At 37.8% G+C, this 144179-nt stretch overlaps 1 protein-coding gene and 4 pseudogenes across 2 annotated transcripts; 3 read left to right on the top strand and 2 right to left on the bottom strand.

Annotated features, from left to right (window-relative positions):
- The first annotated feature begins 33407 nt into the window (after nt 1–33407).
- LOC143670826 (synaptonemal complex central element protein 1-like) lies at nt 33408–83137 on the top strand. Of its 2 annotated transcripts, XM_077145824.1 has the most exons (8): nt 33408–33533; nt 40427–40486; nt 42405–42464; nt 43489–43536; nt 81228–81282; nt 81498–81587; nt 82314–82398; nt 82861–83137. In XM_077145824.1, the coding sequence occupies exons 1-8, from the start codon at nt 33464–33466 to the stop codon at nt 82969–82971; spliced, it is 579 nt and encodes a 192-aa protein (XP_077001939.1). In that variant the 5' UTR covers nt 33408–33463; the 3' UTR covers nt 82972–83137. The 2 variants fall into 2 exon arrangements, with proteins under 2 accessions (XP_077001939.1, XP_077001940.1); XM_077145825.1 differs by lacking the exons at nt 42405–42464; nt 43489–43536.
- On the top strand, nt 64616–65894 carry LOC143670569 (sestrin-1-like; annotated as a pseudogene).
- On the bottom strand, nt 74626–76010 carry LOC143671006 (tyrosine-protein kinase Yes pseudogene; annotated as a pseudogene).
- A 13169-nt stretch (nt 83138–96306) lies between the features above and the next one.
- On the top strand, nt 96307–96936 carry LOC143671177 (receptor expression-enhancing protein 5-like; annotated as a pseudogene).
- Nucleotides 96937–138023: 41087 nt separating this feature from the next.
- Nucleotides 138024–138695, bottom strand: LOC143672047 (peroxiredoxin-like 2C pseudogene; annotated as a pseudogene).
- Nucleotides 138696–144179: the final 5484 nt, after the last annotated feature.

Raw genomic sequence — 144179 nt, 5'->3', positions numbered from 1 at the left:
CTGCGTGCGGCAGCGTCGTCAAGCAAGCAGTGAGAAGCTGAGGAGTAGAGGGTCCCCGATAGCTTAGCGGTTGGCCCAAAACCGCAGTAAGATGGGGTCCTCTTTTGTTCTTTTGACTATTGATATCCAGTTCTTCCATGCCCATTTATTGAAAAGACTATTTTGTCCCTGTTCATAGGATTTGGTGGCTTTGTCAAAGAGCAGTTGACCATAGATTTTGTGGTCTATTTCTGCACTGTCTATTTGATTTTGTTTGTCAATGCTTCTATCTTTGTGACAGTACCATGCTGTTTTGACCACTGCAGCTTTATCATAGGCTTTAAAGGCAAGGAGTGTTAATCTTCCCACTTCATTCTTCTTTTTTAGGATGCTTTTAGCTATTTGGGGTCTCTTTCCCTTCCACATGAATTTGGTAACTAGCTTTTCCATGTCTTCAAAGTAGGTTATTGGAATTTTGATTGGTACTCTGTTGAATTTCTAGATTAATTTGGGGAGAATTGACATCTTAACTATATTTAGTTTTCCTATCCATGAGCAGGGAATGTCTTTCCACCTACTTAGATGTTCTTTTAGCAATTTTATTTTCTCAAAGAACCAACTTTTGGTTTTATTGATTCTTTCTATTCTTCTTTTGTTCTCCCATTCATTTAACACTGCTTTGATCTTTGTTATTTCTCTTCTTCTATTTGTTTTGGGGTTAGTTTGCTGTTGCTTCTCAAGTTCCTCTAGGTGAGCAGTTAAGTCCTTGATTTTTGCTCTTTCTTGTTTTTTAATATAGGCATTTAAGGCAATAAATTTCCCTCTCAGCACAGCTTTTGGTGCATCCCTTAAATTCTGATAAGTTGTAGTCTCATTTTCATTCTTCTCCAGATAGCTGCTGATTTCTCTAGCAATTTCTTCTTTGACCCACTGGTTGTTTAAGAGTATGTTATTTAATCTCCATATATTTGTGACTGTTCTCATTCTTTGGTGGTAATTGAGATCCAGCTTCATTCCATAGTGATCAGGAAAGTGCTTTGAATAATTTCAATGTTTTTAAATTTATTAAGATGTGTTTTGTGCTCCAACATATGATCTATCCTGGATAATGTTCCATGAACACTAGAGAAGAATGTATACCTGGTGTTTTGGGGTTCAATGATCTACATATGTCTCTTAGGTCTAAAAAATTCATCAAGTTGTTTCACATTTCTGTTTCCACATTGATCTTCTGTCTGTTTGCTCTATCCATAGAGGGAGAGTGGTGTATTGAAGTCTCCTACTATTATTGAAACATCTATCGCTCCCTTCAGTTTTGCCAATGTCTGCCTCATGTACTTTAGAGCTACTTGATTGGGACCATATACATTTATAATTATTATATCTTATTGTTGAATTGTCCCTTTAATTAATATTTAGTGTCCTTCTTTGTCTCTTATGATGTCTTTATATTTACAGTCTGTTGTGTCCAATACTAGTATAGCTATTCATGCTTTCTTTTGGTTACAACTTGCATGGAAAATCTTTTTCCATCCTTTAACTTTCAATCTATTCTGTGTGTCTAAGATGAGTCTCTTGTAAGCAGCAAGTACCTGGATTATATTTCTTAATCCATTCTGCCAATCTGTATCTTTTAATTGATAAGTTACTCGGTTAACATTCAAAGTTATTACTGAAAATGCGTTTCTTGACTCCACCATCTTATCTTTTTTATTTTATTTGTCAGAAATATATATTCCTTTCCTTCTTTTGCACTAAATAAACATCTCTTCCATTGGTCTCACACAGAGTGAAGTTTTAAAATAAAGACCATATCATCCTTTACCTTGTATTCTGGTTTATCTTAGTCCTATCCACATCAGGTTCATTCATATTTCTAGTTGAAGTCTGATCACTTTTTTCAACCTCTTAAACAGTTGCTAAATGGGGTAATGCTAACTTTCATAGCTTCAGGGCTCTAACTCTGAGTCTCAGGTGTCATACACATACCCAATGTTTCAGGGAATGAACAGGTTATACGCAAACAGTTCAGTATCTCAGAATTTAGAAATACCAGTTAGAACTCCAGAATAGACATGACTGCGTTAAGAGCTTACAATCTAGGAGCCTTTACAATTGGCCTTAACTTGATAACTTATGCTCTCAATTTAAATTCTCTGAGTTTGTATATTATAGTTAGTCCATATGAATGAGGCATAATAATACTTGTATTTTTGTTTCTGACATTTCATTCAACATACTGTCCACAAGGTTCATTCACCTAGTTTCATGCCTCACAACTTCATTCCTTCATTTGGCCACTCACTAGTCCCTTGTATGTATACACTGTCATTCCCCTTCCAGTCCTCAGTTGATGTACCCTTAGGCCACTTCCATCCATTGCAAATCGAGAACACTGCTGACAAACACAGTGTGCAAATGTCCATTCCTGTCCCCACTCTTAGTTCTTCCAAGTATACATCTAGCAGTGGGGTTGCAGGATCATATGACAACCCCATAACTAGCCTCCTGTGGAGTCACCACACTGCCTGCTCCAGAGGCACCATTTTGTTTCCCTACCAACAGTGAATCGATACATCACTCTCTTCATATTTTCTCCAGAACTTTATCTGTCTATCCATTTTTGAACAGTTTTATTCACACATCATACAGTCCAACCTAAGTAAAAAAATCCATGATTCCTGCTATAATCACAAAGCCATGCCATCACCATCACCATCTATATGTGTACATTTCATTTGCTTTTGCAAAGAATCCCATTCCTCTCACTCATGTCCCCACTTACTGACATTTAGTTTTGGCATATTGCCTTTGTTACTGTAAATCATATACCCTAGTTTGCATTGATTTTATTTTTCCGGTATACCATCCCATTTCAACACTTTGCAATGTTGACATTATTTGTTCTCCTTCATGCACAAACATTCTTATATTTGCAGATTTAGTCACTATCATTGTCCACTCTAGGCATTGCTAAGTTAAACCATCTCAGTCTTTATCTTCTAATTTTCTTTGGTATCATACATGCCCCCAGCCCTTCACATTCAACCATACTCATACACAGCTTCATTCAGTGTACTTATATTATTATCCTATCATCAGACAGTATTGTGCCACCATTCTGGATCTTTACAATCAGAACTGTTGCACATTCTGTACTCCTTCAGCACCAAATGCCCAATCTCTACCCTCTTTCTATTTCCTGATAACCTGTGTTCTTAACTTTAACTCTAAAAGTTCATTCATTGATGATAATTCATAATTGTGAGGCCATACACTATTTGTCCTTTTGTTTCTGGTTAGTTTCACTTAAGATAGTGCCCTCAAGGTTCATCCACATTGTTACATGTTTCATGACTTTATTCTGCATTACAGTTGTGTAATACTTCATTGTATGTATACAGCACAACTTGTTTTAGCCATTTGCCCACTGATGGACATTTGGGCTATTTTCATCTCTTGGCAATCATGATTAATGCTACTATAAACATCGGTGTGCACGTGTCCATATGTGTCCTTGCCTTCAGTTCCCCTGAATATATATCTAGTAATGGATTTCTGGATCATATGGAAGTTCTATATTTATCTTCTTGAGGAACTTCCAAACTACCTTCCAGAGTGGTTGCACCATTCTACATCCCCAACAACAGTGAATAAGTGTGTCTCTTTCTCCACATCCTCTCCAGCATTTCTTTTCTGTTTTGGTTTGATAATGGCCATTCCAGTGGGTGTGAGATGCTATTGTAAATGGAATTTTTTTCTTGATTTCTTCCTCCAATTGCTCATCACTAGTATATAAAAGTTCTACTACCATTTTGGTGTTGATCTTGTATCATAACACTTTGCTGCACTCATTTATTAGCTTTAATAGCTTTACTGTATATTTTTTTGGATTTTTCAACATATAGTATAATGTCATCTGCAAACAGTGGTTTCACTTCTTCCTTTCCTATTTGGATGTCTTTTATTTCTTTTACTTCTCTAATTGCTCTGGCTAGAACTTCCTGCAAAATATTGAATAGCAATGATGACAGTGGACATTCTTGTCTTGTTCCTGATCTTAGAGGAAAAGCTTTCAGTCTTTTCCTATTGAATATGATGTTAACTGTGGGTTTTTCATATATTCCCTTTATTATTTTGAGAAAATTCTCTTCTATTCCTATCATTTGAAGTGTTTACATCAAGAAAGGATGTTGAATTTTGTCAAAAGCCTTTTCTGCATCAATGGAGATAATCATGTGGCTTTTCTGTTTTGGTTTATTGATGTGGTGTATTACATTAATTGATATTCTAGTGCTAAACCAGCCTTGCATAACTGGAATAAATTCCACTTGCACACGGTGTATAAATTTTTAATGTGCTGCTGGATTCAATTTGCAATAATTTTTTTGAGGATTTTCCATCTATAGTCATTTAAAAGAATTGTATGTGATTTTTTCTTGTAAAAAAATAAAATTTGTCTGGCTTTGGTATTAAGGTAATTTTGGCTTCACAGAATGAGTTAGGTAATTTTCCTTTTTTTTTTTTTTTTGAAGAGTTTGAGCAGAATTGGTACTAATTTGTTCCTGAGTGCTTGGTAGAATCCACATATGAATCCATCTGGACCTGGACTTTTCTTTTTTGGGGAACTTCTTGATGGCTGATTCAATCTCTTTACTTGTCATTGGTTTGTTGAGGTCATCTTTCTTCTTGAGTCAATGTTGGTTTACATGCTTTTCTAAAAAGTTGTCCCTTTCATCTGTATTTTCTAGTTTATTAGCATATAGTTGCTTATAGAATCCTCTTATTATTTCCTTTATTTCTGCAAGGTCAGTAGTTATGTCTTTTCTCCCATTTCTGATTTTATCTATTTGCATTCTCTCTCTTTTTATGTGAGGGTAGCTAATGGTTCACACAATTTATTGATTTTCTCAAAGAACCAACATCTGGTTTTGTTGATTTTCTCTATTGTTTTCATATTCTCAATTTCATTTATTTTGCTCTAATCTTCATTTTTTTTCTTCCTATTTGCTTTTGGGTTAGTTTACTTTTTTATCTCTAGTTCTTCCAGGTGATCAGTTAATTATTCATTTTTTTAAAATATATGCATTTTGGGCAATAAATTTCCCTCTCAGCACTACCTTTGTTGCATCCCATAAGTTTTAATATGTTGTGTTTTCATTTTCATTTGCCTCAAGATATTTTACTGATTTCACTTCTAGTTTACTCTTTGACCCACTAGTTGTTTAAAATTGTGTTGTTTAGCCTCCATTTATTCATGAATTTTCCAGCCTGCTGCCTGTTCCTGAATTCTAAACTCATTCTATTATAACCTGAGAAATTGTTTTATATCATTTCAATCTTTTAAAATTTATTGAGACAGCTTGTGACCCAGCATATGTCTATCCTTGAGAAAGATCCATGAGAACTTGAGAAAAATGTGTATCCTGTTCTTTCAGGGTGGAATGTTCTGTAAATGTTTGTTAAGTCTAGTTAATTTACTGTATTATTCAAAATCTCTGTTTCCTTATTGATTCTCTGTCTAAATGTTCTATCCATTGATGAGAGCAGTGTTTTGAAATACCCAACTACTATTGTAAAGGTGTCTACTTCTCCCTTCACTGTTGGTAGTGTTTGTGTCATGTATTTTGGGGCACTCTGGCTTGGTGCATAAGTATTTATGATTGTTATGTCTTCTTGATGAATTATTCCTTTTATTAATACATAGTGTTTTCATTGTCTCTTTTAATTGTTTTACATTTGAAGTCTGATTTGTTAGATTACAGTATAGCTAGCACTGCTCCTTTCTGTTTGTTGTTTGGGTCAACTATCCTCTTCCAATCTATCACTTTCAATCTGTTTTTGTCCTTGGTTCTAAAATATGTCTCTTGTAGACAGCATATAAATGGGTCCTGTTTCTTTAATCCATTCTTCTAGTCTGTCTTTTGATTGGAGAGTTTAATCCATTAACATTTAGTGTTATTACTGCATAGGCAGTACTTTCTTCTACCATTTTGTCCTTTGGATCTTATTTGTCATGTCTTATTTTTTTCTCATTTTACCTTTACTGATAGTTTTCATTTCTACACGTCTCCATACCTCTCTCTCCTATCTTTTTCTATCTGCATGTAGTGCTCCTTTTAGTACTTCTTGTAGAGCTGGTCTCTTAGTCATAAACTCTCCTAATAACTGTTTGTCTGAAATATGTTAAAATGTCACTCGTTTTTCAAGGATGGTTTTACCAGATACAGAATTCTTGGTTGGCAGTTTTTCTCTTATTTTAAATAGATCATATCCCTGTGTTCTTGCCTCTGTGGTTTCTGCTGATAAAACTTCAAGTAGTATTATCGAGCTTCCCTTGTATGTGATGGATTGTTTTTCTCTTACTGCTTTCAGAATTCTCTCTCTGTCTTTGACATTTGACAATCTGATTAATAAGTGTCTTAGAGTAGGTCTATATGGATCTATTCTATTGGGGTATGCTTTGCTTCTTGGATCTGTAATTTTATGTCTTTCAGAAGCAATGGGAAATTTTCAATTATTGTTTCCTCCATTATTCTTTCCTCCATTATTCTTTCTGCCTGTTTTCCCTTCTTTTCTCCTTCTGAGACACCATAACATGTATATTCATGTGCTTCATCTTGTCTTTCAATTCCCTAAGACCCTGGTCATATTTTTCCATTCTTTCCCCTATCTACTATTTTGTGTGTAAGATTTCAAATGCTCTGTCCTCTCCTTGACTAATGCTTTCTTCTGCCTCTTCAAATCTGCTTTTGTAGGTCTCCGTTGTTTTTTTTTTCCAGCCCTTATTTTGTGCCTTTCATTCCCTAAGTTCTTCAATTTGTTTTCAAACTTTAAATTTTTTATGTTCATCCAATATCTTATTAATATTCTTCATTTCTTGTGTCATATCTTCCCTCAACTCACTGATTTCATTTTTGATGTGATTTTGCATGTCTGTTTCAACTCCTGTATCTCATTTGAAATGTTTGGTTTGTTCATTTGAGTGGGCCATATCTTCAATTTTCCTAGGATGGCTCATTATTTTTTGTTGGTGCCCTGATATTTGATTTCCTTAATTAGTTTATTCTGGGGATCATTTTCACTCTTTTACCTAGGGTTTTTTGGTTAGTTAATTTTGCTCTGTATGTTTTCTTTGACATTCAGTTCAACTTATTCTAGAGTTACTCTAGCATAGCTTTTGTTTAACTGATCAGAAATTTTCAGCTCTTGTTTTTCTGGTTCTTGCCTTGCCTATATGGAACCTTTTTAAAGGGGGGGGGTCTCCTCAGATATCATCGATCAGATTTTTTCAGATCAGACAGACCCATGTCTCAGGAGGAGGGAGTAATCAATGTCAAATTTCACTGAGGATTAGTCCCAGCAGGTTGACAAAGTTTTCTATGAAGCCTCTACATTCTGTGCTATTGTTATCCTGCTCAGGTTGTGGCATTTGTCAACCTGCAGCTTCCCACCAGCATCAATGATACAGTGCATTTAATTCTCAGCAGCCTTTCCCTGTCAGGACCCTGGTCAAGACAGTGGCTGAGGTAGAAGATGGGCTTAAGTTGCTTCTGATTTCCAACCGATGGGACCTGAATTCCCCCTCCTTTACTTGGGGAAGATACTCCTTTTAGGGAATTATCTCCCACACTTGATTCATTAGTTTGTCTACCAGATCTATCTCAACTTAGCCCTTGCCTGGGTCCCAATGGCAATTGAGTAGGCCTGCGGCTTTCTCTATTGGGCTATTTGGAATAGTTTCAAATAAAGTAAAATATAAAATAAAATAAAATAGAAATCCCTTTTCAAAGTCAGTCACTAGCCCCAAGTTTCCGGTACTCTGAGCTAAGCCCACTTCAAAATCCTCTGTTTTTATTCTAGTTATTCTATTTCACTAAATTTTTTCCTGTCAGCCGCTCTTCCTCTCTGCCAAGATTAAAACTGCAATTACAGCTTCACTGACCTGCCTTCCCTTGCCAGCAGAAACTATTTAAAGGTGTGTTCTTTAGGGAATTATCTCTATTCATCTGACTAGTTACTTTGTCTTTCAGATAGGCCTCAATTCTGCTCTTGCCTGGGGCAGTGCTGAAGCCTGAGAATGCTGTTTTATCTAATGGTCTGTTAAAAGGTTAGGAAAAAAGAGAGAGAGAGGAAAAAAGCCTTTCAGAGCCAGACTCCAGACCCATGTTGGTATATGGCTCTATGTACACCATTTTCTTGGGGCCCAGTTTTTCCAGTATTTTGTGCTATCCAAATCAAAAAGCTTCTGTTGTTGTTGTCAGTCTTATCCCTTTTCTGCCAGAGCAAAACCTCCTGGTTCTTTTAGTGCTTTCTCCAGTTTTATCTGTTCTTAGGGCCTGTTTTCAGCAGTCTGAATTTGTTAATTAATTCTACAATTGGAGCATGGTTAAGCTAACGTCCTTGTTTCTAGTAGGTTCTATTTCTTCTTCCCTTGGGAAACCAGCCTGCCCTGCCCATGGAGGAGGTGCACCAGCCTCCATGGCTTTGGAAATTTACAGTTCTGTGTGGGCTCTCGGCCATTCTGCCTGTTTACAATCACTGATGTTCTCTCAGCAGTAGTTTCATACAGTTCCTGACTATTTATTAGCTACCCTGGAGGACAAAGTACATTCCACACCTCACTAAGGAGCCATCTTGCCCCACCTTCTTGTTGTTGATTTCTAATTTAATAGCATCATTGCTAGAGAATATAATCTGCATTCTTTAAAGTCTATTTTCTTTGACATTTATATAGCCATGCCAATTCTCTTTAGCTTATTGGCATATCTTTTTTTCCAACCTTTTTCTTTCCATCTATTTATGTCTTTAAATCTGAACTGTGTTTCTTGTGGACCACATATAGTTGGATCACATTATTTTGTTATTTCTTTTAATCCAGTCATACAATCTCTGTCTTTTCATTAGAGTATTTAATCCATTTCAATTTAATATGATTAGTGATTTATCTGGATTTATATCTGCCATTTAGCTATTTGTTTTCTTCCTGGGTCATGTCTTTTTTTCTTTGTTCCTACAATACTTCTTTCTTTTGTGTTAAAGTATTTTCTAGAGTACCATTTTAATTTCTGGGATGATTTAATTTTCCACTTATTTGCATTCTGGTTGCTCTGGGGATTACAACATGTATTTAATTTACAAACACCTATTTCAGATTAATACTAACTTAATTCCATTTATATATAAAAAGTTTTCTCCAAAAGAGCTCCCTTCCATTCCCCCTCCTTTATACAATTATTGCTATACAAATAACATTATTATGCATGAAAACTACAAAATATAGTTTTAAAATTATTGTTTTATGCTACTGCCCTTTAAATAAGTTAGTGTAAGAAGATTAAAGGTATAAATATGGGCCATACTTTCTTATTTCTTCACATCTTACAATTCATTTTTGAAAACTGTACATTTAAAAAAAATTTTATGGGTGGGCCACAGTGGCTCAGCAGGCAAGAATGCTTGCCTGCCATGCCAGAGGACCCAGGTTCAATTCCCGGTACTTGCCCATGTTAAAAAAAAAATTATTAATAAAACCAATCAACATACAATATGAACATTCTTTTTTTATCATATAGTTGTGTATTCATCATCATGATCATTTCTTAGAACATTTGCATCAGTTCAGAAAAAGAAATAAAAACAAAACAGAAAAGAATTCATACATAACATACCCCTTACCCCTCCTTTTCATTGCTCACTAGCATTTCAATCTACTAAATTTATTTTAACATTTGTTTCCCCTATTATTTATTTGTTTTAAATCCATATGCTTTATTAATCTGTCTATAAGGTAGATAAAAGAAGCATCAGACACAAAGTTTTCACAATCACCCAGTCACATTGCGAAAGCTATATCATTATACAATCATCTTCAAGAAACATGGCTACTGGAACACAGCTCTACATTTTCAGGCAGTTCCCTCCAGCTTCTCCATTACACCTTAACTGAAAAGGTGATATCTGTTTAATGTGTAAGAATAACCTCCAGGATAACCTCTTGACTCTGTTTGGAATCTCTCAGCCATTGACCCTTTATTTTGTCTCATTTCTCTCTTCCCTCTTTTGGTCAAGAACATTTTCTCAATCCCTTGGTGCAGATTCCCAGCTCATTCTAGGATTTCTATTCCATGTTGCCAGGAAGGTCCACACCCCTGGGAGTCATGTCCCACATAGACGGGGGAGGGCAGGGAGTTTGCTTGTTGTGTTAGCTGACAGAGAGCGAGGCCACATCTGAGCAACAAAAGAGGTTCTCCTGGGGGTGACTCTTAGGCCTAATTTTAAGTAAGCTTAGCCTATCTTTTGTGGGGTTAAGTTTCATATGAACAAACCCCAAGGTTGGGGGCTCAGCCTATTGTTTTGGTTGTCCCCACTGCTTGTGAGAATATCAAGAATTTCCCACTAGGGGAAGTTGAATTTTCCCCCTTTCTCACCATTTCCCCAAGGGGACTTTGCAAATACTTTTTTATTCACTGTTCAAATTCTTCTGAGATTTATTGAAGCATCACTCTGGACAAACATACAAAATCTCATGCCCTACTCAAGGTTCCATGTACTTATGGTATTCAATTAAGCTGTCTACATAAGTTATATTGGGAAATGCACTATTCAAAATATAAATTTTGTACCAAATAAACATTTTTTGCTTTAGTCTCACACATATGTTAAAGTTTTAAAATATTAATTACCATCTATTTTCAACACCTTGCATTATTGACATCTCTTTGTTCTTCTTCATGCAAAACATTTTTAAATGTGTACATTTAGTCACTATCATTATACACTCTAGGGATTCCTAGATTATACCATCTCAGTCTTTATCATATATCTTTCCTTCTGATTTCATTTGTGACCCCAGGCCTCCCCCCTCTATCATTCTCACATTCAGCTTCATTCAGTGGAAAACTGTACATTTTAAGTCATATACTGTAGTAACTCTGGATTTTGAACTCCCAGGAGCTGTTTGTAGGTATTCAAGTCTTGCTGTTGTTATTTTTTTCTTACATGGTTTCCCTAGACTATTTCTGTAGAGCCTGTTTTCCCTGCATTGTGTGGCCACTGTGGTCTCTGAACATATATATTTTTAAATTTAATTCTTGTTTTTACTTTTTTTTTTGCATGGGCAGGCACAGGAATCAAACTCGGGTCTCTGGCATGGCAGGTGAGAATTCTGCTACTGAGCCACCATCGCACTGCCCTCTTGTTTTTACATTTAAACTTGGATTTCCTGGGGTCACCTCTGGGTCAGCATAGCTTTGTAGTCAGCCAATGATTGTTAAGAAGTTTTCCTTTGAGACTGTATGGCTTATATTTTTTGCTGAGGAAATCTGTGTGACAACATGAGCATGCATTCAAAGTTCATGCAATTTACAAGTTTATCTTGAGTTTCACTCTCTGATTGTTTTGGGCTTAGTATTCAGCTAGGCATAAGTAGGCAACAGGACCTTCTTCTATTTTTTCTGAGTGTGTATACAGCCCAGCACTTGTATTTAGCTTTTCAGATACCAATGAGTATATTGGAGCTAGTCAAAACCCTCTATGACTATTTTATTCCCCACATTTAGGAAGCTGCAATGTTGGCCTTCACTAATTGTCACCTATTCCTATTCGTTTATAACATATGGGAGATGGAGCTTTTCTGAGGACCTTCAAATCAGGTCAGATCCCTCCCTACATCAGAAACATTGCCTGTTGGTCTGCACAGCTACCACACTGCTGACCTGGGATATGGGGAGTTGGAATTTGCTCCAAGTTAAAACACATTAGGTCCCACTGTTCTTAATGAGGGTCGAAAGTCTTTCTTGAATATAAGATTTTACTTTCTTGTAAGTCCTTGGTTAAAATTTAGATTTATGAAATAGTTCTTATAATATTATCAACATTATTGGTGCTTTTGGGGGATTGAAATGTTGACATTCATTTGTTCTCCCTCATATAAAAGTATTCTTATATTTGTACATTTAATCACCATCATTGACCACTCTGGGTTTTGCTAAGTTATACTGTCCCAGTCTCTATCTTTTCTCTTTCCTTCTGGTGTCATACATGTCCCTAGCCATCCTCTTTCAACAGTTCTTACACTCATCTTTGTTCAGTGCACTTACAATATTGTGCTACTATCAGATAGTATTGTGCTATCCATTTCTGTATCTATACATTCAATTGTATTGAACATTCTGAACTCCTTCAGCATCAAATGCCCGATGTCTGCTCTCTTTCTATCTCCTGAAAACCTGTGTTCTCAACTTTAACTCTCAAAGTTCATATTAGTGACACCATACAGTATTTTTCTTTTTGTTTCTGGGTAATTTCACTCAATATGGTGTCCTCAAGTTTCATCCATGTTGTTGTATGTTTCATGACTTTATTGTGTTTTACTGCTCTATAGTATTCCATCATATAAAAATATTATACTGGTTTGTTTCTCCACTCATCCTTTGATGGACATTTGGGCTGTTTCCATCTCTTTGCAATCAGGAATAATGCCACTATAAACATCGGTATGCAAATGTCCATTCATGTCCTTGCCTTCTGTTCCTTCAAATATATACCTACTAATAAGATTGCCCAGATTATATGGCAATTCTATAATTCACTTCCTGAGGAACCATCAAACTGCCATCCAGAGTGTTTGCACCATTCTATATTCCCACCATCATTGAATAAGTGTGCCTCTTTCTTTACATCCTCTCCAGCACTTGTAACTTTCTGTTTTTTTTGTAATAGCCATTCTAGTAGGTATCTTATTGTTGTTATGATTTGTATTTTCCTAATAGCCAGTGAAGCTGGGCATCTTTATATGTTTTTTTAAAATGTTTTTTATTGTGAAATACTACATACATGTGGAAAAGTGATAAATTTCAAAGTTTAATTTAGCAAGTGGTTGTAGGGGGAATTTTAAACTTTGATATGGGTTACAGTTCCACAATTTCAGGTATTTCCTTCTATCTGTTCTATTACATTAGCAATTAAAAAGACATATCTATATAATGATTCGGTATTCATTATCATTTGTTAAATCCTATCTTCTCAGCTATAACTCCTCCTTCTCCTCTGATCTTTCTCTGAATTTTCACCTATATTTGGGAAATAACCATTCTTCGTGTTGAAAAGAAGGGTCTAGATTATGAGATGGGGGGAGTCATTGATTGATATTCTTGGAAAGCCAGCATCCTTTTTTTGCAGAAATGGAAATGCTGATCTTCAAATTCACATTTAATAACAATGGGCCTTGAGCAGCCAAACAATCCTAAAGAAGAACAGTGTTGGAACACCCCAATCCCCCGACCTCAAAGCATACCACAAAGCCGCGGTAATTAAAACACTGTGGTACTGGTGCAAGGACATGCACATATCCAACAGAATAAAACTGAGAGCTCAGAGACAAATCCAAGCAGCCTGACAAGGGCACCATTCAACGAATGGACAAGGTTCATTAACAGTCTCCTTAACAAATGGTGCTAGTACAACTGGAAATCCACATACAAAACAATGAATGTATGGACCCCAATCTCACACAGTACACAAAAAGCAACCCAAAATTAATTTATGACCCAAACACAAGAACCAAAACTACAAACATTCTATAGGAAAACACAAGGGAACATCTTCAGGGCCTTGCAGTGGATTCCTAGTCATTACACCAAAGCATGAACAAAAAAAGAAAAAAAACAATGAAATGGACTCTATTAAATGCAAAATCTTTTGCATATCAAAGAACACCAAGAAAGTTAAAAGACAGTGCACAGAACAGGAGAAAATGTTTCAAAGTTGTATAACAGATAAAAGTTTAATATCCAGAATACACAAAGAAATCCCACCACTCAACAAGAAAAGATAATAACCCAATTTAAAATGGATAAAGGACCTGAACAGACATTTCTCCAAAGAAGATACACCAGTGGACAACAAACACATGAAAAGATACCCAACACCACCAGCCATTAAAGAAATACAAATTAAAATTTAAATGATATACTACTTCACATCCACTAGATGGCTGTTAAAGAAATCTGAAAATAATAAGTGTTGAGGAAGATGCAGAGAAATAGGAATCCTAATAAATGGCTGGCTGTGTTGTAAAATATTGCAACCACTGTAAAAAAAGCCTGGCAGCTCCCTAGAAAGTCAAACATAGAACTACCATATGACCCAGAAATCCCAGCCTTAGGCATACACCCAAATAATTGAAGCAAGGACTCAGACAGACACTCCATACACTGATACTCACCACAGCATCATTAGCAACAGCCAAAAGGTGGAAGGTATTTATCCATTAACGGATGAACAGAGAGACGAATGTGACACACCAACACAGTGGAACACTATTCAGCTGCAAAAAAAGGACATGAAGTGCTGGTACATGCTACCACATGGATACACCCTGAAGGCACCATGCTGAATGAAATAAGTCAGACAAAAAAAGAACAAACACTGCATGATTTCTCACATGAAATACTTAGAATAAGCAAATTTATAGATACACAAAGCAGAATAGTGGTTAGCAGGGGAAAGGGAAATGAAGAGTTATCTAAATGAGTATGAGTTTTGGTTTGGGATGACTAAGATATTTGGAAATAGTGTTAAAAGTTACAGCTTACTGTCAATTTACTTAATGTCAAAGAATTGTCCACATATAATGGTTGAAATGAAAACAAAAATTTTCAAATAAAACTTTTTTATAAAAAATAAAAAATAGGGTGGGCCACGGTGGCTCAGCAGGCAAGAATGCTTGCCTGCGATGCCAGAGGACCTGGGTTCGATTCCCGGTGCCTGCCCATGTAAAAAATAAATAAATAAAAAATAAAAAATATATAAATAAATAAAAAATAGAAACAAAGAAGTATATATCAACAATGGTCAATTATAGCGTTTGTTTTTGCTGTCATGTTTAGTCTTTGATGTATTACTATGTGCGTATGGCTATTGTCATTCTGTACCCTGAACTCCCACAGAGATCATTTCTATGATTAAAACATGCAAGTAATGCTAAAGAATATTGTTAGTAATAACAAAGTATTTATGACTAACAAGCTTCTAATGGGCAGGTTCTTAGTAAGCAGAATGATGAAATAAGCAGTAAAACTACTGAAATTATACGGCATAAAGTTTCAAAAGATTATTTTTACCAGAGCTTCTTTATCTACTTTCTTCTTCTGAAAGACACTGAAGAATTTAGGGAGTTGAAGTTTCTTCTAATCTTCCTCAAGTATCAATGTGTCTTTCTGATCCATAACAATATTTAATGAATCCTTTTCACTATCGATACCTCCCAGAGAATCTTTCCTATTTGCTAGGATATCAAACAATGTAAGTGAACTTAAACCATGACTGGCAATGGATACACCTCCTTTGAAATCAGTGTTTTTTTTGCAGAAAAAGTGTGTATATTCCATTCATTTCCAAAGTAACTGTGTCCACAATAGTCCGTCAGTAGGTGGAGCTATTGTAGAAGAAGACATCCAGAATTGTGTTATCAGTGACATGCCTGAGGCAGTTAATGCTAGACACGGTTATTCTCTGCAAATCTACATCTACACCAGTAGCCGGTAAAGACCTGTGTCAGATGACAGGAAGAAATTTTACCCTCCCAACCTGTTGATTTTCTTGGGCTTTCTTAAACTGCATCTGCAGCAGTTTCGAGGAAACACTTGTAAAAATCATTAACATACTGCACAATGCCTTGAAAATGGAGCTCACAAGCTGGTTCCATCCCATGAGCTACAAAAGCCAAGTAAATCTACTTGTGAAGGTTCCCTACAATGAGCATCAACACAGATGTTCCCCAACCCCTCTCTTCATGGTTCTCGGTCAACCCTGCTCAGTGGGTGTTGAACCCAATTCATTAGACCCCGCAAATGACTGGTAATGCACTATAAGGTTTGGATGGTATAATAAAATGATTTATCTGGTGGGACACTCCAATTTCTTTTCTCATTCTTTTTCTTTCTCCATTCATCCAGAGTTACAGTTTCTGGCTAATCTCACTCAGCATAATGTCCTTAAGGTCCATCCATGTTGTTACATACTTCATAACTTTATTCTGTCTTGTGGCTGCATAATATTCCATGGTATGTATATATCACAGCTTGTTTAGCCACTCCTCTGTTGACGGACATTTTGGCTGTTTCCATCTCTTTGTAATTGTAAATAATGCTGCTATAAATATTGGTGTGCAAATATCTGTTTGTGTCCTTGCCCTCATGTCCTCTGAGCAGATACCTAGCAATGGTATTGCCGGGTCATATGGCAATTCTATACTTAGCTTTTTGAGGAACCACCAAACTGCCTTCCACAGTGGTTGTACCATTTGACATTCCCACCAACATTGAATACGTGTGCCGCTTTCTCCACATCCTCTCCAGCTTTGAAATTTCTCCTTTTTTTTAAATAATGGCCATTCTAGTAGGTATGAGATCATATCTCATTGTGGTTTTAATTTGCATTTCCCTAATAGCCAGTGAAGTTGACCCTCTTTTCATGTTTTTGAGCATCTGTATTTCCTCTTCAGAAAAGGAAGAGGCATTGCTGTTGTCTGTGTGTGTGTGTGTGTGTGTGTGTTTTTTTTAATCAAGAAAGGATGCTGAATTTTGTCAAAGCCTTTCCTGTGTCAGTTGAAATGATCACGTGTTTTTCTCATGTTTTGTTAGTTTGTGTATTACATTAACTGATTTTCTTATGTTGAACCACACTTGCATACTTGGACTAAAACTCTCTTGACCATGCTGTATAATTCTGTTGATGTGCTGTTGGAGTCAATTTGCAAGTATTTTGTTGAGGAGTTTTGCATCTACATTTATTAGAGACATTGGTCTATAATTTTCTTTTCTCTTGCTATCTTTGTCTGTATTAGGGTGATACTGGCTTCAAAGAATGATTTTGGTAATGTTCAATCTTCTCCAACTTTTTGGAAGAGTTTAAGCAGAATTGGTATTAATTCTTCTTGGCATGATTGGTAGAATTCATCTGAGAAGCCATATGGTCCTAGACTGTTTTTTGTTGAGAGATTTAATGCGACTGATTCAATCCCTTCAGTTGTAATTGGTCTGTTGGTTGAGGGTTTCTAATTCTTGTAGATTCAATGTTGGCTGTTTATATGTTTCTAGGAATTTCTCCATTTACTTTAGGTTGTATAACTTTTTGACATACAGTTGCTCATAATATCCTCTTATGATCCATTTTATTTCTTCGCAGTCAATAGTATTGCTCTCCCTCTCATTTCTGATTTTATTTTATTTTATTTTATTTTTTGCCTCTTCTCTATTTCTTCCTCATCCTAGGTAAGGGTTTGTCAGTTTTATTGGTTTCTTCAAGAGCCAGTTTTTGGTTCTATTAATTCTCTCTATTGTTTTTCTCTTCTCAATTTAATTTTTTTTCTGCTCTAATCTTGACTATGTCTTTCATTCTGCTGTTTTATGGTTAGTTTGCTGTTTTTTTTTTCTTTTTCTTTTTCCCTGTGTGCAGTTAGGTCTTTGATTTAGCACTTTCTTTTTTTAATGTAAACAAATTGGGGCTGTACATTTCTTCTCAACACTTCCTTTACTGTGTCCTATATGGTTTGATATGTTGTATTCTCATTTTCTTTTGTCTCAAGATGTTTACTGATTTCCCTTGCAATTTCTTCTTTGACCTACTGATCGTTTTAAGAGTGTGCTATTTAACATACATATAGCTGTGTATTTTCAAGTTCTCCACCTGTTATAGATTTCTAGCTTCATTCCATATGGTCAGAGAAGAATCTATGTGTAGATTTCAGTCCTTGTAAATTTATTCAGACTTTTTTTGTAGCACAATATGTGGTCTATCCTGGAAAATAATCTACATGTACTTGAGAAGAATGCATATCCTGCTGTGGGGGTGTGTGTGCAATGTTCTCTATATGTCTGCTAGGTCTACTTCATTTATCTTAGTATTCAAGTTCTCTGTTTGCTTACTGATCTTCTGTCTAGATTTTCTATTGATGAAAGTGGGGTATTGAAGTCTCCAACAATTATTGTAGAGTTGTCTTTTGCTCCCTTCATGTTGCCAGTTTTTGCCTCGTGAATTTAGGGGCACCGTGGTTAGGTGTATAAATATTTATGATTGATATTTTTCTTTGAAATGATCTCTTTTTAATATACAGTGTACTTCTTTGCCTCTTATAATAACTTTTGACTCAAAGTCTAATTTTTCCAATATTAGTATAGCTACCCCAGCTCTTTTGTTTAGTATTTGCATAGAATATCTTTTTCCAACCTTTCACTTTCAAGCTGTTTGTGTCTTTGTGTCTAATTTCAGTCTCTTAAAAACAACATATAGTTGAATCATGCTTTTTTTAAATCCATTCTTCAATTTGTGTCTTTTAATTGGGGAGTTTAATTCACTAACATGCAACGTTATTACTGTAAAGGTATTACTTACTTCAGCTATTTTGTCGTTTGGTTTCTATGTGTCATAAGAAGTCTTTGTCTCCTTTTTCCTTTATTGCAACCTCCTTTTTTGCATAGGTGATCTTTTGTGATGTATCTCACTGATTGCTTTCTCATTTCTGTTTCTGAATATTTTTCAAATACTTGATTTGTGATTACCCTGGGCTTCAAATTATACAAGCTACATCTATAACCCGCTAATTTGAAAGGATACCTACTTATTTCCAATAGCATAAACTTTTTCTGCCCCCATACCCTCTGTTTTCCCTCTTTATGTGGTTTTTGTCCCATTCTATCAATTTATATTTTATGCATCCATGATCAGGAAACATATTTTTCTTGTTCAATTGTATTCTAATTATTGCATGAATTAAAAAGTAGAGTTTATTGTATATTGAGGGTACAGTACTATTGGATTTTGCATTACCCTTTTAGTTATCCTTACTGATGATCTTCATTTCTTCACACTTCTCCAAGTCACTCTGTTTTTTTTCCTTTTCAGCTGGTATTACTCCTTTTAATATTTCTTGTAGGGTAGGTCTCTTGTTAAGGAACTCTATCAGTTTCTGTTTATCTGTGAATATTTTAAGCTCTCCCTCATTTTTGAAGGACAGGATTGCTGAATAAAGAGTTTTGGGATGACAGATTTTTCTTTCAGTATCTTAAATTCATCATACCACTGCCATCTTGCCTCCATGGTTTCTAATGAGGAATTGGGATTTGTCATTTTGAGGATGCCTTTTATGGGATGAATTGCTTGTCTCTTGCTGCTTTCAGAATTCTTTCTTTATCTTTGGCCCTTGATATTGTGGTTAATATGTATCTCAGAGTACGCCTATTAGGATTTATTCTTTTGTAAGCATGTTGAGCTTGTTGGACATCTATATTCATGTCTTTCATAAGAGTTGTGAAATTTTCAGCCATTTTTTCCTCAAATATTCTTTCTGTCCGTTCTCCCTAATCTTCCCCTTCCGGGGCACCCGTGATATATATGTTTGTGAGCTGGCACTCAAATCCCTGAGACACAGCTCAATTTTGTCTATTGCTTTTATCTCTCTGTTCTTCTGGCTGTATGATTTCAATTGTCCTATCTTCCAGTGTACTAATTCTTATTTCTAACTATTCAGATCTGATGTTGTATGCCTCTAGTGTATTTTTAGTCTCTACTATTGTCCCTTTCATCCCCATAATTTCTGTTGTTTCTTTTTGTACTTTCAAATTCTTTTTTATGCTCACACATTCTCGTCTTAATGTCCTTTATACCTTTATTCACATTTTACTTCATCTCCTTGAATTAATTTAGGAGATTTATTTGTATATCTTTGATTACAAAAAAAGATTCTGAGTATCCTCTGAAGTTCTCATTTTTCCCTTGACTGAACCATATCTTCCTTTCTTTGTATGGCTTATAATTTCTTAGTATGGTTTATATTTTTTTGCTGATGTTTAGGCATCTGATTATCTTGATGAGTTAACTTTGAAGGTCCGTTTTTCCCTTGTGTCTAGGGTTTTATTGGTGATTGACTTTTTGTTAAATCTCTTCTTTGACACTTGGTCCAACTTATTCTAGCTGCTTAGAATAACCCATTTTTCACTGTTCAGCTTTTCTCAGCTCTTCTTCATCTGATTTTTGCCCTGGATATGCAGTGCAATTTTTAAGATTGCAATTGTTTCACCTGAAAGAACAGCTTTCTTTCCTCTGTTCTTTCTGTGTAAATCTTGATCCCTTCCATTTATTTTTGTGTGGGACTTTTCTCCCCAGTTCCTGTGATTTGTTGAAACTCTCTTCTTCACTCAGTGCCCCATTTTCCTTATACTATTTAGTTCTCGGACCCATCCTATCTTTCAGCAGTTTAGTTTAGCCCTGCCTTTTTTCTGTGAGGCTTTTCTGTCTCATATCACTTCCCCATTAGGGTATACCACAAGAGGGAGACAGACTGATCAGTCCAGAAAGGTGGGTCACTTCCAAAATGTCCATTTTGCGATTAAGTGGTCCAGCCAACTGAAACTGGACTGAATGAGGGCACAACAGTTCTTCCCAGAAGTTCTATCATGTTCCCTCTCTTTTTGTACCCACTTAGGGTCCCTCTTTTATGCAATGCTCCTCATCAATTTGTGTTCTTCACTGAGTCTCTGTTGACTTAGTTCCCTGTGTCTGGATATACATGGAGTTCTAACTTGCTGCTGTGAGCCACTCTATAGTTCAGTCTGCAATGGGAGTGTATCAGGCTGTGCTGCTTCTGTGTAGCTCCCAAACTACCTGTGACCCCTTGAGTGGGAGGGGAATGGAAGTGACAAGTGGGGCAATAAAGAATTTTCCTACCTGATACATCCTTTTCTTTTTCTTCAGTTCGGCATTGAAAAGTGTGATGGTTAGGTTCTGGTGTCAACTTGGCCAAGTGATTATGCCCAGTTGTCTGGTCAGGCAAGCACTGGCCTGACTGTTGCTGCAAGGATATTTCATGGTTGGTTGATAAACCAGAAGATGAATTTATTAAATCAGTCAGTTGATTGCATCTGTGGCTGATTACATTTGCAATCAACTGAGGCATACCTCCCACCAGCAAGATAATCTAATAAAAAGTTTACACCTACAATATTGAATCAGGATTAAAAGAAATGGCTGCCTCCACAAGATTGAATCAAAATTAAAACATGGCTTTTCTGGGGTGCATAATACTTTCAAACTGGCACATTCCACCTCTGCCCCCCCCAATCATGTTTTTTCCATTTAGAAAATACATTCACTCCATTACAATATCACAAAGCCTTAAAACATTTCAGTAACAATACAAATACAATACAAGGTTAAAACCAATAAAAAAATCAAATCAAAGTCTGTTAAAGGCATGGTCTGTTCTAAGGCATAAGATTTCTTCTGACTCTGGACCTGTAAAACTCCAAACAAGTTATCTGCTGCCAATATAAAAAGGAGGGCAGTCATAGCATACATATTCCCATTTTTATAGGGAGAAATTGGAAGAAACACAGAGGTCACTGGATCCAAACAGTTTCAAAAACCCGCAGGGAGAACTCCATTAGATTTCAAAGTTTAGGTATTATTTATCCTTGGGGCTTTAGAAAGAAGCAGTCTCATCCTTTCCAGGGGCGTATTCAGCGGCCTGGCTCTCTCCAAATGCAATCTTGGGGGACACTGGGATCCCACCTGTTCTTGGCTCCTCCTTCCCCAAGCATCAGGCAGCACCCAGGCTCTCTGCCATCTCTGAGGCACATGCTGAACCCCTCCAAAACAATAGGGTGAAAGCCAGGCTCTCTCCAATCCCCAAGGAATATGCTCCACCCTCTCCAAGGCCTGGGACACAACTCTTCTGGAACATCAAGGCAGAAGGCCCACCCTCTGCCTTTGGGGCAAACTTACCCCATCTAAGTGCTTGGATGGGTCTGCTGTCCTGGCCCAAGGTTTCTTGGCCTTAGACCTTAGTGTCCATCGTTCCAGACTTGTCCTAGACTGTTTTTGCTTTAAATAATTCTTTATCTTTCTGCTCTGCAGCCTAAATAATTTCAAGTGTCTTATCTTTGAGTTCACTGATTCTTCCTCTTGGAAGCTTCAATATGCTCTGGAAAAACTCCTTGGAATTTTTCACTTCAGTTATTATGTGTTCAGTTCTAGTAGTTCCTTTTTTTAAATTTCTATTTCTTCATGAGGAATCTCATACTTCTCAGTCATTGTTTCCCGGATATCATTTAGTTCTTTCTCTGTATTTTCCTTCATCTCCTTCAACAGTTTTAAAATCATTTTTAAAGGCTTTGTTTTGTATGTCCACTTTATGGGCTTCTTCATGAGTGTTTTCTGTGTTTTCATCCTCTTCCTTCGGATGGGCCATTTCCTGTTTCTTTGTTTGCCTTGTAACCTTTGGTTGCACACTATACATTGAAATAATTTTAAATGTTAACTCTGGTATTTATTCCCTGAGATGTCTGTTTTTTTTTTTAAATTTTGTATCTGGCTGGTGATAAAATAAAGATTTTCTTGAGTGAGGGCAGAGGAATCCCACAGATTCAGCCCCAACTGGTCAGATGAAGCCTGGACTCTGAAGCAAACAGCTTCTGTGGACAGTTCAGTTACCAAACAGAGCCATTGCCTGGACAGACTAGAAAGTGCAAAAGAATTGAAGGGCCTTTCAGAGGCTATCCAGAACATATTCCAGGCCTATAGGAGCTAGTCTACACCCTCTGCAAAGGAATCTGCCCCTATTTTGGCACAGAAATACAGACGTTCCAACTATTAAAGCAGTGCCCTAAAATAAACCCAGGTCTTGTGGGAAGGTGAAAAACAGAGTGCCACTGAGAACTAGCCAATTTCTTTTAACCACAAACAAAAACCTTGTTGTGGTGCCCAGTGTCTACAGCCTGGTTTTAGGTGAGACTGGAGGGCAGAGCCAATCTGACAACTGTCCAGCAAGAGAGACAATCATATAAAGTACAAAGAAAACCAGAAAGTAAACCCTAGATAAAAGGAAAACAACCAATGTAATATACTAAACAAGAAAATAAGATGCCTAGAAACCAGCAAAAAATTATGAGTCATACCAGGAAGCATGAAGATAGCACCCAACCAAAGGAACAAACTAACACATCAACTGAGATTTAGAAGTTGAAACTACTTATTAAAGATGTTCAAACAAGCATGCCAAATCAAATCAACAAATTGAAGTAAAATGTCGCAAAATAGATGAAGGATATAAAGAAGAACCAAGGTGTACATACAGAAGAATTTGAAAGCTTAAAAAACAAATGGTATAACTTATGAGAATGAAAGGCAAAATAGAAGAGATGAAAAACACAATGGAGATGTACTACAGCAGATTGGAAGAGGCAGAAGAAAGCATTAGTGAAATAGAAAACAGGACATCTGAAATCCTGTGCACAAAAGAAAAAAATAGGGAAAAGAATGGAAACATTTGAACAGCATCTCAGGTAACTTAATCACAACATGAAGTATGCAAATAGATGTGTTACGGGTGTCTCAGAAGAAGTCATAAAAGGGAAAAGGGGCATAAAGAATAATGGAGGAAATAATCACTGAAAATTTCCCAACTCTTAAAATTATAGGTCCAAGAATTACAGTGTACCCTAAATAGAATAGATCTAAATAGACCTACTCTATTATTAATCAGATAGTTAGGTGCCAAAGACAGAAAGAGAATTCTGAAAGCAGCAAGAGAAAAGCAATCCATCACATAAAAGGGAAGCTCAATAATATAAAGTGAAGATTTCTCAGCAGAAACAATGGAGGAGAGTAGGCAGTGGTATGATATATTTAAGATGCAGAAAGAGAAAAACTGCCAACCAAGAAGTCTATATTCGGCAAAACTGCACTTCAAAAATGAGAGAGGTGGGCGTGCAATGGTGGCTTAGTGGCACAATTCTCACCTGCCATGGTAGAGATCTAAGTTCAATTCCTGGAGCCTTCCCATATGCCAAAAAAAAAAAAGATGGAGAGTTAAAAATATTTATAGATAAACAGACATGGAGAAAGTCTGTGAACAAGAAACTTGCTCAACAAGAAATACTAAATGGAGTGCTACAAGCAGATAGGAAAAGACAAGACAGAGAGAGGTTTGAGAAGTGGGAGTGAAGAACAGCAGTAAGGGGAACTAATAGGGTAAAAAGAGAGAGATAGAAAATAAAATCTGACACATAAATTCCAAAAGAAACAATGGTTAAAGAAAGTACTGTCTTTACAGTAATAACATTAAACGTTAATGGATTAAAATTTCCAACCAAAAGACATAGATTGACAGAATGGATTAAAAAAAAACAGTATCCATATATATGCTGTCTAAAAAAGACTAATTTATGACTCAGAGACAAAAACGGGTTGAAAATGGAAGGTTGGAAAAAGATGTTTCATGCAAACAATAACCAGGAAAGAGTGGGGACACTTCTACAATAATAGTTGAAGTCTTCAATACATCACTATCATCAATGGTAGGACATTAAGACTAAAGATCAATAAGGAAACAGAGATCTTAAATAAAATGATAAATAACCTAGTCTTAACAGACATTTACAGAATATAGCACCCAATAACAGCAGGATATACATTTTTCTCAAGTGATCATTGATCATTGTCCATGATAAACCACATCTTGGATCACAAAGCAGGACTCAATAAATTTAAAAAGATCAAAATTATTCAAAGCACTTTCTCAGATCATAATGGAATGAAGTTGAAATCAATAAAGGCAGAAGGCTGGAAAATTCTCTAATATATGGAGGCTAAACAACACACTCTTAAACACCCGGCGTGTCAAGGAAGAAATTTCAAGAGAAATCAATAAATATCTTGAGGCAAATGAAAATAAGAACAGAACATATCAAAACTTATTAGATGCAGCAAAGGCAGTGCTGAGAGGAAAATTTATTGCAAAAATGCCTATATTATAAACAGAATAAAGGGCAAACATTGAGGAATTTGCTCACACAGAGGAACTTGACAAAGAATAGCAAACTAACCCCAAAGCAAGCAGAAGGAAGAAATAACAAAGAGTAGAGGAGGAAAAAATGAAATTGATAACATGAAAAAAATAGAGGCAATCAATAAAAATGAAAGTGGTTTCTCTGATAAAATAAAATGGACCCTGAGCTATGCTGACAAAGAAGAAAAAGGAGAGGATACAAATAAATAAAATCAGAAATGGGGAGGAGGGACATAACTACACAGAAATAAAAGAAATAATGAGAGGATACTATAAACAGCTATATGCTAATAAACAAATCAACTTACACAAAATGGACAAAGTTCCTAGAAAATCATGAACAACCAACTTTGACCCGAGAAGAAATGGAAGACTTCAACAAACCACTCACAAGGAAAGTGATTGAATAAGTTATCAAAAACACCCCACCCCACAAATTCCATACCAGATGGATCCACATGTGAATTCTACCAAACGTTCAAGAAAGAATTAGTATGAATCCTGCTCAAATGCTTCAAAAAAATTAAAGAGAAAGAAAAGCTGCTGTTCTAGTTTGCTAGCTGCTGGAACGCAATATACCAGAAACGGAATGGCTTTTAACAAGGGGAATTTAATAAATTGCTAGTTTACAGTTCCAAGGCTGAGAAAATGTCCCAATTAAACAAGTCTACAGAAATGTCCTATCTAAGGCATGTAGGGAACGATACCTTGGTTCAAGAAGGCCGATGAAGTTCAGTGTTTCTCTCTCAGGTGAGAAGGCACATGGTGAACACAATCAGGGCTTCTCTCTCAGCTGGAAGGGCACACGGTGAACATGGTGTCATCTACTAGCTTTCTCTCCTGGCTTCCTGTTTCATGAAGCTCCCCAGGAGGTGTCTTCCTTCTTCATCTCCAAAGGCTCGTGGGCTCTCTGCTTTGTGGTGCTGCAGCATTCTCTGTTCTCGCCGAATCTCTTGCTTTCTACAAAATGTTTCCTCTTTTATAGGACTCCAGAAACTTATCAAGTCCCACCCCAATGGGTGGAGACATGTCATCACCTAATCCAGCTTAACAACACTCTTGATTAAAAAAATCACATCTCCAGGGAGATGATCTGATTACAGTTTCAAATGTACAGTATTTGAAGGTACACATCATCTTATGCTGGTGGGACCTGCAGGCAGACAAGCACCATATACTGGGCAGGATAAGAAAAACGGAGCCCAGAGACTTCACAGGAAAGTCTTTCAAACTGCTGGGTCCCACCCTCAGGGAAAACTGACGGAGGTGACTCTTTCCTCTTGATAGGAGGCCAGTTTGGTCTGGGAAAATCCAGCTGGGGTCTATAATACCTAAGTACACCCACCTAAGTGTGGGGGGGAAAAGGCACCATACAAGCAGGGCAAGAAACAAGAACACGAGAACTGAAAAATTCTCCTCTGTTAAACAAAACCTAAGCTAGAGGTCCAGAAAACACAGAACTGAATGTCAAAGAACAGACAGACAACAATTCATGCAGCAAGAAAACCCTAGGTAAAAGAAGTGAAAGCAATCTCCAGAATAAACTGATTAAGGTAATTAAATGCCTAGATGCCAGCAAAAAATAAATCACTCTAGGAAAATTGAAGATATACCCAGTCAAAGGAACAAAGCAACAATTCAAATGAGATACAGGAGCTGAAACAATTAATTCAGAATATACGAACAGACATGGAAAACCTCATCAAAAACCAAATCAATGAATTGAGGGAGGATATAAAGAAGGCAAGGAATGAACAAAAAGAAGAAATTGAAAGTCTGAAAAAACAAATCACAGAACTTATGGGAATGAAAGGCATGGTAGAAGAGATGAAAAAAAAACAATGGAAACCTACAATGGTAGATTTTGAGAGGCAGAACATAGGATTAGTGAACTGGAGGACGGAACACCTGAAATCTGACAAGAAAAAGAATATATAGGGAAAAAAATGGAAAAATATGAGCAGGGACTCAGGAAATTGAATGACAATATGAAGCACACGAATATACATGTTGTGGGTGTCCCAGAAGGAAAAGAGAAGGGAAAAGGAGGAGAAAAACTAATGGAGGAAATTATCACTGAAAATTTCCCAACCCTTATGAAAGACTTAAAATTACAGATCCAAGAAGTGCAGCATACCCCAAAGAGAATAGATCCAAATAGACGTACTCCAAGACATTTACTAATCAGAATGTCAGAGGTCAAAGAGAAAGAGAGAATCTTAAAAGCAACAATAGAAAAGCAATCCATCACATACAAGGGAAGCCCAATAAGACTATGCGTAGATCTCTCAGCAGAAACCATGGAAGCGAGAAGACAGTGGGATGATGTATTTAAATTATTAAAAGAGAAAAACTGCCAACCAAGAATTCTATATCCAGCAAAACTGTCCTTCAAAAATGAGGGAGAAATTAAAACATTTTCAGACAAAAAAATCACTGAGAGAATTTGTGACCAAGAGACCAGCTCTACAAGAAATACTAAAGGGAGCACTAGAGACAGACATGAAAAGACAGAAGAGAGAGATGTGGAGAAGAGTGTATAAAGGAAGAGTATGAGTAAAGGTAAAAAGAAGGTAAATTAGATATGACATATAAAATCCAAAAGGCAAAATGGTAGAAGAAAGTACCACCCTCGCAGTAATAACACTAAATGTTAATGGATTAAACCCCCCAATCAAAAGACATAGAGTGGCAAAATGGATTAAAAAACAGGACCCATCTATATACTGTCTCTACTCAAAGTTTTATGGGGTTGCTTTGTACTTTCATTGAATGAAATTATAGCTCCATATGTTATCTTTCCCTAGAACATTTGCATTATAACCAGAATTGAACTATTTCATTTAACAAGCATTCCCCAAAAACTTAGTGAAAGGATTGGCTTCTTCCACCTGGAAATGTTTCCCATGAACTAGCAGGTAGGAGGTACTTACCTATGCAGGGAGAACTGAGAATGGTCATGTGGTCTACTGTCTTTTAAAGGTTCTTTGAGATTTCACTGACACTCATCTCAAAGCCTTTTCCACCTCTACCCGCTGCTCACTTCCAAAGTCATCTTTTTAGGTTTTGGATATGTAGTGCTTCTAGGTACCTGTCATGGTCAGGTTCATGTGTCAACTTGGCCAAGTGGTGGTACCTGTTTGTCTGGTTGGTCAAGTGCTGGCCTGTCTGTAGTGACAAAGACATTTCATAGAATTAAATCATGATCACGTCAGCTGCATCCACAGCCGATTCCATTTGCAATCAGCCAGTGGGAATGCCTTCTGCAATGAGTCATGCAAAAAAAAAAGGTACAGTATTGAATAGGGATTATTCTGCCTTTATGAAATGGGATTTTGATTAAAACATGACTTTTCTAGGGTCCATGCATCCTTTCAAACCAGCACAGCTACCTAACATTCTATGAAGCCAACATCACCCTAATACCAAAGCTAGGCACAGATACTACAAGAAAAGAAAATTACAGACCAATCTTTTTAATGAATGTAGATGCAAAAATCTCAACAAAATACTTGCAAATTGAATCCAGCAACACTTTAAAAGAATTATTCACCATGAACAAGTACATTTTATTCCAGGTATGCAAGGCTGGTTCAACACAAGAAAATCAATTACTGTAGTATATCATATTAATGAGTTAAAGAGGAAAAACCACATGATCATCTCAACTGATGCAGAAAAAGCATTTGAGAAAATTCAGCATACTTTCTTGATTAAAACACTTCAAAGGATAGGAACAGAAGGAAACTTCCTTAATATAATAAAAGGAATATGTGAAAAACCCACTGCTAACATCATCCTCAATGGGGAAAGACTGAAAGCTTTCCCTTTAAGATCAGGAACAAGAAAAGGATGCCCACTGTCACCACTGTTATTCAACATTGTGCTGGAAATTCTAGCCAGAGCAATTAGACAAGAAAAAGAAATAAAAGTCATTCAAATTGGAAAGGAGGAAGTTAAACTTCCACTGTTTGCAGATGACATGTTCTTAAATGTAGAAAATCCCCCCAAATATGCAGCAAAGCTACTAGTGCTAATTAATGAGTATAAAAAAGTGACAGGCTAGAAGATCAACACACAAAAATCAGTTGTGGTTTCTATGCACTAGCAATGAGCAATCTGAGGAGGACATCAAGAAAAAATTCAATTACAATAGCAGCCAAAAGAATAAAGTATTTAAGAAGAAATTTAACCAAGGACATAAAACACCTATATCCAGAAATTTACAAAACATTATTAAAAGAAATCAAAGAACTAGGCAGTGGTGTGGTACTTGGTACAACCTGAAAAATGCTTAAGGCTTGTTAAAGTCTTTCAGGTATGGGATGGTGCATTTATTTCCTTTGCAAATGATAATAAACCCGTTGTTATTATAACTGTCTGGAAGCACGGTCTATGTATTATCTGATCAATTTATGGTCCCAGTAAAATTAATGGCACATGAAAAACAATCTATAATTGAGCAAAGTTTTCTTTGTTCAATTTTAGTTTTAGCAAATATTAAAATATGTAAATACCACAAATATGTTTTAAGTAACATCTGCTCAAGTTTGTAATCTCTTGATAAGCTCTATTATTCATGTGTTAACATTTTGCGGTGATATGAGAATATTTATAACAGCTTCGTTCACAGTTTTAAACTTTTTATTTTTACCTATCTTGGTCATAAGTACACATTCTGACACATTCCACATGATATAAAGGGCTATATTTTGGGATTTTCCTTTTCTTAATTGCCCAGGGTTATCACATAGATTATAAAACTGGCTTTTAATGGCTTAAACTATTTTTTAAGCCTCTATTTTAGCAGATCAATGCAGGATCTAATTCTTCGGATAAGATTTAGTTTTTAAAAGTGATTGTGGGACCATATGTTCTCTGATGTTGATAGCTTACATTATTAAGCCTTATTTTTAAGGTTCACTCTAAAAGTTGAAATACAGTCTTAGCTTTTAATCTACCTATCAGAAGCCTTTTAAGGAAAAAACATGCAAAGGAGGCACTTTTTGTATTTATTTTGGAGTTCTATCAATAAAACAGAAGTTTGACTTGTTTTACATTTGTATGTGTGTGTCTTTTACTCCCAGAGAAAAGATATGAATAAGATCATCTTTTCTTTTATCTTTCAACTGAAAATTTAATAACATTGTACCTTACTGCTGATGTGACTGCTATTGCTGTATACTGTAGAAAAACCACAAATGGGAGGGATTTCCCCTTACCACGGTTCAATCTGGAAGATAGTGCTTATAAAGAATAGAAATGTGTACATGATGAATCATTGAGGTAAGATAAATACTTTTATTACTAGATATCAAAGAAGCATAAATCTGTAATTTTATAGGACTGATTGTGATAATCCTGTCCTATCAAAATCGTCATAAGCGAAATGCTATTGGAATACTAATCTGTGACCTTGTTTACTTAAAAGGTTGCCACTTTACATGCAAAATTACCATTGGTATTTTGTTATTGTGCCAGTTGTAAATAAAATTTTTAAATGACCAAAAAAAAAAAAAAAGAAATCAAGGAACACCTAAATAAATGGAAGGACATCTGTTCAAGGATTGGAAGACAAAATATAGTTATGATGTCAATTCTGGCAAATTGATTTATAGATAACATGCAATATCAATTAAAATCCCAACTTCTTACTTTATGGAATAGAAAAAAATTATCAAATTTATTTGGAATGGGAGGGTGCCTTGAATAACTTGAATAACTAAAAAAATAACTAAACAATATCTTGATAAAGAAACATGAAATCAAAAGTCTCTCACTACCTGACTTCAAAGCATACTATGCATATATATGATATTGTGAACCACTGATTGCACCTTGGTTGGATTGTATGGTTTGTGTATCTATCTCAATAAAACTGCATTAAAAAAGACATTATAATGATTGCAGACAGAATGTGCCAGTCAGAAGGGCATAGATTGTCCAACAGGGAAAACCACTGGCAATACCCATTCAATCTTTTACCAAGGTAGAAGAAGTTTTGTTCCCATTGGAAAGGTTTTTCCTAAAGTGAATTAGATTTATTGGAATCCCTTATGCTGAGCACATTAAACATAAATTTACATGAAAATTCAATGTCATCTTTCTTTTCCTACTATGATTTTTTTGTCTACATAATCCAACATTTTTTAAACTGAGCCAACCTGGAACAAGACATTAACCCCACTTCAATCTCTCTCCCTGTATCTCTGTCTCTCTCTCTCTCTCTCTCACACACACACACACACACACACACACACACACACACACACACATCATCTAAAACTGGTTTGTGCAGGACATTGTTTCTTAGTGTTGGTAAACATACAGGGAGGAGCTATCTGCTGGGGTCGGGAGTGGACACCTTTCTCTTCCCGTCTATAAAGAGACACAAGAAAGGATGGTCCCTTCTCTCCCTCGACATAACTTCCTGGATATGAGGTCTGAAACTGCTGCCTCTATCTTGGGACCAATCTTCAGATGAAGTCAGCCCTGCGAATTACAGAGAGAGAGAAGGGGAAACCTGAAACTGTTGATGGCATCACTGCACCATTGAATGCACATTCCTGGAGCTTACCCTACTTATGGAAGTCCATTTATATGAAAGCATGAATATGTTTATTTTGCATTAGTTTGAGAATGGTTCTGTTTCTTGTAGCCAAAAAGATTATAACTGATACAGACTTTTCTGAGGGAGAGAGAATAACATGTGTTTAAAAGTTCATGTCCACTGAGATTGACCCCTATTCTGCCACTCGTCAGCTGTATAAACTTGGACAAGAAACTCAGCTTCTTCTGCCTCATTACCTTATCTTTAATTTAGGAAAATAGCAATTTAACAATACATAATCAATTGAGTTATTGCTAATTTGAAGGAGATAGTCCCCTTAAGATGTTCAACATAATTCCTAACACTTATGAAATACTAAAAAGTACAATTCAGATAGGATTGCACTGGGCTCCAAACAATATCCAGTCTTGCACTGCTGGCTTTTGCATCCAGCTTGAACAGGTATCTGATGAACAGGAAAACTGTTCATCACAACAACTGTTTTCAGTGAGATACACTTTGTCTCAGAACCGTCTATATTTTGACGTGAAATGGAATATGGAAAGAACATGGACTCTGGAGCCAGACATACCCTGATTAAAATCTGTACTCTAAAAAACAGGATTAATTTTAGTATTTGGATCTCAGAAAAATTCAGTAACCTGCACCAGAGACCAAAAGGATGGGTAAGAATTAGCCAGGTGGACAGAGGGTACAAGTGTTCTAGACAGATGCAACAGCGTGTTCCAGGTCCCGGAAGTCAAAGAGAACACAGATAACACAGGGCTCTATTTTGTCTAAAGCCATTTCCTAAGTGTGTGGCCTGTTGACCTCAAACTATATGGAGATTTTAAGTGCTTACACACCCTAATTCTGTACAAGTATATATGTTTCACTATTATGAAAAATACTATAATGAACTTTAGTTTCCTACAGGTTTGACATTTCCGTTTATGTTTGTGCCTCCCACAACTGGAGTTCAGCTAAAGGTAGATGCTAATAATTAGCCTTTAAAAAGGTTAGAAGATTAATTTTTCCCTTCAACTGCCAAAATTCAGATACAGTGCTGATGTAAAAATTACTTCTATTTAATCGGATTTTATTTATTTGGCATTATGCCCATATCACAGATGAGAAAAACTGGAAGAGGTAACTTTCTCAGAGCAGGGTCTTATATACACTAAGTTCTGCATAAATACCAATGGGGGGAAGACACAGACTGTTCTCTCCCCTCCCCAACTTGCTCTTGCAGAATTGACCCACCGAAATGGCTCATGCATGTGCTTCTGAAAGTTCGAACTCCAGGTGTGGGATGAGGAGTGACTAGCCTCAGCTTTTCCTCATTGTCTCTGCATCTCTTTTATTTTTGGCGGGGGGGGGGGGGATGGGGAGGCCTTTGGCTGGACCCCTCTGCTCAAGAGGGCAGCTTCTGAGAGTCCGCCTCCAATGTGAGGTATGGTGGTAGTGTGGCTGCTGTGCACCAACTGAAGTGATAAATGCCCTCAGAGAGAATCTCCTCTGCCTTTGGGAAACCCTTGCCCCATTTTCTCCACCCCCACCACCCTACATCAGGTGATATTCCAGTCTGTGGCAGGGGCTGTCCTCTCCCTTCTTGGATACCCCACCTTCATTTCCTGCATCATAGATCCACCTTCTAAGTGGATTCGAGGCCTGAGCTGTCTGTCCTTGGCTCACTAAGATCTTGGAGCCAGTTGGTCAGTCATTCCAGTTGTGTTGGGGCAGAGTGTCCCACTGGGGAGCTCTGAGGCCCAGCACAGAAAGAAGAGCACTTCCCATAGCCCGTATGAGGCAGTTTTAAAAGAGAACTGAACTCTAAAGCAGCTCCAAAACACAAGGGCTAAGCCTAGCGCTCTCCGCCACCCCCTCTTCCTCACACCAGATGTTCTGCGCTTGCCCAGTACTTGGCCTGCTTACCCCTTCTATTTACCACTGGTATTAACGGAGGTTCTCAAGCACACTGCTCAGGCTCGATCAGTTGAGCGCCCCGCCCCTTACATATGATTGGTCCAATCACCGGCAGAGGGGAAGGAAAGGCGAAGGGAAGCCGTTTGTGAGACCGTAGGATAATGGCGGAAGCACCCGAGATGTCTGATTTGGGGCCTTCAGGAGCTATGGACTTACCTGAGGAGGTTGAAGGTAAGGAGATCGGGTGGCTTTGAAGGACCTCCCTTAGGCACCAGGTCTGAGAAAGGGGCAAGGGGAAAGGGTCACCACCTCACAATCGGCAGAGACAGGTTTGGGCAGGAGGAACTGAGGTAATGCGACACACTTTCTCCTGATAAAATATTAACAGTAATGCTACTAATAATGAATTTAAAACATGATTGTTTAAGCTTTTTACTATGAAAAATGGAGGTAGGATAGACTAATAGAGCCGTATACAATCATCATCTAGATTATTTAGGATGGCTTTATTGAGGTATAATTGGCATACGATAAGCTATACTTATTTAAAGCCTACAAAGTGATGGTTTGAGATATGTGTATATTAAAAAAAAATCACTACAATAAAAACAAGGAATACACCTTGTAACTGTCCTCCTGCCTCTTTCTTCTTCCCCACCCCTAACCACTGATTAGCTTTCTGTCACTGTAGATTAATTTGTAGAATTTTATATAAGTAAGGATAATATGGTATGACTCTTTGGCCTGGCTTTTTTCACTCAGCATAATCATTTTGAGATTCATCCATGGTGTATATATGAAGAGTTCATTCCTTTTTACTACAGTATAGTTTTCCATTTCATGAATATGCCATAATTTATTCAACTGCTCATATGCTTCTGGACGTTAGGGTTGTTTTAAGAATTGACTCTTACAAATGCCACTGCTAGGAATATTCGTGTAAAAGCCTTTGCACAGACAAATATTTTAGCTGTTCTTGGGATTGGAATGGCTGGGTAACTTACTGAGTGTATGATTAACTCCTTAAGAATCTGGCAAACAGTTTTCCAAAGTAGCTGTACCATTTTACATTCCCACCAGCAGTGTATGTGTTATCCTCACCAACACTTAAAAGAAGTTTAGGGGTATCTCATTGTGGTTCTAATTTGCATTTCCGTAATGATTAATGATTTAAAGCATCTTTCCACTTGTTTATTTGCCATCTGTATATCTTCTGTTGTGAAGTGTCTGCTCAAACCTTTTGCTTATATTTTGTTGGGTTGCTTGTTTTCTTGATAATGAGTTTTGAGAGTTCTTTACATATTCTGTATGCAATTCCTTTATCAGATATATGCTTTGCAAAACTTTTCTCACCATCTATGGTTTGTCTTTTCATTCTCTAAACAGTGTCTTTCTAAGAGCAGAAAATTTCAAATTTAATGAAGTACAGTTTATCAAGTTATTCTTTTAGGGATCCTGCTTTTACCGTTGTATGTAAGAAATTTTGCCTAAGATCACAGAGGTTTTCTTGCCTGCTCCAGAATTCTGTAGTTTTATATTTTAATTTTAGGTCAATGATTTCTTTTTTTGTTTTTGCATGAACAGGCACCGGAAACTGAGCCTGTGTCTCTGGGCACGGCAAGCAAGAGCTGTGCCTGCTAAGCCACTGTGGCCCACCCTATGATTCATTTTGAGCCAAATTTTTTATATGTCCTGAGAAATGAGTCTCAGTTCTTTCTTTTAAATGTCAATAACCAGATGTTTCAGTGCCATTTGTAGAAAAGACTTTCCTTCCTATGGTGGCTTGCCTTTTCACATTTGTCAAAAATTAGTCATTGGTAAATACGTATAGGTATCTTTCTGGAGTGTATTCTGTTTCATCCATCCATCTGCTCATCTCAATACCGATACCTCAGTTTTTGGAAAAGATAGATTTTTAATAAGCTTGAAATCAGGTACTGTAAGTACTCCAACTTTATTCTCTTTCACAGTTTATTGGTTATTCAAAATCTTTTGTGTTTCCTAATGAATTTTTAAATCAACCTGTTAATGCCTAGAAAACTGCTTGCTAGATTTTGGTTTTGATTACATGAATCTATAGATCAATTTGTATAGTTTTTGTCATCTTAATAATATTGTGTTTTTTAACCCATAAATACTGTTTATGGCCGCTTTTATTTATGTTTTCCCTCATTTCCCTCTTCAATGTTTTATTTTTAGAGTACACTTCTTGCACACATTTGGTATGATTCATCCCTAAGCATTTTATCATTTTAATGCTATTGTAAGTTATATTTCAATTCAGATTTGTTCATTGCTACTAATAGAAATGCAATTAAATTTAATTTATTGACCTTGTATTCCGCAAACTTGTTGTAGTCAATGATTCTTTTAGTGATTTTGTAATTCCATCATATTTTCTACTTAGATAGTCATGTCATCTGTAATAAAGACAGTTTTAATTCTTATTTTCCAAATATATATGACTTTCTTTTCTTTCTCCAGCACTACAATGAACAGAATTGATAATAGCAGATATCCTTGTCATATTCCTGTTATCAGTAATGTATGGAAGCTGGACTTTTGCTTTTTCTGCATCTATTGTGATGATTATCTTTACTTTGTTAACGTGATGAATTCTGTTAATTAATTCTTATATGCTAAATTAAACTTGCCTTATTGGGATAAACCCCAGTTATTCAAAAATATTTGCTAAATATTTTTGGACAATTTTTGCATATATGTTCACAAGGGGTATTACTCTGTAGTTCCTTTTCTTGTATTACCTTTGCCATACTTCAGTTTAAGGGTAAGGCTTTCCTTGTTGCACGAGTTGGGTAGTCTTCCTTTATCTCCAATTGTATGAAATTTTGCATAGAATTGATATTATTTTATTCTAAAAGGTTTAGTAGAATCTAGCAGTAAAGCCATTTAGGCTTAGTGTATTCTATTTGGGAAAGTTTATGACTAAATACAATCTCTTGAATATTTATAGCTTCATTCATGTTGCCTATATCTTCTTGAGTATGTTTTGGTAGTTTGATTATTTCAAGTTATTTATTCATTTCTTCTAAATTGTCACATTTATTGGAATAAAATTGTTCATAATATTCCCTTCAAGTAATTTCAGTGTTTCTAGAATATTTAGTGATGTCTCCCCTTCATTCCTGATGTTGGTAATTGATGTCTTCCTTCTTTTTTTCTTAATCACTCAAGCTAGTGATTTATCTTTGTTTTCTAAAAGAACCAGTTTTTAAAATTTCATTACTTTTCTTCGTTGTTTGTTCTGTATTCTTCTCTTTTTTTATTCTGCTTTCCTTCAGCTTTGAGTTTAATTTGCTTTTTCTTTTCTGTTTTTTTAAAGTGAAAGCTTATGTCTTTGTTTTGAGATTTCTTATTTTCTGACATAAGTTTTGCAGCCATAATTTCCTTTTGAGCACTGACTTAACCAAACCCCACAAGTGTTCACAGTTTGTTTTTCTCTTTTAATGCAGTTCAAAACACTTTTCAGTTTGTCTTTTGATGTTTTCATTGACCAATGGTTGTGTAAAACTGTGCTATTTACTAAATATTTGTTTTCCTGATATCTTTCTCTTATTAATTTATACTTTTTTCCACTGTGGCCTTAGAACACACTTAGAATGATTTGAATAATTTTAAGTTTATTTGAACTTGGCTTTTAGCCCCCAATTTTATCTGTATTGATTAATATTTCGAGTGTGAGCACTTGAAAAGCATTTGTATTCTGCTGTTTTAAGTGGAATAATTTATAAATATTAACTAGCTCTTGTTGGTTAATGGTGTTGCTCAAGTCTTCTGTATACTCACCAGTTTTCTCAATACTTGTTTTTCTGGCTGCTTGTTTTATTGAGAGATGGTTGTTGAAATCTTTAGATATAACTATGGATTTTTCAGTTACCCTTTTAGTTCTACCAGTTTTTGTTTCTTGTATTTTGAAGCTATGCTATTATGATATGGAAGTTAAGGTTTGTATGTTACTACATTTTACCATCATGATTTTGAGATTATTTGTGATTATTATAACTGTATAGTAGAAATACTATATAATAGTGTGCTATTTCACATCTTTTCTCAAGTCTGCTTTCAGTGACATCACTTAGGTAACTTGAAATCAGCCACGCTGAAAGTATTTAGACCACACCAACTGGCAAATACCGCGACACGTATCCTTTTCTTTGGATGGATGGCTGTTAAGCATTAACCAGCATACCATGCAGGCTTAGGGTTTAAACTACTTCAGCAGCCATTAGCTTGGGCTTACATTCACTATTGGGGAGGGAAATTCTACCATACTCAGCTACCATTCTCAAATTGGCCTGTTGTGTTTTCCACTGAATATCTGCTGAATATTTTGTTGTTCTCCTGTCTCATGTCTATCAGAAGCTATCCCATTTCTTCTTCCTTTTAATCTTGCACATATGCCAACAGGTCCTGAGGCTTTTGGTAGTCTTTCTCTACTCATTTAAAATATATATTTTTATTGACAAATCCTCACACACATACAATCCATACATTGTGTACAATCAGTGGCCCACAATATTATCACACAGTTATGTATTCATGACCATGATTATTTTTTTTAGAATATTTGCATCACTCCAGAAAAATAAGAATAAAAAGAAAAAACTCAATTATCCCACACCTTTTACCCCTCCCTCTCGTTGACTGCCAGTATTTCAAGCTACTGAATTTATTTTACCCCTTACCTCCCCATTATTTATTTATTTTTTATACATATTTCTTTACTCATATACCCATACCCTGGATAAAAGGAACATCAGACGCAAGGTTTTCATAATCACACAGTCACACTATAAAAGCTTGATTGTTATACAATCATCTTCAAGAATCAAGGCTACTGAAACACAGGTCAATAGTTTCAGGTACTTCCCTCCAGCCACTAAAATAAACCACAAGCTAAAAACATATCTATATACTGTTTAGGAATAAGCTTCAGGATGACCTCTCAACTCAGTTTGAAAGGTCTCAACCACTGAAACTTCATTTTGTCTCTTTTCTTTCTTCCCTCTTTTGGTTAAGAACACTTTCTCAATCACTTGATGCCAGGTCCAGGCACATCCCAGGAGTTCTGTCCCACGTTACCAGGGAGATTTACATCCCTGAGAGTCATATTCCACGTAGAGGAAAGCAGTGAGTTCACCTGCCAACTTGGTTTAGAGAGAGGCCACCTCTGCGCAATAAAAGAGGTTCTCTGGGGGTGACTCTTAGGCCTAATTTTAAGTAGGCTTAGTCTATCATTTTCAGGAATAAATTTCATAAAGGCAAACCCTAAGATCGAAGGCTCGGCCTATTGATTTGATTGTACCCACGGCTTGCAAGACTATCAGGAATTCTCCAAATGGGGAAGTTAAACATTTCCTCTTTTCTCCCTGGGCCCCAAGGAGGCTCTGCAAATACTTCTTTATTCATTGCCCAAGTTACTCTGGGATATATTGGGGCATCACACTAACCTAGAAAAACCGACAAGATCTCACACCTTATTCAAGATTCCATGTACTTACAGTGTTAACTAAACTGACCATACAAGTTAAATTAGGTAATACGCTAACCCAAAATATAAATTTTGCCCCAAATAAACATCTCTCCCTTTGGTGTCCCACAGAAGTTGAAGTTTTAAAATATGAATAATATCATCCTTTACCCTGTATTCTGATATACCTCAGTCCCATCCAGATCAGCTTCGTTCATTTCTCTAGTTGCAGTCTGATCCCTTTTTCAGCTTTTAAAAGAGTTCCTGTATGGTGTAGTGCTAACTTTCATAGCTTCAGAACTCTAACTCTGAGTCCCAGGTGTCACATTTCTGAGAACGCCCAGATTAAATAGAAACAGCTCAGTATCTCAGAATTTAGAAATAACAGTTACAACTCCTGATCTCCACTCATTTTTATTCTAAGGTCTCTGGGAATAGCTTGCCATCTAGTTGCTCTTTTTTAATGTGGAGATTTAGAGAGACTGATAAATTATGTTATTGCTACCACTTTCTCAGAATCTTTACCACCTAGTTTCAGTCTTTTCAGTCTTGTTAAATTTAGCATATTTGCTATGTCTATTTTTAAAGTATTTAAATATAATTTTGCTCTGAAATATTTCAGTATGCCTCTCATTAATAAAAGCACATTTTCCTCAGCAAAAGTCATTATACTAATACCACACCAGAGAAAATTAGCAATAATCCCCCAATATTGTCATCATATACTGGACCCATATCCAGATTCTCTTTTTATCTTCATAATAACTTTTAACAGTGAGGTTTTTTTTGAAGCCAAAACATCGACATATGTGAATAGAATCTTTTAAGCATCTCTTAACCAAGAATGGTCTCCATGAAAAACACATTTTACCTTCATTTTTGGATTATCATATTTTCCCTGTGTAATTAAAGGGTAATGCATTTTGCTTTCAAGAATTTCAGGATATTGCTGTCCAGAAAACAGAAGAAAATTGAAAACTTTTCCTATCAATGTCTCCTATAGATGTATCCCACCTATTAAAAGATATGCCCCCATAATATTTATTAAAACAGTGTCAAAAAGAAGTAGGAACAATAATATAAGCACCTGTAAGTATTATTTAACTTTAATAACCACTGACCTGTTGCATGTAGGGTTATATCTTTTTTAATGTTTTAGGCAGATGTCACATAATAATGATGACACCATCCTAGGGAAACACTGCAAATACACCGCCATACCTAGTGAATGTCACTACAGATACAGTAAAGAGTAAAAACAGAGGTGGAGGTCACTCTCTATTCTTTTTCCACAGGCTACAGTGAGAAATGATTGTACCCATCAACCTTAAAAAGACATTTTGGAACAATCAACATTTGTATATGGTCTAGAATTGGGACAATATTAAATTTTTTGACAATCTTAACCATTGTAATGGAGCTGTGTATTTCTAAGAATATACATTTACTTTCTAGAGAATCTGCATTCTAAAGCATTTGGATATGAAATATGAGCAAGCCTGAGCTTGTTTTAAAAAGAACCAAGTCCACTGGGGAGCCTTTCTCTCCACTTGCAGATAGACCTGGCCTTTTCCTTCGTTCCCTCTCACTCTCAGTGGATCCTATAATCATATTTTGGTTTTTGTCCCCACAGAGCAATCCATTGCGGAGAAGAAAGAAGAGTTTCTGAAGGCAGTGGAAAAGCTGCATCAAGGTTATACGTCTCCTTGTGTCTGAGGCGGGATCTGGAGTTTGGGGTTCAAGTCATGGGTTCAGATCCAGTCCCCACAATTCAAACCTCAGGAAATTATCCCATTATGCTTTCCATTTTAAAGTATAATTATTTAAATCACCAATATCACATTATGAAACAGAATTCGAGAAATTAGAGAGGACAGAGGTGAAAGATTTCTCTAAACTTTTGTGTCCCATTGGACTTCCTCACAGGCAGGAAACAATTGTCAATAGATAATGCGTATATCCCCCAGAGATGTTTTACATGTATGCAAGTATTGTTATACATACTACCCCCCATTTTTATATACAAGTGACAGAAAGCAATGTAGATGGCTTTGTACCCTTCCTTTTGTTGTTCTGTTACATGGAGATTATCTATGCTCAAAGCTCCCAGCAGAGTTGGGGAAAAGAGGGTCTACCAAGCCCATTCTTAGCTCAAAATACTGTGATCAATCAGTTGAAACCAGATAAATAACTGGCTTTCCTTCCCAAAATGGCAAAAAAAAGTCTGTTGCCTGGACAAAAATTAGGTAGAGACCTCAAGACCGGAATTGCAGAGTGACCCTAACCATCTCTGGAAGACAAAATGCCTCGGGAAGTAGTGGTGATCGGTGTTGTTATTGCCACCTCACAGAGTGTTCCCTGGCCCAAAGGTCATAAAACCCAGTTAGTGGCTTCAAAACCCAAAGCCTGTGCTCATTAACTCTTTGGACTCTTTGTGGGTTCTTTGGACTTGACCCTGGGCAGATGCAGAGATGAAGACACTCAATTCTTGCCCTAGGAAGAGTTGAGGGGCCATCTTAGGGGATGATCTGAGATGAGCATTTTAAGGCCTCAGGTATGTTTTTCAATGCTTTGTTCCCCCAATCCCAGAAATAGGATTGTAGGGTATGTGCTTACAGGTAGAACCCTGGCTTACAGAAATAACTGGGCACTTGAGGCCCAGAGGTTTTTGTGGAGTTGGTGGTGAGGCATGTGGACATTTGGGACAATTTTTTATTCTGGCTTTGCACTGTTGAACTTGGAGCCAGAGAGGAAACAGAAGAAACCCTTCTTGGTTCAGATGATCGAAACCAGGAAACTTGTGAGGAAATTTGGTTAGAAAAGACTGTAGCAAAAATTCCCTCAAGAGGTATTGTGCATCCTTTCACTGGAGGGCATGCAAGCTGTCACCTGAAATGTAAAGGGCAGCGTTTTGCCTTTTATCAAATGTGGACAATCCCTTAGTTATAGACTGGTCATCATCCCTTACGCCCCACTACCAAGGGTCTTAACAGGGTAGGACTGCAGGGAGATCTCCATTGGCTTCTCACAACACTCAGAGTAAAATACAGGAAACCCTCATTTTGGTTCACAAGGCCCTGTGGAATCTTCTTTTTTTTACTTCACTCCACCTTACATCCTGCCACTCTCCACTTGCTCACTTGGTATTCTCTCTGTTCCCTGGAATATATACTTCCGGTATCCACAGCTTTGGGCATTTGCATCTGCTGTGCCCTCTATCTGGAAAGGTTCTCACATCGTCCCTACCATGAGAGATGTAGGGCTTCCTCTTCTCCCTTACTTAGGGCCTAGGAAGTCCTTCCAGTACCTGAAGAAGCATCTTCCACCCCTTTGCCCTCTCTCTCTCTAAACCTTGCATTTTTTTTCACAACACAGTTGACACATCCCAGCATGATGGAAGATAGCGATCTGTTTTTCTGTTCACTGTCTTTTTCTGCCACCCATAACAGAAGCCCACAAGTGTCCTGCACAACTTCTGGGACACAGCCTCACCACCATCTCCACAAATTCATGTCGAATGAAAGCAGTATGGTCACCATGCCAGCACCCACCCCATCTCTACCTGCTTTGGACTGCTGGCTTTCTCCAGCTCAATCTTTTTCCCTCTGCAGTTGAAACCCTGGATCCAAAGACTGAGGACCTGGTTAATCGGATTAAGGCGTTTCAGCAATGTGAGTTCAGGGGTTTCCGCCAGTCGGTTTAACTCAAAAAGGAGAACCCGGGCTTTGAAAACTTCTGTTTCTTTATTTCTATAATCCAGGGATGCTTGTTGAGTAATTTGAAAAGCCACATGTTGAGAGAGAACAGGGTATTGAGGCTTTGCTTGCTCAATGTCTGTCTGTCTTCTCTGGCCCAGTGAAATAGAAAGCCAGTGAGGAGGTGAGAGAGGCCCTTGCCCTCTGGGAAGCCAAATAGAAGGAATTAGATTCATGTGAGTGATAATGAAAAGAACACAGTGAAGTCTCAGAATATCCCTAAGCTCTAAATTCCTCTGTCCTCCCTCAATTCTGGGTTCCAGATACCCGGATTTTCCAATGCGGTCTTCAAAGCCCAGTGGGATGCCCTGCCACCTCTTTGGGCTCAAATTCTACCTCTTGTTTCCTCCCACCTCAATAACAGCAAGCACTCCTGGAGCACACTCCCACCTCATGGACTTTTCACTTTGTGTTTTCTCTTCCTTTAGTGCTCTTCACTCTTGATAATCTAGATTTTGTTCTTCTGTTTCTAGTAATTCAGCTCTCGCTGCAAACCTTACCTCTTCAGAGAGGTCTTCGCATATCTTTGTATCTAAGAACAGCACCTGGCTCATATCTGGTCACTCTCCATTCACCTTACCCTGCTTCATTTTTTTTTCTTTGTATCCCTTCTCCCCACCTGATGTTTAATATATTTACATCTTTGTTTTCATATCTCCTCACCAGAATTTAAGATCTATGTAAAATCATGTTCATTCTGTGTTGTATTCATACCACCGTTTGCCTTGGCCCTATAACACTTACTTGGAAATATGGGCACAGGTAAGGGAGGGTGCTTGCCTCTTAGTGATGTTTATTAGGCAAAGGAGGTGAGTTACAAGAAGACCCTTGCCAAGACTTTTTGTGTGACAGTTGGCAAGATCCTTTCCTGAAGTTGGATTTGTTAAGGACAGAGCAGAGTGTGGTGCCTGAAATCTGATAGTGTCATTATTTTTTCCAGTGAATGGAGAGCAGCTGTGCCTGGAGGAAGTCTTGAGGAAAAAGCAAGGTATTTAGTAGCTGCTCTGTCATTCTCTCTTTCTGTGTTTCTATGCTACAAAAGTCTACTTTCCCCATAATAGACAGGTGGATCCTGTTGAAACCTAAATAAATTTATACTTTCTTGTCATAAACCCCTCCCTACTTCCCATTTCACTCATAGTAAAACAGATGTCCTGTCAATGAGCGGCAAGGCTAGATGTTTGTTACCTAGCCCTTTAACTCTCCATTTTCACTGCTTCCATTTTTCTTGGCTGAGTCTGCTTCCACTCAAGCTGGCCTCCTTGCTATTCCTAGACATTTGCTAGGCACATTCCAAAGCCTCAGAGCCTTTAAATTAGACATTTCCTATGTCTGAAACACACTTTTCACTGATAGCTGCGATTTTTGCAAATGATGATCTAGTTACTGGTATGATACTGGACTTACTATCTGTCTCCCCACTATACTGTTTATTATTATGGCAATTAACTACCCAGTTTTTTCAGGGGGGGCTTTAAAATATTTGATATTATACAGATAGAAAATTGTAACTTGTAATTTCTTTTCATTAAATGCATTGATTTAAACACATATAATAACTGCAGTTAGTTATACTGTCTATGAAAGTGAGTTTTTCATAGCATATTTAAAATTAAGATTTTAAATGTGAATTTATTTTGAAACATAAATATTTTAACTATGTTCTGGTCATTACTACAAAACAGCAAGTTTAAAGAACCTAATGAAAATGCACAAGAAAATGAAGAAAATTAAGAATAATTTGAAGTTAAGGTTGTATTGTGGCAAAAAAATTCCGGGACTGCAGTGCAAGTCTGACAGCACACAGGATGATAAAGGGTCACAGTTAATGAGTATTTACTATGTATGAGGTACTCATCATCATAGAAACGCAAGGCAGATATCATGATTATCCTTAGTTAACAATATGATTATCCTAGTTAACAATAAAGCCGTCTTAAATAATGGGTGGTATTTAAATAGTACTTATTAAAAATAAAAACCTAAGTATTTCGTTGAAGAATAATTTGATTATTTTGGGGATGTCACATGGCATCTGTGAAGGAACTACTAGAACAAACACTGCATGAAAATACAATATTTTGCATTGATATATATTTTTAAAAACATTTAGTCTTACTTTCAGGAGAAATATAATGAATATGATTTGTAATACCTCCTCCCACCAAACCTAATACAATGACCCGAAAACAATTTTAGAAAGAAAAAAAAATTGTGGAAAATGAATAAATAGAATATAAGCAAAAGGGGTGCGAGAATAATGTAACTTCAACCATACCATTTAGAAAATATCATGGGGAAAAAACTGAATTTTGTGTTCAACAATAACACATAACAATATTTTGTTCAATAACACTGTTATTGTTAAACTTCTCCAAAATGAAGTAAGTGGTTAGACAATTTTAAGAAAACTCATGAATTACCCCAACTTAAAGGAAATTGTGCTGGGCATGATGGGGTTTTATTGGCCCTAAGGGAAAAGGCTTCAAAACTGTAGAGAAACAGGCTCTTTGTACTGCTTATGATGGCTCCGCATGGACTAGAACCGCTTGGGCGCTCTATTTTATGATTCTTTAGGCAAACAGGAAAGCTTGAAAAGACAATTAATTAGCACAATTAAATGTATCCCAGAGAATGTAATCAGGCACTTTACAGAATGGAGAGAAAAATGAAGAAGGGGAAGAAAAAGACATGAACTGCCGTGGTGCACTTAACTCATGGAAAAGGCACATGGAAAGCAACTTGAATTACAAATGTCTCTTTTCCGCATTCTTGTATGATTTGCACAAAGTGGGTAGGCCTCTGGGAAGAGGACACGAGGCTCTAAAAAAGCATGCGTTAATCTCCAGAAATTGTTCTTTTTCTGCTTATAATGACTGGCAGAGTCATACAGTTAGACTGTCCCTGAATTGAGGTTATGATCCTGTACCTAGGAGCATTCCTCCATGAAAAGTCATTAAAATCACTCTCTTACTTCCTTACTCATATTTCTTGCTCCCTCCCCTTAACTCCAGAGCACTTAGATAACAAAATCATAGCCTTAGTTAACTTCACTGTCCTCTACTACTAGAATCTACTATATAGCTACAGTTAGAGAAAAATATACAAACGTACTGATTGGCTCTCAGGGCGGCTTGACAATCATATCATGTTTCCTGTGTCCATTCACTTTTGCCATCTCCAGGATACTTTTCAACATCTGGACACTCTCCTCAACACAGATGCCAACTTAACACCTACCCACCTCCAGCATATAACCCCATATGCTCTGCCTTCTTACTTAGGTGAACTGTCTGTGCCTGCATCCAAAAGCAGACCTTCTGCTGTGAACCAGATTCCATTCTTTCAAGCCCATTCAATAACACCTTTATAGTGGTTGCTGCTTTTTTTCCCCTTGATTTTCAGTTTTTCCTTCTTCATTGGATCATACCTGTCAGCATCTGCTTATTTTTCTCCCCTTAAAAAAAGGCATTTTGTCTTCGCTTCCTGCACTATAGATACTATTCAACTTCTTTGCTTCCATTGCTGCAAATGTTTTAAATAAGTTGCCTCTATTTGCTGCCTCCCTTTCCTCTCATATTCTCTTAAACCCACTCTGATTGGACTTTGGTTCCTATCAATAACTAAAATGGAAAACCACAGAAATCGGCAAACACTACAAATCAGCACCCTCCTCAACCCCAGTGGTTGTTAAACATTTACGAGTACACCACTGAACTGTACCAGTTGATTTTATCACTAATTAGAATTCTTAATTAAAAGTTATATTTTCAATAAAAATTTAGTTATAGTATAGAAGAGTGGCTCAAATGCAACTTTGTATTTTCTTAATATATTTTCCACAGATTAAAACCTAAATTACTTCACAGACCTCTAGCAGTGTCTGCCATAGGTTTGCTGACTGGCTTAGAAGATATTTTTGCCTACCAAAAAAAAAAGCTTTTAAAAGATTTCAGTTCAAGATAGTAGACTAGATGAACATATCAAAAAGTTGAATGTGGATAGATAAAGAAAGAAAAAATAATAGCCAATGCAGGGAAGTGTTTTAAGTACTGGATCTTTAAAAAGGATTATCAATGAATAATGAATATCAGAAGGGTACAGGAAATTTCCTTTATATTCTCCAATCAACAGTTATTCTGAAATTGGTTGTCTTGCCAGATAAATAGTAGTTACTGCTATGTGGATAGCGGTTTGCTCAAAGATATTTTCATCATTTTTTATGCTTTAACAATGTTCCCAAAAGCACAGCAGAACACGTAGATAGGGAACTAGGGAACTTGCACTCAGTGCAGCTTAAGGGACTTACCCGAAAGTACGTGGCAAGTAGGGATCAAAGACTTCAGCATAGATTTTTCCAACAGATCCAGTGTCCTTTTTCACTATATTACACTCTTTTACTATATATATATATGATTTTTATATTATATATTACAGCTTTTCTTAGTACAGCTGTATTATTGGAATATTCTTTGTAGAATATGTTTTGAAAGTCCATGGGTGTAGATTTCAATTAGCACATGAACTAATACAATGTGGCTTTTACTTTTTTTTTTGGTTTTGAAAGGTAGGCAGTTTTAATTCTCTGATTTCTGATTCTAATTTGAAGTGCATAAATACACTATAATTATGGGAAGGGCATATGTTGCTATATGCTCTAAAACGTTCATACCAATTTTGTTTCAACACAATTTTATTCACACACCATACAGTCTGTTCAAAGTATACAATCAGTGGCTCTCAATATAATCACAGAGCTGTGCTTACACCATCACAATTTTAGAACATTTTCATAGCTCCAAAAAGGAAAATCTCATGCCCTTTATACCCCCCTATAATTGACCCTTAGCTTTGTTGTAATATCTTTGTTACAATGGATTGGAGAACATTAAGATATTACTGTTAACTATAGTCCATAGTTTGCGTTAGGTACAATTTTCAATATATGACTCTATTATTAACATCTGGTAGTTGTGACATTTATTTGTTCTAATTCACGGAAGAACATTTCTGTAAATGCACTGTTAACCATCTTCATGATCCACAACAGGGTTCACTATGTTGTAAAGTCATTTGTTTCATCCTCTAGCTTTCTTTCCAGAGATAGACACAACCCTAATCCTCCCCTTTCAACCACAATCACACCCACAATTCAGTGCTGTTATTTATAGAGGATAAGATGCCACCATCACCTCCATCCAAACATTTACAGTCAACCTTATTAAAAAATTCTGCACAGGGCGGGCCGCGGTGGCTCAGCGGGCAAAGTGCTTGCCTGCTATGCCGGAGGACCTCGGTTCGATTCCCGGCCCCAGCCCATGTAACAAAAACGGAGAAACAGAATATAATAAAACAAGAAAATGTTTAAAAATGTTTCCCTTTCTTCCTTCCTTCCTTCCTTCTATCCTTCCTTCCTTCTCTCTGTCTAAAAAAAAAAAAAAAAAAAAAATTCTGCACAAATTAAGCATCAGTTCCCCATTCTCTATCCTTATTCTATCTCCTGGTAACCTATATTCTAAATAATAAATCCCATGAATTTACTCATTATATTTAGTTCATATTAGTGAGATCTTACCATATTTGTCCTTTTGTGTCTGTTTTACTTCACTGAACGTAGTGCCTTCCAGGTTCATCCGTATTGTCACATCCATCAGGACTTCATTCCTTCTTACTGCTGAATAATATTCCATCATATGATCACTGCAGATTTTGTTTATCCGTTCATCAGTTGACAGGCACTTGGCTTTTTTTCATCTTCTGGCAATTGTGAATAATGCCATTATGAATATCAGTCTGTGAATGTTCGTTTGCATCCCTGCTTTCACTTTTTCTGAGTATGTATCTACTAGTGGGATTACCAGATTATATGACAATTCTATGTTTAGCTTCCTGAGGAACTGCCAAACTGTTTTCCACATTTTACATTCCCACCAGCAATAAATAATGTTCCTATTCTCCACAACCCCTTCAACACTTGTACTTCTCTGTTTGTTTAATAGTGGCTATTTTAGTAGGTGTGAAATGAAATCTCATTGTGCTTTTGATTTGTATTTCCCTAATAGCCAATGAAGTTGAACATCTTTTCATGTGCTTTTTAGCCATTTGTATTTCCTCTTTGGAAAAAAATATCTATTCATGCCTTTTGCCCATTTTTTAATTGGGTTGTTTGATTTTTATGTTAAATTGTGAGATTTTTAAATATATTTTGGATATTAAACCCTTATCATATATGTGTCTTCAAATATTTTCTCTGCTTGAGTACACTGCCTTTTTACCTTCTTGACAAAGTCTTTGGAGCACAAAAGTATTCAACTTTGAGAAGGTCCCATTTATCCATTTTTTTCTTTCGTTGCTTATGGTTTGGGTAAAAACTTTAAGAAACCACCACTTACCAAAGGATCTTATTTTTTATTTTTAATAAGAAATATTCACACACATAAATTCCATGCATGGTGTAAAATCAGTGGCTCACAATATCTTCACATCGTTGTGAATTCATCACCATGATAACTTTTAGTCATCATTCATCACTCAAGAAAATGAAATAAAGACAAAAAAGAAAAAGACTCATACATACATGTACCTAACCCCTCCCTCTCGTTGACCACTAGTATTTCCATCTACCCAATCTAATTTACTCTTTGTCCCTGTTCTAGTTTGCTAGCTGCCGGAATGCAAAATACCAGAAACAGAATGGCTTTTAAAAAGGGGAATTTAATAAATTGCTAGTTTACAGTTCTAAGGGCGAGAAAATGTCCCAATTAAAACAAGTCTATAGAAATGTCCAATCAAAGGCATCCAGGGAAAGATACCTTGGTTCAACAAGTTCAAGTTGAAGTTCAGGGTTTCTCTCTCAAGTGAGAAGGCACAATGCAAACACCGTCACAGTTTCTCTCTCATCTGGAAAGGCACATGGTGAACATGGTCAGGGTTCTTCTCATCTGGAAGGGCACATGGCAAACACGGCATCATCTGCTAGCTTCTTCTCTTGGCTTCCTGTATCATGAAGCTCCCCAGGAGACATTTTCCTTCTTCATCTCCAAAGGTTGCTGGCTGGTGGACTCTGCTTCTTGTAGCTATGTTGTTCTGCTCTGCTCTCTCTGAATCTTTCATTCTCCAAAATGTTTCCTCTTTTATAGGACTCCAGAAACTTCTCAAGATGTTTCCCCATCTCCACCAAATGGGTGGAGGCATGTCACCTAATCCAGCTTAACAACCACTCTTGATTGTGTTGGATCTCCAGGGAGATGATCTAATTACAGATTCAAACATACAGTATTGAATAGGGATTATTCTGCCTTTATGAAATGGTATTTAGATTAAAACATGGACTTTTAGGGGACATACATCCTTTCAAGCCAGCACAGTCCCCTCTACTATATATTTATTTTATGTGTATTTTTCATTCATCTATCCACACCCTGGATAAAAGGAGAAACAGACAGGGTTTTCACAATCCCCCAGTCACATTGTTAAATTACATCTTTATACAATCGTCTTCAAAAATCAACACTACTGAAACAGAAATCAGTAGTTTCAAGTAGCTCCCTCAAGCCCTCGAATACACCATAAACTAAAGCAGGATATCTATATAATGCATAAGAATAACCTCAGGATAACCTTTCAATTCAGTTTCTCTCAACCACTGAAAGTTTATTTTGCTCATTTTTCTCTTCCCACGTTTGGTCAAGAATGCTTTCTGTATCCCTTCATGCTGGGTCCTGCCTCATCCCAGGATTTCTGTCCCACATTGCCAAGGAGCTTTACACCCCTGGGAGACATGTCCCACATAGGAGGGACGACAGCCAGTTCACCTGCCAAGTTGGCTTAGAGAGAGAGGCCACATGTGAGCAACAAAAGAGGTGTTCTGGGGGTGACTCTTAGGCCTGATTTTAAGTAGGCTTAGGCTGTCTTTTATAGGAATAAGGTTCTTAGGGGTGAACCTGTACGTCAAGGGCTCAACCTATTGATTTGGTTATCTCTACTGCTTGTGAGAATATCAGAAATTCTCCAAGTAGAGAAGCTAAATATGTCCTCCATTCTCCCCATTTCCCCAAGGGGACTTTGCAAATACCTCTTTATTACTCCCCATAGTACTTTGGGATTTATCGGGGCATCACACTAACCTGGACAAACCAACAAAATCTCATACCCTGTTCAAGATTCCGTGTACTTATGGTGTTCATCTAAACTGACCAGACAAGATAGATTAGAAAATGCACTACCCAAAATATAAAATTTGCACCCAAGTAAATATCTCTCCCTTTCATCTTACACAGAAGTTGAAGTTTTAAAATAGGGACGATATCACCCTTTACCCTGTTTTCTGATATACATTAGTCCTATCCAGATTAGCTTCATTCATATCTCTACTTGAAGTCCGATCCCTTTTTCAACTTTTTAAAAAATTCCTGTATGGGTTAGTGTTGACTTTCATAGCTTCAGAGCTCTAACTCTGAGTCTCAGGTGTCATATAAATACCCACAGTTTCTGGGAAGGACTATGTTATATACAATAGTACTTCAGATTTTGGAATTTCAAAATTTGGAATTAACAGTTATACCTTCTGAATATATGTGAGTGCTGTAAGAGCTTGCAATCTAGAACCCTTTACAGTAGGCCCTAACCTGATAACTGATGCTCACAACTTTAGTTCACTGAGTTTTTATATTATAGTTAGTCCATATGATTGAAGCATGATAATATTTGTCTTATTGTTCCTGACATTTAATTCAATATGCAGTCCTTAAGATTTATTTACCTAGTTGCATGCCTCGCAACTCCATTCCTTCCTGTGGATGCTCAGTAGTCCATTGTATTTATACACCATAGTTCCCCCTTCCATTCCTCAGTCATTGTACCCTTAGGCTACCCCCATGCATTGTGGATCACAAACACTGCAGCCATAATCACCAGTGTGCAAATGTCTGTTCATGTCCCCACACTCAGTTCTTCCAGGTATATACTGAGCAACAGGGTTTCAGGATCATATGACAACCCCAACCCTAGCCTCCTGTGGAACCACCATCCTGCCCTCCAAAGGACTATACCTCTCATTCTCTCTACTGACAATGAATAAGTACATCTCTTTTTCCTATTTTCTCTGGCACTTGTTTCTCTCTTCATTTTTCAACAGTTTTATTCACAAATCATACAATCCAACCTAAGTATATAGACATGCCTTTGCCACTATACTCTCTCTGAAGACATTTCCTTTTATTCCACAATGAATCCATACCCCTTTACCATACCCCCTGCTTGTTGACATTTAGTTTTGGCATAATTCCTTTGTTACATTCAGTGGAAGCATATTACAGTTTTACTGTTGACTATAAACTCTAGCTTGCATTGATTGTACTTAGTCCTTTATCCCATCTATTTTCAATGCCCTGCAATACTGACATTCATTTGTTCTCAATCATGCAAAAACCTTTTTTTATTTTTAAATTTAATCACCATTATTGTCCACTCTATTCCTAAATTATACCGTCTCAGTCTTTATTCTCTATCTTTCCTTCTGGTTTCTTATGTGCCCCCAGTCCTTTTCCCTTTATCTTACTAACATTCAGCTTCATTCAGTGTACTTATATTATTGTGCTACAATGAGGTACTAATGTGCTATCCATTTCTGAATTTTCAGTCAGTCCTGTTGCACAATCTGTATTCCTTCAGTACCAATTGCACAATCTCTATCCTGTTGCTCTCTTCTGATAGCCTGTATTGTTAAATTCAGTTCCCCAAGGTCACTCATTAATGTTAGTTCATATTAATGAGACCAAACAATATTGTCCGTTTGTTCTTGGCTTATTTACTCAGCATAATGTCTTTAAGGTCCATCCATGTTGTTACATGCTTCATTATGTCTTCCAGCTGCAAAATATTCCATTGTATGTATATACAACAGCTAGTTTAGCCACTCGACTGTTGATGGACATTTGGGCTGTTTCCGTCTCTTGGCAATCATAAATATTGCTGCTATAAACATTGGTGTGCAAATGTCCATTTGTGTTCTTGCCCTCATGTCCTGTGATTATATACCTAGCAATGGGATTGCTGGATCATATGGCAGTTCTATACTTAGCTTCTTGAGAAACCACCGAACTGCCCTCCAGAGTGGTTGTACCATTTTACATTTCCACCAATAGTGGATAAGTGTGCCTCTGCCTCCGCATCTTCTCCAGCCCTTGTTGTTTTCTGTGTTTTTTTTTTTGTTAATGGCCATTGTTGTAGGTATGAGATGATATCTCATTGTGATTTTGATTTGCATTTCCCCAAGAGCCAGTGAATCAATCATCTTTTCATGTACCTTTTAGCCATTTATATTTCCTCTTCTGAGAAGCGTCTGTTCATGTTTTCGCTCTTTTTTTTTTTTTTTTTTTTTTTTACCAATGACATATTCCAAGTTTATTCTCGAATGTCCGTTCACATCAGTGGGACCATACAGTATTTGTCCTCTAGTTTTTGGCTAGACTCACTCAGCATAATGTTCTCTAGGTCCATCCATGTTATTACATGCTTCATAAGTTTATCCTGTCTTAAAGCTGCATAATATTCCATCGTATGTATATACCACAGTTTGTTTAGCCACTCTTCTGTTGATGGACATTTTGGCTGTTTCCATCTCTTTGCAATTGTAAATAACGCTGCTATAAACTTTGGTGTGCAAATGTCCGTTTGTGTCTTTGCCCTTTTTGCTCATTTTTTAATGGGCTCGTTTGTCTTTTTGTTGTTGAGTTGAAGACTCTCTTTATATATTCTGGATACTAAGGCAATGTGTTTTCCAAATATTGTCTCTCATCACTTTGGCCACCTTTTTCTTTCTTGACAAAGTTCTTTGATGTAAATGTTTAATTATGAGAAGTTCCCATATACCTGTTTCTTTTCTCAGTGTGCATGCTTTGGATGTAAAGTCTAGGAAACTGCCTCCTATTTCAAGTTTTATAAAATATTTCCCTACATTTTCTCCTAAAAGTTTTATGGTCTTGGCTCTAAGGTTTAGGTCTTTGATCCATTTTGAGTTAATTTTTGTGTAGGGTATGAGATATGGATCCTCTATCATTCTTTTGAATTTGAGAAGCCAATTCTCCAAGCACCATTTATTGAAGAGGCTGCTCTATCCCAAGTGGGTTGGCTTCACCACCTTATCACAGATCACTTGTCCACGGGTGAAAGGGTCTATATCTATTCGATTCCATTGGTCAGTACTATATCTATTCGATTCCATTGGTCAGTACTGTTATGCCAGTACTGTGCTGTTTTGGCCACTGTAGCTCCATAATATGCTAAAGTTAGGTAGTGTTAGACCTTCCACTTCATTTTTTTTTCTCAAGATATTTTTACCTATTTGGGAAACCCTTCCCTTCCAAATGAATTTGGTTATTGGTTTTTCTAGTTCTGCACAGTAAATTTTGGGGATTTTGATTGGTATTCCATCTATAAATCAATTTGGGTGAATTGACTACTTAACTGTATTTAGTCTTCCAGTCCATGAACATGATATACCCTTCCATTTATTTAGGTCTTCCCTGATTTCTTTTAACAATTTCTTGTAGCTTTCTGTGTATAGGTCTTTTGTATCCTTAGTTAAATTTTGTGGTAGTTAGATTCAGTTGTCAAATTGGCTAGGTGAGGGCACCTAGTTCTGTTGCTGTAGACATGAGCCAATGGTACGTGAACCTCATCTATTGCTGATCACATCTGCAGTTGGCTAGGAGGCGTGCCCGCTGCAGTGAATGACGTTTGACTTAATTGGCTGGTGCTTAAATGAGAGAGCACAACGTAGCACAGCCCAAGCAGCTTGTCCTGCCTCATCTCAGCACTCACAGCTCAGCCCAGGCCTTTGGAGATGCAGAAAGGAATCACCCCGGGGAAAGTTGTTGGAACCCAGAAGCCTGGAGAGAAAGCCAGCAGAGAACACCCTGAGCCTTCCCACGTAAGAAAGACCCTCAGATGAAAGTTAGCTGCCTTTCCTCTGAAGAACTAATGAAATAAATCCCCTTTTATTAAAAGCCAATCCATCTCTGGTGTGTTGCATTCTGGTAGCTAGCAAACTAGAACAAATTTATTTCTGAATATTTGATTCTTTTGGGTGCTATTGTAAATGAAACTTTTTTCTTGATTTCCTCCTCAGGTTGCTCATTACTAGTGTATAAAAACATTGATGATTTTTTGAGTGTTGATCTTGTACCCTGACACTTTGCTGTACTCATTTATTATTAGCTCTAGTCTCATTGCTGTAGATTTTTGGGGATTTTTTGACATACAGGATTATATCATCTGCAAACAGAGTTTTACTTCCTTTTCGAATTTGAATGCCTTTTGTTTCTTTTTCTTGTCTCATTGCTGCGGCTAGAACTTCCAGCACAATGTTGAGTAACAGTGGTGACAGTGGTCATCCTTGTCTTGTTCCTAATCTTTGAGGGAAAGCTTTCACTCTTTCCTCATTGAGGATGATGTTAGCTGTGGGTTTTTCATATATTCCCTTTATCATGCTGAGGAACTTCCCTTCTATTCCTGTGCTTTGAAGTGTTTTCATCAAGAAAGAATGTTGAATTTGGTCAGTAACATTTTTGCATCAATCAAGATGATCATGTGGTTTTTCGGCTTTGATTTGCTGATATGGTATATTAGTTGATATTCTTATGTTGAAGCATCTTTGCATACCAGGAATAAATCCTACTTGGTCATGATGTATAATTATTTTAATGTGCTGCTGGATTTGATTCATAAGTATTTTGTTGAGGATTTTTGCATCTATATTCATTAGAAAGATTGGTCTGTGTAATTTTCTTTTCTTGTAGTTTCTTTGTCTGGCTTGGTATTAGGGTGATCTTGGCGTCATAGATTGAGTTAGGTAGCTTTCCCTCCTCTTCAATTTTTTTGAAGAGTTTGAGCAGAATTGGTACTAGTTCTTTCTTAACTGCTTGGTAGAATTCACATGTGAACCCATGTGGTCCTGGGCTTTTATTTTTTAGGAGCTTCTTGATGACTGATTCATTCGTTTTACTTGTGATTGATTTGTTTAGGTCGTCTATTTCTTTTTGAGTCAGTGCTGGTTGTTCATGCATTTCTAGGAAGTTGTCCATTTTATCTACTTGTCTGGTTTATTAGCATATAGTTGCTCATAGTATCCTTTCATTACCTCCTTTATTTCTGCAGTGTCAGTGTTTATTTCTCCTTTTCTATTTCCGATTTTATTTATTTGCATTCTCTCTCTCTCTCTTTTTTTTTTGACAACCTAGCTAAGGGTCCATTGATATCATTCATTTTCTCAAAGAACCAACTTCTTGTTTCATTGATTTTCTTGATTGTTTTTATATTCTCAATTTCATGTATTTCTGCTCTAATCTTTGTTAAAATCTTTCGTTTTTTTTTTTTTTTTGCTTTGTGGTTAGTTTGCTGTTCTTTCTCTAATTCTTTTTTTTTTTAAGTATAGGCATTTAGGGCAATAAATTTCCTTCTTAGCACTGCCTTTGCTGCAGCCAACAAATTTTAATATGTTCTGTTCTAATTTTCATTTGCCTTGAGATATTTACTGATTTCTCTTTTAACTTCTTCCCTGACCCACTGATTATTTAAGAGTATGTTGTTTAGTCTCCATTTATTTGTGAATTTTCTGGCCCTCTACCTGTTATTGATTTCAAACTTCATTTCATTTTGATCTGAGAAAGTGTGATTTTAATCTTTTTAAAATTTATTTTAAATTTATTGAAACTTGCTTTGTGACCAAGTTTGCTATGTACTATCCTTGAGAGTGATCCATGAGCACTTGAGAAAAATGTGTAACCTGCAGTTTGGGTTGTAATGCTCTGTAAATGTTGTAAAGTCTAGTTCATTTATTGTATTATTCAAAATCTCTCTTTCTTTTTTGATCCTCTCTCTAAATGTTCTGTCCATTAATGAGAGCAGGGAATTGATGTCTCCAACTATTGTGGTAAAGGTGTCTATTTCTCCCTTTAGTGTTGTCATTATTTACCTCATGTACTTTTCAGTACTCTGTCTTGGTGCATAAATACTTATGACTTTTATGTGTTCTTGTTGAATTGTTTCTTTTATTAATACATAGTATGCTTCTTTGTCTCTTTTAATTGTTCTACATTTGAAGTCTAATTTGTGGGATATTAGTATAGCTTATTCCTGCTCTTTTCTGATGGCTGTTTGCATGAAATATGTTTTCCCAACCTTTCACTATCAACCCATATTTGTCCATGGTTCTAAAATGAGTGTCCTGTAGATAGCATATAGATGGGTCCTATTTTTCAATCCATTCTGCCAGTCTATGTCTTTTGATTGGAGAATTTAGTCCATTAACATTAAAAGTTATAACTATAAAAGCAGTACTTTCTTGTACAATTTAGTATTTTCTATTTTATATGATATGCATAATATTTTTCTCTTTTTAACTTTACTGATAGTCTTCATTTCTACACTCTTCTCCAGACCTCTCTCGCCTGCCTTTTCCTATCTGGCTGTAGTGCTCCCTTTAGCTTTTTTTGCAGAGCCAGACTCTTAGTCACAAATTCTCTTAGGGATTGTTTGTCTGAAAATATTTTAATCTCCCCCTCATTTTTGAAGGATGATTTTTGTGGATATAGAATTCTTCCTTGGCAGTTTTTCTCATTTAGAATCTTCAATATATCATACTGCTGCCTTCTTGCCTCCATGGTTTCTGCTGAGAAATCTATATTTCTTATTGGTCTTCCCTTGTATGTTATGGATTGCTTTTCTCTTGCTGCTTACAAAATTCTGTCCTTCTGTTTGATATCTGACAATTTGATTAGTAAATGTCTTGGAGTATGTCTATTTAAATCTGTTCTGTTTGGGGTACGCTGCACTTCTTGAATCTGTAATTTTATGTCTTTCATAAGAGATAGGAAATTTTATTATTTCCTCCCTTAGTCTTTCTCCTCCTTTTCCCTTCTCCTTCTGGGGCACCCAAAACGCATATACTTATGTGCTTCATGCTGTCTTTCAATTTCCTGACACCCTACTCATTTTTTTCCATTCTTTTCCTGGTATTTTCTTTTATGTGTCAGATTTCAGATGTCCAGTCCACTAGTTCAGTAATCCTTTCTTCTGCCTCTTCAAATCTATTTTTCTAAGTTACCATTGTTTCTTTCATCTCTTCTATTATACCTTTCCTTCCCATAAGTTCTGTGATTTGTTTTTTCAAAGTTTGGAGTACTTCCTTTTGCTCACCAATTGTCTCCCTCAACTCATTGATTGGATTTTTCATGAGATTTTCCATGTCTATTAAAATATCTTGAATTAGTTGCTTCACCTCCTGGATCTCATTTGAATTACTGGTTTTTTCCTTTGCCTGGACCATATCTTTGATTTTCATAGCATTTATTTTTTTGCTGACATCTAGGCATTTGATTTCCTTAGTTTATTCTGTAGGTGTTTTTCATTCTTTTACCTAGGATTTTCTTGCTGGATAGCTTTGTTCTCTATCTGTTCTTTGATATTCAGTTTAACTTATTTTAGACATCTAGCATAGATTCTGTTTAACTGATCAGAATTTTTCAGTTCTTGTTTTTCTGTTACTTGCCCTGCCTATTTGGAGCCTTTTCTTTTGAGAAGGGTCTCCTCAGATACTACAGACCATAGTCAGATTTTCCCAGACCAGACAGGCCCATGTCTCAGGGGGAAAGAGTCGCCAGCATCTGTTTTCCCTGACGGTGAGATCCATTAGGTTATCAGACTTTCCTATGAAGACCCTAGATTCTGTGCTTTTCTTATCCTGCCCAGTATGTGGCACTTGTCTGCCTGCAGCTTCCCACCAGCATTAAGTGATGTGGTGCCTTTAATTTCAGCAGACTTAACCTGCCAGGGGCATGGTTGAGACAGAGGTGATGTTGTAGGTTGACATTAATTGCTTCAGTTTTCCAGTCTGTGGGGCCTGAATTCCTTGAAGAAAGGATTCCGCTTGAACTAGGCCCCGCCTTCCTCTTGGGGAAGATAACAACCTTTAGGGAATTAACTCCTTTCACCTAACTAGTTATTTTGTCTCTCAGACAAGTTTAATTCTGCCTTTTCCTGGGGCAGTGCTGGAGCCGGAGAGTGCTTCCAGTTCTATCTAATGAGCTGTTATGGAGTAGAAAAAAAAGCAAAAAAAAAAAAAGCCTTTTCAGAGCTGGACCCCTGCTGCTTGGGTTTGTCAATCAAGCACTTAAGTTGGTACATTGCTCTATGTATCTCCAGGCTCTGTGGGCACCCTTTTCTTGGTGTCCAGCCCTTTTCCAGTATTTAGTGCTGTCTGACAAGAGAAACTTCTCTTGTTTTCTTTTTGTCGGCTCCACCCTCTCTCTGCCTGGGCAATAACTCCTAGTGCTTTTATTGTTCATTCCAGGTTTATCTGTGCTGGGGGCCTAATTTTGGTAGTCAGAATTTGTTAATTAATTCTGCAATTGGAGCTTGGTTGAGCTAAGCCCTTGCTGCTAGTAAAGTCTGTTTCCTTTCCCCCCAGGGAACCAGCCTACCATGTCCGTGTGGGAGGGATGCCCACCTCCACAGCTTGGCAGACTTGCAGTTTTGTGTAGGGGTCTCAGCCTTTCTATCTGGTCCAGACTGATATATGCTGTGTGTCCGGTCACTGATGTAGCCTCAACAATTTTTCCATGTAGTACCTGGGTATTTACTAACTGCTCTGGAGGACGAACTAAATTTTATACCTCACTAAGCCACCATCTTGTCCCTTCTGTCAACATTCCTACCACAAGATCTTGAAGATGGTTCCCTACATTTTCTTCTAGGAGTTTTATGATACTGACCTTATATTTTATGTCTTTGACCCATTTGAGCTATTTTTGTATAAGGTATGAACTATGAGTCCTCTTTCAATCTTTGGAAATTGATATACAGTTCTCCAAGTACCATTTCTTGAAGGGACTGTTCTGTAATATGCATTAAAGTCAGGAAGTGTGAGTCCTCCAACTTCATTCTTTTTTTTTTAATTTTATTGTGAAATATATATACCAAAAAGTAATATATTACAAAATACATTATAACAAGTAATTATAGAACAGATTTCAGAGTTTGGTATGGGTTGCAATTCTACAATTTTAGGTTTTTCCTTCTAGCTGCTCCAAGACACTGGAAACTAAAAGAAATATCAATGTAATGATTCAGCAGTAATACTTATTTGTTAAGTCCTATCTTTTCTTATAATGCCTCTTTCTCCTTTGATCCTTCTCCCAATCTTAAGGGATATTTGGGCTATGCCCATTCTTATTTGTTCATGTTGGAAATGGCTGTTGATAATATGAGATAGGAAGATGGAGCTAGTTGATGTTCCTGAAGAGGCTAGCCCCTCCGGATTTCAGGACTTATCTGGCCGAGGAACCCATGTAGAGGTTGTAAGTTTCTGGAAAGTAATCATAGTGCGTGAAACTATTGTAGAATCTCAGATAGAGCCCTAGGTGTTCTTTAGGGTTAACGGGAATGGTTTTGGTTAAAGTTTGGCAGACCATCATAAATAGCAATATAAAGCTGAAACTTGCATAAGGGTAACCTCCAGAATAGCCTCACAACTCTATTTGAACTCTCTTGGCCACTGATACCTTATTTTGTCACATTTTCCCCCATTTTTTGGTCAGGAAGGCATTGCTGATCTCATGATGCCAAGGCCAGGATTGTCCCTTGGATTCATATCCCACATTGCCTGGGAGACTTTGAGCCTTAAATGTCATGTCCCACCTAGGGGGGAGGATAATGACTTTACTTGCAGAGTTGGGCTTAGAGAGAGAAATGCCACATCTGAGCGAAAAAAAGGTCCTCCGGAAGTAACTCTAAGGCATAACTATAGGTAGGCTTAGCTTCTCCGCTACAGAAATAAACTTCACAAGAGCAAGCTTCAAGATCAAGAACTTGTCCTATTGACTTGGGAGTCCCTAATGTTTGAGACAGTATCAGGGGTTCCACGGTGGTAAAGCTTAATAGTCACATATTTTTTTCTCCCATTGCTGAAGGGACTTTGCCAATACTTTTTAATTATCTGCTCAACATACTCTAGGATGTATCCGGGTATTGCATTAAGCTATACAAAATTATAACCTCTCATTCCCATTCTGGGCTCCATGTTTTTGGGTTGTTGAAGTGATCTATCCAGACAGGTCGTTAGAGTATTTGCTACAGAACATTTAGGTTTTGGACAAAATAAACCTCTCTTCCTTTGGTCTTACACAATAAGTGAAGTTCTAAAATACAGTGTCCTCCTTACCCCTGTATTCTGATTTACTTTAGTCCCAAACTGGTAGGCTTTGTTCTTATCTCTAGCTGAAGCCTGATCTCTTTTTAGGTTTCTTTAACGGTTGTTGTATGTGGTACTGCTGCCTTTCAGACTTGCAGAACTCCTATTCTGAGTCTTAGGTGGGACACAGGTGCCCAAAGTTCAGGAAATACGAGGTTTTATATATATAGTACAGCATCGCAAAATCTAGAAATAACAATTAACAGCTTCAGACTAAATGTGACTGCTGTAAGAGCTGACAATCTAGGCCTTAGTTTTCTTATAAGTGTTTTCTAAAGTACGTCATACAAAATTTGTTCTTTTGTTTCTGTCTTATTTCACAACACATAATGTCTTCCAGGTTCATTCACATCGTTGCACATCTCACAACTTCATTTCTTTCTGTAGCCACACAATATTCCATTCATATATATCTACCACAGTTCACCATTCTACTTCTCAGTCAGTATATTTTTCAGCCACCTCCATCCATTGGGCATCATGTATAATGTCCAAAGTCAATAATCCATGTCTCATATTATCCTCAGTTGTAAAATCATCAGCACTCTCAGTTTTAGACAATTTTCATTGCTCCCAAGAGAAAAACAACTGAGAAACACACCCTCACCAAATAGAAAACCCACCCCTCACCTTAGCTATTATCCCACCCCAACTCCGTTATTTTCCCCTGGTGTTGCTGTGGTACTGCTGCTGTTTTCCTACTAAACATAGACCATAACATCCAATAGCAGTTTTCCCCCAGTACCCCTGAAATTAAACACTCTTTGTACAAGAATCATACCTTTGAAGTAGTTCAAGCAAGAACTTATATTTATTTTTAGTGTTAATCGGTCATATACATGGCTCTATACAAGCTCTTTCAATCATGTTCACCTTCCAAATGGCAGTGTTACGTAGAGACCCACTAATAAACTGCCTTCACCTCAATCCATTCCCTTAAATTTAAGTCCAACCTCATTAGTTTACCCATCTCTAGCTTCTGTGTATCTCTAGGTCCCCTATATTCTGTATTTTATTCCCCTGAGTTTACCTTTACCAGGGTCATAAAAGTGAAATCATACAGTATCTGTCCTTTTGTGTATTTCTTATTTCACTCAGCATTACGTCCTCAAGGTTAATCCACGCTGCCATATGCTTCAGCGCCTCCTTATGTCTTACTGCTTCATAATATTCTATTGTATGTGTATACCAGATTTTGTTTATCCACTTGTCTGTCGATAGGCATTTGGATCATTTCCATCTTTTGGCAATTGTGATTAATGCTGCTGGGAACATCGGTGTGAAAATGTCTATTTGTGTCACTGCTTTTGGCCTTCTGGGTATATACTGAGTAGTGTTATTCCAGGTCGTAGGGCAACTCGATATTTAGTTTTCTAAGGAGCCACCAAACTGTCTTCCATAGCAGCTGCATGAGTATACATTCCCACCAGCAGTGCATGAGTGTTCCAATTTCTCCACATCCTCTCCAACATTTGTAGTTTCCTGTTTGTTTAATAGCAGCCATTATTATAAGGGTGAGGTGGTATCTCATTGTAGTCTTGATCTGCGTTTCCCTTGTCGCTAATAAGAGTGAACATCTCCTCATGTGCTTTTGAGCCATCTGTATTTCCTTGCCAGAAAAATGGCTTTTCATATCTTTAGCCCATTTTATAATTAGGTCATTTGTTCTTTTGTTGTAAATTTTAATGATTTCTTTATGTATACAGTATAGCAAACCTCTATCCCATACAGTTTCCAAATATTTCCCCCATTGAGTTGGCTACCTCTTCAACTTATTAACAAAATCTTTTGAGGCACATAAGCTTTTGATTTTGAGACGTTTCCATTTTTCTGTTTTTTTTTTCTTGTTGTTGCTTGTGCTTTGGGTGAAAAGTTTAGGAAGCTACCTCCTATTACTACATCTTGAAGAGGGTTCCTTATATTTTCTTCTAGGAACTTTATAGTTCTGACTCTTACGTTTAGGTCTTTGGTCCATTTTGAGTTAATTTTTAATAGGGTGTACAGTAAGCGTCCTCTTTCATTCTTTTGGCTATTGATATCCAGTTTTCCCATGCACATTTATTGAGAAGACTATTTTATCCCCCTTTAGTAGATTTGGAGACCTTGTCAAAAGATCAATTGGCTATAGATTTGGTGGTGTATTTCCGTACTCACAATTAGATTCTTTTTTCTTCTTCTTTTTTTTTTTTGTTCTTTCGGTTGTTTTTTGTTCTCCAGTTCATTTAATTCTGCTTTAATTTTCGTTATTTCTCTTCTGTTTGCTTTGCGGTTAGTTTGCTGTTCTTTCTCTAGTTACTCCAGGTGAGCAGTTAAGTCTTCGATTTTTGCTCTTTTTTCTTTTTTAACATAGGCATTTAAGCTCTGGGCTGATCCCCACTGATGGGGCTGGCCATAGGGGCACGCTCTGTGCCTCTGGCCCTGCCACTCAGCCAGCTTCATGGCCCATCCAGGTGCTCGGGGATTGCCTGGGCTACCCTGTACCCGTCTGGCTTGGCAGACGCTGGGTGAGGACACAGGAAGCAACAGCATTTTCACGGGCATTTGGATCGGCTGGACCATGAGTGCTGTCCTCCAACGCCGCCGCCGCCTTCAATGAGACAGCGGCTGCAGGAGGTTGCCTCCCTCTGGGAGTGCCCGGGTTCTCGGTCGCAGCGGCCAGTGGACCAGGGTTCAGTGAGCGGTCCCGCTGGCACCAGCTGGCCTTTCAGCACAGGGAGGAGCTGCGGAGGGCAGGGACGCTCCCAAGAACACAGTAGCTGCTCAGGAAAAAAAAAAAAAACAAAACAAAACCCGGAATGATTGGAGAGCGTTCCCTGTTACCGGCGTTTTGGGGCAGAACACGGATTTGACCGGTCTGCAACATGAGGATATCCTCTGACCGGGCGAGACGGAGAACACCTCCGGAGGCGCTGTGCCCAGCAAAGCCAGCACTGTAAGGTTGCAACTTTCCAACCTTTTTTTCTTCCTCCAATCTCTGGCCAGACAATTGCCCCTTCTTGCAACAGGAGAGAATTGAAAGCATCGATGTAACAGAGAGTTCTGGTTCCAAATGTCACTCACACGTGCTTTTCTCATGAGGACTTGATTTCTCTGATTGTATCCGTATAGTTCTTATTTTAAAAATACACAGTTCTGGGCGGTAACAAGGTGGCGCAGTGGCAGAATTCTCGTCTGCCATGCGGGAGACCCGGGTTTGATTGCCGGTGCCTGCCCATGCAAAAAAAAAAAAAACACAGTCCTTTTGGGAACATGGTGAAAGGTAATTGAAAGGAAAGGCAAAACTCCCAAACTGGCATGTCTGAAGGAGGAATTGAAGTGAAATGGGATGGTCTGTGTAGTAGAGATTCAAGTATTATAGAGACAGCACTGGAAAACATTAGACAAATCATTTTGAGGAAAACCGAGTATCTTCATTCATTAAAAGACACACCTTCTCATCCATCACACAGGCTTTCAAATGCTTTTTCTTTGGATGGGTTGAATAAGCTTCTTGCTCAGCTGCTCATGCTTTCTATGAGGTATCCCTTTAAAGATATATGAGAGAAAGTTGGTTTATTCTGAAGAGCATCCAGTGCTTGAAAATTTTTTTGCAAGTTCCTTCCAGCCTCCATGGCTTTCATGAGAACTCTGCTGTCATTCAAATTGTTTTCCTCTTATAGGAACTTGGAATTAGAATTCCTCGACCAGTAGGACAGGGACCAAGCAGATTCATCCCAGAAAAGGAGATTCTTCAGGTGGGGAGTGAAGATGCACAAATGCATGCTTTATTTGCAGACTGTTTTGCTGCTTTGGGTCATTTGGATAACATTATATAGTTATGGTTTTCCACCCACAATATTTAGAAAGTTTCTTAAAAACTCAACACCATCTACTGCAAATGGATGGGCCATTACCCCTTCATTATCAGCACTACATTGGGATAATGGTTGCAGCAAGATATCAGTGCTCCTAATTAGTGAACCTTCATGTAAATAAATGATTTTCTTCATGTTGGTAGGGACCCCAAGTGTCTCAGTGGTTTAGAGAATGCTCCTCAAAAACTACAAAATTTAGGAGAACTTAACAAGGTGTTAGCCCATAGACTTTGGCTTATTACCGAAGAACATACTGAGGGACTTTTAAAAGCTGAAGAGCACAAGTGGTCCTTAGCGGAACTGGTACATGCAGTAGTTCTACTCACACACTATCTTTCTCTTGCCTCGTTCACATTTGGCTGTGGAATCAGTCCAGAAATTCATTGTGATGGTGGCCATACATTCAGACCTCCTTCTGTTAGTAACTCCTGCATCTAAGACATTACAAATGACAATCACAATGTGGATGAGATGTAGGTCACCTCAACAGGAAATATTTCGGTGATTCCTTCTTTGAGATTGAAGCCCTCATGGAAAAGATGAAGCAGTTACAGGAATGGCAAGATGAAGAAGAGGCAAGTCAGGAAGAGATGGCTTCACGTTTTGAAATAGAGAAAAGAGAGAGCATGTTTGTTTTCTCTTCAGATGATGAAGAAGTTATACCAGCAAGAGATGTATCTCGTCACTTTGAGGATACTAGCTATGGCTATAAGGATTTCTCTAAACATGGGATGTATGTTCCAACATTTCAAGTCCAGGACTATTGTTGGGAAGACCATGGTTATTCTTTGTTAATTGCCTTTATCCAGATGTGGGGCAATTGAATACAATGGCAATGCACAAAGGTGTTGATACCTCAATACTTAGACGTGCTATTTGGAACTATATTCACTGCATGTATGGAATAAGATATAATGACTATGACTGTAGTGAAATTAACCAACGATTGGATTGTAGCTTTAAAGTTTATGTCAAAACCATGGTTTGTACTCCTGAAAAGGTTACCAAAAGAATGTATGGTAGCTTCTGGAGGCAGTTCAATCACTCTGAGAAGGTTCATGTTAATCTGCTTCTTATAAAAGCTAGGATGCAAGCAGAACTCCTTTATGCTGTGAGAGCCATTACCCACTATATGACCTGATGCCTTTTCTCCGTTAAAGATGATAGAATGATCAGAAGATATAGCCTATGAGGGGAAAGTACTAAGCCCCAGTACCAGTGGTAGATAAAAGAATTCAGAAATCCATTGCACCATGATTACTTTGGTTTCTGTTATTCTACTATGGTAAAACCACTGCTGGCAGGAGCAGTGAAGGTTTGGCACCTTCAGGGTGAAAAACGGTTGCCATTCACAGTGTTTTGCTTTTTGACAGTGCAAAGATGCTGTATAACTGTTTTAATACAGTATATAGTAACTCTCCAAATCCGGTTATTTAATGTTAAATAACAAGAATTGAAGCATGCAAAGAATGAGACTTGGACAATGATTTAAGCTTTATACATAAAGAATTTAAGAAATCTTGGTGCTGCTCTTCCTGCTGGTAAAATGAATAGAATGGCTCTTCCAGTTAAGCTATCAGTAATAAAAGTGAACACTGCTACTATCTGAGCCTACATACATAATTTGCTTGGTTTCAAATTAAACTTGAATATGTGTTCATTGCTTTTGCATCTAAAATAGCATAGAATCAGTACTCACAATTCAGCAAAGCCATTTTAATGGTAACAGTTCATTCATTTCACTATAGTTCTTTTTTTAAGTTCAGAGTTATTGAATGACAGTAATTAAAGTGGTGTTCTTAAATATTTTCCTCAAAAAGCAATCCTAAATGAAAGTATGAAAATTATCAGAAAAATTGGCCATCTTTTGATAATACTGTTTCCCAAGATTCTCTGACACTGGAGGACAGCCATCTTGTGCAGTATTTTTGTTTCCAAAAATTGTGGGAAATGTTGCTATAGACTGCTGCACAGTTCTGGGTGCATTATGTCCCTCTACTCTTGCCTGCTTCCATGGTCCACATTTTAAAAGTTGTGCAGCTTCTTAAATGATAAAGCTGGAAAATATTTTTGTAAGATTATCAAGTTTGACTTGCAGAAAATGGGAACTTTGAAATGCAAATAGATTTTTTAAATGTTTTACGTACTTTGTATTCTGGAAGCATAAATTGCCTTTGAAGTCTATCAGTATCAATGATATTTTTACATAAAGAATAATTTTTCTCCAAAAAAATATAGGCATTAAAGGCAATAAATTTCCCTCTAAACACTGCTTTTGCTGCATCACATAAGTTCTAATATGTCATATTCTCATTTTCATTTGTCTCCAGATAGATAACAATTTCTCTAGCAATTTCTTCTTTGACTCACTGGCTGTTTAAGAGTGTGTTGTTTAATCTCCATGTATTTGTGAAAGCTCTGGTTATTCAGTGGTAATCAGTTTCCAGCTTCACTCCATTGTTATCTGAGAAGGTGCTTTGAAAAATTTCAGTCTTTTTATATTTATTAAGACTTATTTTGTGCCCCAGCATATGATCTATCCTGGAGAACGTTCCATGGGCACTAGAGAAGAATGTATGTCTTGGTGTTTTGGGGTGTAATGATCTGTGTATGTCTGTTAGGTCTAATCCATTTATGAAATTGTTTAAGTTCTCTGTTTCCTCCTTAGTCCTCTGTCTGGTTGTTCCATCTATACAGGAGAGTGGTGTATTGAAGTCTCCCACTATTTTTGAAATGTGTATTGCTCCCTTCAGTTTTGCCAATGTTTACCTCATGTACTTTGGAGCTCCTTGATTGGGTGCATACACACCAATGATTGTTATTTCTTCTCAGTGAATTGTCCCTTTTATTAGTATGTAGTGTCCTTCCTTGTCTCTTATGACACTCAAAGTCTATTTTGAGTGATATTAGTATAGCTACTCCTACTTTCTTTTGGTTATTGCTTGCGTGGGACATCTTTTTCCATTCCTTCACTTTCAATCTATTTGTATCAGGTCTAAGATGAGTCTGTTGTAAGCAGTATATAGGTGAATCATATTTCTTAATCCATTCTGCCAATCTGTATCTTTTAATTGGTAAATTAATTGGTTAATTTAATTACCAGGCCTCACTCTCCTGTCTTTTTCCTTTCAGCCAATAGAACTCCCTTTAATATTTTTGAAGGACTGGTCTCTAAAATTCTCTTAGCCTTTGTCTGTGAAAATCGTAATCGCTGCCTCACTTTTGAAGGACAATTTGGCTGGATACAGAATTCTTGACTAGAAGTCTTTCTATTTCAGGATCTTAAGTGTATCATACCACTGCCTTCTCACATTCACAGTGCTGTTGAGTAGTCTGAATTCAGTTTTATGTGGTTTCCCTTATATGTGGTGAGTTGACTTTTCTCTTGTCACTTTCATCATTTTCTGCTTCTCTCAACATTTGACAGAATGATTAGTATGTGTCATAGTGAGAGTCTGTTTGGATTTATTCTATTTGGGGATCGCTGGGATTCTCTGATTTGCGAATTTATGTCTTTTATAAGGTAGGAAAGTTTTCCCCTGTTAATTCTTTAACTAATCTTCCTAGCCCTTTACTCTTCTTCTGGAACACCAATGATTATTATATTTGTGTGCTTCATATTGTCCATCATTTCCCTGATATTCAATCAAAATTGTCCATCATTTTTACCATTTGTTCTTTTGTGCATTCAGAATCAATTGTCCTGGGCCGTGGTGGCTCAACAGGTAGAGTTCTCACCTGCATTGCTGGAGACATGGGTTCACTTCCCGGTGCCTGCCCATGCAAAAACAAACAAACAAACAAGAAAACAAAATCAATTGTCCTCAGTGCCTGCCCATGCAAAAAAAAAAAAAAAAAGGAAAGAAAATCAATTGTCCTGTCTTCTAATTAGCTTGCTTTTTCTTCTGCCTCTTCAAATCTGTTGTTGTGTGTCTCTAATATATTTTTTATTAATTAAAAAAATTAACAACAAACAAAACAATAAGATATCATTCCATTCTACATATATAATCAGTAATTCTTAATATCATCACATAGTTGCATATTCATCAATTCTTAGAACATTTGCATCGATTTAGAAAAAGAATAAAAAGACAACAGAAAAAGAAATAAAATGATAATAGAGAAAAAAAAGTTATACATACCATACCCCTCACCCCTCGCTTTCATTTACCACTAGCATTTCAAACTAAATTTATTTTAACATTTGTTCCCACTATTATTTATTTTTATTCCATGTGTTCTACTCTTTTGTTGATATGGTAGATAAAAGGAGCATCAGACACAAGGTTTCCACATTCACAGAGTCACATTGTGAAAGCTATATCATTGTTCAATCATCATCAAGAAACATGGCTACTGGAATACAGCTCTACATTTTCAGGCAGTTCCCTCCAGCCTCTCCACTACATCTTGAACAACAAGGTGATATCTACTTAATGCGTAAGAATAACCTCCAGGATAACCTCTCGACTCTGGAATCTCTCAGCCATTGACACTTAAGTCTCATTTCACTCTTCCCCCTTTTGATGAAGAAGGTTCTCTCAATCCCTTGATGTTAATTCTCAGCTCATTCTTGGATTTTTCTCAGTCCCTTGATGCTGAGTCTCAGCTCATTTCAGGATCTCTGTCCCACATTGCCAGGAAGGTCCACATCCCTGGGAGTCATGTCCCACGCAGAGAGGGGGAGGGTGGTGAGACTGCTCGTCATGTTGGCTGGAGGGAGAGGCCACATCTGAGCAACCAAAGAGGCTCTCTTGGGGGTGACTCTTAAGCCTAAATTTTAAGTAGACTTGACCTATCCTTTGTGGGGTTAAGTTTCATATGAACAAACCCCAAGACTGGGGGCTCAGCCTGTAGCTTTGGTTGTCCACACTGCTTGTGAGAATATCAAGAATTTGACTTGGGGAAGTTGAATTTCTCCCCGCTCTCACCGTTCCCTGAAGGGGGCATGCAAATACTTTTCCACTCACTGATCAAATCACTCTGGGATTCATCAGGGCATCACTCTGGACAAAACAACAAAATCTCATGTCCTACCTCAGATTCAAAGTACTTATGATGTTCAATCGAACTATCCACTTAAGTTATATTAGGAAATGCTCTAGTCAAAATATAAATTTTGAAACAAACATTTTTTGCTTTAGTCTCACACATAAGGTGACATTTTAAAATATTAATTACCATCTATTTTCAGCACCCTGCAATAATGACATTCCTTTATTCTTCCTCATGCAAAAACATTTTTAAAATTTTTACATTGTACATTTCACTGTTGTTATACACTCTAGGCATTCCTAGATTATACCATCTCAATCTTTAAATGTTCCCAGCCCTCCTCCCTCTATCATTCTCACATGCAGCTTCACTCAGTGTTTTAACATAATTGTATTACAGTTAGGTAGTATTGTGCTGTCCATTTCTGAGTTTTTGTATCCAGTCCTGTGGCACAGTCTGTATCCCTTCAGCTCCAATTACCCAATATCTTACCCTATTTCTATCTCCTGATGATCTCTGTTACCAATGACATATTCCAAGTTTATTCACTAATGTCAGTTCATATCAGTGAGACCATACAGTATTTGTCCTTTAGTTTTTGGCTAGTCTCACTCAGCATAATGTTCTCAAGGTCCATCCATGTTGTTACATACTTCATAAGTTTATTCTGTCTTAAAGCTGCATAATATTCCATCATATGTATATACCACAGTTTGTTTAGCCACTCGTCTGTTGATGGACATTTTGGCTGTTTCCATCTCTTTGCAATTGTAAATAATGCTGCTATAAACATTGATGTGCAAGTGTCCGTTTGTGTCTTTGCCCTTAAGTCCTCTGAGTAGATACCTAGCAGTGGTATTGCTGGGTCATATGGCAATTCTATATTCAGCTTTTTGAGGAACCGCCAAGCTGCCTTCCACAGTGGTTGCACCATTTGACATTCCCACCAACAGTGGATAAGTGTGCCTCTTTCTCCACATCCTCTCCAGCACTTGTCACTTTCTGTTTTGTTGATAATGGCCATTCTGGTGGTTGTGAGATGATATCTCATTGTGGTTTTGATTTGCATTTCTCTAAGGGCCAGGGACGTTGAGCATCTCTTCATGTGCCTTTTGGCCATTTGTATTTCCTCTTCTGAGAACTGTCTGTTCAAGTCTTTTTCCCATTTTATAATTGGATTGGCTGTCTTTTTGTTGTTGAGTTGAACAATCTCTTTATAAATTCTGGATACTAGACCTTTATCTGATATGTCGTTTCCAAATATTGTCTCCCATTGTGTAAGCTGTCCTTTTACTTTCTTGATGAAGTTCTTTGATGCACAAAAGTTCTAATATATATATATATATATTTTTTTTTTTACATGGGCAGGCACCGGGAATCTAACCCAGGTCCTCTGGCATGGCAGGCAAGCATTCTTGCCTGCTGAGCCACTGTGGCCTGCCCATCTAATATATTTTTTATTTACTCTACAGTATTTTTCATCTCTGTGATTTCTGCTCTTTTTTCTGTGAAATTCTTCTTTATACTCTTCAGGTTTCTTCTTGATCTCCTTAATGTCGTTAGCCACCCCATTGAATTTATTTAGTAGAATTGTGTGAATATCATTGATCAGTTGTTCGAAAGTCTGTGTCTCCTCCATTATTTTAATTTTGGTCATTTAGCTGGGCTATACCTGCCTGCATCTTCATATGCTTTATGATTTTCTGTTGACTTCAAGTTATATAATTATCTTGATAAGGATACTTTGCAGTTGATTTCCCCCAGTCTCTTAAGGTTTTGTATTTGTTTGGATTTTGGTGAGTGTGGGTGTAGTACAGTGTGCAGGGCACAGGGGTGGGAGCATGGGGCATGGGGGAGGGAGGCTGTGGGGTTGAATATGGTATGAAGTGTGTGGCACGGTGTACAGGGGCACAGGGTGGGCTGTGGGGCGGGTATGGGGTAGGGCAAGGGCATGGGGCAGAAGTGGGTGAGGAAGGGTGGGGCCAGGGTATGCGTGAGCATGGAGCGTACAGGATCAGGGTTCAGGGGTTGAGGTTGTGGGATGTTGGTGCTTGGGGCACTGGGGTTCAGACAGGGTTTTGGGGGGGCAGGGTGTGGATACAAACATGTGCAGTGGTCTGCAGGGTGGAGTGCAGGCACACAGGGCATGAAGGGGCGGAGCTTGGGGCAGGACGCAGATGTGCATGATTGCAGAGTTTTGAGGGGTGGGACATGGGGTTGGGGTGCATGTGTGCATGGCATAGGGTGGGGGCAGATGGTGTATGCACGAGGGGTGGGACGTGAGTTTGTCAGTGAGGGGCGGAGCCTGTGGGGGTGCGCTGTGGGCTGCGAGGGGTCAGGGTGTGGATATGTGCATGTACAGGGCACAGTGGGGGCAGGACGCAGGTGTACACATGTGCTGCTGCACTTAGTGTGGGAGGTCGTTACACTGTGCACATGTTTATGGGGGGCAGGCATGGGTTTGTGGAGGCAAGCGCAAGGGAAGGGGTATGGCACTGGAGGAGGGGCAGTATGCATGGATGCATGGGCTTAGGGTTGTCAAGGGGCACAGCTAGGCTTGCTTCCTTGTCTCCCTCCCTGTCTTTGCACTCCTGAGGGCTCTGAGCCTCCATTTGCAAAGGGGAGTATTAAGCTCTTTGTACTAGTTGAATGGTGTCTTTAAGCAGGGAGAGCTAATTTACTGGCTTCTGGGTGCCCCAAGGGAGCTGTGGGCTGTGCGCTGAGGGGGTTGATATCGCAACATACGTGCAGTGTCAGGCACTTTTCTGAGTGCACCCTCTTATCCTGGGTGGAGTCCCGATGGAGCCCACTCACCAGTTTTTCTGCATCTCAATTCCTCAGTTCTTTTCAAATGTACAAAGTTGTTTGTTTTTCTTAGCAGTTTAATAATACATAACCATTTAAATGGAATACACATTAAGTTAGTGTTTTATTTATTTCTTTACTATACATCAGTTATTACAAGAAACTGCTTCGTTCAGTTAAAACCTAATGAATACCATCAACTTTTCCTGTCTTATTTTTCTTAAAAGTGTTAGTACATATATAATTTGTTACCCTTTTTAAAATGCTTAGAAAAATTACAATATCATAGGTCATGTAAAACCCTTTAAAAATCTGATGTCACAAGTTGTAGAAGTTAAAGGTAAATAATGATGCACTCTTCTTAGGAAGATCCTCTTGGTAAAAAAATTCAATACTAAGCAGGTTACATAAACATAAGAAACAATCACAGCTTTTAGTACCAGAACTTTTACCAACTTGCATGAAATTGTTCATTTCTCACATTTTAAAATGATTTGAATTTCAGTAGATACCAGGGCACATAATTTTATATTTCATAATTAAATGATGCTAGTTAAAAATTACATCCCTAAAATATGGGGACCTGATGTTATTGCTTTATTTAAAGTGTGACTATAAAAGAGTATTTTAAAACATAAATACCAGACTTTTATTTATTAGATTAAGTTTTTCCATTGCTAGACTATAAGCCAATAATGCTGCTATTCAGATTCATATTTTGAATTTCTTTGTCTTAGTCAATTAAAAACCAATCTTCATGTTTCACTTATGCACTTAAAATGGACAAAAGCTATCCCCTTTTTTGCACTATTATTATTATTCTGAATTAGTTTTCTTCCTCAAATCAATTATATTCCAAAAAAGAGAAAAAAATTGTCACTATTAAGTATATTTAAAAAGTGAATGAAGATAAAACAAATTTAAAAACCAAACTTTAGTTTAGTTTTGAGTAAAATGTTTTGAGTAAAAGCTGTATCATTGGAGTAAGTGTGAAGCTTTTTATTTGGAAGATATAACACTCATGTGTGTATACTAAGAAAAATTATAATCATACCTTATAATTCTTTGAAAAATCTCAGAAAATAGATAGGCTCTGAGGGCAGCAAAGCCATTTTGTCAGTTCATGACATTGACATTAAACATTACATTCCATCTCTTCACCTGTAAAGTTTTCACATTTTATTTTCTCATATTTCTTTTAAACTATATTCATTAACAGCAAAAGTGCATTCATGGCCCTGATCTAGTGATATTTTATATTTGTGGCATCCTTCACCTTAAGTGTATATTAGCAACATCTACAATACCAAGCCGATTTTTTTAAAAAGCATTGTTTAAATTCTGGGTCTTAACTTTCATGTTATCTAAAGATGAAAAGATTTCCCCTTGGATTGGAGAGTATAATTTCAATCATATATTGCCTTCTTTTTCAATCAATGCAACTTTATAAAAGATTAACTCACTTTCTAGTTATCTTCATTATTCTAAATTAAACTATTCAGAAAATGATTAAAGTGAAAAAATTCTTATTCTACTATCCGGTTCCATGAATGAGTATTAACATAGTTCATTATACTTTCAAATTCCACTTCTGAGGTCTAACATTTAATTGAGTCTTAGATGCTGCTTATATTCTTTTTTGCTTCCATGAAACTTGGCCCATTTCCATGCAAAAGGAGGGGTATATTGAGATTGCATATTAACTGTTCAACTTAATCAATGCAAGACATTTTAAAAACTGGAATGGAATTGTTTGGTCCTATGAATTTCTTTGATTTTAGATTTTATTATGGTATAACTTTTTATGTCCCAAGTTTTGTCTATAATGATAAATAATTTTCTCTTAATTCTGAGTTTGGGAGAAAAAAGAAAGGAGAGAGCTTATAAATAGTAACCTTGTTGCTCTTCATTGTCATGCTATCACTCACACATTCACCAACATCTTAGCTATACTTTCTTTGGGCTCTGAAATAAGTTGGAAAGTTCATCATTAGTACTTTAGAGTTTAATACTTGGGGGGAAAAGGTGGCATTGTACAACCATGTCTGGAATTCCAGTTTACCATTAAGAAAAATGCAGAGTGAGGATTTTCTTCTTTTAATTACTATACATAATGAGGAACTCTGTATAAGTTCTTTATATTTTGGCAGATTTGTGCATATAAAATAGGCTACTTGACTTCTAAATTTTCTCCTGGCTGGTACTGTGGCCCTGTAGCAGTGAAGTGGTCTTCCAAGAAGGACTGAATACATTCAAATGTTGGTTGTTCATCAGGGTCCTTCTTCCAGCAATGGTTCATCAATTCATGTAGGAATTCTAGACAGCCCTGAGGGCAAGGCATCCTGTATTCTCATTCCACCTGCTCCAGCACTTCATGGTTTACCATGCCTGTTCCTTCCTTACCAGTTCCATATGTAGAATTCCAAATGACCACATATCAGACTTTATTGTAAATCGACCATGCAGTGCAGCCTCAGGAGCTGTCCATATGAGTGGAAATTTTGAACGTTGTCTGGCAGTATATTCATTGTTTTCGATTAACCTTGCTAAACCAAAATCTGCTACTTTGCACACAAGGTTTTCTCCTACAAGAATATTAGCAGCTCAGAGGTCATGGTGAATATAGTTCAGTATTTCCATATATGCCATGCCATCAGCAATCTGAGCAGCCATATCAGCCAGTTGTGGGAGCTTCAAATCCTTTCCATCTCCCTCCTTAAAAATATCTAGGAAACTCCCTTTTGACATAAATTCAGTGACAATGTAAATTTGCTCTTCAGATATGACAGCATAGAGTGGAACAAGTTATCATGTCTTAATTTCTTCATGATCTGATCCTCTTGAAGAAAAGCTTCTGGCATCATTGTACCTGGTTTTAATGTTTTGATTGCTACTTTTGTGGTTCCGTTCCATGTTCCCATCCATACTCCTCCACAACATCCTTGTCCCAGTTTAGCCTCTAGTCGCAAAGATTCTCAAGGGATTTTCCAAGCACCTTTTGGTAGGCCTTGATTCTGGGGTTTCACAGTTGGACACACAGTTGTCAACTTATGGCATAAACCATCAGCATGCTCTGTGACGTGTTTCACCAATTTCTGCAGAGTATCAAATTGTTCTCTGGTTGTGATACAGAATCCACCATTGTTAAGTTTCCTAATTTTGTAGTGTTTCACATTGTCACCTTTTACCTCATCCCAATCATGAATAGAGAGGGAATAAGCACCTTTAGTAGTTTCACTCTCTCTTACTAAGAAAATAGCTTGTTGATTCCCAGAATTCAGAAGTACTCTTTCAGCATCTTTTCTCCCCATTTTGTCAAAATATCTTTCTTTTGCTTGAATGGAATCTGCTGGTGCTACACAATTGCTAGAGATATAACCGTTCTTTCCTGTAGCAATTGATCTTACTTCCCGCCAGTCTCCTTTGTATGTTAATTATTTGAAATCTTTCACCCTTCTTAAATGAAAGGTCTTCTGTGGTTCTAGCTTCATAATCATATAAGGCCACAAATATAGTAACACCTCCTGATAAACTAGCAGGATATGAAGTTGGCATCACCGAGAATGAGAAAGATGCTCCTCCAAAAGGTGTTATGAAAAGATTGCTAAAATTAACAAATGTTCCCTTTGTGGATGATGACGGTGACATTGCAGTATGCTCTGCTTGATAATGTCTGACACTTGTGCTGACAGGCTTTGGAGTGTTTTCAGTTCTATATTTAATAGATGGACTTTTGTTCTCTTTACTTTTAATGTGGCCCATTATCAAATCTGTTCCCTGGCCATGATTGCATGAGCTGCTGCCACAGCATCTCAGATGGAGGGGAGGGGGCAGTGGTGAGGCCCGCAGGCCCCTCTTCCTTCTCCACCATCTCTGCATTTGGGGACACCCAGGGGCAGATCAGTTCCTCAGATTTTTAATCTAGGGCCTCTCTGTATGGTGTAGAAGACCCTCTCAGTTCACTTGCCCCCTGGAACCGCTATCCCAGTTATTTTTCTGTCACTTCTCTAGCTGTTCCTTAGAGAAAGTTTGAACTCAGCTTATCTTATCCCACCATCTTTCTGGAAGTCCTCCTACTTCATTCTTTTTCAAGATGTTTTTGGCTATTCAGTGTCCCTTACCCTTCCAAAAAATTTTTGATAATTGGCTTTTCCATTTCTGTAAATCTCCAGCTGTTATAGTAGAGCCATCTATCACTCCATTCATGTTTGCCAGTGTTTGCCTCATGTGCTTTGGGGCATCTTGGTTAGGTGCATATGTATTTATGATTTTCATATATTCTTGATTAATTGCCCCTTTTATTAATAAATAATGTCCTTCTTTGTCTTTTATAACTTTTTTTCATTTAAAGTCTATTTTTGCTGATATTAATATGGCTACCACAGCTTTTCTTTGGTTACTGCTTACATGGAATATCTTTTTCTAGCCTTTCACTTTCAGACTATTTGAATCTTTGGGTCTAAAATGAGTGTCTTGTAAACAGCATATATATTGATCGTATTTTAATCCATTTTTCCAATCTATGTTTTTTGATTGGTGAATTTAATCTATTAATGTTTAATGTTATTTCTGTAGATGCAGTACTTACTTCTCCTATTTTTTCTTTGTATTTTATTTGTAATGTCTTTTTTCTCCTCTTTATCCTTTCAGTTACCCTTACTGATAATCTTTATTTCTACACTCTACCAAGTTTCTTGCTCATCTTTTATTTTCAGCCTACAGAACTCCTCCTAGTGTTTCTTGTTAAGGTTAATCTCTTATTAATGAACTCTCATTTTCTGTATATATGTGAATATTTTAAACTCTCCCTTATATTTGAAGGACAACTTTGCCAAATAAATAATTCTTGGCTGGCAGTTTATTTTTTTCTTTCAGTATTTTAAATATACCATACCACTGCCTTCTTGCTTCCATGGTTTCTGATGAGAAACCAGCACTTAGTCTTATTTGGCATCCCTTGTATGTGATGGATAGCTTTTCTCTTGCTGCTTTCAGAGTTCTCTCTTGATCTTTTGCATGTGACAGTCTGAATAGTATGTGTCTTGAAGTGAGTCTATTCATATTTATTCTTTCTGGAGTACAATGCTTTTCTTGGATATGCATATTTATGTCTTTTATTAGAGTTGGGAAATTATCGGCCATTATTTCCTCAAATATTCTTTCTGCCTCTTTTCCCTTCTCTCCTTCTGGAACAGCCTTGACAAATATGTTTGTGTGCGTCATCTTGTCAATCACTTCCTTGAGACACTGCTTAAATTTTTCCCTTCTTTTCTCTAACTGTCCTTTAGTCTATCCCAAATTGTATTCTTTGTCTTCTAGCTCACTGTTCCTTTGTTTTGCTTGTTCAAATCTGCTTTTTGTATGCTTCTAATATATTTTTAATTTCATCTTTTTTGCCTTTCATTCTCATATGGTCTGTTATTTTTCTTTGAATGCTTTCATATTCTTCTCTATGCTCACCCAGGGTCTTCTTAATATCCTTTATTTCTTTAGCCATCCCCTTGAATTGATTTAGGAGACTTGTTTGAAAATCGTTGATTAGTTGCTCTGAATTCTATATGTCCTTCAACTTTTTCATTTGTTCCTTTGACTAGACCATATCTTCCTGTTTCTTCGTATATCTTGTAATTTTTTGTCACTATCTTGAAATATGATTATCTTGACGGGTTTATTCTGAAGGTCAGTTTCTCCTTTCTTCTGGGATTTTGTTGTTTATTGGGTTTGTGTGAAGGCTCTTCTTTGACAGTTGGTTCATCAGTATTTCACAGCCAAAATAGGGGCAGGGACACATGCAGGGTGTGCAGATGAGATCCAAAGGACTTTTGAAAGAGGTTCAGGAAAGACTCCAAAACGTCTTTTATTTCCTTGCACTTCCCAAGGTTGTACAATTTCTCACCTGCCCAACTGATGGTGGTTGTGGTAGTTAGGTTCAGGTGTCAACTTGGCCAGGTGAACATACCTAGTTCTGTTGCTGTGTACATGAGTCAATGGTACATGAACCTTATCTGTTGCTCAGTACATCTGCAGTCAGCTAGGAGGCATGCCTGCTGTAATGAATGGTGTTTGATTTAATTGGCTGGTGCTTAAATGAGAAAGCTCAATGTAGCACAGCCCAAGCAGCTCAGCATACCTCATCTCAGCACTCGTAGCTTAGCCCAGGCCTTTGGAGATGCAGAAAGGAATCACCCCGGGGAAAGATGTTGGAACCCAGAGGCCTAGAGAGAAGGCCAGCAGAGATCACCCTATGCTTTCCCATGTAAGAAAGAACTTCAGTTGAAAGTTAGCTGCTTTTCCTCTGAAGAACTAGTGAAATAAATCCCCTTTTATTAAAAGCCAGTCTGTCTCTGGTGTGTTGCATTCTGGCAGCTAGCAAACTAGAACAGTGGTCTTCACCAAACCTTCTGTCATGGTTAGGGACAGGTGTCAACTTGGCCAAGTTGTGGTACCTGTTCATCTGATTGGGCAAGCGCTGGCCTGTCTGTTGCAATGAGGACATTTCATAGGGTTAGGTCATGATCACGTCAGCTACATCCACAGCTGATTCCATTTGTAATCAGCCAAAGGGGAGTGTCTTCTGCAATTAGTGATGCTAAATGCAATCATGGGAAGCCTTTTAAGGAGGACTCAGAGGAGACAGGTGCCATTCCTGCTTTGGCTGGTGAGCCTCTCCTGTGTTCATCCAAGCCATCCATCGGAGTCATCAGCTTCGCAGCTTGCCCTGTGGATTTTGGACTCTGCGTTCCTACAGTCACGTGAGACACTTTCATAAATTTTATATTTGCAAGTGTTCCCTGTTGATTCTGTTTCTCTAGAGAACCCTAACTAATACACCTCCTTTTTAACATTTCCCCAAAAGTGCATTTTTTCTGACCTGCCCAGAAAATGGTGCTCTTCAGCAACCTATTCCCCTCAACCATACAGAAGCAGGCTGTTTTTGTCCCTTTGCCATTTCCACCTCTGAGAGTTGAAATGATGGCATAATGGCACCTGACCAGGACAGGCTAGAGCAGTGGGATCCAGAAGTCTAAATTCACCAGCTAATAGCTGGAGGTGTACCTAGTTGTATCCCCCTCTGTATTTGGAGCAGAAGACTCCCATGGCCCTCCCAGTCCACAGTAGCCTAGCAAGAAAAACTGCGTGGTACTCCTTGCCTCAAGGGTGGTGGATGGGCTACTGAAGTCGTGGATAGAGGTGCTTACAGTCTCTGACCATGTTTTCTCAGTCTCTTTGTTCCACATCTCCCTGAATGCTACACAGAACTCCCCTGGTCACTGGAACCCTAGAACAGTTGATTCAAACAGTATCTGCCTGTCTGTTCTCTGCTTTTGTGAGAGGAGTAATATTAGCAGCTCCCTCCCTGTTCCTCAATTTTTCTGAAAGTCCACCCACCCCATTTTTTTTCATTTAAGTTTCCCTAAACCAAACTCAGGGCCTGAAACATAGTAGGCATTTTAAAAAGGTTCGTGGAATGAATGAAATGAAAGAATTCTTAGCAGGATGATGTATGATTATTTTTTTAAACCCAGACTTTCTGAGGGGAACAGCAAGAGGAAAACAGGGTGAGAAAGAAACAAAAGAAGTAGGGACCTTAACAGGCCTACGACAAGGCAGGAACTTGAAAGCTGCAGTATCCAATTTAGCCAATCATCTCTCCATCCATTCAACCATCCAGTCTTCTTGCCACTGTCTATTTATTCATTTGTTTATCCATCCACTCTTCTGTTCCTTCACCCTTACAAGTAACCATCCATCCCATCCATCCAACTAAGTACCCATTTATCCATTCATCTAACCATCCAACCAACAATTGACCTAAAAATCTCTTCATCTATCCCTCCATTAATCAGTTTTATCATCCATCCATTTAGCCACTGTCTATCAGTCCAGTCATCTTCATTGTTGTTTATTTGTTCATTCAAACATCCATACATATAACTAACATTCAACCATCCATGCATCATCTAAAAAATCATACCATCATCCAACCAACTATCTTTCCATCCTTTCACCTATCTACCCATCTAACCACTTATCTATGCATATATTAATCCTTCTACTTCCCTATTTCCTCATCTGTTTATTCAGCTGTCTGACCATCGGTCTATCCATCCATCCATCCATCCATCCATCCATCTGTGTCTATTATCTCTTCAGGTATTCATCCAACTCATCTACTTGTACATCTATAAGTCCATCGAACATCCATCTGTCATTAATAGGAGGAATGAAGAATCAAAGGTTACTGGCACCCTGGACTTTGTTTTCTCAGAAGCCCACCTTTGTGCTCCCTCTTCCTCTCTCACAACACACACACTCATGCACATTCTCACACTTACTCCCACTCTGTATGTGTGTATGCATGTGTGTGTATATGTGTTAAACCTGCTGCCTCAGTGGTCAGGATAAATTATCACAGCCCATACTGCCCATTTATGATAGACACTTATGGAGTTTCTGCTCTATACCCACTGGTGGAAGTAACACCAATAGGTACACAGAGACCATTCTGACACCTGAGGATTCTGTTCAGTTCACACAAATGTATGACGGTTGTACCAAGCCTCTTGCTATGTGCAAATGCCAACAGGATGAATATGATGCAAGGTTGCCCTCTAGGGGCCCAATCTGTGTGATAGGGACTTAGAAGCAGGGCTCAGAAACAGAGAACCAGAATGTCTTTAAACTTGTTTGATCTCTTCTACCTCATAATTTGCCCAACTTTGATTCCTTTTATGAGCTCTCACAGGACCTCTTTGATTCCTTTTCCCACAGAGGCACTGAAGCGCTTCCTGTTACAATGCAAGGAAGAAGAGAGTGAGATTCAGTGGTAAGAGTTCCCCACCCTACCTTGCTTATTTTCACAGTGAAGCTTATTCACATCAAGCTGGAGAAGTTGCAACCTTAGTTGATCCAGATGTTCTATGGAGAGTGATATTCTGCATCAATGAATGGCTTTTCTTCCATAAAAGAATGGAGAAAAGCTAAAAGGAGGAGTTGGAGGATGGTCTGATGACCCTCCAACCCCTTTGACTGGTCCTCCAGGAAACAGTTAGATGAGGAGAACAGGAAGACAAAGGAGTTCCTGAAGATAGTTTCCAAGCAGCACCAGCAACTGCAGCAGAAGCGTCGGAGGTAAACAAGGAGCACCCTCATCTGGCATTGCCTGTGAGAAAAGCATGAATGAAGTTGAAGCCAAGCTCCACCTGGGAATACTGTCCCGGGGTCATGAGCTGTGTCATGAGACATGCAAATCCCCCCCTGCAAATTCTCCCCCTCTCCCTCCTCTCTTCTTTTCTCTTCCTTTCTCCCTCCCTTATCCTTCTCTTCATACCCTTTCCAAGATTCTTTTACTCCTTCTCTGTCCTTTTCCAGTACTCATCTATAATAACACCTCCCTCTTATCTTCCCTCTCCTCTGTCACCTGGTCCTGCTCCTCTACCTCCTAATCTTTTCCTTTCTCTACCCTAGATCCCTCCTCTGTGCTCCTTTTCCCCTCTTTCCTCCTTTTCCTCTCTCTATCCTGTCCTTCAGCCACTCCCTTCCTTTAGTCCTCTTCTCTCTTTTATTTCCTCTCCCTTCTCTTTGCCCCTTCTTTTTTAACCCCCATTATTTCCCCTCTTCTTCTTCTTCTTCTTCTTCTTTTTTTTTTTTTTTTTTTTGCATGGGCAGGCACTGGGAATTGAACCTGGGTCTCTCGCATGGCAGGCGAGAACTTTGCCTGCTGAGCCACCGTGGCCCACCCCCTCTTCTTTTTTCTGATCTTTCTCCCTCTTCTCTCTGCTCTTCCCCAATCCTCTCTTTCTCTTCATTTTCTCACCTTCATCTCCCTCCTCTGCCTCATTCTCACCTTGTGTCCAGGCTGATGGCAGAGATGGAGAATTCTGACATGCAGTTCGTCTCAGAAACTCATGCTGCCCCAGAAGAAGCGGTCATCACAGGAGAGGTATGGAGCCCAAGGAAGGAGAAGGGGGGTAAAGATAGATAAAAATAAGAAAATGGAGAGGGTAGAGTTCTGTTCCCCTGGGATACATAGAGTCTTGTGAGGTGGGAAGGGAGAAATCATGGGCCTGCTCCTGGGGACAAAGAAGCCCATGAAAAGCTTTCTGAGAGCAGTTAGGGTATAGCTGGTGCACATGTACTGAGATGGAGACACTGTGATAGTGGAAGAGTAATGATTTGCTGGCTGAGGGGATGTGCCCGAGATGCCATGACATCCCCATGCTTGGGCGGGCCACGGTGGCTCAGCAGGCAAGAATGCTAGCCTGCCATGCCAGAGGACCCGGGTTCGATTCCCGGTGCCTGCCCATGTAAAAAAATAATAAAAATAAAAAATAAAATAAAATAAGAAGACATCCCCATGCTCTAAAGCCTATTATCTGTGTCCCACAACCTTCTCATCTTCTAGGCACAATGTGTTCAACAGAGCTTTCAGGAGACCCCACTAGGACCCCAGGAGATCAAATCAGATCCAGCTCCTGAACAGAACACTTGTCTTTCCAAGGGGGAAGGAAAATAACTTCTTTAAAATGTAGTCAGGACATGCATCTTAGGGAAATTTAATGACCTGTTAAGCTAATGTACTTTGGGATATTGTTTTTACTGTTAATGACAATGCACTAGTGAAAAATATTTTACTTGAGGTTTTGTATGCATGTCCATTTATTTCTTTCATAATAAATTGCTGGGACATTGTTGAGTCTATGCTTCTGATTATTTATTCTTTGACACAGTGTTATTTCCACAAAGATTGAATCACTTCACAGTACTACCATCAGTTTATGAGAGTGACTGTTTCACCACATCTACACTAGTTTCAAATTTTCATGTGGGTACCATTATCAGAAAAAACTAAGGGTCCCAGAAGTTTAGTAATGGTCACCAGACCACTCAGTCATATTTTGACCATAAAAATGTTTTCCTCCAGAGCCTGTGACCTTCATTGAAACTCTGCAACATCAATCGTGGCTATTTGTAAGAACCAGACCTGCTCATTATTTAAATTCCTAATTTCCTTTTTTATGATCTGCCATATGGGTTTGGGATTAACAGAGCAATAACAAAACTAAAAGATTAAATAGACAGATTTTTGCTTCCGTGAAAGGGTTTTCTGTACTGATCGTTCTCTTCCTGTTAACATGATAAAAAAAAAAAAAAACCACTGTCCTGATCAGAGAGATTAGGAGACCCTTTTATAATTTGGTTAATGGAATCAGGTTTGCTAGTGGTGGCTCTTCTGCTACTTTCACTGTAATGTGGAAAATTTCCCTGGGGTCCTTCTGTCTTCCCTGGACTTCTTGTCCTGCTGTCAGATAGTACTACCACACTGTGCTGGCCACTGCTCCCTCTGCCACTTTTGACCATCATGACCTCATAATGTTGTTCCTCCTCAGTGAACTTTGGTTCTGGGCTGCTGATCACCTTAGCCATCAGCAGTCAGGCCTTAGAGAAGGGGCTCTTCTGCCTCTACTTCTTTGTTCCAGACATGGGGCTTGGGACTTTCTCAAATTTCCCACAGCACAACAGAAACTAGGCTGTGAAATTTAATGAGATTTTACTGAAGGTTCATTGATTATACAACCATTAATAGTCCTCAGATTCATTCCGGGGTGTACCACATGCCAATTTCCTGCTTGGCTCTGAGCCTACTTCCAAATGGCCAGGAGACGATCACCACTCCACCACCATCAGAATTTTCTGCAAGTCTTTCCACCTTGGAATCACGGCCCAAATTACCACCAATCCAAAAGAGAGACGGAAGTTTTCAGTCTTCTCGGTCTCAAGAAGGAGGAATTCTACAGTGTCCTCATTTCAGACCCCAGGTCCCAGTTTCATCTAAGATGGTTAATGGGGAACCATTCTTCCTTTTCAGAGGATACCTCATCCATACACACAGGGATTTGTTTGAATTATCTAAGAGGTCTGAAGACAGTTGTAGAACAGTCTGACATTCCATTTTGTTGGGTTGCTTATTCTCATTCTTTATTAACTCTATAAGAAGAGTTGTTTTCTTCTCTTGTTTTTTCTCTTTAGATCACAGTTAAAATTCATTGAGCTTCTATATAAATGTCACATGATGAAAATGAAATTTTCTTTCACTCATCCTCAGAGAAAAATCAGAAGGTACATTTTTTACTGACATTACTCATGCCCTTTTCACTGTATCATGCTGACTCCTTCCAAATAACAAAAAATTCTGAACATCTCTCCTGTCTCTATCATTGGAGAGGAAGTAGTGTGCCACAATGGTTGTGAGGTTGGGACCTAGAGGGAAAAGTGCCTGAGTACAAATCCTGGTTCCATTACTTGTGTGCTGAGTGACTATTAGCATGCCACTGAGTATCCATCAGTATCTCCATTGGTAAAATTTGATAATACCTATCCCTAGACTAGTAAGCCTTGCTTTCATGATTAAATGTTAACAGGGATAAAGTGTTAAGGAAAGGGTTTGTCTCATGATAAGTGTTAAGTAAACATTAGCTATCTCTGAGTCACTGGTAAACATATCTCAAATCTGTCATATTTCAAATAACTCAAGATTACAGTAGCATCTTCTTGTCTCTTGAGATTTGTGTGACAAGTGACCACTAGTTGATTCAGTCCTTACACTTTAGGTCTGAAGCTAACATCATCTCATGCAAAGAGTGCCTTAAATGAGTAAAGAACTTGAAAAAAGTCCCCAGGATGTAAAAAGTGTCCACTGAGAGTTCATGGTGGGAGGCAACATTGATACTCCAGGAAATACGGAAATGAAGCAAATATTTTTGTCCTCTAAATTTGAACTACAAAACTGTCATGGTTAGGGACAGGTGTCAACTTGGCCAAGTTGTGGTACCTGTTCATCTGATTGGGCAAGCGCTGGCCTGTCTGTTGCAATGAGGACATTTCATAGGATTAGGTTATGATCACATCAGCTACATCCACAGCTGATTCCATTTATAATCAGCCAAAGGGGAGTGTCTTCTGCAATTAGTGATGCTAAATGCAATCATGGGAAGCTGTTTAAGGAGGACTCAGAGGAGACAGGTTGCATTCCTGCTTTGGCTGGTGAGCCTCTCCTGTGGAGTTCATCCAGGCCATCCATTGGAGTCATCAGCTTCGCAGCCTGCCCTGTGGATTTTGGACTCTGCATTCCTACGGTCACGTGAGACACTTTCATAAATTTTATATTTGCAAGTGTTCCCTGTTGATTCTGTTTCTCTAGCGAACCCTAACTAATACAAAAACCAAGAAAGACATCTGTACAAACTCTTTAAACTTAAGAATAAAACTACTGAAATAGTACCATAGCTACAGAAAGATATCAGTCAAAAGGTAAATATTTTGTCAGCCATGGAAACAAACATAATCAGTGCCCATCCTAGCACTGTACGAGATAGAGAAAGCCTTACCCAGAGAATTATGAGTATTTCAGATGCCATTTGCAAGGCTTTAACTATTACCAGATAGATGCAATGGACTCTCTTCTCCTGATGCTATTAAACAGATAAATTACATGCAAATTTCATGTCAGCTTTCTCCCATTCTTTGAAATCTGGCAACTCAACATTGAATTACTTTCTCTCTGCACCATCTTGCTGGACCTAGGAATCAGCCATATGTTAAGCATTGAATCTAAAAATGAACCACTTGTTAAACTTTGGACCTAAGAATCAACCATTTGTTAAGCATGAGCATGTGTTTGCATGTGTGCAAGCACACATGCACACACACATACACGCATGTCTCTTTTGCAAGATCTTCTCTGCTTGTGATTGATTTAAAATTAGGTGTGTGGACCAGTGGTAGATCATGCTTCTAGGATATATTTCTCTGCTCTTAAGAAAAATGTACAGTAAAAGACGAAATCATTTAGCGTCTACATATTGCTCTGTCTGGATCTGAGGACTGGAAATGCCAGTCAAACCCTAATCCTTTGTGGCTCTTCAGCACAAATGAAAATTATCATGGCAAGAGTCACAATGCAGCAAAATTTTGCTTTGTGCCTAATAGAGATTAATACCAGCATTGGCACATGTGCAGTTCCATAACACTTTAGGACAGCAGAGTTGAAATGCTCATTTGTTTTTCAGATGAAAAAACTGAGGCCTGGTCGGCTGTGCACCACAAGCATTCTCTGACACTGTTTTAAAAGCTATGCTAAGGATTTGGAGGACACAGATAATTCACAGTCTGCTTCAAGGAGCTCACAGTGTAGAGGAATCATATAGAACAGATCATTTCCATGCTGACCTATAGTAAATATTCATCTGTGTGCCAGAGTGTTTATATTTGTTATTTCTTGGAGTCCTGAGAGATAGGTATTGCAATTCTCCTTCTACAGATGAATAAATAAGCTGAGGTGATTAAAGTAACTCTTTGTAATAAATATACGTGGGACTTAGAATCACACCTATGCCTGTTGGACTCTAAAGGTGAGCCTTTTTCCATTGACCGTGGAGGTACTCTAATGCTACAGTTACTGAGTTGTAGATGTTATTCGTGATGACACAGTTCCCCTCCTCCCAACGAAGGAGGACACTTGGAAAATCCAGGGAGTCATAAAGTTGTAAAATCACTCAAAGAACTAAGTCAGAGTTCAGATCTGTGCTGAAACCAAATTTCTTTTTTTATGGGTTAGAAAGGATTAGGCAGCTTGAACAATGACAGCAGCATTAGCGATCTCTTCTGAGAATGATGGTGGCTTTACTTAATTGGAAAAGCTTGGGAGCCGGAGCTGTCCTTTCTGTCATTACCCCTTAAATGGATTCAAAGCCACTCCCCAGAAACAGCTATTAGCTGGGAAAGGGGAGGTGAAAGGGTTTCCTGAAAGCCCTGCACCACACTTAGCTAGGAAGAGCTTTTGCTTCCAGAATTCCCCTCTGGGGAGGCACCAGGAAAATAGAGAAGCCTCCCAGCAATCTTTCTGTGAAGACTGTCTCCTGATCCAAGTTTATTAACATATTGTGCATATTTAATGACTATATGGGCAAGCAAACCCAGAAAAAAGTAAAAGTAGTGACTGTCAGTTAAAATAGAAAATATTGTAAGAGAAAGCTTAGCTTATTGAAAACTGCATGGGACTGTCAATTCGGCAGATCTAGGGTGGACATTTTATTCCTACAACTACTAGTTCTTTTACCTTAAATAAATAACTTATCCTCTAAGACCAATATGTTTATATGATTGCCTCAGTCACCGAGATGTTCAATCTTTGAAAACTAGGACCTAGAGTGATTGGTCTTGTATATTCATCTTCAGGACACTCACTGAAATCTGGTAGGCATAACTGGGTGTTTAATTGAGTAATTAGTTTATGATAATGATATTTATTGAAGAAGCAGTCCCCTTTCCAATTGGCATTAGTACAGTAGATCATAGCTGTTTAGATAACAATATTTGAGAGTTTTGTGTATCTGGTGCTGTGCAACATTTTGTGGAAACCTGTTTGGTGTTGTGGGAATGCAGTTTTCATGCATTTTTCTACATCAGTTTACCTCGAGATTAACAAACTTTGTCATATACCTCATGACTTGAGCAATGTTTTTTATACCTTAGCCATTCTTGTATTACCTCTAAAGTTTTTGTCATAGCTACACTGCTCATTTCATTATATGCTTAATACTGTTGTGTATGTAAGAGGATTACTTGCCATAAAGATAAATATGAAATAATTACAATGAAGACACGAATAGAAAAATTCTGGAAAATGATATTAACAAGAAATATAGGGAATAGAAAATCTAATTGTACATTATGTGTGCTATTTCAATTAATCTTCCCATTGTTTACTCAATTCATACATCATTATTTGCTTGGATAAATGTGTCAGAGCCAAAATTCAAACCTATGACTATTTTTATTCTAAAGTCTCAAAGTCCTGCAATACAGGAAGCTCCCAATTTAGTTCTGCTCCAGTAATTCTCACTCTTTCCTTTCCCTTTCATCTCTGTTACAGCGTTTTAAAATTTCATCTCATTTTCTCATAATCCCAGATGGTGTCTTACCCCTGAAATTTCTCCACAGATTCAGTGGTTAAATTCTCTGCATACTCAACACCAATTCCCCCCCCCCCGCCCCGGTGATATACTACAATACTCTACATGGATTATCTGACAGTTGGGAAATGTCATCTACCAAGGGCCCTGGGTGCCTCTGCAGCAAACTCCAATGCCTAACTATCCCTTGATACTAAGCAATTTCTGTAGCTAGTCATATAGGCAAAATAATAATAAGTCAAGACTACCTTAGCTTGACTACTGTGTACCCTTTCCTGGGAAAGGGAAATAACCTGTTTGTTGCCTGCTACAAAAGATACAGAAGCTGTGTTCCTTGGTTCCTCAGCTGTGATACAAGCCATTGCATATGAAGCCATGATCTCATCCCTATAGGACTTGGGGAGAGGGAAAGCAGTGCCACCATTCTGATGATCTTGCTGCGCTTAAGTTGCATTCATTAGGCCTCGTTATATATTTTGTCACTTACCCACTTTCGGCAAGCCAGCCTGTTTGCTTGCTTAATTATCTCCTTTGGAGTCTTGGAGCTCCATGTCATCCTCTACAGGGCTAAGTTTCTTCCCTGAAATTAATCCTCTATAACATACAACTTTGCTATTAAGGATTTTTGAGATGAAGAGATCATTTGCATTTGCAGTTTTCTAGGAAGGATGCTTTGTGAGAAGGGTTCTTAGTTTCAAAGCTGGTAACTTAATGAGTGAATGAAAATAAGAGCTGAGAAAATTCAGATGCGTTATTTTTAGATATGAGCAATGGTGGCTAGAGGCAGGAGACTAAACAAGTAGTTGTCGTTAGTTAGAGCATGTAGCTGGCAGGCAATAAAAGCTTTGGATCTAAGCATGGTGTGGTGGCCACCCAAGAGAAGATCTTTATAGAAGAGATTTCATTTTTTACAAATACACTTGCATGGTGTTTACCACATCTCAGGCACTGTTCTAAGAGGTTTAACTCATTTAATCCTCTTTACAATCCAGTGCAGTAGCTCCTAGTGTTGTCATTTCAGAGATAAAGAAACTGAAGCCCAGAAAGTTTAGCAAGATGAAGAATACACATTTAGGAAGCGGTGAGGGGAGAGTGGAGACTCAGGAGTACTGTGTGGTAAGGTGTGGCTCACCAGCTCATGGAGGATTTTGATTGGGCCACTACTGCCATTGAGGAACTATACAGAGAGAAGAGACATTTTTAGACGGGATTTTATGGAGTTTTTCCTTGGGTTATGCTCTGGAAGTGTTCTTTCTCATCTCCCCATAGAAGTTTACATGTAGTTGAGATCTTATTTTTAAAATAATAGACAAATATATCATCATTTTTTTAAAAAATGTTGCTTATATGTCAGGAACAATCTCTTGAGCATCATTGGTGGCTTGCAGGCCATATTTGGACAGCACTGACTTTGTAAAAAGACCATGGTCTTTGATTTTAGGCAGGGCTAGGCTGGGATCTCAAATCCGCCACCTGATGCTACCCAACTTTGTAATATCTATCTATAAATAATGCTCAATCAGGCTACCAACCTTGTAATATCTATCTATAAATAATGCTCAATCAGGCTAGTGATGAAGATTTAGCGAAGGTAATGAATGTAAATCAACTAGCATTGCGCCTAATGTGTATTAAATGTTTGCCATTCTTACTGTCTCTCTCTTCAGTCCAATAGTCCAAAGGATGTTATTTTTTATTTTCCACCTCCCTCCAACCTATCTCTTTCTTTTTCTCCCTACAGTTATATCGAACTACTCTCTAGGATTCCCAAATCAGCCACACTCTCTTTTATCTCTGCATCTTTTACAGGCTGTTTCCTGTTTCTAGCACTCCCTCCCACTCTAACCACTTCTTAACAAGTAACATTCTAGTCATCTTGCAGATCCTCATCTTTGTTTGTCTCCAATGACACTTTCCCTGATTCCCCCAGGCAGTGTGAGGTGACTGTCTTCTGTCTCAGAAATGTTTGTTTCCTTGAGTAGGAACTTCCAGCCTAGTTATTTTTCCACCACCCACCTTATTCAAACTCCTTTTCTAGGAATGCGGAACTGTATCTGGGTTATGTTATTAGAAGCCACAGCTGCGATTGGAGAGCGTTGGGTGGGTTTTGGAGATTGTACTGTTAGCTGCAGAGCATGAATGTTGGGAGAATCTATGATGCCATTTTTTCTCAGCAATGCTGTGTTGCTGCCTGTCATGGTCAGGTTCATGTGTCAATTTGGCTAAGTGGTGGTACCTGTTTGTCTGGTTGGGCAAGTGCTGGCCTGTCTGTTGCGATGAGGACATTTCATAGAATTAGATCGTGATCACGTCAGCTGCATCCACAGCTGATTCCATTTGTAATCAGCCAAAGGGGAGTGTCTTCTGCAATGAGTGAGGCTTAATCTAATCACTGGGAGCCTTTTAAGGAGGATTCAGAAGAGCAGGCTCTTTTGCCGCTTCGGCTGGCGAGCCTCTCCTGTGGAGTTCGTCCAGACCCTCCATCGGAGTCGTCGGCTTCACAGCCTGCCCTGCGCAGTTTGGACTCTGCATTCCCGTGGTCACGTGAGACACTTTTATAAATTTTATATTTGCGAGTGTTCCCTGTTGATTCTGTTTCTCTAGAGAACCCTAACTAATACAGTGCCAATACTTTTTTCAAGGGTCAGTTTGAAGGGTCATGGCATAGAGGTGGAGGAACTTGGATTGAGAGTATGTAGGCTTAATAACAATGCTCCTAATGATGCCCACATCCTAATTCTGTAGCCTGAAAATATGTTACCTTACACGATGTATTAGTCAGAGTTCTCTTGATAAACAGAACCACTAGGAGATATCTGTAAACACGAGATTTATAAAGGTGTGTCATGCAACTTTGGGAGTGCAAGAATTCAAAATCCATGGGGCAGGCTGTGAAGCTGACAGCTCCAATGAATGGTCTCGATGAATTCTATGGGAGATGCTCGCTGGCTGAAAAAGCAGTGAAAAAGTCTCTCTTCTTCCTTAAAATTATTCAACTGATTGGATTGTTTTGTTTGCAGGAGACGTACCCTTAATTGATTGCAGATGTAATCAGTCACAGCTGCTATCAGCTGACTGATGATTTAATAAACCTACTTTCTGATTTATCAGCCAGCCATGAAATATCCTTTCAGCAATGGTCAGGCCAGTTCTTATAAATGGGCATCCTCATCTGGCCAAGTTGACACCAGAACTTAACCATCACACCTGACAAAAGGAATTTGCAAATGAAATCAAGGAAATGGGATTAAAGAGTTTATCCTGGATTATCCAGGTGAACCCAATATGATAACAATGTGACCCTTCTTTTAAGAGGGAGGCCGGGAGGTCAAAGTCAGAGAAACAGACCATGGAGACAGAGATCAGGAAGAAGATAGATTTGACAATGTTACACTGATGGCCTTGAGTCAAGGAATTTGGGTAGCCTCTAGAAGCTAGAAAAGACAAGAAAGTGGATTCTTCCCCAGAGCCTCCAGAAGGAGCACAGTTATGCTAATATTTTGCTTTTATCCCAGTAAGTCCATTTCTGACTCCTGGCCTCCAGAACTGTAATATAAAAAATGGAGTTTTTTTTAAGCCACTAGATATTTTTGTAAACAGCAATAGGAAACTAATTGAGGGACAACTAGTCAGAGAATGCAGGGTCAAAGATTTGGAAGTGGAGGCTTAGAAGGGTGCCGGAAACACTAAGTAGTGAACTGACTGTATCAGTTTGTATACTACAACTTGGACATTTGGAAAAGGCCATCCAGAACTACTTGAATGGGGAAATGGGGACACACACAGAAAAGCACATGGAAAATGAAAAACATGGGAAAAGCCACAATGCAATATATGTCCTTATAAGGAGACTTTATCTTCTAAGTCCAACACCACACACATAGGAAAATCTTTGACATGTAAGTACATCTATGGACTCTCTATGACAGAGGAGTGATATAACAGAATTTAAATTAAAAGGAGCATAACTTTCTGGGACCATGAACCCCTCCCCCCCCAAAAAAGGAGCATACCTGTGGCAGAGATTAATGATGGAGTTGACCATGAGACTGCAGGTAGTGGTGTAGTAGTATAGGGGAATTAGATGTGGGCAAGGATAACTAAAGACCTGCCTGCGTGAAAGAGAAGCTCCATGGTATGAGCAAGAATATGTAAAGTGTCCTGTGATGAGAAGACCCTGGTATAGGTGGGACTGAAGAGAGGACTGTCTTTAATGGAGAGAAGGATTTTGTTGTATGTTTGCATGAAAGAGTGCTGGGGGTGGGGGTGTTGGGCAAGGCTGTGCATAATTAGCATCTTAAAACAACATTTTATCATCTCTTAGATTCTGTGCTAAATGCTTCTCCTCCACTTGCTATTGAGACTGGATCTGCAGTCATCCAATAGCTGAACAATTCTAGAGTGTCTAAGCAAGATTACCTATATATCTGATGCTTTGGAAGGGAATAACTGGAAAGTGGATCTCAGCTGGGACTGCTAAGCCTCTCTCTGCCCGTCTCTGTCTCTCTTTCTTCATGTAGTTTCAAAGCCTTTCTTTCATTACATGTTCCCACATGGTCTTCACAGCAGTGTAGCTGAACTTCTTACAGGGCACCTCAGGACTCCCAATAGTATAAAAGGGTAAGCTGTAAGGCCTTCTTAAAGCTTAGGCCCAGAAATGGCACATTATCACCTCCACATTATTCTGTGGTCACACAGCCTTCCCAAATTGAATGTGGAAAGTGACTATACAAGGATGTGAAAATGAAGACTCATCATTCATATGGGGTATCTTTGGAAACGACCTAACACAGATAGGGAACTGAGTATTAAGAGAAAATCCATATGTGAAAGAAGATGAGTTCATTTACGCTCTAATTGAGTTTGAGATGAATCGAAGATATTCAGGTGGAGAAGAAGTCTAGTGGTCAATTGGATATGTGGGGCTGGAGGTTGTGAAAAAGGTTTGGATCCTCAGTCTTTCTCAAAGAATACTGAAAAATAGTGGCCAAAGAGGTAACAAAATAATAACAAAATGGAAAATATCAAGTGTCAATGATTGCAGAGATTTTGGGTAAGATGAAATGATGACTAGTAAATATCCACTGGGATGTTCACAGTGGTAGTTGCGGGGGGTGACCAAAGATGACTTAATAACATGATAGGCCATGCCAGTGAACTTGATGTTTGGCTTTATAATTTCCTAAAAAAAAAAAAAAGATTGATGGGATTTTGATCAGGATTGTGCTGACTCTGTAAATTGTTTTGGGTGGTTTTGACATCTTAAAAATATTAAGTCTTTCTATCCATGAACACAGGATGTCTTCCCATCTAAGTAAGTCTTCCTTAATTTCTTTCAGTAGTGTTTTATAGTTTTCAGTGTTAAAGTCTTTTACATCTTTGGATAAATTCATTCCTAGATATTTTGTTCTTTTAGATGCTATTTTAAATAGAACATTTTCTTTATTTCTTTTTGGATTGTTCATTGCTGACAACTGATACCTTCTTTGTTGATTTTCTACCCTGCAAGTTTCCTGAATTTGTGCATTAGCTCTAGTAGTTTCCTTTGCCTTCTTTGGGGTTTTTCATATATAGGATAATGCCATATGTGAATAGACATAGCTTTATTTCTTCTTGTCCAATATGGATGCCTTTTGTTTATTTTTCAAGCTTAATTGCTCTGGTTAAGTTAGTGTTGAAAATAGTGGTGAAAACCAACATCTTTGTATTGTGTCTGATCTTATAGTGAAATCTAACTCTCCTTCACCATTGATTATGATATTAGCTGTGGTTTTTCATATTATTTATTTTTTCATGTCCCTTGTCATGTTGAGGAAGTTCCTTTATACTCTCAGTCTTCTGAGTGCTTTTATCTTTTTAATGTAAGCCATTGCAGATACAGATTTACCTCTGAGCACTACATTTGTTGCATCCCATAACTTTTGGTATATTGTGTTTCGTATGTTGTGTTTTCCTTTTATACACCTCAAAGTTTTTCATAATTTTCTTTGTGATTTATTCTTTAGCTCTTTTGTTGTTTTATAGTGTATTGTTTAATTTTCATATTTTGGGAATTTTTCAGTCTTCTCTTTGTTCACTGATTTCTACTTAAATTGTACTGTGGTCAGAGAGGATAGTGTGTATGATTTCAATCATTTTAAATTTATTGAGACTTGTTTTTGTCTATCCAGTAGAATGATCAATGAGCACTTCAGAGGAATGTGTTTTCTGCTGTTGCTGGGTTAGGTGATCTCCTCAAATTTTAAAAATCATAAATGAAAGAGGGAAAATTACAAGAAAACTTATTGAAATAAAAGTAATTATAAGGGGATACTATGAGCAATTTTATGTCAACAAATTAGATAACTTAGATGTAATGGACATATTCCTAGAAAGGCATTAACTACTAAAACTGATTCTAGAAATTAAAAACTAGAAAAAATATATACAAATAAAACAGTGTAATATTTTTTGTTTATTTTATTTATTTATTTTTTTTTACATGGGCAGGCACCGGGAAACGAACCTGGGTCCTCTGGCTTGTCAGGCAAGCATTCTTACCTGCTGAGCCACCATGGCCCGCCCAAACAGTGTATTATTATTCAAAAATGTATGGAGATTGTGAAAGGATGGTGGAGTAGGGAGGATCAGGATTCAGTCTTTCCACCAAAACAACTATTAATCAGGCAGGAACTGTCTGAAACACATATTTTGAAACTTCAGAGCCAGAAGAACACTGTACTGCATCCAGGGAAGAGCAGGAGAAAGACAATGACAAATTATGGTAAAGAACCGTAAATTGCTCTCTTCATATGGGGGATACTGGCATGCATGCCCCACCCTTGCAGCAGGCTGCCATGGGGTCCAGCCTCTGGCTAGCTCACTGTGACAAAAGGGGACATAAACATCCTCTTCTCCATGCTCGGGGTGGCATGGCTGATAAATTATCTTGGTTTTTGATTAGCAAATTTGGAGATCACTGGAGGCCCTGTTCTGAAAGCAGCCATTATTTCAATGAGCCCCAGACAGGTAGAGGCAGCCATTGTGTGAACCTATCTTGGACAGGGGCAGTGGAGATGGAGACAAAGAAACTACACTTCCTTAGGCCTGAGGCAAACAGTTAAGTGAAGGGCTGCATTTTCTAGGAAGGCCAGGAAAGCTCACTTAGGGAAGCCATCAGAGAAGTTCTTGGTGTCCTCCATGATCCCCTCACCTGGATACTGCAGAGCTAGTATTTGAAAAAACAAATGGCATAACTTATGAGAACAAAAGGCACAACAGAAGAGGTGAAAAACAAAATGGAGACTTACAACAGCAGATTTGAAGAAGCAGAAGTATGGATTAGTGAACTAGAGGACAGGACATCTAAAATCCTATGCAAAAACAAAGGAAAAGAATGGAAAAATAGGAGCAGGGTCTCAGGGAATTAAATGACAACATGAAGCACATGAATATATATGTTATGGATGCCCAGAAGGCGAAGAGAAGAGAAAAGGAACAGAAAGACTAATGGAGGAAATATTCACTGAAAATTTCCCATATCTTATGATAGGCATAAAATTACAGATCCAAAAAGCACAGCATACCCCAAACAGAAGAGATACAAAAAGACCTACTCCAAGATACTTACTAATCAGATTGTCAAATGTCAAAAACAAAAAGAGAATGCTCAGTGCAGCAAGGGAAAAAGTGATCCATCACTTACAAAGGAAGCTCAATAAGAATGTGCAGATTTCTCAGCAGAAACCATGGAGGCAAGAAGGCAGTGGTATGATATATTTAAGATGCGAAAGAAAGCACTGACAACCAAAAATTCTATACCCGGAAAAACTGCCCTTCAAAAATGAGGGAGACTAGAGTAGGAGCAGCCCTGGGGCAGTGGTGTGACAGTCCCCATCATGTCTGTGGCCATGAGGCAGAGGTTTGCCCAGTTTCTACATCAGAAGAACTGCATGACCGACCTCCTGGCCAAGCTCAAAGCTAAGACCGGCATGAACCAGAGCTACATTGTGCTCAGTACTATTGGGCTGGTAGCTTTGTGCTTGTTGTTTGGTTATGGAGCCTCTTTCCTCTGCAGTCTGATAGGATTTGGCTACCCAGCCTCTATCCCAAGAAGCTAAATGTTCCTGTCTATTACTAGAAATCTTGTGGCATGGTAGAGAAGGCTACATTTCTGAACAGTGCAGAATGAAAGCCATAAGGAGTCCCAACAAAGAAGATGATGCCCCGTGGCTGGCCTATTGGGTAGTATATGGTGTGTTCAGCATTGCCAAATTCTTCTCTGACCTTTTCCTGTCATGTTTCCCTTCTACTACATGCTGACGTGTGGCATGGCTCTGAGCCCTTCTAATGTGGCTGAACTGCTCTACAGGCGCAACATCTGTCCTTTCTTCCTGAGGAACGAGTCCCAGGTAGACAGTGTGGTGAAGGACCTGAAAAACAAAGACAAAGAGACTGCAGATGCCATTATTAAAGATGCCCAGAGAGCTACTGTAACTTTACTGGGTGAAGGAAAGAAGAACACCTAAACCACTGGCTGAATGAAACCTTTCTGCCCTCTCTGTACCTTTCTGTTAGAGCTTGATGTTATATTAGGGACTGTGGTCTAATCGATTTAATAATGCTGCCTTGGAAATATTTTTGATATATTAATGAAAGAAATGTGTTTGTTTTTTGTTTTTTATTTGTTGTGTTCACTGTTTGTACACATAGGAAACATTTTAATTTAAACTTAATGCAGCAGGCATGTCCAACTTTTTGGAAAATTTATTTTTTCTTGAGCTAGTAAAAAACTTGTTACTGTCCTGCAGGAAATACAAATATAAAATAAAATTATATAGGGTGCACAGGTAGTTCAGTGGTTAGAATGCCCGCCTTCCATGCGGGAGATCCAGGTTTGATTCCCAGACCATGCACCCCCCAAAATAAATAAATAAATAAATAAGTTAACAAATAGGTTAATAAATAAATAAATAAATAAAATTATATATCCCAAGGCTGTGTACCTGACTGGGCTCTCTCTGCATACATTTTCTCTGTACTTAACTTTTAGGATATGCTTTATGGTTCTTCTCTATGTAATGTACAATTTTGTATAATTCTCAAATGTTTTTAATGTATTTATGCATAATAAATATATAGGAAAATGTTACAGTCTGACTATATAACAAGCATAATGCTCATGGGGAAGGGGACAAAGGAAAGTTCTACATGCCACTCAAATTTCTATACGATAACACCACTTGATAAAAGCTAAAGGTTCCACTGTGCTGCTGTGATCTGCTAAATAATACTTCAGAAAATTATAGAGATATTTCAAATTAAGATAATTAATTGAGAAATGAGGTTGAATGGTAGTTGGCCTGGTTGTTTTCCTTACATTGTAGCAGCTGAGTGCTACTCATTCTACTGACGAATAGGGAAATTTATACATGCCTCAATAATTTACAGCTCCCAATTCCTTGTAGAATTATTAATGCTGTCTTGTAGCCTTTCAAGCATCTGTTTATAAGCTTTAGCTTTGTTTTAAGATGCTAAAATGGAAGCCATCCCTGATATCACCTTCAAAGCTGAGGAGCATGTTGGTTTAGTCTTGTTTCTTCCCCAGTCTTAATCTTTTCAGAACAACTTTAATTGCAGGTCTGATTACACATATGTTCTTGTTTATATCATTAGCAATAACGTGCTAATGATGACACCTAGCTCTAAAAGCAATTCTGAAAGAATGAAGGAAAGCACAATATAGCCTATATCTAAGTAGTGGTCATGTCAAACTCCCTTTACCTTTCTCTGGCCTTTAAAGATCAAACACAAGAAGCTTCTCTATTTTCCAAGTCAGAATCATTTGCAGTATATTTTAAATGCCTTCATTTTTTCCCTGTTTTCATAAGTTGCATATAACTACATTAAATACAAAGTTAAAATTAATGCCTCCAACTTGAAAGCCCAAGTAATGTATGAAAGTCTTATCTTGTCTGGACCCCAAAAAACTGAGCTTTACAACATACTGTTAGGATCCATTGGAATTGCACTAGACTAAAAAACAGCATTACAAAACTAATGAGGTTAAATATCTAGCCAGTAAAATATTTTTATAAGGCAAATAAAGATTTATAAGTTCTTTGGATAGCAATCAGGTAAGATTATAATGATTTTTCTTGATGTAAAAACCATTAATTATGTCAAAAAGAGTAGAGAATAACATCCAAATATTATAATATGGATCATGGCATATTTGGGGGGTGGGGAGAAAGCAGTGGCCATCATAGGGCATCTTGCTGAATTTACCTTAAAAAAATACATAAAACAAAAATTTTTAGAAAGCAAACAGTTACTTGGTAGAGAAAATCAAGTATTAGGTTAAAAAAAAGTACCACTAGGTGGATTTAAATCCCTTTTCCCATTCTTCATTTCAGGAAAACAAAAATTAGCAACTTCTAGTCTACAGAACATATAAGCAGATTGTTAGGATACAGAATATATAATTTTTAATATATAAGAATATATAATCAGACAAAATGAGGAGGCACAAAAGTTTCTTGTAATCATAACTACTTATAGGCTAATATTAGTTTAAAAACCAGAGTAAGATATATATTCTGAATGCAGATTTTTTCTGTTAGCATAACTTTATCTTACAGTGTGCTTCTGCAAGAAATTTAAGTTACTCTTGTTGGAATTCACAGTGTACATGTACAGGCAGAAGTTAGCAGTTGATCAATTCTGTTAGATTCTCCAAATAAAGTATTAATAGGGCTAGAATAATTGAAAAACTAATTTTTAGTTTGTGTCAAGCTATAGAAGACAAATGTTGTTTGTATATGAAAGGTATTTCCAAATATTTTGTGAAATTACGCATTTCTACTTAACGTTTTAAGTTCTACAAAAAATTCCTGTAACAATTCTTCTCTTACTTAAAAGTTTCAATCATCATTCATATCAACAAAGTGACTGTTACTCTGGGGAGTGTCTTCTACCTAGAGCCTGAAGAAAATGGACATAGCTTTTAGATATGTTATCACCTGTCCTGAAGATATCATTTATTGAGTGGAAATGGATGTAAATAAAGTTCAATCATCTCAAAAAAATTAAGAAGACTATAAAATATTTTCAGACAGCCACTAAGAGAATTTGTGAAGAAAAGACCAGCTGTATAAGAAATACTAACGGGAGCACTACAGGGAGATAGGAAAAGACAAGAGAGAGGTCTGGAGAAGAGTGTAGAAATGAAGACTGCCAGTAATGATAAAAAGAGAAAAAAATAAGATATACCATTAAAAAAATCCTAAAGAGAAAGTTGTAGAAGAAAATATTGCCTTTACAATAATAATAGTAAATGTTAATGGACTAAATTCCCCAATAAAAAGATATAGACTGGCAGAATGGAGTAAAAAAACAGGTTCCAACTATATGCTGTCTACAAGAGACTCACTGTAGAACCAAGGACAATGATAGGTTGGAAGTGAAAGGTTGGAAAAAGATATTTCATTTGAACAACTACCAGAAAAGAGTGGGGGTAGTGATATCAATATCTGACAAATTAGGCTTCAAATTTAACACAAAAGAGTCGAAAAAGAACACTATGTATTAATAAAAGGAACAATTTTTCAAGAAGATATAATACTCATAAATATTTGTGCACCAAGCAGAGTGCTCCAAAATACATGAATCACCCACTGACAACACTGAAAGGAAGTGTACACACCTTTAAAATAATAGCTGGAGAATTCAGTACACTGCTCTCATCAGTGGATGGAACATCCAGACAGACGATCGATAAGAAAACAGAGATCTTGAATAATATGATAAATGAACCAGACTTAACAAACATTTACAGAACATTACACTCCACAACAGCAGAATACACATTTTTCTCATGTGCTCATGGATCATTACCCAGTATAGATCACATCTTGGGTTGCAAAGCCAGTCTCAATACATTTAAAAAGATTGAAATGATACAAAATACTTCCTCAGATGCAATGGAATGAAGTTGGAAATCATTAACGGGTAGAAGACTGGAAAACTCACAAACATATGGAGGCGAAGAAACACGCTCTCAAACAACCAGTGGGTCAAGGAAGTAACTGCAAGAGAAATCAGTAAGTATCTTGAGTCAAAGGAAAATGAGAACAGAACATACAAAAACTTATTGGATGCAGCAAAGGCAGTGCTGAGAAGGAAATTTATTGCCACTGATGCCTATATTAAAAAAGAAGAAAGCAAAAAGTGAGAAATTAACTGCTCACCTGGAGGAACTAGAGAAAGAACAGCAAACTAACCCTGCAGCAAAGAGAAAGAAAGAAAGAAATGACAAGACTGGAGAAGAAACAAATAAAAGTTAGAACATGAAAACTATAGAGAGAATCAACAAAATCAGAATTGTTTCTTTGAGAAAATCAATGGACCCTTCTCCAGGCCGACTAAAAAAAGAGAGAGGATGCAAATAAGTAAAATCAGAAATGAGAGAGAGGACATAACTACTGACCCTGCAGAAATAAAGGAGATAATGAGAGGATACTATGAGCAACTATATGCTAATAAACTAGACAAGTCATAAGAAATCAACAATGTCCAAGGAAAGCATGAACAACTAACACTGACTAGAGAAGAAACAGATGACCTCAACAAACCACTCACAAGTAAAGAGAATGAATCAGTCATCAAGCAGCTCCCCACCACCACCAAAAAAAAATTCCAAGACCAGATGGCGTCATATGTGAATTCTACCAAGCATTCAAAAAGAGGTAGTACCAATCCTGCTCAAACTCTTCAGGAAAATTGAACAGGAGGGAAACCTACCTAACTCATTCTATGAAGTCAATATCATTGTAATACCAAAGCCAGACAAAGATACTTCAAGAAAAGAAAATCACAGACCATTCTCTTTAATGAATATAGATGCAAAAATCCTCAATAAAATACTTGCAAATCAAATCCAGCAGCAACTTAATAGAAGTATACACCATGACCAAGTGTGATTTAATCCTGTTATGAGGGCTGGTTCAACACAAGAAAATCAATTAATGTAATATACCACATCCATAAATCAAAGCAAAATACCGCATGATCATCCCAATTGATGCAGAAAATGCGTTTGACAAAATTCAACATCCTTACTTCATGTAAACACTTCAGGATAATAATGAAAGGGAACGTCCTCAAATGGTAAAGTCCATATATAAAAAATGCACAACTAACATCATACTCAATGGGGAAGACTGAAAGCTTTCCCTCTAAGATCAGAAATAAGACAAGGATGCCCACTGTCACCTTGCTGTTTGGCATTGTGCTGGAAGTTCTAGCTAGAGCAATTAGACCAGAAGAACACATAAAATTCTGCCAATTCAGAAAGGAAGAAGTAAAACTTTCACTGTTTGCAGATGACATGATACTATATGTCAAAAATCCTGAAAAATCTACAGCAAAGTTACTAACACTAATAAATGAGTATAGCGTCATGGCAGGGTACAAGATCAACGTGCAAAAATCAGTAGTGGTTCTATCTACTGGTAATGAACATCTGAGGAGGAAATCAAGAACAAATTCCATTCACAATAGCAACCAAAAGAATAAAATATTTAGGAATAAATTTACTCAAGGCCACAAAAGAACTATATACAGAAAACTACAAGAAATTGCTAAAAAAAATCAAAGCAGACCTAAATAAATGGAAGGGTATACCCTGTTCATTGATTTGAAGACTAAATATAGTTAAGATGTCAACTCTACCCAAATTGATTTATATATTCAATGCAATACCAATTAAAATCCCAATAATTTATTTTGCAGAAATAGAAAAACAACCAAATTTATTTGGAAAGGCAGGGTGACCCGAATAGCTAAAAATATATTGAGAAAGAGGAATGAAGTGGGAAGTCTTAACACTACCTGACTCATGGTACTGGCATAAAGATAGATAGATATATGAGCAATGGAATTAAATTGAGTGTTCAGAAATAGACCCTAACATCTATGGGCAATCGAACTTTGAAAAGGCAGTCAAAGCAACTCAACAGGGACAGAGCAACCTCTTCAATAAATGTGTTTGGAGCACTGGATAACCATATTCAAAAGACTGAAAGAGGACCCATGTCTCACACCTTATACAGAAATTAACTCAATGCATCAAAGGCCTAAACATTAGAGCCAGGACCATAAAACTTTTAGAAGAAAATGCAAGGAAGTATAGATCTTTTGATAGGAGGTGGTTTCCTAGACCTTACACCCAAAGCATTAGCAATGAAAGAAGAAATAGATAAATAGAATCTCCTCAAAATTAAACACTTTGTGCATCAAAGCACTTTGTCAGGAAAGTAAACAGGCAGCCTATGAAATGGGAGACAATATTTGGAAACCACATACCAGATAAGGATTTAACATCCAGAATACATAATGAGATTCAACAACTCAACAACAAATGGCAAACAACCCAATTAAAAAACAATCAAAGGACATGGACAGACATTTTTCTGAAGAGGAAATACAGATGGGTCAAAAACATGAAAAGATTTTCAACATCACTGGCTACTAGGGAAATGCAAATAAAAATCACAATAAGATATCTCACACCTACTAAAATGACCATTATATAAAAAGGAAAAAAAACAGAAAACAAGTGCTGGAAGGGATGTGGAATAAGAAGTACACTTATTCACTCTTGGTGGGAATGGCGAATGGGATATTACACAGGTATAAGTCAGAATAAAGTTATGAACCATGTAGCAAGGTGGATGAAACTAGAGGACATTATACTGATGGAAATGAACCAGAAACAAAAGGACAAATACTCTATGGTCTCACCCATATGAACCAACATTAATGAGAGAACTTTGAGAGTTGAAGTTGAGAGAACAGGTCACAAGGAGATAGAACGACAGTAGAGATTGGGCATTTGTTACTTAAGGAGTACAGAATCCTCAACAAGACTGATTGTAAAGGTCCAGAAATGGATAACACGGTAGATAATATTGTATGTGCACTGAATGAAGCAGTGTGTGAGTATGGTTGAAGGAAGAAGGCTGGTGGCATTTAAGACATCAAAAGGAAATATAGAGGATAAAGTCTGGGATGGTACATCTTGGTAAGGCTGTGAGTGGACAGTGATGGTGATTAAATATGCAAATCTAAGAATGTTTTTGCATAAGGGAGAACAAATGAATGTCCACATTGCATGGTGTTGAAAATGGGATGGTATACAGGAAAAATAAAATCAATGCAAAGTAGAGTCTATAGTTAACAGTAATACAAGTATGCTTCCATTGAATGTAAGAAATGCAATACACAAAAGCTAAATTTCAGTAAGTAGGGGATATGGGGGAGGAGTATGGACTTTTTTACAGAAGAAATGGTAATGTCCTCATATACATGGTGGTGGTGAAGGCATGGTTATATGATTACACCATGAAAAATTAGGGTTTTTTTTTTAACTGAGGCTGGGTTGTATGATGTGTTGATAAAACTGTTTAAAATGAACAGAGAAATACAAGTGCTGGAGAAAATTTGGAGAGAGAGATAAACCAATTCATTTTTGGTAGGGTAGTAAAGTGGTACAGCCCCTCTGGTGGGCGGTGGAGTGCCTCCACAGGAGGCTAGGGGTGGGGCTGCCATCTGATCTTGCATCCCCATTGTTAGGTGTATACTTGGAGAAACTGAAAGCAAGGACATGAGTGGGCATTTGTACACTGGTGTCTATCGTGGCAGTGTTATGACTTGCATTGGATGGCAGTGGCCTATGGGTACATCTACTGGAATGGAAGGGGAACTGCCGTATTATGCATACAGTGGACTGTTGAGCAGCTGCAAGAAAGCAGGAAGTTGTGAGGCTTAAAACTAGGTGATGAACCTTGAGGACAGTATGTCGAGTGAAATGTGTCAGACATGAAAAGATAAATATTATAACGCCTAACTAATATGGATTAATCATAATGTACAAACTCTAAGAATTGAGTTCGAGAGTATAGATTATCAGGTGAAGATTCCTAGATTGTAACCTCTTAGAGCAGTCACATCTATTCTGGATTTCTAATTGTTATTTCTATATTCTGAGATGCTAAACTTGTTGTATATAACCTGATCATTCCCTGGCACTTCGAGTATTTGTGTGACACCTGAGACACAGAGCTAGAGTGCTGCAGCTATGAAAGCCATCAACTCTTAAACACACACTGTAAAAGTCACCAGACTTCAATTAGAGATATGATTGAAGCTGATCTGGGTAGGAATAACAAATATCAGACTAAAGGATAAAGAATGATATTGACTATATTTTAAAACTTCAACTTCTGCATGAAACCAAAGAAAGAGATGTTTATTTGGTGCAAAATTTATATTTTTTGGTATCACAGTATCTCATTTAACTTGTATGGTTAGCTTATTTGAACACTATAATTACATGGAACCTTGAATGTGGAGTGAGATCATGGTGGGGGGGTTGGTGTGCTGCCCCAAGAAATCCCAGAGTAATCTGGTCAGAAGATAAAGAAGTATTTTCAAAGTCCCTGTTCTGATTTGCTAGCTGCTGGAATGCAATATACCAGAAATGGAATGGCTTTTTAAAAGGGGGAATTAAATAAGTTGCTAGTGTACAGTTCTAAGGTTGAGAAAATGTCCCAATTAAAGCAAATCTATAAAAATGTCCAAATTAAGGCACCAACAAGAGGTTACCTTCACTCAAGAGAGGCCGATGAAGTTCAGGGTTTCTCTCTCAACTGGAAAGACACATGGCAAACATGGCAACATCTAGCTTCCTCTCCAGGCCTCTTGCTTCATAAAGCTCCCCCAGGGGCGTTCTCCTTCATCTCCAAAGGTCACTGGCTGGTGGACTCTGTAGTTCTCGTCTCTGCTGCTCTCGTCATTCTTAAGTTTTCTCCAAAATGCTTCCTCTTTTAAAGGATTCCAGTAAAATAATCAAGACCCACCTGGAATGGGATGGAGTCACATCTCCCTCTATTCAAAAATTAATACCCACAATTGGGTGAGTCACATCTCCGTGGAGATAACCTAATCAAGTTTCCAACCTATATAGTACTGAATAGGGATTAGAAGAAATGGTTGCTCACACAAGATTGATTAAGATTAAAACATGGCTTTTGTAGGGTACATAAATCCTTTCAAACTAGCACAGACCCCTTGAGGGGCTGGGGAAAATGGTTAAAATATTAACCTTCCCCACCTGAGGAAGATATGAGATTCTTGTAAGCATTGGGGACTGCCAACTTGATGAACTAGGCCCTTGATCTTGGGGCTTGCTTTTATCAAACTTATTCTTGCAAAGGAGAAGCTAAGCCTACCTATTATTATGCCTTAGAGTAACCCCCAGAGATCTTCTTTTGTTGCTTAGATACGGCCTCTTTCTCTAAGTTATCTGCAGGTGAGCTCACTACCCTATCCACCCCCAACATGGGGCTCCCAGGGGTTTAAATCTCCCTGGCAACGTGGGATATGACTGCTGGTGATGATATTGGCCTTCGCATCCTGAGAGTGAGAAAAAGCATTCTTGACCAAAAGTGGGAAGAGAAATGAATCAAAATCAAGTTTCAATGGCTGAGAGATTTCAAATAGAGTCGAGAGGTCATTTTGTTGGTTATTTGTATATAGTAAATAAATATCCCTTTTCAGCTTTTAGTGTATTGGAGTAGCTAAAGGGAAATACCTTAAACTTTTGAACTGTAATCTAATAGCCCTGATTCTTGAAGATGATTGTATACCTATATAGCTTTTAAAGTGTGACAATGTGATTGTGAAAACCTTGTGTGTGACTGACATTCCCTTTATCCAATGTTTGGACAGATGAGTAAGGAAAAACAGACAAATAATAAATAAATAATTGGGGGATAGGGGGATGAGATATTTTGGGTGTTCTTTTTCACTTTTATTTTTATTCTAACTTTAATTTTTTTGGACTAGTGAAAATGTTAAAAAAAATCTATTGTGATGATGAATGCACAGCTACATGATGATACTGTGAACCACTGATTGTACACTTTGGATGATCTTATGGCATGTGAATATATATCTAAATAAAATTGCATTAAAAACAAATGGTGGGGCGGGCCGCGGTGGCTCAGCGGGCAAAGTGCTTGCCTGCTATGCCGGAGGACCTCGGTTCGATTCCCGGCCCCAGCCCATGTAACAAAAACGGAGAAACAGAATACAATAAAACAAGAAAATGTTTAAAAATGTTTCCCTTTCTTCCTTCCTTCCTTCCTTCTATCCTTCCTTCCTTCTCTCTGTCTTTCCTTTAAAAAAAAAAAAAAAAAAAAAACAAATGGTACTGGGAAAACTGGATCACCATTTGCATAAAAGGAGGACCACTAACTCACACCTTAAACAAAACGTCAACTCAAAATAGATCAAAGACTTAAATATAAGAGCCAGAGCACTCAAACTCCCAGCAAAAATGTAGGGAAGCATCTTCAGGTTCTTGTGTTAGGTAATTGTTTCTTAGACTTAAAACCCAAATCACAAACAGCAAGAGAAAAAATAAATGAAATGGGATCTCCTCAAAATTAAAAACCTTTGTGCATCAAAGGACTTTGTCACAAAAGTGAAATGACAACCTTCTCAATAGGAGAAAAGATTTGGAAAACACATATCTGATGAAGGTTTAATATCAAGAATATATAAAGAAATCCTAAAACTCAACAATAGAAAGACAAACAACCCTTTTAAAAATGGGAAAAATACTTGAATAGACATTTCTCTGAAGAAGAAATACAAATGGCCAGAAAACACATGAAAAGATGCTCAATATCATTTTAAAAATCCACTACACTACATAAAATAGTACACTACACAAGCAGTGTAAAAGTACACTACACAAACTGATATTTAGTCAAGCCATGGAGTATAGTTAATAGTACAATTATACTAATGTGCTATCATCAATTGTAACAAATATTCCACACCATTTCATGTTGTTAATAATAGAGTGGTATATGAGAACCCTGTGATTTATGCCTGATTGGTAAACCCACTTCTCCAATAAAGATAAAAAACAAAAGTAATAAATTCTCACAACTAATCACTTTTTAAAACATAAAACTTTCCCCATGGAACCCAGGATGTGATGTTGTCAAATAGGGTAATGTAGGAATTTCACCTTCTCAAGAAACACTGAAAAATCTGACAAACAATGTCAGACTAAACCTTATCAGAATTCTGGGTGATGGTCAAATGTTTACAGCAACCAAAAGAATGCTTATCCAAGAGAATGGTGATTTAAACATCGATGTTTTATCTCCCAAAACCAAAATACTAGAAAACTGAATCTAACAATATATTTAAAGGATTATGCATCAGGACAAAATGGTATTTATCCCAGCAATGCAAGGATGGGTCAACATATGAAAATTATTTGATAAAATACAACATCTCAATAGAATGAAGGAAATTAAAAAAAAAGTGATCATCCTGATTGAGGAAGAAAAAGATTAACAAAATGGAACACATTTTCATGATGAAAATACTCAACAAACTAGTCACAGAGGGGAACTTCCTCATAATGAGATAAAGCATATGTGAAAAACCCACCTCTAATGTCTCTGAAAGTTTTCTTCCTTAAATCAATTAACAGGACATAGATATCTGTTCTCACCACTCTATTCAGTATTTTACAGGAAGTTCAAGCCATAGGAATCAGAAAAGAAGATCCAGCTACTAGAAATGATACACAAATATAGATACATAGGACTTCATAAAAATTAAATACTTTTTGACATCAAAGGACCCTTTCAAGAGAGGGAAAAGACAACCTACAGTATGAAAGAAAATATTTGGAAATCATATATATGATAAAAGTCTTTTGTCCAGAATATATAAAGAATTCCTACTACTTGATATATAAAAAAAAACACAACCCAATTAAATGTTGAGCAAGGATTTGAATAGTCATTCTTCCAAAGAAAATATACAAATGGCCAACAAGCATATGAGAAGAAGCCCAACATAATTAGCCGTTAGGAAAATGCAAATCTCAACAAAATGAGATATCATTTCACACAAAGTTGGCCATAATAAAAAATAAGAAAATAAGTGTTGACGAGGAGGTGGATAAATTGGATCCCTCATATGTAGCTGGTGGGAATGCAAAATGGTGCAGCCAGTGTGGAAACAATCTGATGCTCCTCAAAAAGTTAAACATCAAATTATCATGTGAGCCAGCAATTCCATGCGTAAGTATATATACAAAATCATTGAAAATATGTATCCACACAATACTTGCAGAAGGTGGAAAACTCAAATGCCCAACAAGTGATGACTGGCTAAACAAAATGTGGACTATCCATACCACTGAACGTTATTCATCCATAAAAAATGAATGAGGTACTGATCCATGCTATAACATGGGCGAATGTGGAAAAATTATGCTACATGAAATAAATCAGGTACAAAGGCCACATATTTTATGTGAACTTTACAAAGGTTCACTTTACAAAGGTAAATAACTGAGAACAAGTATCTATGTCTTATTACTGTATATGAATTACATATCAATAAAGCTGTTATAAAATTGGTTCAGAATATTTGCATGGCTCTATTTCTAGGTTCTCTATTCTGTACAATTGATTTATGTAACTACCATTCAACACTTCCCAAACTGTCTTGATTACTGTAGCTATATTGTATGTCTCAAGACAAGATAGAATGAGTCCTTGTATGTTATTCTTTATATATATATATTCTTTATATATATATAAAGAATATATATTAAATATTTATATATTTATATATATATATTAAAACCTTGCCGAGATTTTTTATAGGGATGGCACTAAACCTTGATAGGCAAGATATTGACACTCCTGATATTTGCCCTTCTGTGTTATAGCTATGAATAATTACAATATATGACAAAAGAGACTAATCCAGATTTTGGTAACACAAGTTGAGTACTGTTCCAATGAGTACCTAAAAATATGGAAGTATCTTTGATATCAGGCAGTGGGAAGATTCTGGAAGAATTCTGAGATGCATGATAGAAAAATCTTAGACTGTTAGAAATCTTGACATAGAGAATGCTACTTGTAAGGGTTCATTAGCAATTGAGTAAGTTACTTTAGAAACTGAAGTAAATGGGGTCCCTGTTAGGTAGTAGCAGAGTGTTTGGAACAATAGTGCCCTGCCATTATGTGGAAAGCAGAATTTGTGAACAATGAACTTGGATATTTATCTAAGGAGACTTCCAAGCAAAGTGTTGTTGGTGGGATCTAGTTTCTTCTTGCTCCTTATTGGGAAATTGGAGAGAAGAATAAATTGAGAGAAGAACTATTAAATAAAATGGAAGCAGAACTTGATCTAGTCTGCACAAACGGCAAAAGATGCTACAATTTAGATTCAAAGTACAGAGCATGCTCTGGAGAGCAGGGCAAAGCTGTGACTCTGCAATCTTCTTAAATCTCAGAAAGAACAAACGCTCACAGCATTCAGTCACACAAAGTCTCTCTGAAAGTATTAAGGTAGTGATTTGCAGATCCCCTTAGTAAAATCAGAGAGCATATAAGAAGCTTAAGGGGATTATCACTCAGCCATCGCAGCAAAATCCAAAAATAGAAATAAAATTGTATACAAAATATCTGTGGAAGAACATTTTGTCTAATGGATTGAACTCCCATGACATGTACAGATATCCCACAAAGTTCTTGAGAATTATATACCAGTAGATCCATGAAAAGCTTGAACTAAAGGGGCAGAGTATAAAATGAAAGAAAGCTGTCATATCCACAAAATTCTATTAGCAAGACGAAACAGGCAGATAAAACTTCTCCACTGCAAATACCTGCTGCATTTTATGAGAAAAAGAATGATGACTCAGACTGTGGAGCCCAGAGCCCAGAGGGCTATACACAGAATCACAAAGGACTATACATAGGCCTCGAAAGCTGATAGTTTGCATGGTTGGATTTCAAAACTTCTTGGGGATTATGACTCCTTTTTTCTTTACATTTTGTCCCTTTTTTAATGGAAATGTCCATAACTTCCATTTATGCATGTTCACCATTGTATTTTAGGAGGAGATAACTTGTTTCTTTAGTTTCTCAGGTCCACAGATTCAGGGGATATATTATACACAAGAGTTTATCATACTTAGAGCCTCACACATACCTGATTTAGATTACTTAGATGATGAGATTTGGGACTTTAGAGCTGATGAGACATAGAAGAGATGATGTATTTAGAGTTGTTTTTGTAATGGGATGAGATGTTCGCTTCATAAAATGAATTAGGTACAGAAAACTAGTGCTGGAGAGGATGTGGAGAAAGAAGCACACTTATGCACTGTTGGTAGGAATGTAAAATGGTATAATCACTGTAGAAGGCAGTTTGGTGGTTCTTCAGGAAGTGAAGTATAGAATTGCCATATGATCCAGCAATACCATTGCTAGGTATCTATTCAGATGAGATGAGGGCAAGGACACAAACGGACATTTGCACACCAATGTTTATAGCAGCATTATTTATGATTGCCAAGAGATGGAAACAGCCCAAATGTCCATCAATGGATGACTGGCTAAATAAGCTGTGGTGTGTATATATATATACATGATGTGGTATATCATATATATATATACACAATGGAATATTATACAGCTGTAAGACACAATAAGGTCATGAAGCATGTAACAACATGGATGGACCTTGAGGACATTATGCTGAGTGAGATTAGCCAGAACAAAAGGACAAATACTATAGGCTCTCATTGATATGCACTAACATTAATGAGTGAACTTGGAGAATTTCAGTTAAGAACAGAGGTTATCAGGAGATAGAAATAGGGTAGAGATTGGTTCATTGAAGCTGGAGCGATACAAATTGTGCGACAGGACTGACTACAAATGCAGAAATGGATAGCACAATACTACCTGATTGTAGCACAATAATGTAAGTACGCTGAATGAAGCTGAATGTGAGAATGATAGAGGGAGGAGGGCTGGGGGGGTACATATGAAACCAGAAGGAAAAATAGATGATAAAGACTGAGATGGTATAATCTACGAATGCTAGGGTGTACAATGATAGTGACTAAATGTACTAATTAAACAATATTTTTTGCATGAGGAAGAACAAAGGCTTATCAATATTGCAGGGTATTGAAAATAGATGCCCACCCATATTTTAAAACTTCAACTTCTGTGTGAGACTAAAGCAAAAAATGTTTATTTGGTACAAAATTTATATCTTGAGTAGTGCATTTCCTAATTTAACTTATATGGACAGTTTAACTCAACACCATAAGTACATGGAACCTTGAATAGGGCATGATATTTTGTAGGTTTGTCCACGTTAGTGTGATGTGCAGATAAATCCAAGAGTGATTTGAATAGTGAATAAAGAAGTGTTTACAAAGTCCCCTTGGGGGAATGCGGAGAAAGGGAGAAAATTCAACTTCCCCATTTGGAGAATTCCTGATATTCTCACAAGCAGTGGGAACAAACAAATCAATAGGCCGAACCCTCGATCTTGGGGTTTGTTCCCATTAAACTTATTCCCACAAAGGATAGGCTAAGCGTACTTAAAATTAGGCCTAAGAGTCACCCGCAGAGAACTTCTCTTGTTGCTCAAATGTGGCCTTTTTCTCTCTCAGCCAACACGGCAAGCAAACTCACTGCCCTCCCCTTCTCTACGTGGGACATGACTCCCAGGAATGTCCCTGGCAACGTGGGGCAGAAATCCTAGAATGAGCTAGGACTCAGTATCAAGGGATTGAGAAAACCTTTTTGACCTAGAGGGGGAAGAAACAAATGAGACAAAATAAAGTGTCAGAGGCTGAGAGATTTCAAACAAAGTTGAGAGGTTATCCTAGAGGTTGTTCTTATTCATTATATAGATATTCCCTTTTCAGTTTATGGTGTATTGGAATGGCTGAAGGGAAGTGCCTGAAACTGTAGAGCTGTGTTCCAGTAACCATGTTTCCTGAAGATGATTGTATGATGATAAAGCGTTCACAGTGTGACTGTGTGATTATGAAAACCTTATGTCTGATGCTCCTTTTATCTACAGTGTGGACAGATGAGTAAAAAATATGGATAAAAAGTAAACAAATTATAGGGGGAAAAATGAGTTAGGTAGTGTCCCCTCCTCTTCAATGTTTTGGAAGAGTTTGATAAGGATTGGTATTAATCCCTCTTGGAATGATTGATAGAATTCACCCATGAAGGCATCTGGTTCTGGGTTTTTCTTTCGTTGGTAGGATTTTGATGACTGATTCAATTTCTTTAATTGCAATTCGTCTGTTGAGTGCTTCCGTTTCTTCTAGAATCAGTGTAGGTTGTTCGTGTATTTATAGAAATTTGTCCATTTCATCTAGTTGTCTAATTTATTGGTATGAAGCTGTCCTTGGCATTCTCTTATGATAATTTTTACTTCTTTGGAGTCAGTAGTAATGCACTCCCTTCTCATTTCTGATTTTTGTATATTTTGCATAGATAGTCATTTCATTAACAAATCAAGTTTTATTTTAGAATAAACTTGTTTGTGTCTATGAAATCCTTCCTGAAATTTTGATAGGAATTGCATTAAAAATATAGACTGGACTTATTCTCTGTTTTAGCAAACCATCCCTTACAGAACAGAAGCTTGTGCTCCTCTCATAAAGGCAGTCTGCATTCTAGGTCTACTTTTGTTAAAAAATATTTTTATTGAGACATACAGTCCATCCACACAAATAATGGCTCACCGTATCATCACATCGTTGTGTATTCTTCACCATGATCATTTTTTAGAACATTTACATCACTCCAGAAAAATAAATAAAAAGAAAAAACTCATATATCTTATACCACTTACCTGTCGTACTCATTGACCACTAGTATTTCAATCGATCCAATTTTTATACCCCCATCTCCCCTATTATTTATTTATTATTCCTTACTTTTTTGCTCATGTGCCTGTACCCTGGATAGAAGGAACATCAGACACAAGGTTTTCACAATCACATGATCACATTTTAAAAGCTGGATAGTTATACAGTCTTTTTCAAGAATTAGGGCTATTTGAACACAGTTCAACAGTCTCAGGTACTTCTCTCTAGCCACTCCAATGCACCCTAACCTAAAAATGGATATCTGTTAAATACATAAGAATAATCTTCAGGATAACCTCTTGATGCTGTTTGAAATCCCTCAGACTAGTCATACTTTTATTTCATGTACAACTTGATAGGCACCAACACTTCTCTGGCTTGAGTAAGAGTAAAAGAAACATTCATTTTCAGATGGAAGGTGACCCTCAGAGATAATTGAGAAAGGAGTTTTGCAAGCATACCTTAGAGACATTGCAGTTTCAGTTCCAGACTACCACAATAGAGTCAATGACAACAAAGCAAGTCACATGAAATTTTTGGTTTCCCAATGTCTATGAAAATTATGTTTACATGAAGTTGTAGTCTATTCAGCATGAAATAGCTTTATATCTAAAAAAGCCATATGCATAATGTGATGGCTAGGTTCTGGTGCCAACTTGGCCAAGTGATGATGCCCAGTGGTCTGGCCAGGCAATCACTGTCCTGGCCATTGCTGCAATGATATTTCCTTCTGGTGGATTAAATAATCAGTCATCTGATTGCATCAGTGGCTGATTACATCTATGATCAATTGAGGTGTGCCTCCCCCAATGAGATAATCCAATCAGCTGAAGGCTCTTAAGAAAGGAGAGAAACTTTTTTCACTGCTTCTTCAGCCAGCGAGCCTCTCCTGTGGATTTAGTCCAGACCCTTCATCAGAGCTGCCAACCCCACAGCCTGCCCTGTGGAATATGGACTCTTCCCGTAGCTGCATGAGACACCTTTATAGATCTGATATTTACAGATATCTCCTGTTGGTTCTGTTTCTCTAGAGAATTCTCACTAATACACATAACTTCGTTAAAAATACTTTAGGTAAGAAGACTTCCCTGGGAGATGGTGAAACAAAGAGCTCCAAGAATCACTCCTCCCCAAAAAACAGCTAGGGAAAATGTATGAAACAACTATTCTAGGGCTCTGCAGAGGAGTACTGTATGGCATCCAAGAAAGAGTGGGAGAATCAACCAAAGGTAGCGGTGTAGTGTGCCGGTTTGAAAGGATGTATGAACCCTAGAAAAGCCATGTTTTAATCTTAATCCCATTTTGTAAAGGCAGCCGTTTCTTCTAATCCCTATTCAGTACTGTATGTTTGAAACTATAATTAGGTCATCTCCCTGGAGATGTAATTCAGTCAAGAGTGGCCACTAAACAAGACCCATTCAGGTGGGTCTTGATTAGTTTACTGGAATCCTATAAAAGAGGAAACATTTTGGAGAATGAGAGAGATTCTGAGAGAGCAGAACGACATAGCCATGAGAAGCAGAGAGTCCACCAGCCAGTGCCCTTTGGAGATGATGAAGGGAAATGCCTCCTGGGGAGCTTCATGAAACAGGAAGCCAGGAGAGAAAGCTAGCAGATGCCACCATGTTCACCAGATGAGAGAGAAACCCTGACTGTATTCACCATTTGCCTTCTCACCTGAGAGAGAAACACACTGAACTTCATTGGCCTTCTTGAACCAAGGTATCTTTTCCTGGATGCCTCAGATTGGACATTTCTATAGACTTGTTTTAACTGGGACATTTTCTCGGCCTTAGAAGTGTAAGCTAGCAACTTATTAAATTCCCCTTTTTAAAAACCGTTCCGTTTCTGGTATATTGCATTCCAGCAGCTAGCAAACTAGAACATGTAGGGAGTTTTAAGATTTAGTCTATCCTCCAGGGAAGCTAGTAAATAGCCAGGAACTGTCTGAAACAATTGTTTGAGAGGCTTTGGAGATGAGAAACACATCATACATCAGCTAAGAATAGAGTGGAAGAAAGAGACTGATAAACTGCATTGAATAGCTGTGAGTAGATCTTTCTATGCTGTGGAGGGTGGTGCCCATTCCCCACTGACATGGCAGGCTGACTCTGAAGTCACTACCAGGCTAGAAACAGCAGCCCTCTCTCTAAGAATCAGGGTATAGGGGATTTCACCAGGCACTAACTGTGGCTTTTGATTAGCAAACTTGGATTGCTACATACTACTTCCAAGCACAGATAAACTTACAACTCACCCAAGAAAGAAAGAATCTGGCAGGTTCTGTTTCCACCTCTCTCCCACCAGGAAAGGAGGCAGAGTAGATGGACAGAGTGGCTTCTAGAAGTTGTGGAGCTCAGTTTGCGGAAGAATGGCCATGTCCCAAGAAAAGGGGGAGGCAGGACCAGACACCAACTCTGGATCTAGATTGGTGAACTTAGGTTGCTGGACTCCAGTTCTGAGAATGGCTACATTTTTAAAGCAGCCACTAAAGAAAAGAACTGGATCCTCTGTTTCAATCTTGCCCCTGGCAGGGGTGGAAGCAGGGTTGTCTGAAAGGCATGGTAATCTCTTGGGCAGCAGAGAGAGGTCACAAAAGGGCAGTTCTTCCCCAAGAAAGGGAGGGTAGGGCTCAGCACATGTGGTGACTGTTGCTTAGACAATTCAGACCCCAGGAGTTGGGATAACAGCAAAATTTTGAACATTTTTGGATACAAGCAACAGTTTCAACCTGCAAAAATCAGCAGAAAGCCTCTGGCTCAATAATGCTACCAGCGGGGTTGGTGTCAGCTGAGAATTAAATGCATATAGTACAACCTTGGGAATATGTGGAGCTGTGTGCTGAAGAGTGCCATCTGCTGGTCAGTACAAGAAAAGCGCGGAATCAAGGAACTTCATAGCAAAGACAGGTGTGCTGTGGGGACTTCTCCCCAGGGAACTTTAGTACTGATCTACACCCCCTTTGTTAGTGCTGGACCTGTCTTGTCTAGGAAAAACTGACAGGGGTAGGTACTCTCCAGAGGGACCCACCTCCAGGGATCAGCCCTCCAGGTAAAAGTAGCTAGAGATAACAAAAACAATGTTAAAAATATAGAGAGGCAAACCAAAAGCAAACAGAACAGTTCAACATTCCAAGAGGAGGGGAAGGGAAGATGTGAGAGGTTTAATTGTGGGTGTGATCTTTTGATTAGATGGAGATGTGACCCCACCCATTCTAGGTGGGTCTTGATTAGTTAACTGGAGCCCATTAAAGAAGGAAACATTTTGGAGAGTACTCAGAGCACAGCAGAAGTGGCAGAGCTGACAGAGATGCTTGGAGATACAGAGGTTTGGAGAATAGTAGCTTCAGAGCTTGCATAGCCAGAAAGGTTTGGAGATGAGAAAGAAACTGCCCCTGGGGAAGCTGTTTGAGACTAGAAGCCAAAGGCCCCAGCAGATGCCAGCCATGTGCATTCCTAGCGAACAGAGGTGTTCCAGACTCACTGGCTTTTCTTGAATTAAGGTATCTTTCCTTGGAAGCCTTAGTTTGGCCTTTTTGTAGCCTTAGAACTGTAATCTTGCAACTTATGAAATTCCCCCTTTAAAAGCCATTCCGCTTCTAGTATATTGCTTTCTGGCAGCTTAACAAACTAATACAAAGCCAAACAAGAAAACCCTAGGCAAGAGAGAGAAAGTGAACTCTAGAGAAAACTAATCAAGAATCAGATGATTACACACCAACAAAAATCATGTCACACTAAGAAATTATTGCCTAATCAAAGGAACAAGTTAAAACTGAAGATAAAAAACAGCAACCAAAACAAACAATTAAGGATGTTCAAATAAATCTCCTAAATCAATTCAAAGAGATGAAGGAAAATGTGGCAAAAGAGATGAAGTATATAAAAAAGGCACTGGGTGAGCATAAAGGAGAATTCAGAAACATGCAAAAATAGAACATATGAGACTTAAAGCTACAATAGAAGAGATAAGAGATAAGATGAGACTCAAAACAGCAGATTTAAAGAAGGAATGTATTAGTGAGGTTCTCTAGAACCAACAGGAGATATCTGTAAATATGAGATTTATAAAAGTGTCTCATGCAACCATGGAAATGCAAGAGTTCAAAATCTGTAGGGTAAGCTGTGAAGCTGGCAACTCTGATGAAGGGTCTGGATGAACCCATAGGAAAGACTTACTGACTGAAGAACCAGTGAAAATTCTCTCTTCTCTCTTAAAAGTCTTCAACTGACTGAATCAAATCCATATAATTGGACTATCTCATTTGTAGGAAACACACCCTTAGTTGATCATAGATGTAAACAGTCATAGATGTAATTAATTGACAGATGATTTAATAAACCAGCCTTCTGGTTTACCAATCAGCTACAAAATATCTTTACAGTAATGGTTAGACCAGTGCATTCCTGACCAGACAACTGGGCAGCATCACCTGGCCTAGTTGACACTAGAAATTAACCATCACAGTACACCCCTTGTCAACTAGGCAGCTATATACATCAACTTAAAACGCATTTAATTTCTAAATAAAACACAATAACAGACATATGTTTAATCTAACAAACTCAACTGTCCTGCATACAAGCAGAAACACAATAAATCTCTCCAGAATAGGGTGCAAGTCTTGGGTAACATTCATTTTTAAACTTGATATCCTATAACTCAAATATTATAACATGAACAATACAATATCTATCATATGATAAGAGGAAAACAAAATATTTGCTTTATATACAAATACAAACCTACTCATAACAAAACAAGGAGGAAATATTCATACAATGAAAGATCTTGTTTCCGTAACTGGTCACATGGTTGTGCTTCATATTTATCATTACCTTCTTCTACTACCCATTCAATGTTTCCTCTACACTCAGCAATCACTTCAGCTGGCTATGGTTCTTTTCCCAGTAGGGTGATACAAACCTTCATTCCCAGAGTTTCTAGGCCATTGGTAGTCCTGCTTAGATTGGGCTGTTGCAGTTTTCAATTGACTTGAATGACAGGCCATGGTAGTATTAGGAGATGCAGTAGGGGTTCTCCTGTGTTCCAGGCAAACTCTTCTTTGCCTCAATAGTGTAGTTGCAGTCCTATTTCCCCTTAATAGTCAGGATCAATCACCCCAGACAGAACAGTAATCCCCTTTCGTGCCTGTTGATACAGTGGTATGAGAAGCTCAAAGAGGCCAGGTAGAAGTCTTAACTTCCAGATCAATGGAAAAATTGTTGTGTCTCCTGGTAAAAGCACTCATCCTTTTGGAACTAAAACATATAGACAAGCAGAGTTTAAGGTTTCAGGGGCAGGAAGCACAAGTTTTTCTCATAGATTACTAGGGGTGATAGTGAGTGGTGCCACTCTCATTTCCTTCCCTTCATTCCTGGACCTGTGAATCCTGGATACGGTAGAAACAGCACCATACAATGGACGCTGATTCAGAGCATATATAGCCTCTTGGAGAACATTGCCCTACCCCTGCAAGGTTTTGCCACCATACTTGGGACTTCAAAAGGCCATTCCACTGTTCTATCATCCCAGATGCCTGTAGAAGATGGGGAACATGGTATGACCAGAGAATTCTATAAGCATGTGCCCATTCCTGCAATTCAGTGTAGAGTGGGTTCCTTGCTGTGTGGAATACCATGACGGTGGATAATGCATTCCATATGTCCATGGATGGTAGTTTTGGCAGAAGCACTGAATGCAGGGAAAGCAAACCCATTCCAGAGTACAGGTCTATTCCTGTTGGAGAAAATCACTGCCCCTTCTATGATGAAAATGGTTCAATGTAATCAACCTGCCACCGGGTAGCAAGCTGAACACCTTCAGGGAATGGTGCCATATCAGGGACTGAGTGCAGGTCTCTGCTGCTGGCAGATTGGGCACTCAGCAGTGGCCAGAGCCAGGTTGGCCATAATAAATGGAAGTCCATGTTACAGAGCCCCTGCATAACCTCCATCCCTACCATCATGCCCACTTTGCTCATGAGCCCATTGAGCAATGCTGGGAGTGGCTGGAGAAAGAATATGACTTGTAAACACAGACTAGGTTATCTTATCCACTTGATACCTTCCTCTGCTGAAGTCATGCTATGGTGAGCATTCACATGGGACACAAATATCCTCATGCTTTTCCCACTTAGAAAGGTCTATCCACGTACATCTTCCCCAGTCATCTTTGCCCCTAATTTTCGAATCATGTTTCTTCCAAGTCCCTGACCATCTATCCAAACCATTAACAGCAGCCTATGATTCATATGCACCTGTGGCCAGTTCTCCTTCCAAGCAAAATGAACAACCAGGTATGCTGCCTGAAGTTCCACCCATTGGGAGGATATCCCCTCACCACTCTCTTTTAAGAACATCCCAGAAAGGGTCTGTAGTGCCGCAGCTGTCCACTTTCCAGTGGTACCTGCATATCACGTGGAACCATCTGTATACCAGGCCAGAGATTTCTCTTCTGTCTGCTGACTCTTGTAGAGTAAGTAGCTCCTCAAGGGGCATAGCTCTTGTCTGGGAAAGAGGAGGTAATGTGGCAGCAGTGGGGCCCATGCGTATTTGGGCCACTTCCTCATGTAACTTGTGCCTTCAGGAACTGTTCGAGCGCTCTCTTATATATTATTTCCATTTTATAATGGGGTGCTGCTGTGCACGTCCAACTTTATGGCTTGGTGTGTCAAACAACATCCAGCTCATGATAGAAAAGCCAGGTCTCATGGTAACTTGATGGCCCATGGTTAAGCATTCAGTCTCTACTAAGCCCCATAGCAGGCAAAAAAGCTGTTTCTCAAAAGGAGAGTAGTTATCTGCAGTGGATAGTAAGGCTTTACTCCACAATCCCAAGGGTCTGTGTTGTGATTTTTCTATAGGGACCTGCCAAGGGCTCCAGACAGCATCTCTCTTTGCCACTGACACTTCCAGCAGCATTGGGTCTGCTGGATCACATGGCCCACGTGGCAGAACAGCTTCCACGGCAGCTTGGACTTGTCACAGAGCCTACTCTTCTTCTGGTCTCCACTCAAAACTAGCAGCTTTTCTAGTCACTCAGTAAACTGGCTGGAGTAGCCCCAAAATGAGGATTATGTTGTCTCACAAATCCAAAGAGGCCAACTAGACATTATACTTCTTTTTTTGTCATAGAAGGATCCAGATGCTACAGCTTATCCTTCACCTTTGAAGGTATATCTCAACATGCCCCACATCACTGGACACCTAGAAATTTCACTGAGGTGGAGGGCCACTGTATTTTTGATGAATCTATCTCTAGACCCATGGCATGCAAATGCCTTACTAATAAGTCTACAGTATTTGCTATTTCTTGTTCACTAGGTCCAGTCAACATGATGTCACCAATATAAAGGATCAGTGTGATGTCTCTTGGGAGGGAGTAACAATCAAGGTCCCTGCGGACAAAATTATGACATAGGGGGCGGGCCGCGGTGGCTCAGCGGGCAAGAGTGCTTGCCTGCCATGCCGGAGGACCCCGGTTCGATTCCCGGCCCCAGCCCATGTAAAAAACAAACAAACAAACAAAATATAATAAAAAACGAAAATGTTTAAAGATGTTTCCCTTTCTTCCTCCCTTCCTTCCTTCTCTGTCTTTCTTTCTTTCCTTCCCTTCCTCCCTCTCTCTTTAAAAAAAAAAAAAAAAAATTATGACATAGGGCTGGAGAGTTGATGTTCACCTGAGGTAGGAGAGTGAAGTTATACTGCTGGCTTTGCCAGCTGAATGCAAACTGTTTCTGGCGGTCCTTACTGACAGCTATTGAGAAAAATGCATTTGCCAGACCAACAGCTGCATACCGGGTACCAGGGGATGTGCTGATTTGCTCAAGCAATGATACCACATCTGGAACAGCAGCTGCAATTGGAGTCACCACCTGGTTAAGTTTACAATAATCCACTGTCATCCTCCAATACCCATCTGTTTTCTGCACAGGCCGAATAGGAAAGTTGAATGCGGATGTGGTGGAAATCACCAGCCCTTCATCCTTCAAGTCCTTAAGGGGTTAATCTCCACAATCCCTCCAAGAATCTGGTATTGCTTCTGATTTACTATTTTGCTAAGTAGAGGCAGTTCTAGTGGCTTCCACTTGGCCTTTCTTACCAATAATATCCTCCACACCATGAATCGGAGAACCAGTGTGGGAATTCTGCCACTGGCTTGGTATGTTGATTCCAATTATGCATTCAAGAACTGCGGAAATAATCAGAGAATGGGACTGGGGATCTACTGGATCTGCCATGAGATGGACTTGAGATAAAACTCCATCATCACCTGACCTCCATAAGCCCCTACTCTGACTGGTGGACCAGAGTAACGTTTGTGTCTCCTGGAATTAGTGTCATTCCTGAGCCAGTGTCTAATAATCTCTGAAATATCTCATCATTTCCTTTTCCCCAATTCACAGTCACCCTGGTAAAAGGCTGTAGGTCTCCTTGGGGAAGGCTGGGAGGAAGGTTAACAGTGTAAAGTTCGGGCAGTATAACAGTTTCCTCAAGAATTTCTGCCCCTTCCCTCATTCAAGGGACTCTGGGTCTGTAAACTGTCTCAAGTCTGGGAATTGGTTAAGGGGCAATGACTGTTTTTGTAATTCAAGTTAGACTTCTGTTCACTTGACCAAAATTCTTCTGCTTATACAGCTCAAAAAAGAATTTAGTAGACTGCCCATCTATTGTACTTCTAGGTACCCCATGATCTACTATCCAACACCACAAATCTCTGTGAGTCAGATTATTTTGACTGCTACTTTGAGTCTGCTGTCCATAATGGTGGCCATGCCCATGTGGCCTGTGGTGATTAACTGTCACCACATGGCTTCTGCCAACACGTATTTTAGTGAACCATCCAAAAAACTGTTAATGTCCTTTCTGACCCTTTGAGCTACAACATTGAATGCAGAATCTCTGCTTGGTGGGCCCATATCAATAAATTCAGCTTGATCCAACCTTATACTTTTTCTGCCATTATCCCACACCCTTAATATCCGCTCTCACACATATTCCCCTGATTTCTGTCTATACAGACTGGAAAATTTATTCAGTTCTTTTGGAATATAGGTTACCTTCTCATGGGTCACAGTTTGTACCTCACCTTTCAGGATCTGTTGGGACTTTAGTTTAGTTATAAGACTTGAAGAAAAGAGGGATGGCGAGGGTTTGTCATTAAAGGAATTAGAAGTGTCTTTCAAGCTAATTACCTGAGGGCATTTCATTGCAGTTTCTTCTGGTGAAACAGGATTAATCGCTCCAGACACAGGAGTGAGTGTTGTTTCCCCAGGGTAAGTGGTCAGTTTAGCAGGCACTGAAGGATTAATCTCTTTAGGTGGAGTTTGGACTGCAGGCTCATCTGGCAAGACAGGAGGCCAGGAAGCTATTTCCTCAAGGTAGGCTGGAGTTCAGGAAGCTCTTTCCTCAGGGAAGGCCGGGGATTATGTGCTGTTTTCTCAGGATAGACCATCACAGGTCTATCTAGCAAATACTCGGCAGATTCCAATGCTTCCATATCCCCATTGCCATCATTATTCAGCCATATGTCCCCATCTCAGGATTCAGGATCCCATTCTTTTCTGATCAAATCCTTTACTTTAACAGCAGACACCCTGCAAGGTTGAGAATTTAGTTTACTTTGTAAATCTGCTATTCACACAATGAGTCTTTGTGCTGGTTTTCAGAGATCTCAAGTCTATGACCACAGAAATAAGATTTTCTTTCAGGGCATACATAGAAACTTGAAATCATTCATACTGCACTTATGCTGCAGATTTGAAACCTTCAATCATCCCTTTACTCATTACTGTATCCAGCATATCTAACAACAACCAGCAACAACATTATACCCCTTAATTCCACAAAATTCTGTAAAGGTGTCACAAGCACTCACCCAGAGCCTTGCCTCATATAAGTGTACAATTAACAGAATCTAATTGTGATCTTCTCACATCTCTCTTGCCAATTCATCCCATGGACTGTCAGTGCCATCTTGATTAATAGAAACAGAGACATTAGTGCCTTTGACTCTAATCAGAGTAGAAAACCAATTGTAAAAACCAATTTTTAAGATTCTCTTCCTCAAGAACTACTTCTGGTACCGAGATTTATTAGGCAGGGTTCTCTAGAGAAACAAAACCAACAGGACATATCTGTTAATATGAGATTTATAAAGACAACATACATAACCATGGGAATGGAAGAATCCAAAATCTGTAAGGCAGACTGTAAAGCTGGCACCTCTGATGAAGGGTCTCTACAAACTCCGCAAGAGAGGCTTGCTGGATGAAGAAGCATCAAAACAGTCTCTCTTCTCCTTCAGACATCTTCAACTGAGTGGATCAATTCAAGCTGATTGGTTATCTCTTTTGCAGGAAACATGCCCTTAGTTGATCATAGATGCAATCAGCAACATCTGCAATCAATTGACTGATGATTTAATAAACCAGCTGTGGTAGTTAGAGTCAGTCGTCAACTTGGCCAGGTGAAGGCACCTAGTTCTATTGCTGTGGACATGAGCCAATGGTATGTGAACCTCATCTGTTGCTGATTACATCTGCAGTTGGCTAGGAGGCATGCCTGCTGCAATGAATAATGTTTGACTTAATTGGCTGATGCTTAAATGAGAGAGCACAATGCAGCACAGCCCAAGCAGCTCAGCATACCTCATCTCAGCACTCGCAGCTCAGCCCAGGCCTTTGGAGATGCAGAAAGGAATCACCCCAGGAAAAGTTGTTGGAACCCAGAGGCCTGGAGAGAAGGCCAGCAGAGATCATCCTGTGCCTTCCCACTTAAGAAAAAACCTCAGATGAAAGTTAGCTGCTTTTCCTCTGAAGAACTAATGAAATAAATCCCCTTTTATTAAAAGCCAACCTGTCTCTGGTGTGTTGCATTCCGGCAGCTAGCAAACTAGAACACCAGGCTTCTGGTCTATCAACCAGCCATGAAATATCCTTGCAGTAATGGTTCTGCCAGTGCTTGCCTGATTTGACAACTGGGCAGCATCACCTAGCCAAGTTGACACCAGAATCTAACCATCAAAGGGGAGAAGAATCAGTGAACTAGTGGATAAGACTACCTAAATCTTATACACAAAGAACAGGTAGGGAAAAAATGGAAATTTTCAGCAGGGACTCAGGTAATGGAATGACAGCATGAAGCACACAAATATGTTTCATGGGTGTCCTGGTAGGGTAATAGAGGGGAAAGGGGGCAGAAAGAATATTTGTGGAAGTAATGGTTGAAAATTTCCCACCTCTTATGAAAGACTTCAATATATAGGTGCAAGAAGCAGAAAAAAGCTCAAGCAGAATAAATCCTAATAGACTTAATCCAAGCACTTACCAATCAGACTGTCAAATACCAAAAACAAAGAGAGAATTATGAAAGCAGCAAGAGAAAAGTGATTCATCATATACAAGGAAAGTGTGATAAGACTTAATTGTGGATTTCTCGTCAGAAACCATAGGTAGGACAGGGACCACCACCACCATTGTTTCAACCCCATTTCTAACAGGGCCAGAGCTGATGGAGGTTTAAAGACACAGTACCTCCTTAGGACTGTGGGGAACAGATCGCTGGGCAGCCAGAACAGTGCAATTACTTAGGAGCCATCAAAAAGTTTTTTGTGTCTATCCTGACCCCTCTCCCTGTGGCACTTTGGAGATAGTCTCCACCCATTTAGTGGATCCCTGGCCTTATTTTGCCTGGGAAATACTGACTAGGGAAAATCCTTTCTGGGATCATCCTCCTCCCAGAATTTGCCTTCCAGGAAAAAAGCAGCAGTTCTGTAGGCCAAAAGGAAAAGACAGGAGGGAGAGGCTTGGTCTAGACTGTAGAAATGAAGATTATCAGTAAGGGTCATTAAAGGGTAAAATGGGATACAAAAATAAGATATGATGTATAAAAACCAAATGATAAAATGGTTGAAATAAATACTGCTTTTGCAGAAATAACATTGAACACTAATGGATTAAACTCCTCAATAATAGGAAACAGACTGGAAGAATAGATAAAAAACTATGATCAGTGAATATGCTGTCACCTTAGACCCTGTGCTGGTTTGAAAAATGTACATATCCCAGAAGAGCCATGTTTTAATCCTGATTCAACCTTGTGGGGGGGCAGCCATTTCCATTAATTCTGACTCAATACTGTAAGTTGGACTCTTCTGATGAAATTACCTTCACAGAGATGTGGCACGCCCAATTGTGGGTGTGATCACTTGATTAGATGGAGATGTGACTCCACCCATTCCAGGTGGGTCTTGATTAGTTTGCTAGAGTCTTTAAAAAGGGAAATATTTTGGAGAGATCTCAGAAACAGCAGAGCTGACAGAAACTTCAGAGCCCAGAGCTCACACAGATGCCAACACTTGGAGACCAGAGACGCAGATGTTTGGAGATGTTTGGACCCCAGCAGATGTTGCCATGAGATGTTAAGCAAGCCAAAACCTGCAGAGAGCTAAGGGAGACGAAGAGATGAAAGCCAGCAAAGTGAGGAAGCAAAGTGAGGAACCCCCACAGGAACAGAAGCTGAAAGCAACAGAGCCCAGGAACAAAGGACCAGCAGATGCCAGCCACGTAACTACCCAGCTAACAAGTATTTCTGACTCATCGGTATCTTTCCTTGGATGGCATCGTTTGGAATTTTTATAGACTTAGAAGTGTAAACTGGTAACTTATTAAATTCCCTTTATGAAAGCCATTCCAATTCTGGTATGTTGTGTTCCAGCAGCTTACAAACTAAAACAGACCCAAAGCAACAATCAGGGTGAAGGCGAAAGGCTGGAAAAAGGATATTCCATGCAAACATTAACCAAAATAAAGCTTCATAGCTATACTAACATCAGACAAAATGTACTTTAAATGCCACACTGTTATAAGAGACAAGGAAGTATACTACGTATTAATAAAAGGGGCAAACTACCAAGAAAAAAAAGCAGTAATAAATATGCACCTAAACAGGGTTCCTCAAAAGAAATGAGATAAATACTAGCAAAATTAAAGGGGAAAATAGACATCTCTACAATAATAGTTGGGGAGTTAAATACACTACTCTCATCAGTTGATAGGACATCTAGACAATAAGGAAACATAGAACTTGAATAAAATGACAAATGAAGTAGACCTAACAGGCATATACATCATTGCACCACAAAACAGCAGGATATACATTATTCTCAAGTGCCCATAGATCATTACCCAGGATAGATCACACTTTCTGGATCACAAAGGAAGTCCCAATAAATTTAAAAAGATTGAAATTATACCAAACACTTTCTCTGACCAAATGTGATGAAGCTGAAAATCAATAACAGGCAGAGGACTGAAAAATTCACAAATATACGGCTATTAAATAACACACTGCTAAACGATCAGTGGGTCATAGGCGAAACTGCCAGAAAAACCAGTAAATATCTCAAATCAAATGAAAACAAGAGAATAACATGCCAAATATATGGGATGCAATGAAGACAGTGCTGAGAGGGAAATTTATAGTCCTAAATACCTATATTAAACAAGAAGATAGAGCTAAAATCAAAGTCCTAACTAAGCATCTGGAGGAATTATGAAAAGAACAGTAAAATAGTCACAAAGCAAGCAAAAGGAAAGAAATAACAAACATCAGAGTAGAAACAAATAAAATTTAGAATAAAAAATAGAGAGAATTACAAAAACAAATGTTGGCTCTTTGAAAAGATCAATAAAATGGGCATACCCTTAGCTAAACTGACAAAAAAAAAATAGAAGGCAGAAATAATTAAAATTAGAAAGGATAAGAGAGGCATTATACTGAGCCCGCAGAAGTAAAAACACCATAAGAGAATACCATGAACATTTGCGTGCCAAAAAATTGGACAACATAGATGAAACAGGCAATGTCTATAAATACACAACTTACACTGACTCTAGAAGACATCAAAGACAGCAACAGATCAATTACATGTAAAGAGATTGAATCAATCATCAGCAACCTCTCAACAACAAAAAAAAAACCCAGGACCACACGGCTTCATGGGTGAATTCTACCAGTCATTCCAAGAGGGATTAATACCAATCATGTTCAAATTCTTCCAAAAAATGGAAGAGGAGTGCGACATTTTGCAAGGATTATGTACCCTAGAAAAGCCATGTTTTAATCCTGATCCATCTTGTGGGTGCAGTCTTTCTTTTAATCCCTATTCAGTACTGTAGGTTGGAATCTTGATTAGAGTCTCTCCACAGAGATGTGACACACCCAATTGTGGCTATCAACCTTTGATTAGAAGGAGATGCGACTCCACCCACTCCAGGTGGGATTTTATTAGTTTACTGGAATCATTTAAAAGAGGAAACATTTTGGAAAAAGCAAGAGAGCCATGAGAACCACAAGAGCCAATGTACCCAGAGACCTTTGGAAATGAAGAAGGAAAACACCCTTGGGGGAGCTGCATGAAACAAGAAACTTGGAGAGAAAGTTAGCAGACATCACCAAGTTTGTCATGTGCCTTTCCAGTTGAGAGAAACTCTGAATGTCATCGGCCTTCTTGAACCAAGGTAATTTTCCCTGATGCCTTAGATTGGACATTTTCCCCTTCTTTTTTTTGTGAAAAATAACATATTCAAAAAAGGCTATAAATTTCCAAGCACAGCACCACAATTAGTTGTAGAACATGTTTCAGAATTTGACATGGGTTACAATTCCATGATTTTAGGTTACTTCTAGCTGATCTAAAATACTGGAGACTGAAAGAGATATCCATTTAATGATTCAGCATTCATATTCATTTATTAAATCCTATCTTCTCTGTAGAACTCCACCATCACTTTTGATCTTTTCATCCCTCTCTTTAGGGGTGTTTGGGCTATGATAATTCTAAATTCTTCATATTGAAAGAGTTTGTCACTAATATGGGGTAGGGAGATGGAACTATCTGATGTTCTGAAGAGGCTAGGCTAGGTTTCAGGACTTATCTGGACCACGGACCCATCTGGAGGTTGTAGGTTTCTGGAAAGTTACTCTAGTGCTTGGAATCCTCGTGGAATCTTATATATTGCCCTAGGTGATCTTTAGGATTGGCTGGAATGGTCCTGGTTGGGGGTTGGCAGGTTATCATAGGTAGAAATTTCTAACTGAAGCTTACATAAAAGCAACCTCCAGAGTAGCCTCTCGACTCTATTTGAACTCTCTCTGCCAATGATATTTTATTAGTTCTTTTCCCCTTTTTTGTCAGGATGGAATTGCTGATCCCACGGTGCCAGGTTTGGATTCATCCCTGGGAATGATCTCCCACGTCTCCAGGGCGACTTTCACCCCTGGATGTCATGTCCCATGTAGGGGGGAGAGCAATGATCTCACTTGCAAAGTTGGGCTTATAGAGAGTGAGGCCACATCTGAGCAACAACAGAGGTCCTCCAGAAGTAACTCTTAGGCATGCCTATAGGTAGTCTAAGCTTCTCTGCTACCTACATAAGCTTCACGAGAGTCAACCTCCTGATCAATTGATGGCCTATCGATTTGGGTGTCCCTAAAGTTTGACACAGTATCAGGGGATTCCTTGATAGTAAGGTTTAATAGTTCCATATGCTTTCTCCCCTCCCTCAGGGGACTTTGCCAATTCTTTTTTGTTATCTGCTTAATACTCTCTAGGATGTATCCAGGCATTTACAATAATCTATACAGGATTAAAGGACCTCTTTCTTATTCTGTGCTCCCTGTGTTTCAGTTGTTCAAATGAGCTATACAGATCAGTTGAATTAGATTATGCACTGCAGAAAATTTCATTTCTAGACCAAATAAAGCTTTCTTCCATTGGTCTCAAAGAGCGTGTGTGGTTCTAAAATATAGACACTGTCTTCCTTACCCCTGTGCTCTGAATTACTTTAACCCCAACCTGTTCGGCTTCGTTCTTATCTCTAAATATCAGGTTATATATATATATAAAACAGTCTCTCAAAATCCAGAAATAATAATCACCACTGCGGACTTATTGTGTCTACTCTAAGAGCTTACAATCTAGGCCCCTATTTTCTTATAAGCACTCTCTAAAGGTGACCATAACATTCTTGTTCTTTTGTTTCTGACTTATTTTGTCTCACCAAATGTCCCACATATGCATTCATATCATTGCATGCCTCATGACTTTGTTTCCTTTTGTAGCAGCACAACCTTCATAAATATTCACCATCATTTGCCAATCTGCTTCTCTGTCAGTGCATTCTTCAGGCACCTGCATTCATCAGGCATCACGTAGAGGGCCCAAAGTCCGCAGTCCATCAACCCTCTCAATTTTAGATGATTTCATTGTTCCCAAGAGAAAGAAAACCAATAAACACACCCTCGCCAAATAGAAAATTTAAACCTCCTCTTAACTCTTGTCCCATCCATCATTATTTGTCTCTGCTGTTGCTGTGGTAGTGCTGATGGTTTCCTTTTGAACATAGCTCATAGCATGTGATAGCAGTTTTCCCCCAGTATCCTGGAATAAAACACTGTTTATACAAGAATCATATCTTTGAATTAATTCTTGGTTGTTATATCTTCTTGGTGAATTGACCCTTTAATTAGTATGTAGTGTCCTTCTTTGTCTCTTATGATGTCTTTACATTTATAGTCTATTTTGTCCAATATTAGTATAGCTACTCCTGCTTTCTTTTGGTTACAACTTGTATGGAAACTCTTTTTCCATCCTTTCACTTTCAATCTATTTCTATCTTTGTGTCTAAGATGAGTATCTTGTAAGTAGCATATAGCTGGATTATGTTTCTTAATTCATTCTGCAAGCCATATCTTTTAATTGGTAAATTTAGTCCATTAACATTCAAAGTTATTACTGAAAAGGCATTTCCTGATTCCATCATCTTATCTTTTTAATTTTATTTGTCAGATCTTTATATTCTTTTCCCTCTTTCTCTTTGTAGTCTTTAAATTGCCCTTAGTGGTACTCTTCAATTCTGTGCCCTCCTCCAGACCTCCCTCTCCTGTCTTTTTTTTTAGCTGGCAGACTCCTTTTAGTATTTCTTGTAGGGCTGGTCTCTTGTTGACAGGTTCTTTGAGGACTTCTTTCTCTGTGAAAACTTTAATCTCGCCCTCAGTTTTGAAGGACAATTTGGCTGGGTACAGAATTTTTGGCTGGAAGTTTTTCTCCTTCAGGATCTTGAATATATCATACACTGCCTTCTCCCCTCCAGGGTGCTAGTTGAGTAGTCTGAACTCAGTCCTATTTGGTTTCCTTTGTATGTAGTAGATTGTTTTTCTCTAGCTGTTTTCATAATTTTCTTCTTCTCTTCAACATTTGACAGACTGATTAGTACGTGCCTTGGGGAAGGCCTATTTGGATCTATTCTGTTTGGAGTTCGTAGGGCTTCTTTGACTTGTATATTTATGTCCTTTATGAGGGTTGAGAAGTTTTCCCCTATTATATCCTCAACTACTCTTCCTAGCTCTTTACTCCTTTCTTCTTATTCTGGAACACCAATGATTCTTATATTTGTGCACTTTGTTTTCTCTATCATTTCCTTGAGTTCCAATGAAATTTTTTCCATCTTTTTTTGCCATTTGCTGTTTGGAGTCTTTGAAGTCAATCATCCTGTCCTCTATTTTGCTTATTCTTTCTTCTGTCTCTTCAAATCTGGTGTCGTGTGCCTTTAGTATGTTTTTCATCTGGTCAACAGAATCTTTAATCTCTGTGATATCTGCTATTTTTCTATTTATTCTTTCAAATTCCTCTTTATGCTCTTCTACTGTCTTTTGATCTTCTTTATATCATTTGCTATCCCACTTATTTTGTTAAGTAGAGTTGTATGAACATCTTTGATTAGTTGTTTCAGCATCTGTGTCTCATCTGGTGTTTTAATTTGTTCATTAGGCAGAGCTATATCTGTCTTCATTGCGATATGCTTATTGATCTTCTGCTGTCTTTGTGGCATGTAAATATCTTGATTGATTTAGTTTGGGAGTTGATTTCTTTCAGTAGTCTACGACCTTGTGTTTGTGGGATGGTTGTACAGCAGGAAGCAGGGCACAGGGTGGAGCACTCAGTACGGTGATTTGTTTCAGGGCAGGTATGCGCACAGGTTGGAGATGTTATGCTAATGCTTGTGAGAAGGCTCTCCCAAGTCAGCAGCACTCCCAAATCACTGCCTCAGTCGCCCTCCTGTCCCTTCTCTAACTTTTCTGTGGAACAGGGCTAATCTCAATCTACTCTAGTTGGCCATCTTCCCAGAAGTCCTAGATTGGACATTTTTATAGCCTTGCTTTGATTTGAACATTTTCATAGTCTTAGAAGTGTAAACTAGCAACTTAATAAATTCCCCCCTTTTAAAAGCCACTCTGTTTCTTGTATATTGCATTTTGGCAGCTTGCAAACTAGAATAAGAAGGGAACATTACCCAACTCATTTTGTGAAGCCAATATCAGCCAAGTAAGAAAGCCAGATAAAGATATTACAAAAAAAGAAAACTGCAGACCAGCTTCTCTAATGAATATAGATACAAAAATCCTCAACAAAATACTTCCATATTGAACCGAACAGCACATTAAAAGAATTATACAACATGATCAAGTGAGTTTCTTTCCAGATACACAAGAATGGTTCAACACAACAGAGTCAATTAACATAATACACCACATTAACAAAAGGAAGGGAACAAATCTGCATGCTCATCTTGATTGACACAGAGAAGACATTTGACAAAATTCACTATCATGTCTTAAAAAAAACACTTAGAAAAATAGAAATAGGAGGAAACTCCTCAACATGATGAAGGGCATATATGAAAACCCACAGCTAACATCATATTCAATGGCAAGACTGAAAGCTTTCCCCTCTAAGATCAGGTACAAGACAAGGAAACCCACCATCATCGCTGTTTTTCAATATTGTATTGGCAGTTCTAGCCAGAGCAGTTAGGCAAGAAATAGAACAAAAAGTCTTCCAAACTGGAAAGGAAGAAGTAAAATGTTCACTATTTGCAGATTACATGAGCATATATATAGCAAGTCCCAAGAAATCTACAACAATGCTACTAGATCCAGTAGACAAATTCAGCAAAGTGGCGGGGTGCAAGATTAACACGAAAAAAACCAGTAGTGCTTCTACGAGCTAGTAATGAGCAACCTGAGCATAAAATCAAGAAAAATATCCTTTTTCAATAGCAACTAAAATAATCAAATATCTAGGAATAAATTTAACCAATGATGCAAGGGAATTGTACACATTAAACTACAAAACATTGCTAAAAGAAGTCAAAGAAAACCTAAATAAATGGGAGGAAATTCTATGTTCATGAATTGGAAGACTAAATACCAGCAAGATGTCAATTCTACCTAAAATGATTTAGAGATTCAATGTAATCCCTGTCAAAAATCCAACACAGCCTTCTTTGCAGAAATCGAAAAACCAATTTCAGATTTATTTGGAAGGGTAAGGCTCTAAATTGCCCAAAACATCTTGAAAAAGAAGAATGAATTTGTAGGACTCAGACTTCCTGACTTTAAAGCGTATTATCAAAGTACATTTGTCAAAACAGCATGGTTCTAGCACAAAGATATACATATTAACAAACAGAATAGAATTGAGTGTTCAGAACTACACCCTCACATCTATGACCAATTGAATTTGGCAAGGCTTCCAAGTCTACTCAATTGGGAAATAATAGTCTTCCAACAAATGGTGCTGGGAAATCTGGATGTCCATATGCAAAAGAATGAAAGAGGACACTTATCTCACACTATGCAAAAATTAACACAAAGTAGATCAAAGACCTAAATATAAGAACAAGGAATATAAAACTCATAGAAGAAAATGTAGAGCAGCATCTTCAGAATCTTTTTAGGCAATGATTTCTTAGAATTTACACCCACAGCATAAACCACAAAGAAAAATATGGATAAATGGGGCCTCATCAAAATTAAAGATTTCTGTACATCAAAGGACTTTGTGTTATGAAAATGAAAAGACAGCCTACTCAATGGAAAAAATATTTGGGAACCACATATCTGAAAAGGGTTTAGTATACATAATATATAAAGAAATCCTACTATTCAACAATAAAAAGACAAACAACTAATTAAATATAGGTAAAAGATAGAATAGACATTTTTCCAAAGAGAAAATGAAAATGGCTAATAAACACATGAAAAGATGATCAACATCACTATCTACTAGGGAAGTACAAATCCAACTGTAATGAGATATTTTTTCTCACCTACTCAATTGAGCACTACTTTAAAAACAGAAATCTACAAATATTGGAGAGGATGTGGAGAAATAGGGACACTCATTCCCTGCTGGTGGGAATGTAAAATTGTGCAGCCACTGTGGAAGACAGTTTGGCAGTTACTCAGGAAGCTAAATATAGAACTGTAATATGATCTGGCAATATCAATGCTAAGTATATACCCAGAAGAACTGAAAGCAAGGACCCAAACAGACATCTGCACACCGATGTTCATTGCAGCATTATTCACAACTGACAAAAGATGTAAGCAACCCAAGTGTCCATCAACCAATGAATGAGTAAACAAATATGGTATATATGTACAATGGAATATTATTAAGCCAGAAAAAGTAATGAAGTCCTGCTACGTGCAGCAACATAGATAATGAACCTTGAGGACATTAATCTGAGTGAAATAAGCCAGACACAAAAGGACAAATATTGTATGCTGTCACTGATTGAAGTAATTATAAGGAAGCTCATACAGTTGGAATCTAGAACATAGGTTATCAGGGGATGGTTTGATGGTAGAGAATGGGAACTTAATACTTAATTTGTACAGATTTTCTATTTAGGTTCATTGTGAAATCTTGAAAATGGATGGGAGAGATGGTAGCACATTATTGCAAGTATAATTAAAAGCACTGTATTCTGTATGTCAATGTGGTTAAAATGAGACATTTAGGGTCATATATATGCTACTAGAATAAAAATCAAAATATAAAACATAGGACTGTTAAACACAATCTCCCTTATTGTAGATGATGGACTGTAGTTAATAGTACAAGTATAACAATGTTCTTTCCTGAATATAATGGATGCATAAAATAGCGTGGTATATGGAGGAAATACACTTAGTGTAATCTGTGGACTATAGTTAATAGTAAAATTTTAATATTATTTCATCAACTGAAAAAAAGTACCACACTAATGCAAAGTGTAAACAATAGGGAGGTATATGTTAATGTTGTATTTTTTATATGATTTTTTTGTAAACTTAAAACTTTTCTTAATTAGAAGTTTATAAAACACTGGTGGTATTTGAATAAAGACAGTAATTGAGTTAATATTAATGTACTATTATTCATGTTAATTTAGTAATAATTAGTTTATTTTAATTTTATTAATATTAATATACTGATCCTTATTAATTTCTTCATTTTGATAAGAAATGTCATGATTATATAAGATGGAATCATTAAGGGAAGAAGGGATTGTTTGGGAACTCTGTTCTATATTTGGAACTCTTCTGTACATCCCAAATTATTTCAAAATGGAAAGCTAAAAAAAAATTGTCCCTCAATATATGGGTTTATTTCTGGATTCTCAATTCTTTTTGATTGACATATATCTCTACTTAGGCAAGTACCACACTCTTTTAATTACTGTAGCTTTGTAGTAAATTTTGTAATAGGAAAGTGTTAGTCCTCTAACTTTTTTTTTTTTTTTTTTTTTTTTAAAGGAAAGACAGAGAGAAGGAAGGAAGGATAGAAGGAAGGAAGGAAGGAAGAAAGGGAAACATCTTTAAACATTTTCTTGTTTTATTGTATTCTGTTTCTCCGTTTTTGTTACATGGGCTGGGGCCGGGAATCGAACCGAGGTCCTCCGGCATAGCAGGCAAGCACTTTGCCCGCTGAGCCACCGCGGCCCGCCTAGTCCTCTAACTTTGTTCCTCTTTTCCAAGATTGTTTCAGCAGCTATTCCTGGTCCTTTGTAATTTCGTGAATTTTAAGATCAGCTTTCCCATTTCTGATATTAGTATAACCACATCATCTCTCTTTGGTTACTATTTTCATAGAATATATTTTCCCATCCTTTCACTTTCAGCCTATTTGTGTCTTTGGATCTGAAGTGAATCTCTGTAGACAGCAGACAGATTGTTTTTAAAATCCATTCTTCTAATCTCTGCCTTTTAAATGAAGGGTTTAATCCATTTACATTTATATTAATCATTGATTAGGAAGGACTTCTGCCTTATCAATAATTTTGCTGCTTGTTATAATTTTGTTCCTCAATTTCTCCCCTACTACCTTCTTTTGTGATTATTTGATTTTTTCTAGTGCGTTGTTTTAACTCCCTCTGCATTTCTTTTCTTTTTTCTTTTTTTTGTATTTTTAACATTTTAAATTCGCAATTGCCTGGGGATTACAATGAACATGTTAATTTTATAGTAACCTTGTTTGATTTAATACCAACCTAGTTTCAATAATATACAAACTCTTTTCCTTTACTGCTCTCCCCTCAGCTTTTCTTTTTTTCTTTTTTTTTTTTTCTTGCATGGGCAGGCACTGGGAATCAAACCCAGGTCTTTGGCATGACAGGTGAGAACGCTGCCTGGTGAACCACTATGGTCCGCCCTCTCCCCTTGTATTTATACATTGTTTTCCTTTGAACATAGACATACAAATGATTGTTTTATGAATTTTCTTTTCAACCATATAGGAAAAAATGTAGTTTCAAACTAAAACAAGCCATAATGCTGACTTTTATATTTACCTTGGTAGCCATATATACCATGCTCTTCATTTTTTCATATGGCTGAACATTCTGTTTATTATCCTTTTATTTTAGGCTGACTGACTCTCTATAGCATTCCTTATAGGACTACCTACTATTGACAAATTCCTTCAGCTTTTTTTGTACTGGGAATGGCTTGATGTCTCTTTCATTATGAAGTATGGTGTTACCAGATATAGAATTCTTGGTTGATAGATTTTTTTTTTCTTTCAGCACATTAAATGCCATCTCATGGATTTCTGGCCTTCATAGTTTCAAATAAGAAATTTGGTGTTAATCTTACTGAGGATCTCTTTCACATGATGAGCCACTTTATACTCGTTGTTTTCAAGATTCTATCATTATCTTAGTCTTTTTTTTCCACATTTATGAGAAATATTGATTAAAATATGCTTTTTTATTGATTAAAAGCATAATTGTCCATGTTACGTGAAAACACTCAGAGACATTACATATATATGTAATATATATATGTGTATATATATATGTATATATATATTATATTATTATATTATATATATATATATACTGTGTGACTTCATAGGCTATATATGAAACTATTGTTAAGTTCAAAGCAGTATTACACTTGTTAATAATTACCAATATATTCATTTTGCTATACTTTTCATCAGAATTTCTGGGATACACCCAATGTTAAAACATATTAAGAAAAATAAATGATTACAATAATCCTCTAAATAAAAGCAATTTGGAGATAACCTGCAGCTAACAATGTACATTCAAGTTAAAAAGGTTTTTTAAACAAATTTTTAAAATTTCCTTTAAAAAATCATACTGATCATATTTCAACATATATCTTAAATACGTAAAGGAAATATTTTTTCACTTTTACAAAAAAATGAAGTTCTAGTGAATGTGATAGTGGGTGTGTTTTGAGCATGGCTATTTGAAAGGTATTCCATTTGCCACATTTTTTCCTAGTAAAGGAATCAGGATGAAAACATGTGAACTGCAGCCTATTTAATTCACAACATTGTGGAGCTTGTTATATAGGAATATGTTCCTCATATTATTTTAATGATCTTTTCCTGGCCTAAAGAGTTAATTATGCTCATAATAAAGCAGTTGGAAAACACAGACACGTATGGAGAAGAAAATAAAAACCTGTAATCCTTCCATATAGGGACACCTCACTGGCAATATTCTGGTGTGTTTATTTCCTGTTCCCCCCCCAAGCATACAAAAATAAAAACATACATGTAAAATAGGATTATATTGCTTATACAATTTAATATCCTACTTTTTCACTGAATGAAATGGTCTTGAGTTGCTTTGCCTAACTCTAAGTCTTCATAAAGATTTATAATTTTTTTTCATTTTTTTGTACTAAATACATTACACAGTAAAGAATAATTATTTTGCTTATTGAAATTAATAACCACTATTGTAGAATAATTCATTTAGCTACAGCATTTGTGGTAATTATTGAACACAGCATTCAGATGAATCACTTTTAAGGTACATAATTACATTTCAAAAGCAGAACGGTATCTTAAAAGATTATAATCAAAAACTGAAAATGAAATCTGAGGATCACAGTTTAGCTTTTTAATGGCAAGTAACCAGGAATAATGAGTGAAAATAATTGCTACTAAAACATAAACTCAAAGGTCTCTAAAGAACCCAAACTACAGTATCCTTTTTCATTCTAGGAGTAATCCTGTTTAATACAACCTAAATTATCACTAGTGTCTAATTAATGCTAATGTGGCCTTGTCGCTCAGTCTTTTGGATACAAGATAAAGCAAAGGGGGAGCTGTGAGTTATTTATTTTGAACTCAGTTAAAAATGATTATTTGATTCAGCAAGTAAAAATTTATAATTTTAATAGCAAAAGAAACATTTCTCATCAAATGGTTATACCATAATGTAAACAAATGTTCAGAATGGTATTTTAAATTTTATAGCTTTATATAGCTTTACAACCTTGCAACGTGCAATTCAATCATCACATTCTCTCTGTATGTTTTTCTAACTCCTGGAAGACTGGAAAGGTCAGCAAGTGATATAAGGCTACCACATCCCAAATACTTAAGGTCCTATTATTCCCCCAGGATCCAACTGAAAGCGAGAGCTTCCGTACTGAGTCAGGCATGGATAACTGAAGGTCTGCTTGTAAAGTTCACAGGCTCAACTCCAACAAGCTGTAGAACAGAATTCATGATTTTGTGATCCAATCTATTCCTATCACAGTGTATGAAATGAATGTTATTGCCTGGACCTAAGATGAGGGTTCCACCTTGCTGAGCCAGGTCTCCTTGAAAATCAAAAAGAGGGCCAGTCACTGCCCGCCACAGGCTCTGAATGCTTCCTGAGAGCACGTTTGACTTCACCTGGGGGCTCTGTCCTGAGGAGGCAATTTCTTCACCTCTTTTCATTCCCAATCTTTTATAAATTTCTCTCTCAGGATCAACATAGATTTCATGAGAATATCCAGTCAATTTGCACAAAGGCTCAATACGATGGTAGGACTGTCCAATCACTGTAAGGGTGACGTTTGCTTCTTGTAAAAAAACTCTGGGGATTTTGGCCAGATGTTCTACGTATTCCTTGCAGATTTAACACAGAAAATGCCGCAGGAAGACCCCGCGGGCCGGCGCTAGCAGAACAGCTCGCCAAATGGCACCCGCTTCCCGGAAGCGTCCAGCAAGGACAGCTCCGCCACTGCCGCAGCCAGGGGCTGCCCGCGCTCGAGACCGCTCGGCGCCCGGGGCTGCGTCGCCGCTGACCTGCTGTGTGACGCGGGCTGGGGCGGCCATCGTACCCTGTGTCCGAGGGCCCCCGGGTTTACGCGGGGTGGTCTTAGTCTTTTGACAGCTTTATTATAATGTTTCTCAGTGTGCATCTCTGAGTTTAACCAACTCAGAGTTCATTGAACTCGTATTTGTAGAGTCACGTCTTTCATCAAATTTGGGAAGTTTTACGCCATTATTTCTTCAAATATTCCTTCTGTTTCTTTTCTTCCTTTCCTTCTGAGGCTATTATTATACCTATGTTGGTTTGGTTGATAGTGTCCCACAAGTCTCTTGGAGTCTGGGCATTTTTATTCATTCTTTTTTCTTTCTTCTCTTCAGGTTGGATAATTTCAATGGTCCTGTTTTACTTAAACTTTGCTGATTCTTACTTCTTCCTACTAAAATTACTGTTGAAACTTTCTAATAAAGTCTTCACTTCAGTTATCATATTTTCAGCTCCAGAATGTCTATTTGTTTCCTTTTAATAATTTCATCTCTTTGTTGATATTTTCTATTTGTTCAGACATAATTTTCTTGGGTTCATTTAATTTTTACTCCATGCTTTCCTTTGGATTTTTGAACATATATTAGATAGTTGATTTAAAGCTTTTGTCCAGTAAGTCCAATGCCTGGGCTTGAACAGTGTCTATTCATTTCTTTTATTACCCCCTGTGAATGGGTTGTACTTTCTTGTTTCTTTGCATGCCTCATATTTTGTTGAGAACTGGACATTTTGAATTTTAGTAAGTGATAAACTTGGAAATAAGATTCTACCCCCTCCTGATAGATTGTTCCTTTTTGTAGAGGGTTATAATTGTTTTTGTTTAATGATTTTCTAAACTACTTTGTAAACTCTATTCTTTCTCATGTGTGCTAACTGAGATTTCTGTTCCATTAGCTTAACAGTCAGCTACTCATTTAACAGAGATTTTCTTAGGCTCATGGGCCCCCAGCACACACTAAAAAAAAATCTCCCAGTTTGTAGCTAGGCTTTGTGTGCATTGGTGCGTGTTTTCAATATTCAACTGTGTAGTTTTCAAGTGTACCTTCACTTCACTTCTGCTTTCACAGAATTTGAAGGGTAGCCAGATTAGGGCCTTCGTAGGTCTTTTCTGAACATACACCTCACCCTGGGAGTGCATGTAGCCTTCCAGGTGCCTATTAATATGTTCGTTTTTCAAAGCTTTCATTCCCCAAAGCCTCTCATTCCCTAGGTTTTCCTCCCAGGCTTTTCACAGTGTCCATTATTTTCCCCAATTTATATTCTTTCTCCCAGCCTACAGCAGCTGTTTTATTTGTTTTAAGTGTTTTCTACAAACACCATCATTTTCTCTGCATCTCTGACCTAAAGTGTTCTAAGTTAGACTAAATAAAGACAAATCATTTGAGTTAGTCCTTCTAGAAGTCACTGAAATCTCAAAACAGCCACAATTCTTTGCAAACAAGGTCTGTTTTGTTTCCTCCAGCACTAGGTACCTTCACTAGGAATGCAGTTTGACATCTTCAAGAATGCCATTCAGCTAAGTTGATGAGTGTTTTGGTTTGCTAGTGCTGCCAGAAGGCAATATACCGGAAATGGGTTGGCTTTTACAAAGGGGATTTATTAATTTGCACATTTACAGTTCTAAGGCCACGAATATGTCCAAATTAAGGCAGCAACAAGGATACTTCTTGGAAGAAAGGCAGCATCTGGGTTCCTCTATCACATGGTGATGTCTGCTGGCACTCCTGAGTTGGTTTCAAAATGGCTCCCTCAGCTCCTGTGGGTCCTTCTGGCTTCTGCTGCGGGACTTTCCTTCTGCATCTCCAAACATCTGTGTCTAGGCATCTGCTCTCTGTATCAGCTCTGAGACTCTTTCTCTCTCTGTGAGCACCTTTAAAGACTCTGGTAAAATAATTAAGACCCACCTTGAATGGCTAGGATCCCAACTCCATGGAAATAATCTAATCAAGAGGCCACGCCCCCATTTGGGTGGGTTACATCTCCAAGGAAACAACCTAATCAAAATATCCTGCCCTACAATGGGTCTGCTTTCCACAAGATTGGATTTGAATGAAAAGAATACGGCTTTTCTGGGGTACATAATGTTTTTAAACCAGCACAGTGTGGTAGGATAAGTTAAAAAGTCATGAATCTCTCCTACCAGGTTCTAGTCACCTCTTTCTTGATTAAGTATTTACTTGGTTGTTTTAAACAAGTAAAACTGTTTGCCACAGTTATGACAAAATTGATCCTATTTTTGCCACTTTTCTTAGTATTTCAATGCTAAGGTGGTCCTTTGGAGTTCCCTATATCTCCATTTTCACTGATGTCATTTTCCCTGAAAATCTGATTTTCTTTTAGTATTTCTTTTTCTAAGGTTGTGGGTCATCTATAAACTCTACTATGTCCTCCATCATCCAAAATGTTGAAAATTCATTAATTTTTCCAATTGTTGTTTGAAATGATGTCTGCAAAGGAAGACAAGGGAAAAGTTACGTATTTATTCCCTTCCTAATTCATTTATTCAACAAACGTTTATTGAGCACCTTTTGTAAGCCAGCTGTTAGAGATAATCAGGATGAAACAGACAAGGTCTCTGCCATTACTTCTCACACAAGAATATTGTGAGAATTATATGAATAAATAAGAACAGCATTGTTTGGTGATACTGTATAGTGGATGGGCCATAATCCCATATAGCAGAGAGGGGAAGTTAATGGAAGGCTTCTAAGATTATGTGATGTCTCTTCAAGTGTTGAAAGATAAGGGGATGTTAGTAGAGATGTTTCAGACAGACTGAACAGAACAGTCAAGGGCACAGAAGTTAGAGATGTATTCCATCCTAGGTGTGTTAAAAACTCAGAGAGCTTAGACGTATACAAAACAAGAAAATATGAGGTAATCTGACACCTAAAGAATTTACTTTAAAATTATGGGTCTATATACAAGCAAGAACTGCCTTTCTTTTTATGTTTTATGTGTTCTAAATGACCCTGGATATGTACTGGGTCAATTCTGTATTTGCACTTACAGGGAAAGTATGACACCACTCTCTGAGATGTGGATAGAAGCCCTTCACTGAACATACATTTCAACTCTGGAATTGCGTGAATTCCATAACCTTTGAATTTTGAGCCTAATTGTCTTGGATTCAGATCATTGGCTCTGCCATTTGCTATTTGTGTTACCTGGAGTAAAATATTCAATCTTCCTAAACTTGCTCCCCCATAAGTAAAGTTATGTTATTGTTAAATGGAATAATGCATGTAAGTGTTCTGTGTCAACAACTGATACTTCCTACATCCCATTATTCCTTCATTGTTCCTTAGCTTTGTCACTTTTATGAAAAGACTTTAATGGAAAGATTGAACTTAAAGGAAAAGTTGCACCTTCAGTTTTGTAGATGCTGCTCCTCAGTTTATAATTTCCCACAATTTATATTTCCTTTTCTATCAAAACTAAGCACATTTACTGAGTGCCTAATATATTTCAGGCTCTATATGGTATTTTTCTCTCTAATTACTATATCCCTTACCAACCACATGTGTATAACCCACACAGACACACACAGCGGATTCTCCATCTTCCTTACTCCAGTTTCTAAAGCTCTCTCTATTTTAATTTGAATTCTCATCATTCAAATTAAATTTGAATTTGAATTTGAATTCACACTTGTAGAAACCAGCTCGCAACAAAAGACCCTCCTCAGGACCCATGCTGTGTAGATATTCAAAGGAAATATAAATAGTAATTAATTTATACCCACACAAATATTTTTGAAAAATCCACTTTATACTCTGTTACAACAGGCTTCTTTGTTGAACGTCGTCAGCAATTGGCCACAAGATAAATGATAGTTCTCTGAGTTTAGAAACTGCTGAAATTGTGAAGAGGAAGTTCAGTGAAAACTGAGGAGAGCTGGATCAATGAGAAAAAGAGAAAAGACAAAGGAGAACTTCTGGAGATTAATAAAGTTCAGGACTGGCTGTCAGTACTGCACTCTGTTTTGAGCTACAGCAATGAATAGCCACTGAAATCAGGACCTGTCTTATATTAGCTCTGTGCCTCAGAGGAAGTTACCTAAGTTCTGTCAGTCTCAATTTTTTAGTCTATGACCATGGAAGTAATGGTATTTCTTTGAAAGGTTTTTATAATAATTAAATGCAAGAAAATTAATTAAGGGCCTCGAAGAACACAAATACTTAGCTTTCTGTTCTTTTCCTGAATCTAACTTTATTTCTGGTTTTATTTTTTATATGCTGTATGGTAAGGGTCACATTTCACTATTTTTCCATGTGAGAATCCTGTTATTTTTGTTTGTTTTGGGAAGTGCATGGGCCTGGAATCGAACCCTGCCTGGCAGGAGAGAACTCTTCCACTGAACTACCTTTGCACTCCTAATTTTATTTTTAAATGTATCATATCACTGTGTTTAATTATACAGTTATGTTTTTAAAATGTCAAGTGAGAATTTAGATTAAAAAACATATTAAGTAAAGAAGCATAGATAGAACACTTATAAAGCAAAAACCTGCACTTGGATGACCAAGGTCTGAGAAGTGCTGCAGTAAATCACAGTGTCGACTCACAACTGTTCTGGCCCCTGTGTTGGATGCCACAGAAAATGTCAGTCTTCTTACCCTCGAACAGCTCACAGCTGACCAGAATAATTTGCACAACCCCTGATACACAAATCCTACACATCTTGAATCTATATTAATAGTATCAAATGGACTAATTCCACCTTGGAAAGAAATCTTTCCTATCAGTGTCACTCCCCAAAGAGTAAATAATTCCACAAACATTAAGTCATGTCTGCTTGCTTTTCAGGAATAGCCAAGATGCTGGATTTACAAATCCCAGGGATAAACGGTCCTTATTATAAGAGACCTGACAACCTAAGGGAGGTGGCAGATACCTTTATTAATGCAACAAATATTTATGAGCACTTACTATATACCAGACACTTCGGTAGGTATTTGGGGATATGTTGACATGTAAACTAGGCAAAAATTTTCAGCCTTCAGGGAGTTTATATTCTAACACTGTGATGGCAGTGGAGAGGCCAACCATAAACAATAAACATAACAAATAATTAAATTGTGTGGTATGTTAGAAAATGATCACTGCTATGGGAAAAGGAGAAATAGAGTAGGATAAAAGGTATCACATGTAAGGATTGAAGTAGCTAATGTAAGATATGGTGTTTAGGGTAGACCTCTGTAAGGAGATGCTGTTTGATCCCAAACATGAAGGGCAGGGGGGGTTCACTCATCAGAACTGGTGGTACATTCTAGTCAGAGGGAACTACTAGATGAAAGGCTTTGTGGGATGTCCCAGGAAGAGCAAGGAAGCCGCTGTAGCTGGAGACTGGTGAGGGAGGGGAGAGTGGTAAAAAATGTTGTCAATGGCGAGGTCACATGGTGCTCAACCTGCCATTTCAGAAGTGAGAAGCATGCAAAGTATCCATTATTCCCTAGCTGTTCCCATGAACAGTGAATGTTTTAGTTTGCTAAAACTGCCAA

The sequence above is a fragment of the Tamandua tetradactyla genome, chromosome X, assembly GCF_023851605.1.
Source record: "Tamandua tetradactyla isolate mTamTet1 chromosome X, mTamTet1.pri, whole genome shotgun sequence".
Classification (NCBI taxonomy): Eukaryota; Metazoa; Chordata; class Mammalia; order Pilosa; family Myrmecophagidae; genus Tamandua; species Tamandua tetradactyla.
This window is presented reverse-complemented; position numbering and strand designations above follow the sequence as displayed.

Coding starts and splice junctions, on each gene's coding strand:
- LOC143670826 (XM_077145824.1), top strand. CDS start 33,464: ATGGCGGAAGCACCCGAGATGTCTGATTTGGGGCCTTCAGGAGCTATG. Junction 33,534..40,426: donor CTTACCTGAGGAGGTTGAAG/GTAAGGAGATCG, acceptor TTGTCCCCACAG/AGCAATCCATTGCGGAGAAG. Junction 81,283..81,497: donor GAAGAGAGTGAGATTCAGTG/GTAAGAGTTCCC, acceptor CTGGTCCTCCAG/GAAACAGTTAGATGAGGAGA.